This window comes from Coturnix japonica, unplaced genomic scaffold (assembly GCF_054131305.1).
Source record: "Coturnix japonica strain WE unplaced genomic scaffold, WE-NBRP24 Scf041, whole genome shotgun sequence".
Taxonomy (NCBI): domain Eukaryota; kingdom Metazoa; phylum Chordata; class Aves; order Galliformes; family Phasianidae; genus Coturnix; species Coturnix japonica.
This window is the reverse complement of record NW_028188944.1, coordinates 3,120,432-3,237,500: the sequence shown is the minus strand read 5'-3', so window position 1 is coordinate 3,237,500 and position 117,069 is coordinate 3,120,432. Positions and strand designations below refer to the sequence as shown.

General features: G+C 44.9%; 3 protein-coding genes, 1 non-coding gene and 2 pseudogenes across 5 annotated transcripts; 3 read left to right on the top strand and 3 right to left on the bottom strand.

The window, feature by feature from the left end:
• Positions 1 to 6,850: 6,850 nt before the first annotated feature.
• On the bottom strand, positions 6,851 to 6,953 carry LOC146752804 (U6 spliceosomal RNA). Its single transcript, XR_014940418.1, has one exon. It is a non-coding gene; the product is annotated as a U6 spliceosomal RNA (small nuclear RNA).
• Positions 6,954 to 20,234: 13,281 nt separating this feature from the next.
• Positions 20,235 to 23,174, top strand: LOC146752803 (growth/differentiation factor 9-like; annotated as a pseudogene).
• Positions 23,175 to 28,878: 5,704 nt separating this feature from the next.
• LOC146752802 (liver-expressed antimicrobial peptide 2-like) lies at positions 28,879 to 30,727 on the top strand. The gene is made up of 3 exons (XM_085531333.1): positions 28,879 to 28,969; positions 29,373 to 29,509; positions 30,454 to 30,727. The coding sequence occupies exons 1-3, from the start codon at positions 28,913 to 28,915 to the stop codon at positions 30,488 to 30,490; spliced, it is 231 nt and encodes a 76-aa protein (XP_085387459.1). The 5' UTR covers positions 28,879 to 28,912; the 3' UTR covers positions 30,491 to 30,727.
• A 565-nt stretch (positions 30,728 to 31,292) lies between these two features.
• Positions 31,293 to 54,303, bottom strand: LOC146752801 (AF4/FMR2 family member 4-like; annotated as a pseudogene). The gene is made up of 17 exons (XR_014940403.1): positions 54,071 to 54,303; positions 52,178 to 52,214; positions 50,409 to 50,457; positions 48,469 to 49,096; positions 47,420 to 47,457; positions 46,918 to 47,080; positions 45,468 to 46,403; positions 44,699 to 44,787; positions 43,371 to 43,608; positions 41,389 to 41,495; positions 40,762 to 40,825; positions 40,477 to 40,613; positions 40,003 to 40,074; positions 38,801 to 38,894; positions 38,243 to 38,286; positions 37,184 to 37,404; positions 31,293 to 36,607 (listed from the first exon to the last, which is right to left on the bottom strand). The product of XR_014940403.1 is annotated as an AF4/FMR2 family member 4-like (transcript).
• LOC146752800 (C-Jun-amino-terminal kinase-interacting protein 3-like) lies at positions 49,072 to 93,226 on the bottom strand. Its single transcript, XM_085531284.1, has 13 exons — positions 93,135 to 93,226; positions 90,561 to 90,584; positions 88,344 to 88,392; positions 84,983 to 85,229; positions 84,201 to 84,303; positions 83,470 to 83,588; positions 82,068 to 82,079; positions 81,823 to 81,832; positions 57,436 to 57,562; positions 52,624 to 52,809; positions 52,178 to 52,214; positions 50,409 to 50,514; positions 49,072 to 49,096 (listed from the first exon to the last, which is right to left on the bottom strand). The coding sequence occupies exons 1-13, from the start codon at positions 93,224 to 93,226 to the stop codon at positions 49,072 to 49,074; spliced, it is 1,137 nt and encodes a 378-aa protein (XP_085387410.1).
• A 9,421-nt stretch (positions 93,227 to 102,647) lies between these two features.
• LOC146752799 (uncharacterized) lies at positions 102,648 to 105,204 on the top strand. Its single transcript, XM_085531258.1, has 6 exons — positions 102,648 to 103,122; positions 103,450 to 103,536; positions 103,620 to 103,724; positions 104,028 to 104,167; positions 104,345 to 104,412; positions 104,891 to 105,204. Exons 1-6 carry the CDS (start codon positions 102,921 to 102,923, stop codon positions 104,982 to 104,984), a joined length of 696 nt encoding a protein of 231 aa, XP_085387384.1. The 5' UTR covers positions 102,648 to 102,920; the 3' UTR covers positions 104,985 to 105,204.
• Positions 105,205 to 117,069: the final 11,865 nt, after the last annotated feature.

Genomic DNA, 117,069 nt, shown 5'->3' with positions numbered 1-117,069 from the left:
CGCCGGGGTGCTCCTGACGGCTCAGCCAAATGGCAGCTTGACTCGGCGACCGGAGCCCGCCAAAACGCCTCGCCACCACCCAGCCCCACCGCCACCACCACCACCGCCACCACCTCCTCCTCCCGCCGAAAATCCCACGTACCGTTCCACCTCATCTGCTGGCTGGGAGAGAGGCTAGGCGCGAACCCCGCGGGGGACGCGGCCGCCTCCCGCTGGCCCACCTCTCGCCGCTGCCGTCTTCCCGCCGCTCTTTCACCTTCCCTCGCCACGCGGCCTGCCCGCAGTCCGGATTTCCGGCCCGAACGGACCCCGCTCAAGTGCGCCGGCACGGTCCAACCGCTCCCGGCGGGCACCGCTCGGCTCGGACGTTCCTCGGAATCAGCCAAATGTCGCTCCCGTGGCGTCTCTGCAGGCAAAAACGCATAGCCGGCGCCGCAAAGCTCGCGAGCCGCACCGAGCCGGGGAAACCGTGCCGTGGAGCAGCTGTGGGGCACATGTGGGTCAGATCTATGGGGTAGGAGCTGCTGTGAGACTGATGTGGGTCAGATCTGTGGGCCAAAAGCTGCTGTGGGGCAGATGGGGGTCAGATCTATGGGGCAGGAGCTGCTGTGGGTCAGATCTTTGCGGCAGAAGCAGCTGTGGGCTGATATGCGTCAGATCTATGGGGCTGGAGCTGCTGTGCAGCTTATGTGGGTCAGATCTATGGGCAGAAGCTGCTGTGGTGCACATGTAGGTCACATCTATGGGCAGGAGCTGCTGTAGGGTAGATTTGGGTCAGATCTATGGGTTAGGAACTGCTGTGGTTCAGATCTATGGGGCAGGAGCAGCTGTGGGGCACATGTGGGTCAGATCCATGGGTTAGGAGATGCTGTGGGGCAGATGTGGGTAAGATCTATGGGGCAGGAGCTGCTCTGGTGCACATGTGGGTCAGATCTATGGGCAGGAGCTGCTGTAGGGCAGATTTGGGTCAGATCTATGGGGCAGGAACTGCTGCGGTGCAGATCTATGGGGCAGGATCAGCTGTAGGGCACATGTGGGTCAGAACTATGGGTTAGGAGCTGCTGTGGGGCACATGTGGGTCAGATTTATGAGGCAGGAGCTGCTGTGGGACAGATTTGGGTCAGATCTGTGGGGCGGGAGCTGCTGTGTGGCTGATGTGGGTCAGACCTATGGGGCAGGATCAGCTCTGGGGCACATGTGGGTCAGATCTATGGGACAGGAGTTGCTGTGGAGATGATGTGGGTCAGATCTTTGGGCAGGAGCTGCTGTGGGGCAGATCTGGGTAAGATCTATGGGGCATGAGCTGCTGTGGGGCAGATGAGGGACATATCTATGGTGCAAAATCTGCTGTGGGACTGATGTGGGTCAGATCTGTGGGGCAGGAGCTGCTGTTGGGCAGATGTGGGACATATCTATGGGGCAAAATCTGCTGTGGGGCTGATGTGGGTAAGATCTATGAGACAGGAGCTGCTGTGGTTCAGATCTATGGGGCAGGATCAGCTCTGGGGCACATGTGGGTCAGATCTATGTGTTAGAAGCGGCTGTGGGGCACATGTGGGTCAGATCTATGGGGCAGGAGCTGCTGTCGAGATGATGTGGGTCAGATCTTTGGGTAGGAGCTGCTGTGGGGCAGATGTGGGTCAGATCTATGGGGCAGGAGCTGCTGTGGGGCAGATGTGGGTCAGATCTATGGGGCAGAGGCTGCTGTGTGGCAGATGTGGGTCAGATCTATGGGGCAGGAGCTGCTGTGGGTCAGATGTGGGTCAGATCTATGGGGCAGGAGCTGCTGTGGCTGATGTGGGCCAGTTCTATGGGGCAGGAGATGCTGTGAGTCAGATGTATGAGGCAGGAGCTGCTGTGGAGCAGATGGGGGTCAGATCTATGGGGCAGGAGCTGCTGTGGAGCAGATGTGGGTCAGATCTATGGGCAGGAGCTGCTCTGGGGCACATGTTGGTAGGGTCTATGTCGCAGGAGCTGCTGTGGGGCAGACGTGGCACATATCTATGGGGCAAAATCTGCTGTGGGGCTGATGTGGGTCAGATCTATGGGGTAGGAGCTTCTATGGGGCTGATGTGGGTCAGATCTATGGGCAGGAGCTGATGTAGGGAAGATTTGGGTCTGATCTATGGGGCAGGAACTGCTGTGATTCAGATCTACGGGGCAGGAGCAGCTGTGGGGCACATGTGGGTCAGATCTATGGTTCAGGTGCTGCTTTGGGGAAAATGTGGGTCAGATCTATGTGGCAGGAGATGCTCTGGGTCTGATGTGGGTCAGATCTATGGGGCAGGAGATGCTGTGAGTCAGATCTATGGGGCAGGAGCTGCTGTGGGGCTGATGTGTGTCAGGTCTATGGGGCAGGACCTGCTGTGTGGCTGATGCGGGTCAGATCTATGGGGCAGGAGCTGCAGTGGAGATGATGTAGGTCAGATCTGTGGTGTAGGAGCAGCAGTAGGGCAGATGTGTGTCAGATCTTTGGGGAAGATCTGCTGTGGGGCTGATGTGGGTCAGATCTATGGGTCAGGAGCTGCTGTGGTGCAGATGTGGTCGGATTTATGGGGCAGGAGCTTCTGTGGGGCACTTGTGGGTCAGATATATGGGGCAGTAGCTGCTGTGGGTCAGATCTATTGGGCAGCAGCTGTTTTGCATATGATGTGTGTCAGATCTTTCGGGCAGGAGCTGCTGTGGGTCTGATGGGGGTCAGATCTATGGGGCAGAAGCTGCTGTGGTGCAGATGTGGGTAAGATCTATTTTGCAGGAGCTGCTGTAGGGTAGATGTGGGTCAGATCTATGGGGCAGGAGCTGCTGTGGGGCACATGTGGGTCAGATCTATTGGGCCGGAGGTGCTGTGGGGCTGATGTAGGAAAGATCTATGGGGCAGGAGATGCTTTGGGGCAGATGTGGGTCAGGTCTATTGGGCTGGAGCTGCTGTGGGGCACTTGTGGGTCAGATCTATGAGGCAGGGGCTGCTGTGGGTCAGATCTATTGGGCAGGAACAGATGTGGGCCTGATGTTGGTCAGATTTATGGAGCAGGAGCTGCTGTGTTGCAGATGTGGGTCAGATCTATGGTGCAGGAGCTGATGTGGGGCAGATGTAGGGCATATCTATGGGGCAGGAGCTGCTGTGAGGCTGATGGGTGTTAGATCTATGGGGAGGAGCTGCTGTGGGGCGCATGTGGGTCAGATCTATGGGGCGGGAGCTGCTGTGTGGCTGATGTGGGTCAAATCTATGGGGCAGGAGCTGCTTTGGGGCTGATGGTGGTTAGATCTATGGGGCAGGAGCTGCTGTGAGGCGCATGTGGGTCAGACAGATGGGGCAGGAGCTGCTGTGGGGCGCATGTGGGTCAGATCTATGGGGCAGGAGTTGCTGTTGGGCAGATGTGGGACATAACTATGGGGCAAAATCTGCTGTGGGGCTGATGTGGGTAAGATCTATGAGACAGGAGCTGCTGTGGTTCAGATCTATGGGGCAGGAGCAGCTCTGGGGCACATGTGGGTCAGATCTATGTGTTAGGAGCTGCTGTGGGGCACATGTGGGTCAGATCTATGGGGCAGGAGCTGCTGTCGAGATGATGTGGGTCAGATCTTTGGGTAGGAGCTGCTGTGGGGCAGATCTGGGTAAGATGTATGGGGCAGGAGCTGCTGTGGGGCAGATGTGGGTCAGATCTATGGGGCAGGAGCTGCTGTGGGGCAGATGTGGGTCAGATCTATGGGGCAGGAGCTGCTGTGGGGCAGATGTGGGTCAGATCTATGGGGCAGGAGCTGCTGTGGGGCAGATGTGGGTCAGATCTATGGGGCAGGATCAGCTCTGGGGCACATGTGGGTCAGATCTATGGGGCAGGAGCTGCTGTGGGTCAGATGTGGGTCAGATCTATAGGTCAGGAGCTGCTGTGGCTGATGTGGGCCAGTTCTATGGGGCAGGAGATGCTGTGAGTCAGATGTATGAGGCAGGAGCTGCTGTGGGGCAGATGGGGGTCAGATCTATGGGGCAGGAGATGCTGTGGAGCAGATGTGGGTCAGATCTATGGGCAGGAGCTGCTGTGCTGCACATGTTGGTAGGGTCTATGGGGCAGTAGCTGCTGTGTTGCACATGTGGGTCAGATCAGTGGGGCAGGAGCTGTTGTGGGGCTCATGTGGGTCAGATCTATGGGGCAGGAGCTGCTGTGGGGCACATGTGAATCAGATCTATGGGGCAGGAGCTGCTGTGTTGCAGATGTGGTTCAGATCTATGGGGCAGTAGCTGCAGTGGAGATAATGTACGTCAGATCTATGGGGCAGGAGCTGCTGTGGGGCTGATGTGGGTCAGATCAATGGGGCAGGAGCTGCTGTGGGGCTGATGTGGTTCAGATCTATGGGGCAGTAGCTGCAGTGGAGATAATGTACGTCATATCTATGGGGCAGGAGCTGCTGTGGCGCAGATGTGGTTCAGATCTATGGGGCAGGAGCTTCTGTGGGGTTGATGTGGGTCAGATCTATGGGTCAGGAGCTGCTGTGGGGCAGATGTGGGTCGGATCTATGGGGCAAGAGCTGCTGTGGTGCAGATGTGGGTCAGATCTATGTGGCAGGAGCTGCTGTGGGGCTGATACGGTTAAGATCTATGGAGCGGGAGATGCTATGGGGCTGATGAGGGTCAGATCTATGGGGCAGGAGCTGATGTGGGGCTGATGTTGGTCAGATCTATAGGGCAGGAGCTGCAGTGGGGCTGATGTGGGTCAGATCTATGGGGCAGGATCTCCTGTGGGGCTGATGTGGGTCAAATCAATGGGGCAGAGCTGCTCTGGGGCACATGTGGGTCAGATCTATGGAGCAGGAGCTGCTGTGGGGCAGATTTGAATCAGATCTATAGGGCAGGAGCTGCTGTGGGTCAGATCTATGGGCAGGAGCTGCTGTGGGGCACATGTGAGTTAGATCTATGGGGCAGGAGATGGTGTGGGGCAGATTTGGGTCAGATGTATGGGTCAGGAGCTGCTGTGTGGCTGATGAGGGTCAGATCTATGGGGCATGGGCTGCTGTGGGTCAGATCTACGGGACTGGAGCTGCAGTGGAGCACATGTGGGTCAGATCTATGGGGTAGAAGCTGTTGTGGGGCTGATGGGGGTCAAATCTATAAGGCAGTAGCTGCTGTGGGGCTGACTTGGGTCATATCTATAAGGCAGTAGCTGCTGTGTGGCTGATGTGGGTCAGATCTATGGGGCAGGAGCTGCTTTGGGGCTGATGGTGGTTAGATCTATATGGCAGGAGCTGCTGTGGGGCACATGTGGGTCAGACCTATGGGGCAGGAGCTGCAGAGGGGATGATGTAGGTCAGATCTATGGGGCAGGAGTTGCTGTGGGGCAGATGAGGGACATATCTATGGTGCAAAATCTGCTGTTGGACTGATGTGGGTCAGATCTATGAGTTTGGAGCTGCTGTGGGGCACATGTGGGTCAGATCTATGGGGCAGGAGATGCTGTGGGGCTGATTTGGGTCAGATCTATGTGGCAGGAGATGCTGTGGGTCAGATCTATGGGGCAGGAGCTGCTGTGGGGAACATGTGGGACAGGTCTATGGGGCAGGAGCTGCTGTGGGCACATGTGGGTCAGGTCTATGGGGCAGGAGCTGCTGTGGCGAACATGTTGGTCAGATCTATGGGGAAGAGCTGCTGTGGGTCTGATATATGGGGCAGGAGCAGCAGTGGAGCAGATTTGGGTCCGATCTATGGGGCAGGAGCTGCTGTGGAGCTGATGTGGGTCACATCTATGCGGCAGGGGCTGCTGTGTGGCGAATGTGGTTCAGATCTATTGGGCGAAAGCTGCTGTGGGGCGCAAGTGAGGCAGATCTACGGGGCAGGAGCTGCTGTGTGGCAAATGTGGGTCAGATCTATGGGGCAGGAGCTGCTGTGGGTCAGATCTATGGGGCAGGAACAAATGTGGGCCTGATGTTGGTCAGATTTATGGAGCAGGAGCTGCTGTGTTGCAGATGTGGGTCAGATCTATGTTGCAGGAGCTGATGTGGGCCTGATGTAGGGCATATATATGGGGCAGGAGCAGCTGTGAGGCTGATGGGTGTTAGATCTATGGGGAGGAGCTGCTGTGGTGCAGATGTGGGTCAGATCTATGGGGCAGGAGCTGCAGAGGGGATGATGTGGGTGTTAGATCTATGGGGAGGAGCTGCTGTGGTGCAGATGTGGGTCAGAGCTATGGGGCAGGAGCTGCTGTGGGGCAGAAGTGCGTAAGATCTATGGTGTAGGAGCTGCTGTGGGGCTGATGTGGGTCAGATCTATGGGGCAGGAGCTGCTGTGGTTAAGATCTATTTGGCAGGATCTGCTGTGGGGCAGATTTGGGTCAGATCTATGGGGAGGAGCAGCAGTGGGGCAGATATGGTCAGATCTATGGGTCAGGAGCTGCAGTGGAGATGATGTACGTCAGATCTATGGGGCAGGAGCTGCTGTGGGGCTGATGTGGGTCAGATCAATGGGGCTGAAGCTGCTGTGGGTCATATCTATTGGGCAGCAGCTGCTTTACATATGATGTGGGTCAGATCTATGGGGCAGGAGCTGCTGTGGGGCTGATGTTGGTCTGATCTATGGGGCAGGAGCTGCTGTGCGACAGATGTGGGTCAGATCTATGGGGCAGGATCTGCTGTGGGGCTGATGTGGGAAAGATCTATGGGGCAGGAGATGCTTTGGGGCAGATATGGGTCAGATCTATGGGGCAGGAGTTGCTGTGGGGCGCATGTGAATCAGGTCTATGGGGCAGGAGCTGCTGTGGGTCAGATTGTCATGGTTTAATAATGTTGTAATTTTGCTATCAGTTCCACATCATAACATCATGTAAAGTATGGATACTTCTTTTGAATGTGCAGTCCACAGAAGAAAAATATGGAACGCTTCACAAATTTGCGTGTCATCCTTGCGCAGGGGCCATGCTAATCTTCTCTGTATCGTTCCAATTTTAGTATATGTGCTGCCGAAGCGATATCCCAGTTGGTCTAGTGGTTAGGATTCGGTGCTCTCACCCTGGAGGCCTGGGTTCGATTCCTGGTCAGGTGTCATGGTTTCAGGGAACCATCCTCTGCTAAGTCCTCTGTGATATGTAGTTTTCTTCTGTGGACTGCACATTCAATAGAAGTATCCATACTTTACATGATGTTATGATGTGGAATACTGATAGCAAAATTACAACATTACAAAACCATGACATATATTAACTCTGTCGCAGAACAGACTGACGTCTTTCAAGTTCTGGCGTTCAGGGCAGTGTGTGGGAGCCTTCAGCCGTTCGCCCAGATTCACAGTAGGCCTCTCGGTTACGGGACTCATTCTCTCTCCTATTTTGCTTGATTCGTTAGCTCAATTTTCAATTATATTGTATTATATTGTGTTATCCTGTATTTCGATATAGTATTTAGTAAATAAGTGTGCCTCCTTACATCGTTGCCGCTGTTTTCTTTTCCTAATTAACTTTTTCCTTTTGGCCTAGGGCCCCTCCGGGGCCCACGGCCCCTGTCACGGACGCAGGTGGATTTTTAGTTCAAACCGTGACAGATTTTGGTGGAGGATGCGGGCATATTGAGTTGCTGTTTTTCTGTGTTTTCTTCTGTTGCTCTTTTAGCTTTTAACAGAGCTACGAGTTTTTTCCCTGTTAAGGAGCTATCTTAGGTTTGCGATTCTGCACCTGTGAGCTTGACCTTGAAAGTCCAGGCGGACTGCCAATACTCCGGTATATTTTATAAACACTGCTGAGCTTTGTTTTCTTTTACTTTTTTTCTCTCTATTGGAGGAAAAAGAAATGTTTTCTCTACTAAATTTGTTTTACCAGGGACTGTGTGCCATTGGTTCCTTTTTTGAGACGCTCCGAACATATTGGGTCATGTTTAAGCTAGCCACTTTTTCTTATGGAGCCATACAATTGTATAATGGATTGAAAGCATGGTTAGCAATGCTCACTTCGTATCTGTATACAGCTCCAGAGGGAGCAACTAATGCAACTAATTATACAGAAATGGTGATTTTTAAGCGTGCTCCTCTTTCTTTCTATGAATCCTTTATGCAGTTTTTGAATGATCAGTGGGCCACACTCTTAATCTCCCTGATCTTACTGTTGATTATTGTAATAATCTCACTCAGTATCTGGATTTATAACATCCGGAGGAAGTCTTCCCTAGAACCAGAGAATACTGAGTGGCAGGGAGTGTGGAGAGGCTTTGAAGAGATTCTCAAAGGACAGACATCTTCAGTGTTATGGAGCTTCACTCCTGAACACTTGAAGAATCCTGAGAGTTTGATTGCATATTTGAGGCAGGAATGTTGTGGCTCAGGCAGATCTCAGGAGGCACAAATGATTTTGGGCCTAGCTAATGCTTATCGGGCATTATTCAATACCATTCCTGAGAGGGAAGTTTTTGAAGCTGAGAGAGAGAGTCTCAGGGCCGAGAAGGAGAGTCTTAGAGCTGAGGCAGAAAAACTTTGGACTGAGAAGGTAGAGAGAGAAAAAGCTTTTGAAGCTGAGAGAAAAGATCTCCTGTACCAACGAGACTCAATCTGGTACGAGAAGGAGAGTCTTAGAGCTGATGCAGAAAAACTTTGGGATGAGAAGGTAGAGAGAGAAAAAGTTTTTGAAGCTGAGAGAAAAGATCTCCTGTACCAACGAGACTCAATCTGGTACGAGAAAGAGAATCTTAGAGCTGACGCAGAAAAACTTTGGGATGAGAAAAGCTCCCTGCAATCCCAACTCAACACTCTCCAGTCCGAGCACAATGCCCTCCGGTCCGAGCACGACACTCTCCAGTCCAAGTATGACGCCATCCAGTCTGAGTGCGGCACCCTCCAGGCCAAGCACGATGCCTTCCAACCCAACTGCGACACCCTCCAGTCCGAGCACAACACTCTTCAGTCTGTGCATAACGCCCTCCGGTCCGAGCATAACGCTCTTCAGACTGAGCACAATGCCCTCCGGACCGAGCACAATACTCTCCAGACTGAGCACAACGCTCTCCGGTCCGGGTACAACACTCTCCAGTCCAAGTATGACGCCCTCCAGTCTGAGTGCGGCACCCTCCAGCCTAAGCACGATGCCCTTCAAGCCAATTGTGACACCCTCCAGACCGAGCACAACACTCTTCAGTCCGAGCATAATGCCCTCCAGTCCGAGCATAACGCTCTTCAGACCGAGCACAATGCCCTCCGGACTGAGCTCAACACTCTCCAGACTGAGCACAATGCCCTCCGAACCGGGTACAACACTCTCCAGACTGAGCACAATGCCCTCCAGGCCGAGCATAATGTCCTCCGGTTCGGGTACAACACTCTCCAGTCCAACTACAACAGCCTCCAGACTGAGCTTGGTGCCGTCCAGTTTGAGCGGAACGCTCTCCGAGACCAGCTATGTGCCCTCCAGGGTGAGTTGAATGTATTTAACCAACTACCAGGGGCACATGTAGTCCAATTTGGCCAGCCACTGGGGGCGCATGTAGTCCAATTGGACCAACCATCTGGGACACCAGATACAATGTTGGTTGCCCCTGTAAGAGGGCAAAAGACAAAACAAGTTTCAACTCAGTTAGAGAAAATGCAGAAGGAGTTAGAAAAGCGGAGGGAGTTAGGAGAGCAGGACTCAGGAGACTCAGGGGACTCAGGGGAGCAGGGGGAGTCAGAAGACCAGAAGAAGTTGGAGGAGCAGAGGATGTTAGAGGGGTATAAGAAGATGATAGAGGAGCAGAAGATGATAGAGAAGCAGAAGAAGTTAGAGGAGCAGAGAAAGTTAGGAGAGAGGAAAAAGAAGGAGGGTTACCTGGAGGAAATAACACAAGCATCAGGGTCAGGGTCAGAGTCAGAAGAGGAGCCAAAAGCTAGTTTTTCTTTACGAGAATTTCTCAAGTCCAAACTTATAGATGGGGCAGCCTCATCAACACAGTTGCCACCATCAACACCTGGGACTCTTGATAGAGCAAAAGGTGAGCAAAGTATAACGACCATTATTGATCGATCTTTTAAACTGAGTGAAATTCGAGATCTAAGAAAGGATTATACACGTCAGCCAAAAGAACATATGGTCACTTGGTTACTTCGCTGCTGGGACAATGGTGCCAACAGTGCGTGGCTCGATGGCAGTGAAGCTCGCCAACTGGGTAGCATTTCCAGGGACTCTCGTGTGGACAGAGGTATTGGCACATGCCAAAATCGGTCCTACACCCTCTGGAAGCGGATGTTGATAGCGGTAAGAGATAGATTCCCCTTTAAACGGGACTTGGAGCCTGAGAGAAAGAAATGGACTGATATTGAAAAAGGTATCCAATTTTTGAGAGAAAATGCTCTGGTGGAAATGCTATACAGCCGCAAGTTCAATCGTAATGATCCAGACCAATTACATGATCCTGAAGCAGTCCGCGTTCCACGACAAATGTGGCGTGACTTTACAAAAGCAGCTCCAGAAAAGCATGCCAGTGCACTTGCATTAGTATATGGCAAAGGGGACAGGAAACCCTTTGTGAATGAACTAATTGGCAGGCTTCAGGAACTTGAATTATTTATAAGCGCTACAGAAGTTAATCTGTATACTTCAGCCATTGTCAAAATTGTGGAAAGGTTAAACGAAGTGGAGGGAACACAAAATGATATTATTGACAAATTGGCTAATGTGCCTGATGTAGATGAATCCACGGTGGTACAAGATGATGGAAACCAGGATTTCCACAATTACCTATTGAGGAAGCTAAACAACATGAGTTCCTCTCGACCTGTATAATCGAAAATCTCAACCATAAAAAAGAGACGTCCTCGTATTCAAGCAAATGACGATGATAAGTCACCTCGAATCAACGATGAGACTACACGTCTTGCCTTGTTGCTTTTCCTCTGTAGTCATTGGGAGGACATGAAGAAGTGGTGTAATTCATCCACTTCTGCACTTCAGGCATGAGTGAAAGAATTACAAGCTGAAACAACTACCAAGGTGAACTATTCCAGGAAGGGGAGAGTTCCAGTCGCTGCAAGCCACCGAGGTAAACAATAGAGGGGCCCTGCCCCCAGCCAGGGGAGGGAAAGGGACAATAGAGTATATTGATTGGACTGTGTGGATTAAGTGGCCTGGCACATCTCAACCACAGAAATATAAAGCCTTGGTGGACACTGGTGCACAATGCACCCTAATGCCCTCAAGTCACCAAGGGACACAACCAATATAGATCCATGGAGTGACTGGGGGTTCCCAAGAACTGACTATGTTGGAGGCCGAAATAAGCCTCACTGGTAAAAACTGGCAGAGACACCCTATTGTGACTGGTCCAGAGGCTCCATGTATACTGGGAATCGATTACCTTAGGATGGGATATTTTAAGGATCCCAAGGGGTATCGATGGGCCTTTGGGATAGCTGCTGTTAACACAAACGGTGTTAAGCAGCTGTCAGCTTTACCTGGTCTGTCAGATCCTTCTGCTGTGGGGTTGCTCCAGGTAAAAGACCAAGAGGTACCAATTGCCACCAAAGTGGTTCACAGACGGCAGTACCGCACCAATAGGGACTCATTGCTCCCCATTCACAAGCTAATTCGCCAATTAGAAAATCAGGGAGTGATTAGCAAAACGCACTCGCCTTTTAACAGCCCCATATGGCCAGTGCATAAAACCAGTGGGGAATGGAGGCTGACGGTAGATTACCGTGGCCTGAATGAAGTTACACCTCCATTAAGTGCTGCTGTACCAGACATGCTAGAACTCCAGTATGAATTGGAGTCAAAAGAAGCTAGGTGGTACGCCACCATTGACATTGCTAATGCCTTCTTTTCCATCCCATTGGCTGCAAAATGTAGGCCACAGTTTGCTTTTACCTGGAGAGGTATTCAGTATACCTGGAACCATTTACCCCAGGGGTGGAAGCACAGCCCAACAATTTGCCATGGATTAATCCGTGCGTGCACGCAGCTCCTGAGGACACTGAGCTGTATTTCTGGTTAAAATGCACAAAACAGCAACAGCCAACAAAGGTGGCTGCTGCCAGCTCACCTGAGCAGCACCTCATGCTCTGTTGTTCTCTTTTAGCACAAACCATGCAGTACTAACACCACCAAAGCAGCAGTGCTGCTGTAAGCCCATGCTGCTCCTGGACCCCCCCTCTGCCTCACACCACAGGTCAGAAAGCAAAACTCAGAGGGGGAGCAGTGGAAATACAAACAGCAAATGCTCCCCATAAAGCTGCAATCCACCCAGCGGGCTGTTACCTCTCTGTTATTTTCATTACTTGGTATCAGCTGGGTTACAGATGGCTGCTCAGAGTTACCAGCTTCAAAAACTAGGTCAATGGTATCAGAGAGAGGAAGGAAACATAACGATCCTGGGCTTTACGAACCCAAACCATCCAAATAACAGCAGCCTAACAGAGAAGATGATTTCACTGAGAGTCCTCATTAACCCCAGGCCTGGCAGCTGCACTGCTGAGCGATCAGAGCAGTGAGAGGGGCAGAGGACCATGCAGCTGCAGCTGCGCACTCAGTACCTTTTACCATTGCCCAGTAATTCCTATAGGAGTTAATCCTGCTGCGTAACCTTCCAGCAAACATAATCAGTAGCTCTCCAGCATTTCATAAGACATAGTTAATTTTTTTGTTAGCAGGTTGGTTATGCACAAAAAGCAATACAAAGGGCACTACCACTGCTCTAATTCATACAGAAGTGCCCCGGATCAAAGACCAATGCTCCTGCACTCCTCCAGACCCCAGTTTCATACAACACATTCTGCAGCCAGGCTTCCCCTGCCCTCGTTCCCATGGGGATGGTTTCCCTATTCCAGCAGTACAGGCAGTTACAGCACACAGGGCTTCCAGCCGCAGCGTGGAGCAGAAGCAAACAGCTGTGTGCCAGGGAAGAGTGAGCACCAATACCAGTTACCTGAAATGTCGGTATTGAGGCCAAAGATTTGTGTTGTGAAAGCACAGCCACACTTACAGCCACAGAAACCTCCGTTGTGGGCTTTGACTGGGTCAGGTTATGGGATTTCTTCCCAGTAAATATGTAATTGTGGGTCTTTAGGTCAGAACAATCAAATCATATTTGAAGGACTCATTACAACAACGTTTAGCTGAACAAGTTTCCCAATTGAAAGCAAGTTGTAAGCATGTTTAAATGCTACACATCCAGTGCCCAATCTCTTTGAACCTATGGAGAAGAATTCTTGGGGAGCACCAAACATTGTATCACCCCAAACAGGGACAGTTTAGTGTCTTAACCAAAGGGCTGCAGCAGCCTGGATAGGCATACAATGGGCTCAATGATACCGTTTAATATTTTATTAAATTAAGTGGACTTCCTTGGGTACAGCTGTCACACACCACCAGAGACCCCTGAGCCACAGCCTGGAAGCAGCTCCAGTCACTGAAGTGCAAACCATACCAATGGAAATAGCAGACACCTCGCTGCTGTCAGGGGCTGGATTGAAGAAGATAGTAATTAACATCCCCTAAAGTAAAACACATTCAGTTTTTCGCTACATTTATGACCTCTTCCTAATGTCTAAACCTCATTTTAATAAGATTATGCTGAACACGGTATACATCTATTGAATAATCTGTATATGTTTTACCCTTTTGTTGTACCCTTTTTAACACAGCTCATCCCGTGCAAATACCTCAATATCTTATTTGTGCAGAGAAGCAATGGATAAGGAGCTCATGGGACATTCTGTCCAACAAAAGCATTGCTGCTCACAACTTCTGTGCTTTCTTTTTTCACAGGTAATTACTGAGCCGGAATGTAAAGGAAGCTTGTCACTACATTTAAAGAAACACTTGGGGATTGCACAGTGGCAGCACTGAGGAGCAGTGCAGGATGCTGCTCCATCGCTCCCAGGCAATCGTGGCCCATTTGTTTCTCTCACAGGCACCACAGAATGTGAGAGAAGTAAACAGAGAAGGACACCAGAGTCCCTCTGGGACAGGATCCCCATAGAACAGCCCCCCAACTGCTGCCTGTTCTGCCATCAGGACACGCTCCTCCCCTGCATTAGAGAAATGAAGAAATGAGGGGCTCAGGGGTGTCAGTATGGTCACAGACAGTGGCAGGCATGCTGCTTTCTCTTGCAACACTCAAAAACAATGGTGTCTTTGTTGTGGGGAGGCTAAATAAATAATGCAGCTAGCAGATGACATAAAGAAAAGGAGCATTACCTGATTAAGTTCCAAATGTTGGCTGGGGCAGCTCCGCCACCCTCACAGGTAAACAAACAGCCGTGTGAGCTGGCAGCTTGCTGTTCTTTAGGGCAAAAAGTGCCCAGGGTGCATAGAGAGACACAACATGAAGATTCTTGGGTATTAAGTACCGTTTAGCACTGGATGACGTCTGATAACATGTATTTATTGTTATTATGCTTTAATTTACTGCACTGGAATGGATGAGTACATGAACCCAGTAGGAGTGGAACCAATGGCCCTTGGACATGGCTTCTGAAGAAAACCCAGCCATCATGCAAGGCAGCTCGAGCACATTTCCAGAAGTAAAAGTTCTATTATTCTACCAACCAAACTCTAAAGAGTATCAGAGGTCTCCAAACAGACATCACATTACATCACTACAGACATAACATTGAGCTTTACATACTGACCATCCACAGCTCCCAAGGCCATCCCTGGAATTCCCCTTGGAAGCAAAGAGATCAGCACTTGGAACTAAGAAAGTGACCACATCTATTATTGACAAGTCCGTAGTTGTTAATAGTTGTAGTGACTTATAGTTGCTTGTTTACTCTGATTATTTACATTCATTCACTTTATGTTTATCCTGTTTTTCATTCGCCTCATGAAGAGCCTCAAAGCTCAAGCGCTGCCATAACACTGCACACCCCTGACAATGAGTACAGGCACTGTGACCATCTGTACATCAAAAAGTCACAAATATCTCATTCTCAAACATAAAGCCTATGCTCATACATACGCACAGAACGAAAAATGTAAATCCTGCATCATCTGTGGCAACACACAGGACTGTATTTGGGCATAATTTTCTCGTTACCCACCCTCCACTCCAGCTTGGTGTGCACTGTACAGCCAGAGGAACCTGAACTTACCAGAGCGGGACACCCCCAGGAGCGCTGTGACCAACTTCACCCCCAGCTCAGCCCATTCACTGACACCTCAGCACCCTCCAGTATTCAGTGCCTGAATCCTTACCCACAGAATCATCACCCTTCTGACAGCAAAGACTATCAGGAAACGTTCCTGTCAGGTCATGAAATATTTAAACACATTTGATCACTTTTGAAAATGTACAAAATTAAGTTCCAGAGGAGCATTAAGTTCAGGTGGATCTCCAGGTCTGCCATACACCTGCAGTAATGGCGAGCTGATGTCACAAGAGCAGATGATGAAGAGGAAGGTGATAGAAACTGGAGTGTGTTTGAGACTTGGCACCAACCATATTTCTAGCACAGTCTTTCCTTTGCAGATAACTTTCAAAGAAATTAAAGCTTCATTTTAATAACTAAGGTTAAGAAAACATCACAAACAAAAAGGAACTAACTGTGATTAGCTCTTTTTTCCCCCCTTCTCATTGCTTTCAGCTGTCTGTATGGAAATTATACACGTCTATAATTATGTTTAAAGAACATTCACAGAACTCCTACTCCATTTGTGTTCACCCCACCCCTCCCAGCCCCATTCCCACCTGCTCAGCTCTGCCAGGTCCTGGGGCACAGTGTCAGAACCCCCAGTTCCAGTGTGGCCAATGCCCACCAGGAGCCCACAGTGACAGTCGGGCTCTGCACCTGAAGGCACGGGTTGGAGGCAGCCGGGTCATTTATCTCTTGGGATGAGCCCAGAGTCAGCCCAGCCATGGCTGGGAGCTCCTGGAGATTCCAGTAGGATAAGGACAATCTTCAGACATTTAAGGTATGAAAATCAAAGCGAGTGCATTTTCTGTTGATTATTAATTGGCCAGACTTGGGAGGATGTTCAGAGGGAAGAACAAAAGGTGCATCCCTAATGCAAATCCATGCAAAACAAAAATTAGTTCTTTTCTCCAAATCATGGGAAACGCAGCTGCTCAGTGACAGTTCAGAACTACTGAAAATAGGGAAGACAGCATTTGATCCCCTAAGATCATCGTTAGGGACACAGGGTTTGTTCTGCTAACTTTGCCCCAAAAACCCAGACCGAGTAAACAACCAGAGTGCAAATTATCAGCTGAAACAAACTCCAGCAAAGTCAGGACAAGGCAGCGAGCGAGTTCAACTCCAAAGCTGACTTCACTGTTCAAAGTTGAACAGGAGAGTTCAACTCCAAAGCACAGAGGTGGCTCAGAAGCACGGCAGCACTCCCACATCCCCGGCCCTACGCGTGCTCAGACTCGCAGCTCAGCACCAAACACAGCAGTCAAGAGGCAGCATCAGAGCACACGAAACCTCCCAGGCAGATTCATAAGTAAATCATTTGCATCTGCTCTCCCAAATCACTGGAAAGTCTGCTGGGATTTTCTCCTCCTCCCCTGCAAACACCTTTCCTTCCCAGCCACACCTCTGCCCGATTCATTCACTTTGGATTCCTGTTTTCCAGCTGCATGCTCAAATCGTTTCATGAGTTTTAACGTTTTCTCCTGGACTTTCACACCGAAGCACACACACACACACTGCTAAGAGACACTTCTTAAACACAACACATCCGAACATCTCACAACACAACTAAGTGCTCAGATCTCAGCAGCGCAGTGTATTCGCTCCCTGCCCCGTCCCGGCGCTCAGACCTTTGCTGCTCAGAGGAGACCCCGCAGTGACCGCAGGAATTAGCGATGCGGCTCAGACTGCGACCACACAGATTTTAAAGCCCAGAGAACGGCATGTCGATGCACGGCAGAGCTGCCTTAGCCACGTAACGCCGCTTATTCAATCTACAGCAGGGCTCTTTTCACCGCGGAGATAACATCACATGAGACACAATCATCGTCGGGACCATTTTGAGCAGACAACAGGACGCCGTACCTTTAGCGCTGTAAAGATGAGAGCAGCATCCCCGGGAGGGATTTCTGAGAGTCCGTTTCCAGCCGGGACCGCTTCAGGCAGGAATCAGCGCAGTAACACCCACACGGCAGCTCCCGAGAGCACAACTTCGGAACTTCCCCAAGCACTGCAGGGTTTCACCGGCCCCTCAAATTGCTGCATAAGCGATCCCTCCCCCTCCGCCCTTCCCAAATCCGTCTACCTCCGTCAGTCCCAAATCGCTTCCAGATGGGTACACGTGCTCTCAGCTATTGGACCCGAGCGGCGCAACTCACAGAGCGGAGCCGACCCCGCTCGGCCCAATCCCCGCAGCGCTGCGCTCTGCCGGCCCGGCCCCGGGGAGGCATGGAGGTGGGGTCACGGGGAGACACGTGCGGCTGGAGTGGAGCTGCTGGGGAGAAAGGAGGAGGAGAACCCCCCACGGACACGGGGAAAGGGCGAAGCGGCCGCCCCGAAGTCGCAGGAACGGGCAGCGCCGGGCGGAGCAACGGCGTGGGATCCGGTCCATGGAGTTCGGAGCGGCCACGAGGGGCTGCTTCACAGCCCAGTGCTTTTATGGCTGAGGGTCACACAAGGACACGCACGGCAGCACAACAAAACAAACGATTCCTTGTTTTCCTACCAGCCGGTGGCTGCCAGAACGGCTGGAATTGCTATTTTATTTAAAAACTATTTTAAAACATCCGAAAAACGTCACACGTGGGTACTGTTATTTACCTACCCCATCAGCTGCCCTGCGCCAGGTGACAGCGGCAGCATCAGTGCCGTGCTGCTGCTTGTAGGTACCTTCCAACGTGAGGACATGGCAGATCTCAGCTCTGTAGCAGCACAAAAACAGGAGGAAGAAAGCCAAGCATCAGCACCCACCTCCTGGCTTGTCAGGAGGGGGTTCATTTGGGTTTTTGTCCTTCCCCTTTATATAGAAAAAGTAAAATAGAAAAGGGTGAAGGTCTTCTGCCAACCTGTCTCTGCATATATTACGAGCGCTTTGGTTGTTCTTAATGACCAACCAGCACACTCTAACCACGTGCTTTTCCCCAGACCATGCAGCTGATGACAGCACTGCATGGTATCGCCCTACAAAGAATCCACGCTAACAGCAGCACTGCAGAGCCACCACCTCACCTCCTGCCTTCCTCCTTAACAAAGGGCACAGCCTGAGCTGCCCCATGGCCCTGGTTGGATTGAGCAGCCAAGGAATGAGCTCTCATCGTTCTTTTTTAATGAACACCTGATTACAACAAGGAGAGACCCACCAGCTTCTACGCAGTATAGGCTGAACGGGTGAGGATGTGAGTGCCATGTTTGAACACTACGTATCAACATTTATCACCTCACATAACATGGCTGATGGGAAGCCATGAGTGGATGAGTTGTAAGAGCTCTAAGTGAGCACTCCACAAGCACATACCTTCACTGCAGCAGGACTGAAGGGACTGGATGAAGCCAAGCAGCCCCAGCAGCCCACGAGCAGAGGAGGGCCAGGCTCCATTCCAGTGGCCAAAGCAGCACCGTGCTGTGCCAGGCAGTTGTTTTCACCAAGGGTGAAGTACAGCTTTTCTCACATTGCTGCCTATTCAGTCACTGAACTCTACTAAATGAACCAACTGACTCACTACCCTGCCAAGAACAGTTATTAATTCCAGTGGTACAAACTGCCCAGTCTCTCAATGCTGTGCTACATGCTCAGCTTCCTGCTGGTAATGCATCCAAAGGAGCAACAGTGCACCTATGCAGTGTGCCTTGCTCCTGGCATGGAGAACACAGCTCATCACAGCACTGCGTGCAGCAAGCTTCATACTCAGAGCAGGACACAGCTCCACAGCAGGCACTGAGCTCACAGTTACAGTGTAGAAGTAGTTAGCTACAGACCTACAGCATTATCAAGGGACCTTACAGAGAGCACCTGTTGCTTCTTGTATTTCACAGTACTCTGAATCAGCCCAACAAGCCCAAGTAAAGCACTTGGTTGGGGCAGAACAGCTGCACCTGCAATTGATGCTTCCGCTCTCTCATGGAAACAAACAAATGTCATTATCTTGCTACAGGGCAAAGCACCAAGTCTTCTCTGCTTTATAGAAATTCAAAGATTGCCATTAGTTTGTGATAGTACAAATGAGGTACTTGGTGTTTCCCAAGGAAGAAGACAGAAAAGATATTGGAGAGCAGCTTTAATAGTCATGAAACAGCAGAAACCATCATCATGTTTGTCTGACGTTAACACAGGGAGGGAATGGTTTACATGCACAGGAGAGCAGCAGATCAGCTCTTCAGGTGTCACTGAAGGATGCATTTTTAAAACAAACAGAAGTACCGACCTCATCCAAAGCGCTGTTACACAGATGGCCTTAGACCTGATGGCATCCCCTTATCTCATCACAGTCAGAACAGCTCTAAGAGATCTAAGCAAAAAGGTTATGTTGTTTCATATTAGAGATTGGTTGTTGGAGATGGAGGGAGAAAAGCAAACGACCACACCTGTCATTGACATATGATCAGCTAATCTCATTTATTGCTTGGCTGCGTGTACATTTATAATACAGATAATTAGCTCATACATAGTGCAAAAGCGGAGCTCATCATTGGTTCCCAATTACATACCATCCCCAAGTATCTTTGCAACTTGGAGTTATCATCCTGATAGTTACTCCCTTGCTGAGTTCACAAAACCATGGCTAGTTTCTCACCATCACAGGGCATCCTGTTGCTCTTGCTGTCCTTGCAGGTGGTACAGCTGCTTGTTTAGCTGCACTGTGTTTATGACCCTTCTCAGCTAACTAGCTGTCAATAACACTCCAAAATTGGTATCTGAATTAAACCTTCCATTCCAAATGAAAGAATTCTGTAAGTTAATTAAGCATTCTCTGAACAAGCACACCTTATTTAGAAGCCCTAAGATGCAAAAGCCAGATTACAGGTGACACTTCACTAGATTACCGATAGCACAGCTCTAATTAAAACCATCTGGCATGAAAACACGTTTTCCTTACTAAGTAAAACAAAACTCCACCCCTTTCCTTACATCATGCAACGAGTTTCTAAACACACCAAGCACTCACTACTACTCCAGATGGAATCTTTAGGAGCAACAATATTTAGCATCTTATATGTATTTAGCAATGATAACTGGTGCTGTTGCTGAACTTCCTTTAACAGCTAACACCCTGATACCGGAGTGCCGGCAGATCACGCTCACTCAGCCGGACCGGCGGCATCACTTGGGCTCCCGGCTCCCCCTGGGGGCTGATCCACGAACATGGTGCGCTGCAGTTTTCACCAGGTGGAGAAGTTTAACCCTGAGAAGCAGCGTTTGTTGGTGAGACGCTTCCACGTGCAGAGACTCAGCCCGGCCGCACACACACGCACGTGGATTCCACAGCCAGCTGCGGATCTTCCCCTTTGGTTTCTAATCACAAAGAAACCTCCCTTTAGAGTCACAGCTGAAGCATATATAAGGGCTCGCACTCGTGTGCGTTCGTTTTTTCTTGAATATTTTGGGGGAGGCGTTGTTAGGCTGCAGCTCTGAAGAGCATGGAGGGTACCTGGAGGGTCTGCGTTTGTTTCTATTGCTGCATTCACTGGTTTTCTTTCAGCATCCAGTGCTCCCCCCGCTCCAGGGGTCGCGCAGCTCCAGACAAGGGCTCCGGGCTTATGAGAGCTCCTGAGCTCCGCGAGCTCTACCCGCTGCTGCGGCTGCCCAAGGGAGCGAGCCGAGGCTGTGCGCTCCTGCCCCCCCTGCTCAAAGTGCTGTCCGACCAGGGATGGCAGAGCTGGGAACGTGGGACCCCCAGGCTCCAGCTGGACTCCCGAGCCCTGCGGTACATGAAGAGGCTGTATAAGATGTACGCCACCAAGGAGGGAATCCCAAAGGCCCACAAGAGCCACCTCTATAACACTGTTCGACTTTTCACCCCGTGTTCTGAGTGCCAGCACTGCCACAGGGACCTGATTACAGGTAGGTGATCAGGTAGGTGATTTACAGCACAGGCTGCTGGAGGCGTTTTGGTTTTTAACAGGCAGCCTCATGCCAATGTCTCCTAAATACAGCAGCAGTTAAAGCAGTGGTCTGAATCCAAATCAACTTGGAGCAAATTTGGAGGCTGCTGTTGAAATTCATAACTTTAGATAAAAAAAAATCATTAACATAAAGTTGTAAGTTTATTAAGATCCACAGAGACCACATCTGACTCTTAACCCTTTGCTTCTCTGTGTTTGAAGATCACTTAATGCACTTGTGTCTACCAAAGAACAATCTCTAACTCAGGAAAGCAGCAGTGCTGAGCAGTAAGAGAAGCAGCGTGCTGAGCATTCAGCTCTACACCTGGAGAGAAGGCCAGCACGGGGCTTCACCAGCCTCAGAATGAGACAGAAATTGCAGTAAATACAAATAACATCATGGGAAATGACAACAAACAGCGTGTACTACAGTAGGGACATGAGACAGTACATACAGTAGGAAATGAGACAGAAATATGCATTCAGAATAGCTTGGAAGCTGTCATTCTGTTTCATGAGAGAGAAGCAAACTGACAGAAATGACTTTCTGCTTTGCTGTTAGTCAGCATCACTGGCAGCTGTTGGTCAGGAATGTGTGAGTAGGAACAATAACTGCAGCTAATGCTAAAAATCTAAAGTTTTAAAGGGAACATGGCAGCACACCCGTTAGAACTTACATCATTTCATGGTTTCCTGCACAGTCCAAAGGCTCTGGTTCCTTTTTCCCCATTGGAACTGCCAACTTTGTGTGCTGTTCCTTAACTGCACTCAGTGCCTCTTAGAAACCTTGGGTCTTCTTGGTTTTGTTGATAAGTTTTGGTTCTGACTGAAGTAGACATTCCACATAATAAAAATATGGGCATCTAAATTGGTTTCTTCTGCTGCTTACCAATTTCTGGTGATCCACTATGTCAGAGCATTTATGTACCGGTGGCAAATCAAGATGCATTAACTGTGCAAGATCTTTGTTTCTCTTTTCAGGAGACCTTCACTCAGTGGATCTGCTCTTCAACCTGGACCGTGTTACTGCTCTCGAGCACTTACTCAAGTCTGTCTTGCTCTACTCATTTGACACCTCAGTTCCCACTTCTTCCTTTACGTGCACGTGACATTTGGCTGTTAAGGAGCATGATTCTTCTAGCCAAGAATGTCCCAGCATTTCACACTCTGTAGCTTTTAGCCTGCACTTTGAAGTTAGAAAGCGCAAGTGGATTGAGGTTGATGTGACTTCTTTTCTGCAGCCTCTCATTGCTACTAACAGGAGGAATATTCATATGGCTGTGAACTTCACTTGTCTGATGGGTAACCCACAACATAACACTAACCAGGATAATCTCATTAATATGGCTCTGGTCCCCCCTTCTCTTCTTCTTTACCTAAACGATACCAGCGAGCAAGCTTATCACAGGTGGAACTCACTTAGACACAGAAGGAAAAGCCCAGCGCGGCTCAGGCAGAGGAACAGCCTGTTTGCTGATGTGACAGGTGACAAAGGAAGAGAGAACACGCAGGTTAAAAGGGCATCCAGGCATCGAAGGGAAGAGAATCTGAAGGAAGCTCCAGCAACTCCGCCTCAAAACCTGAGTGAATATTTCAAACAATTTCTGTTTCCTCAAAACGAGTGCGAGCTTCACAGCTTACGTTTAAGCTTCAGCCGGTTAAAATGGGACAAATGGATCATAGCACCGCATAGATACAGCCCTCAGTACTGCAAGGGTGACTGTCCAAGGGTGGTTGGGCACCGTTATGGCTCACCTGTACATACAATGGTGCAGAACCTCATATATGAGAAACTGGACTCCTCTGTTCCCAGGCCCTCCTGTGTTCCTGCTGAATACAGCCCTCTGAGCGTCCTGACCATAGAGCCTGATGGCTCCATAGTCTACAAAGAATACGAGGACATGATAGCTACTAAATGCACTTGTCGGTAGGGGGTGCACCTTAACCTGCTTCACACTTGCTTTGGGTGTTTTGTAATCTCAGAATATTTGTGGTGTTTGTGTAATTCTGACGGCTCTTTCAAACTGAATAGGAGCATGGAGTTAATTAGTGGGTGTTTATATAATAGCACTGTTTTTGTAGCCACTCGGGCTTTCTAGAATGTGGAAATAAATGTAAATATCTTTTTATTGGAATAATGTTGCATTTGAACAGAAGTGGTTTCAACTACCAGGTGCCTATTTTAAGCTGTTTTGGTACAGATTTAATAATAAATAAAATGAGTGCCTATCACACATATCACTTGAATTCAGTGTCTGCTAGTCTTACTTTATATAAAGAAATCCTTTGTAATGGCACTTCTGTTAAGCTTCTGGATAAGTGGAAAGGCTCATGTTAAAATTATTCTCAGTATTTCATTCTTTTTCCTTTCCAAATTTCCAGCCCCCCCCCCAGTGTTTTTCTTGTTGTAGGAATGTTGCAGAAAATGCTTGTTTCAGGATGAGAACAACTCAAGCTAAGAGAGCTTTGGCTGCAGCTCACACAAAGGGGGCTGCTTTTGGTAGGGATTTTTTAATAGAATATGGTGCTGTTTTGAGTGTGGGGTTTTTTTTAGTTGCGAAGAATAGCTTTTAAAACAATTTGTGAGCATGTTGTTGCGTAAACTCCCGTTCTCTACCAGCCCTTAACATTAGATCATGACTCACACGGCTCCGTGGGGCTTAGGCTGGGAGCACAGCCTGGTGGGGACAGCACGGAGCCCGAGGGCTGTACATGGCTCACAGGGCACTGGCAGGGCAGCAGACGTGCTTTAGTCCCTCGGCATGAGCCTGGAGCTGCGGTGCTGCCTGACACAGCCCAGCTCTGCCCATTGCGTTGGCCTGAAGCTGCTGAACTAAAAATAGTGCTGACTTTGGCGCTGTGTGAGGTTCATCTCACCAAGGGCTCCAGGCGAAATGGTTCCACGTCAAACAAAGTCCTGCCTCAGCTTGGTGCTGTGTCTGATTGGCTTTAAAAAGGGTTGCTTGCTGAATGTACGCCACTCCCACCGATCCATTCCAAACGATGGGAGCTGAGCTCTGCCAAACGTGTGTGTATTTGAAGCCGCCTCCTTTCACATTGTGGCTGCGGCTCTTTCAGCAGTGACAGATCCTGGCAGCGCCCTGTGGTGCCTTTTCTCACCGTTTTTAGGGCGTTTTGGCGTTTTTAGGGGATTAAAGATGCTGCGCACCCTGCAGCTGGTTCAGCAGAAGCGAACACGGAGATGTGAAGTTATTCGCTCTTTATCACGAGTGTGGAAAAGTCAATGGAGGACAAAGCATTCAGGCTGTGGAAGCTGTAATGGGGGCAGCTACAGAAACGTATCACCTCATATCAGAAACGTGATGGATCCGAGGGCGCATCCTCTGCGCAGTGATAACGCACCCATTGCAACCAATGGCGACCAAGGGCCGCCTCGCCGCCAGGAAGCAGAAGCAGCATGTGAGGTTCCGTTCTGAGTCGCGCTGCAGCGGGGCGGTGTGACAAGGTGACATGGTCCGGCCATGGGCATCCACTTCGGGAACCTGGCCCAGGTGTGGCACATCATCACGTACAGCCTGTCGCCCTTCGAGCAGCGCGCCATCCCCAACATCTTCTCGGACGGGCTGCCCAACGTGTGGCGGCGCTTCAGCTCGCAGGTCTTCAAGGTGGCGCCCCGTGAGTAGGAGCGGGGCTGAGCGGGGGCCCGATGGAGCTCGGGGGGACACAGTGAGCAATGGGGTCTTATGGTGGCAATGGGGCTTTGTAGTGGCAGTGGGGTCTTATAGTGGCAATGAGGCTTTATTGTGGCAGTGGGGTCTTATAGTGGCAATGGAGCCTTATGGTGGCAATGGGGCCTTACGGTGGCAGTGGGGCTTTATGGTGGCAATGGGGCTTTATAGCGAGGTGTCATGGCTGTGTTGCCGTAGAAGCACAGTGGGCAGCCCGTGCTGCTCTGTGCCGTGTCCTGTGTCAGTGTTTCCTTTCCGTTTCCAGCCTTCTTGGGTGCCTACCTGCTGTACTCGTGGGGCATGCAAGAGTTTGAGAGGCTGAAGAGGAAGAATCCTGCTGACTATGAGAACGACCAGTGACTGCACCGCTCAGTGTCACCGCTCTGCGTTACTTGTTCCATTGCTCATTCACGGAACCAGAGGGACGGGGAGATAATACATAATAATGCCTAATAAACTTTAACTTTGGCCTGTATCTTTATATGAAGTCTGTGTCTTACATTGTTTAAGGTGAATTATACCCCGTTATCTGTCAGGTGAATGCCATACAGAGATAACAGTACTAAAATCCTCTAAGCTCAAATTGCTTTATTTCACATTTCTCTCTGACTCTATTTTCTAGATACATTTCTCAGTGTATTCAGTTGAAGGCAGCCCTGGCTACAGTACAGGTGATGAGAAATAGCAGAGCATTGGTGAGCAATTTGATCCTTTTATCCTCCTCTCACTGGCCACTTTTTGCTTGAATTAGAACATATTCCAGTCTGTGTACCTGTGAAGAACAGTCTGATATGATACTGACAAAAATTGCCCAGCCTGACTGATGGTTCAGAATTGAATATGAGCTTTGATCATTTATACAGTTACCAGGTTATCATATTTATTAATAATAATCAGATGATAAACTGCAATTCTGATGTTTGGTTAGCGTTAACTGGCTGAATTAAAAGCAGTTCCTAGGGAACTACAAGGAAGTAAAAGGATTATTTTAACACCCAAAGATGATTTAAGGAACTCTATTACTACCATTAAATTTTCAAATGCATGACTACAAAATTCACCCCGGGGCTCTTACATGTATGACACGTTTCCCTCTGCAAAGTCCAGAACATTTGGCCCATTCCTTTATCTTTTATTTTTCTTAGTGTTGAGCTGTCTGCCTCAAATTCAAGCAAAGTAACACCTTTATCTCCCTGTCACGCTATTCCTGTAGCTGGTACTGAAAATTTATCTAATCTGGAGAGTGTGACGTTCTTCTGTGATAGATCCTTTGTGGGTTAAGGGCTGAGCTGTCTGGAAGTCAAAGATGCTCAGTCTCTCACTTCAGCAAGCTGTGAATATACACTTCCAATAGCTGCAGGCTTTCTTGTTCTGTACTCCCAAGTGCAGTCTGAGGTTGGCAGAAACAAGCAAAGCAAGCTACTCAGTGCTGTAAGTTCTGCTAAAAATGATCTATTTCAGTTCTATTTCTACTTAAGCAAGGGAAGAATAAACTGGGTTCTCCAATTCTGAGCAGCCAAACATGTCGGCAGCCATATTTCATTCAGAACTCTTGTTTGGGTCTTATTTACTTACCCTCAAACAGCAACAGGAGTTGATTCGTAGCCTGAATAACAAGACATCTAAGGTTTCGTACTGTGGGAGTTTGAGTCAATACTTCCTTTTTGGTACCTCTCAGCAGTTCTGTTGAGCATGAGCAGCTCAGAACAGAGCCCAGCCTCTCGTGAGGTCTCTGCTCCCATTCACAGACAGCTGAACTATGTCCAGACCAGCTGCTAGACTGCTGTAAACAGGTGGCAAGTTCAGCTGCCACTGCTGAGTTTACCTACAACCCAGCAGCCCCGTGAGCTTCAAGCGACAGCACCGCTGCCAGGCCCTGGCTTTTAACCTTCATGCTGCAGGGTCAGCAGCTGGGCTGGAGCTGCTCCCTGTCTGTTCCTGCTGCTGGCAGCACCTGCTGCAATCCCGCTGAGCTGTTCTCATCTCTGCAGTTGCCTGCGGGGCCAGCCGTGCAGCAGGGAGCAAGAAGCAAACCTGGCACATTGACATGCTGCTGCAGTGATGGCTCCCACCTGCCAGGTGGTACGTGGGAGCTCAGCTGAGCAGCATTTCAGAGTCTGAACAATGCAGCTGAAAATCAATCTGTCCCCTCATTTATTTCTGATGTTCCTTCACTAAATGCTAAAAGTGGCAACACAGCAATGTTTTACATTCTTTTCAATTGTTTAAACAATTGCAGTGGCTATCTACTGGCCTGCAACAGACATCTGGACTGCACTGCATTTGCACACATGGAAACAATCAGTCCCTTTTTTTTCTTGCACAGATGAAACAGATGCAGCCCAGAAGGGATCTGCAACTACAAAACACTATAAAGAACTTATAATACACAACAATTTTGATGTATCATCACACGACTAGTTTTAGCTAGCAAAAAATGCTGAGAAACAATGACATGCTGGAGGCACTGCTCTTAGAGTTGAGATGCCATTCAAACCTGTGCTCCACAGGTGAAGGCAGTAATTAAAACTCAGTTGTATGTAAAGAAAGGATTCAGTAGAAGAAACAGTTGAGAAATTCACAGCAAAATGTAAAAAAAACAACCAACCAACACTGAAGTTCAGCTATTTGATCTGCAGTGATTATGTGAGACCCAAGAATGCAAAATAAAGACCAGTTTTGATTCCTCCTCACAGGGAAGCAAGACAAATAAGGGGAAGTGGGAAAATGTAAGAGGAACGTCAGGAAAGGAGCAAATCTTCCTGCAGTGGGTTGGAGGCAATATGCTGCAAAGGGCTTTCATTTAATCCCAGTGAAATTTGGGCTTCGCAGTAATCATTTGTAGGCTGGAACCTGACAACCAAGCAGGCATTATCTTAATCTATGTAACTTGCCTTCCACGCTGGCACTTATGCCTCCATATTGGGCAATCACAGAAAACTGTAGCCTACTGCATTCACATTTGGATTTATAATGTAGCTGAAGCACAATTATTTTGTACAGTACCTGAAATATTTGTTTTTAAACAGACTGCTTCCAAATCTACGTGCAGAGCTTGACACAGCTATACTGGTGTTCTGCTACTCTGCAACTGAAAAAAGTCATTTCCTTGACAGATACAGCAAACCTGAACATACGTGGTAGCTGGGTGCATGAAGCATCACAGCCAAAAAGGAGTAAATAGTGACAAGGTGCATTTACAGAGTAGTAATCTTAGACACACACCTACTCCTACTTGTCTCAGTGGGAGACAAGTGGGGGAAGCATGTTTCAACTTTGATATTTTGGAAGAAATGGGAAGCAGTATGTAGTGCTTTTTAAACATTATTTTCTCTGGGCTGTTGGCAATCTTCTATCACCACAGAAGAGTTTAAGATTTCCCTTAATTACAGTCTGCCTGTCCACATCAGTGGGAGTTTTGTAGGCACCTTTCAGAAGATGAATCGTGAGGTAGACTATGAGATACAGAGGCAGAGTACAGCAGAGAGCATTCATCTCCATAAACCAGTCTTGCTAGATAGAGCAACTCACCTCCATAAAATCCTTGCAGCCATCCCTTCTACTTTTTTGCTTAGCTATCTAGAGATTAACTGCACATGAGGATCCTTGAAAGGACAGATCTGTGATTTACCTACCAAGTAATAACATTATTTTGACATTCCAAACCCCACATGGAAAATATTATATCTGATTCTCAAGTACTGCTTTGTGGGAATAAAGGTTAAATTATTTGCTTGTGATTCTTTCACACACCAAGAATGAGAAGCAGAGTCGAAAGTTTGATTCTCTGCTCAAAATACTCTCAGGAGAGCAGTATTTACCTCCCAGCTGGCAAACTCAGAGCTCTGCATGCTGTGAATGTCACAGAAGTCAAATAAGGTTATGGCTTTTTGATCTTCACCATGAGACTGTTGGCCACCCACACTTTTACTTGCAGGCACACAAGGGAGTTCTGGTAACATGCTAGATAGGTGTTAAAGAAAGAACAGTTGGCAAATCTGGTAAGCTGACCAGACAAAGTACAAGTGGAAGGAGAGTAAATCATTAGCTAGATAGATAGGCCTTGAACCAGATCGCTTCAGTAGATGCTAACTTTGTAATTCCCTCTTGCTCCTAAATGAACTTTGTTCCTGTAATGACTGACAGCTGATGCAACGATAAGAGAATGAAGTCTATAAAAATCTGGCTGTAGCTTGGGAAGTTCTATTCGGGGCTCTTCCAACCTCCTCCACCTACAGCTGCTCCTACAGTTGAAGTGGCAGCTCATCCTGCGAAGATGCACTGTTGGAAAAGCATGGCATTCCTTTTATTCTTCTCACTGCTGCTCAGTCAGGTAAGCACAGATTACTGTTTGAAGTGCTAGTTCAGACGTCAGACAGCAAAGACGTGCATGAACGAGAGGAACTGGCAGGAGTCAGCAGTGTGGGTAGAGCTCTTTTGGGGGACTCAGCATCCCAAAGAAGCAGAGTGTCTGCCTAGTGAAGATGGGTCACTTGCTCAGTTACTTTTCAGAGTAATTGTGCCTTCCCTCCCAAAGTAACTAAAATGCTGATTTTTAATAACTATTTCTTTAGGACTCGGATACAAACAATTATGCTTTAAGAGAGCAATGTCTGAAAACAAGGAAGATTTAAAGTCCTTCACTTAGTAATGCTTAAGATGATTGACCCGAGCATCAAAATGACCCTCTGCCCACTGCTGCTGCATGTTGCTGACAGTTGGCTGCTCTGTTCCAGGCACACTCTGCTTCCCTGCACCAACCACAGCCCCTCCAGAGACAGAAGCGGATGGCACCTTTCTGGAGAGGAGTCTCACTGAGACCCGTTGGAGCCTCATGTAGGGATAACGGTGAATGCATTACAATGCTATGCAGGTACTAACCCTAATCAACATCATGGCTTGGAGACGTTTGATACTGTGTTATGTGGAGGAAGTTCCTACTTCTTCTCAATCAATTAAGATATGAGATTAACTCTGTGCATAAAAGAAAAAAGATGCCAGGAATAAGGATGGAGCAATAGATTGAGACCTCTTCTGTTGGCAGTACAAACAGAACAGAGTCCAAGTGCCCTTGATGACAGGCCTGAGCCATTGCAGTGCAACCCCAGAAAAGTCATCTTAGAAAGAGAAAAAAGAACACAGAGTTCGAGACTGAATTTAGGTACTGAGGCCTTAAAAATTAATCCTTAAGGCCAAAATAATTCACTTTAAAGCATATATTAATTAAAAGGGACTACTTCAGCTCTCATTTTGAAGAGAGCTAAAATACTAAAGCAAAAATTCCTCAGTTGCCATGCACACGAAGTATGAGTAAATTGTCCAAATCCATATAAAAAGTGATGTTGAAGTTACTTGGTGACTGAAAGCTGATTTTGTGGCACCTACTGTACTGCCAGAAAGCAAATGGAAGAAGAGCAGAACATATACATCATCTAGATGCAAATGCTACAGGAAATGGTAGTCAGGCTCCTCTTTTGCATGCATTTGAAATGCTTCTTGTGGTTCTACCAACTAGTATGGATGAACTGTAACAGCAGCTACAGGAAGATAAATAGACAGAAAGGTGTCTCTTATGGGTAACTTGTACGCCACTATCTGACTACTGGGTCAGACCTGGGTAAGCTGTTCTTTGCAGTTACCATGAGAAGCAAAGAATGTAAAACGAATAAAGTCAAACTGAATTAAGTCAGTGAGATAACAGCAGCACCGCTGCAATGGCTGAGTAAGATGAGCACCGCTAGGGCTGGATAGACTTGTGTAAGCCCTACATGGCCGCCAGTCTGAGCTGTCAGTGCCTGATGATGTTTTGTCCTCCAGGAAGAACCGCTGCTTCCTTAGAACTGCCTCCGAGTGACCTGCCTCTAAGAACACCCACTGCTGTTACTGCTGCCACGGCTCAGCTCTACTTGTGACGTATTTATTGACCGCTCAGAAGCTACGACAGCAAATCAGCAACAAGTACATTCGACTTTCCTGCCACAGGAACTGGTAAAAGGACTTCAAAAAGATGGAGAGCATTCGCTCACCGGGGTTGTACCTCTGCAGCACGCACTGAGGATGGCCAAGCTCAATAAAAGGACTCTGCATCTCATGTTTGTTTTGTTTGTAATTGTTCATATATATATATTTATTTTAAGGTGCGTATTAAAAGTTTATATTCTGCAAACTACCTGGGTTTTTCCTTGCATCCTGTGACCACAGTGTCTGCTGACGGCACATCAGGCACTTCAAGCAGAAGTGCTTATTTCACAGTGGACTTTAGACATTTATCGTTCAACCTGGCAAGTGTGTAAAGTTGATCACGCTTCTGTCTCATTTCAGTCTCAATAGCTGAACTCTTAGCCGGACTTCAAATAAAAGCCTGTTAGAAGAGAGAGCAAACAAACTGATAATAATAGTGCTAGCAGATTCAATATACTAAATATATCTGGTGATAACTGGAAGAAGTATTTACTTTTAAATTATTTCTAATCAAAATTGCCTACGTCCCAAGCTGACCTCCCCATCTGAATAATCCCATTATTTCAACATACCTCACATACTGGACGGTATCTTCCCTTGTTATGCAGAGTGCTGGGGTCAAAAAAGAAACCTCTGCTTAAAAATACAGCAGCAGGGAGCACGCAGCCCTTTCAACAGACAGGACCACTTTGAAGTTTAATACAGAAAATCTATTTGATATTTATTAAACTTAGTTTCTCCAGTTACAGTTTTGCATTGTACAAAGCATTTTAATGACACAGTAGTTAAAAAGATCTTTACAAATTGAAATGTGATACCCTTTTCTCCAAATATTTTAATTGCCATAAATTTGTTTAAAAATACACATTAAACGCATGTTTCAGACACTAAACTTTCTATAATCTCAATACCACAAAATACATAGAATATACTATACAGATGTGGAAAAAATCTAGTTAGTATATAATACTTTGCTCACCATTAACAGCTTTATTACGTGAAATGCACATACTGACTTAGAAATCCTAATTTGAGCCCCAAAGTACCCTTTGAAATTTCAAATGTATTGCAACAAATAAAATCACAGTTGGTGTGTTTCTTTAGGTTTTGGTTGAAGACGGACGCCTAAATATTCCCATAGAAACAAAACGTAACACATGGACTTGTCATGTACAAAGTGTGAAACAGAGACATCCCATTAGTTACTAGCAGTACCTTTCTGTATGATTCACAAGGGCTTCATTTATAAGAGACAGGTGAAAAGTTACCTTCCCTCACCCACAAACCCTCCCCCCAAAAAACCCTTCTTCATCAAATAATAATTTCAATTAAGATAAAGGATTTTTAATAAATATATAAGCACTTTATCCTCCATATACAAAATTTCTTAAAACAATTTAAAAGGGGGACCAGATACAAATGTCAGGAACTGTGCTTGCAAAAGTCATGCCTGGTCCTTAGAGTTGAGTTTTCAGATGTGTAACATCAATGCAGCCGAAAAGAAGCGCTGCAGAAGTACTGTGCACCCAACAGCACCGATTCCCCGGGCTGCATATAAAAACCAAGTCGGGGAACACTGCATTCCAATTTGCCCGTATCAGCTCCAATAGCAAACGCAGAGAGGTATGACAGGAGTAGGTACGTTTCCATTAAGTTTCCAGATGAAATTAAAACTTTTACATAAAGATGGCCTATATAAACCCTAACGCTGTAACACAGCATTTCAAATTGTTCAGTATAGTGTATTTGATTGAAACTCAGCTGAGATCGGCAGAGAGCAAAGAACTAATGCTGTCGATAGCTGATCTAGCAACGACCAGAGCTCGTATTGAGAGAAAAATGTACTTATTACATCGCTAAGCCCTCCCTCCCTGCCTCCCCCCACCCCCAATACCGCTGCTTTCAAATGGCATCATGGCATCAGAAACCAATTCCTTGAAAAGTAATGGAGTTTGACATACATCACGATTCCCTGATTGATTGATTGCTTTTAGGGAACTTTCACACTGTGGAGATTTGCCTCCTGGAACAGCTCTGTATTTGTCTGAGTTGGCCACCAAAAGCTTTGGCTAGTCTTCACACTTCAAGATATCCAGCATTAACATACAGGTTTCCATAACACTGTTTCATTAGATGGAATAATTTAAACCCTGACCAAAATTTTTGTCAGAAATCTAGAAATTTGGAAGTTGCTTACTCCCCAATGGGTAATTCAAACTTGACTTGCTCAGGCCCTTAACATAAACGCTGCGGTGACAGTAAATATCTGTTAGGTAACTGAAATATTAAATACAGCAAAGGTAGTCTCTTTTTCCAATAGTTTCCCATTCTGGAAAACTACATCATTATCTGCCTATGGCTTTATTTTACTTGCCCCGGGCAAGCACATCATTCCCATAAATTACTGACTCTGTATGTTGGGGCCATTCATAAATACATTTCAGGGCTTTTTTTTTTCTTCTTCTTTTCCTTTGTTATCACAGCAATCAAGCCTCAGCAATCTAAAGGAATATACATTGCACTCCTGTATAATATGCAAGATTTATCACCAGTAAGATGGTGACTCAGCACTCAATAAATAATATATCAATATAGTCAGTTGCACCATAATCTAAAAACAAGTATAACATATACTTTGGACAGACTGATTTCATATATATATACATATATATTAAAAGACACATACAATACAAATTGCATACTGCCATCAAAAGCCAAGAAGAGCCATTCACACGCTCTACTTTATGGCTAATAGTTTCAAATCAAAATAAAAGTATCGGGCTGTTTTACTCTGGTGTCCTGAAGATTTGTTTATAAGTATAAATGGTTGCACCTTACCATCTAGGAACCTGCAAGTTTCACAGCAAATCCAAATAATAGTGATATCTGAGCAAGCCTAGTCTGATTAAGCCATTTTTAAGATTCACCAACTGGGACCACGTTCGGTAAGGGAATTAAGATCTCAGTGTTGATATGTGCTTAAGATCCAATCGTCTAGGGAATTGTTGAGGAAGCTGGGAGTGAGGGATCCCCTCCTCAGCCACCAGCGCAGCCTGCCTTAGTGCTGACGCTGTCTGCATTTCCACTGCTGCTGTGTAGAGGTTAACAAAAGGACAGAGTTGGACTGTTAGTCTGCATCGTGGCACCGGGATGGAAGCATATTCAGTATTTGCATTTTTTTAATTGCTATGAAATCTGACAAAGTACACAACTTCTGTCTTAGAAACAATGGTAAAGCCCAAATCAGATATGCTTTTGGAAGTGTGAAATTTAAGTGTCTCTGATTGAAATAGCCACAGATGAGTAAGGCATTTTTCAAATAACAAGACCACTGTGTATCTCCCATACAGACAGAAAACCTGGGCAGCACTCCAGGGAATGTTTCCCTGTGACGGATTCTGTCAGCCATTTCAGGTCCACATTTTAACACAATGTAAGAAGTCTTTCAGTTACCCAAAGACCCATTGACCTGGGGACAAGCAAAACATTTTTGTAAGAGACAACTGCGTGTAACACCAAAAGGTATTTGTGGGACTCTAAGGAAATAAAAAGAGAAAATAAATTCCCAGAGATGAGACCATTCCTGCTTACAGTCATGGTCACGGTGCACAAAGGAGCAAGCTGGAAGCAGCCGCACCGGCCGGTGCAGCACTACACAAAAAAAAAACAACTATGAATGCAACTCCTACAAAGGTATTTTTTATATAGCGTCAAAAGAGTGCTAGGCACTTTAGAGTATTAAAGGAAAAATTAGTTGACAGTGTCCTATTAACCAGGATGCAGAGTCTGAGGGTACAGAGTTTTGTCTCTAACAGCAAACACGAAAAGAATGCGATCTTGCACAGTGATTTAATAAAAAGGATGCTCCAACCAACAGACCTGATCAGTGATTCAGCTCTAACGGGAAAAGTCACAGGTCCGCTAACCAAACACATGTTGGTTCGTATGTAGCAAAGCTCTTCTGGAAGTACAAAACACGCTGGAACACAAAGGAAGCTCTACGAATATGCAGCTACCTTTTAGTAGGTTACTCATTTCAAAACTTCTAAACTCTTAAAGCCCATAGGACATACTGCAGTACTAAGTAGCGTAGAATTCTATTCCGTCTTTTGAGGTTGCCATGATTTTGGCACTTAACCACGACGACACAAAACTTTAGTGCAATATTTTTTCCTGAACGTGCACGTTCATCTCTGGTACAGAACTAAGGGTTAAATGGGAGATAAAACAAAGCAGCATTCCACAATCGCACTCTAAAGTATTCAGAGCTTGACTCTTTAGAAGACCACTGCAATGAGAAGTCAGTTTGCATGACAGACACTGGTACTTTTGAAAAAGAAATGGAATTTTACCCAAGTACTGCAGAAGACCACTGCATACAGTACACCTGGTCCTGCTGTAAAACATCTGGTAAACAGTTCATAAAATCTTCATCTAAAAGTAAGGCATAAGGCACACCAGACATGTTAGGGGCACTAAGCAATACTGAAAGCAGTAGCATTTTAAACCTTTGACTCAGACAAGCACCTCATGTGGAAAGGTACTTTGGTTTTGAGAGCAGTCGACTGCAACTCCACAAACTGTTTCTGTTACACCAACTCGCTTCCCTCTCAAATGAATATTCTGCTCCATCAAATGCATCAAACACGAATGGGACCTTCATTAACATGGGGTAAATACAAGTTTTAAATCCATTCTGCATCAAAACGATTAGACAACTTCCCTGTAATAGCAGGTGTGCTCCCCCACCCCACAATGGCTGTTGCACTGTCATGCTGTAGTGTCCATTAACCACCAGACATTTTTTCAGGCAGAAAAAAAAATGGACCTCCGTCTCTACTTAAGATTCCTGATTTTCCAGTCAATGAGAAAGTTGCAAATGGCAGTTCTGGTAGGAATTTAACTACTGTTGGTTTTTTTCACCACAAAACTGCTGATTTTGCAAGTGTCAAAAAATGACAAACAAAATGCGTTTTAAATGAAGAGAGATTAAAAAAAAAGCACAAGATTGTCCATTTCAGAAACCTTTCCTATATGCCTTTCCTATCAGACCGAAGTTCATTCCTACACCATTACTCTGATATTACATTGAATGCAAATTGTTTCATGATTTGCTATAGTGTTAACCAATGGTTTGAAACTGCCTTGAAAGCAACCCAAGTCAGAACCAGCTAAATATTTTTCCATATAAATTTCTTTAAAATTCATTTAAATGAAGTATTTTAATACGTAGAAGAATATCTGGAATTTTTTCTATTTAGTACAAATTCTGCAATAATAAAACTCTAGCTGTCATTTATTAGTTGATCATAGGCATTAGGCATGAAAAGTATGGTGTTTCTACACGTTAGAACCTATCAATCCTAATTCCTTTTACAGGTTCTACCACCACAAGACATTACAGAGTAACAAAGCTCACAGAGTACTTAAATAAAGTGTCTATGTTTAATTTTTCCTAAGTACTTGGAAGGGTAAAATTTAGGGAAGAAACAGCTAAAAACTACCCAAAAACTGGGCTTTTCAAAATTAAAATTAAAAAAAATTAAAATAAATAGGATTTAAACCGACTATTTACGTATTGTGACGGGAATTCCAATGACTGATCCATCCATGATAGATTAGCCAAGCTACACCTTTATATGTCACAAATTTAAAAATATTTAAATAACTTAAAAAGGGAATACTGAAGGAGTTCATTAACAAGATCGTTTTGGGTTAAAACACAAAACACAAATCAAGATGGGAGACATGTGAAAGCATTCTTTGTTTTTAGTGTCAACTAAGCAATGTGTTATGGCAGTCTTCCTTATTGACATGACACAGTGTTGTGGAGATAAATCAGAGGCAGCGAGAAAAATGTGTTCAATTTTCCATTCCTTCAGTTCGAAGTATCACTTGGCATCCAGGCGCAACCAGTGGAGTCCCTGACGGGTGTAACGCACTAGGTCTGTCATGATGCTCGAGTTAAAAACCAGAGGGCCCATAGCTTTATCCAGTTCGGCAAAGAACTCTAAAACAACAGAAACACAAATTAGGCACAGTCGTTCTCATTGGCTGCCGTAAGTGAAATATTGCTCTCCCTAAAAGAACACCACCTCAGCACAAACATTGCAGATCAAGGCAAAAGAAATGAAAGACGGCTGAAGATGGCAGAAGAAAGAGAAAGAGATCCTTTCTAAGCCCATTTCTTTACTGTTTTGCAGAAGGTAAGCATAATTACACTGTGGCCTAACTGTTACAAAGCATTCTTGGCCTTCTCCCTCGAATGTGTATATTCACTCCAGGATTTCACAAAAGGAAATGCACCAAGTTCTACTTCCTAAAGAGAAAAACTTGCAGGAAATGCAAGACTTATTTATTTATTTTAAGCATAGCTGGTAGGAAATGTTAGATCTCCAACACCACCTGACAACCAGGACAGCCAGCCCAGAGCATCGCTGTCACCAAAGGAATTACTTTCCATCTTTCTTTTACAAAGGACCCAATTATTTATCATTATGCACTGTTAACTCCAAAATTGAAAACCTGTTAGAATTTAACACAATGTATACATCTTAGGTTACAACTTGCCTTTGCCTACCCTTACCTTTCTGTTCTTTAGACAGCTGTTCAGCTTGGTCCCAAATTTCAGTGGCATAGAGGAAGTTGGATGTAACTTGGACGTAGCTGGCTGCCATCTGATGGATCCTCTGGGGGATCGTCACCGAAGACCCACTCCCTGAAGGGTTGGCTGCCCCAGAGGAGTAATTTCCTGAATTCCCTGGAGACAGCTTTGGAGAGACTGGAGACGGCATACCAACAGGCTTGCTGCTTATCCAAAGGAAAACATTACATTGTAAAACACGCACACAGATATGTCAGGTGTGTCATGCAAATGTCTTCCTACAGCTCAGAACATGGGATGCTAAGGCACTCCTACTTCACACACTGAGAACTCAGGACTGGCCCTAAAACAAGTGAGCTTTTGAAAACCTCTCATGTTCCTCCAGCTCCTGTATTTTAGCCTCACAGCCAAATCAACATGCAGCATCTTTCAATCAAATCTGTTGTTTAAATAAATTGAACCTCACATAGTAATAATGAAAAAATTAAAGCAAGGCAATTATACTGCTGTTGTATTTTCAAATAACATGATGCATATCTGAAATGCCCTCCTAAAATTCTGGTTTTTGTTTTGTTTTGATAGAGTAATCTATAAAAAGTCTGTTGTCAGGTTTCAAGAACAGAAGTAAACTGCTGTACCATGGAAGAGCTTACTGTGAAAGCACTTGTAGCCATCTGGGCTACAAGTGCATCACTGCAGCACTAATAAAGCTATTGTTTTGAGAGCAAAAGCATTACATAAAACAACAAACCACTGAGACAAGTGACCTGTGTGTTAAGGACACACTGAGAAGTTTTTTGTTCATTCCTCCCAACAAGGAGTTGCCTGAGAATATCTCTGTACAGCACATTTCTCAACCTCTTATCAGAACACTTACCTGAACAAAGGGATCAAAATCTAGACCTTAGAACAATTAGAAATCAGAACAAAAACAACAGAAGCTCAAGAAAGTAAAAGCTGCTCTTTGAGCACCTCAAACTCACAGTTTATGTGGAGAATGAGCTATAAACATAGAAATACAGGTAAACTTTTACTACCTACCTTCCCATACCAGGTGACGGTGCTTGAGAATTATTATAGGAATTCTGTTGGGAAAAAGTAAACGTATGTTTATACCTCAGCTAATTATATTTTATCTGGTTGTTTAATTGCTCATTTCTGAACATGAGTTCTCATGGCTTTTCTTTTAAGCATATAATAATATCAAAATATCCTAAATAATATCAAAGTACTTTCAAAATTGGGAAAAGCATCCATTTCACTGATGACTAAGACACAAATCAGCAAAGTTTTAACTTTGTTATATCAACAACAAAATTAAAATTCTCTTTGAAGCCAACTAAATTTACTAAAAGCTGCACCAAAATATTAATAGGAAGCTATCATTAGGACCAATGGGTTGATGACATCATAGTCATGCTGTATCCTCCCAGCTTTAAACTGCTCAGCTTGAATGTACTTTCAAGGTCCATTCCTAAATTAGGGCATACTGGAAGTTCACGTGCAGCAATCTGAATACCAGGCAGAGGAATTTTAAGTAATGTAGAGCTTCAATTTGATTAGTTTTTTAATATTTGAAGAAAATATATATCCAATTACCTTCAGATGTTCAGTCAGAGTTTTAGAATATTTCAATGCACTTTCCTTTTTCAGTTTGAAAAGCCTTAGGTATAGTAGAGATTGGCACCGAAGACTAACCAAAGACAGAACAACAAAACATTTCCAGTTAAAGTCAAGCTTATCACAACATACCAAAAGTCAAAAATGGAGTACCCATGTTTTTAAAAGCTTTTCTCTCCCAACACTAAACAGCCAACTGTCAAACTGTAACTAGACAAAGTCCCACACCACCTTTACTTCTCAAGAAAGTAAAGAACAGTTTTGTGCCTTAAGCTGAAACTAGGTTGCAGTGACTTTACTGATACAGCCTTCACTTTTTTCTCATGTCAGGACACACTGAATCTGGTGCATGCTGCTATAGTCCCCCCTCCCTTTTCCACCTGACACAGTCAGCTTTGTTCAACTGCTTGCTGCAGCCATTTAATTAGTCTAGAAGGCAAATGACAATTCTTAACAGCCATTTCAAGTTTTGCCATATCACTGTGTGAACACACAGCAAAGACCCCAAACCCTCCTTCTGCTACTCCTCCCAAATCCAATAGATAATTTCCTTTCCAAGAAAGTTTCAAAACAGAACTGGAAATTCATTCAAATGAGTAAAGCAGTGTGCTCTGATTATGTTATTTTACTAAAATTAAAGCCAAGACCAGACAACAGTTTGCTTGTTAATGTAATCTCAAAGTTTCCCGAAGCATTTAGGTCACAGCCCAACATCAGCTGACCATGCAACCAACTCAACAGTAGTCTGTTATTTTGGAACACTATAATTTACAAAGAGAGCAAATGAAGAGCTCAGTTCATCAACAGTAACTTTATCAAAACACTAAGGATAATGAAATTCACAAAGGCACCTCTATCATTTTTAGCCATATTAACAATTCCATTGCATGCGACAAGTTACCAATGACATCGCGTTCTAAAATAAAAGCAGTAACTGACAGAACATTATGGAAGTCAAAGTTGAAGTCAGTCAGTCATTTTCTTAATAGCTGAAAGACTTTGCTGTTGTTAACAAGCCCTTACAGTAATCGATCTATAGCATCAATGGTACTGAACAGTCAAACAGAAAACTCCTATTTGGTTCAAAACACCTGAAAACTCAGTGTAAGACAGCATTTCACAGACTGAAATCTGTGTGTGTAATTAATCAGTGTGTAATATAAAGTTCAGGATACACGTACCAAAGCACTGCTAGCCTTTTGTCTGCAGCCGTAGCATCTGGTGCCAAGTAATTCTTCAGTTTCATAGTGTACCTATAAACAAATCACCAACAAGAAAACTATCAAGTAAATGAAACATTATACAATCATTTATCAGCCACCAAGTTCTTATGAAATTCAACTTTCAACTCCTTCACTGTTTCAGGTCTTTCCCTCAGACCCTAAACAGAACGTGGCTAGGCAATAATTGGAATAGTTCTGCTCTGCACATGTCACAAATTGTTAAGACATCACAAACTTTGGAATAAAGGATCTCAGCCCTCAAGAACACACTTGAAGCTTTAGTAACTGGAACAAAGTGGCTAGTGATCCGTTCTTAGTGTAGAGCAAGGGACTCCAAAAGTTAGTGGCAGAACATGAGTAAAATGCAGAAGCTTTGATTTCCAGCCCTCTTCCCCAACCATCTGAGTTCTGTGTGTGCTTTACAGCGCTTACTTGATTAATTCCATAGTTTCTGAATACATAGGGAACGGGGACTTGGATTCCTGAGCATTTTTCTCCAATACATTCCCACACTCAATGAATGACACCACTGCATCTAGGTAGTACACAGCCTTCTCAAACCTGTCAGACTGAGAAGATTGGATAAAAAAAAATAAGGAAAATATTGAGAGGAAATACCAGAAAGTTCTAGTACAGACAGGCAGCAACACAGCACAAGCAGTAAACAAACCCCAGCATAATTTGCAAATACTGGATAAACATTGTAGATTTGCTTACCAATGCATCTGCATTATGTTTTAACTTCTTTGCTTGCTGTAAATAATGATCAGCTGAGTAAGTCCTACAATAGAAGACACATTTAAGGAGTCAGACCACCTACTCTGTACTTCCTTTTATGACAAAAGTTTGTTAATGTTACAGCTTTCACTTCATCCCCCTCTAACTCAAGTTACAATAACAGGAGGTACTGCATCACAATCCCATTTGGGTTCAAAAAATGAAGGCTCCTCTTTGCTACCAAAGACAACAACTGCTCACCATGGGCAAAGCAGACTCTGTTAAAAGAGAACAGGCAGCAGTGATATCCTGAAAGTGTGTGATGGATACATCAACACTTAAAAACAGGACAACCCTGGACTGTTTAGATCTACTGTTTGGTCCATCCACGCTCTGCAGGAACACACAGGGCAGACTAGAGTTTCTCCTCAAGGAGTGCACCATCTGCCAAATATTTGGTGCACAAAGCAGGCAGAGAAGCACGTTGCTGCAGAACAGCATGCAGATCTCCAGAGCATGAACTAGTATTCAGCATCTTTTGTGAAGCAAACAGGACAACCCTTCTCCACAGAAGAGCTCACTGTGCTGCAAGATTAGCACCCCCAAAAAGGGAAAGGCACCCTCTGCTTTTCTTATCTGTCATCAAAAACAAGTTTTGCTCTTCTGGACTTTGAGCTCTCTGTAGATGGAGCAGAAACAGGAGGGCAGTTCGATGAATTGTTCAGAATCTTCTCCTGAAAGGAAAATGGTCACCGAATCATGTCAAGACTTTTTTTTATTTTTATATTCTCAAAGACAAAGAGGAATTTACTGTACACATTTTTCCCATGATTTCACACTCTGTAAGCAGTAAGTTCAGTTTAGTAGCTGCTTTAGCTGCCATTCACCATACAATAACACAGTTTCCCTGAGGCTTTCATCTCATGCTGGCACAGGGGATGACACAGAGGCTATAATTAAGCTGAGCCCTACTACACTAGGAGATCTCCCTTATTGCTAAATCATGATTTTCCACTCTGAACAAAGAGGCTATATATACTTCTATGACTTCTCATGTCTTTCAACAATAAACTACTGAATGTCTCTGGGTAGAAAAGATTAGTATTTCAGAAACACCAACTTCAAGGAGAAATAACAGCTGTCTTCACAACATGCTGCCCTTGCTCCCCTTAATTTTACATGGCTCAATGTGACACTTCAGGCTAAAGAAGGGACATCAAAACATCTTGTGAATTCTAAGTGAATCTCTTCTCACTAGATCAACAGCATAAGGCAATTTCCCAGCTTCAGTGTGCTTTCAGTTCTTTGGAGTCATCGTGACCAAAGGCCAATTACACAGAGTATTTAATAACCTGCCTTTATCAGATCCTTGCTAATCAGAAGGATCTCAAAGTTGCGAGGCACTGCACTTGCACAGCAATGCCCTAACTACCAATGTAACATAAAACACCACCAAAACATGCAGGGAAATGCAGCATTTCCAAAGTATGAAAAGAAAAACATCAAACAAGTTAACAGCTGGTTTAGGGACAGTTCTATGCTGATGAATAAGGAAAGGCCAGAGCAGCAGTCTATGATGCAAATCTGCTATCTACAGGCTTCCTGTAAGTGCAGACACCGATGCACACAACCTTCCCAGGTTTCTAAAATTTCACAGTAATGGCATGTAAATTAATCCAGCAGGTCTCCCAGTTTAAATATTGCATGGTCTCCACCCTAATGACTAAGCTACTTTCTGCCACTGCCGATGGCAATTTGCTGCTTCACTCCTCCCCAAATCAATTACCCTTCCTGAACACTTCAGAGCAATCAAGGAGAAATGGTACATTTGGAATCCCAAAGATAAAGGTGAAATCCCTCCAACTTGAACATATTACACTCAAATCTGGTTATACAACAGAAATTACTCTATGAAGATACCCAGATGTGCTCACAAGTTTACTCCTGTCCAGTAATACACATTTATATACTAATGAAAAAGCACATTACATATCATGACCTTACACTATCATCATCTTATAATGTTTTTGAAACCCTTCAACTACATATGTTCTTAATGTAAGTTGCTTAAAAAACACTTTCTGCATCACCTTTTCCAGAGTGTTTTCTCTACTCTAACCACAGAGAGCTCTGTACCATCCTGATCTGGAATCAGATGAACCTTTCTAGAATCCTAGGGTGAAAAATGAGAGCCACAGCTTTGTATCTCAGCACTGTGCACGGACCCAGCTCCTGTTCTCCTTAAAACGAGGACAAGATCTGTACTTGCTCCAGCGACATAAGACTAACCTCATTATTCATTCAGTGTGAGCAGATCTGTAGTGATATTTCTCATTAACAAATTAAACAGCAAATACGCAGCATCTGTCATCAAAAGATGACTAAATGCACTTTAGTAATTAACATAAATATTTGGTAGGAATAAACATTAGCATTCGACAATCTCTCCTAAGTTATTTTCCAATTTAGAGTCTAAGCACCATGGTACGAAACAAGGCAAATCTGAAACTAATTACATTTCAACAACTGCAAATTATTTAGATGACACTGCACGTCAAAATGCAAAGCCAAGAAATAAGTTCAAGGCATTCACAGAACAAGCCCTTTACCTTTGTTTCTTTAGCACTGCCAGAACCTTTTCCCTCTATCTTCCTCTGTTTAGAAGATGAGCAGCTTTTACTGCCACTGCTGCTGTCCTTACTAACATTGCTGCTGGACTTCAAGGATGATGACGGACTGGCTGTCCTCTTCCGGGACCCGTGCTCTTGTTTGGAATCCTTCTGAAGGACTAGGGCAGCAGGAGATGGCAGTAAATCCTTCTCTTTAACAGCACTTGGTTTTAAAGACCTAGACAAAATGAATACATTCAGTTTTGTTTTTTACTTTTCAAAATAGAAATAAAACAAAAATCCAGCATCACTTCTTTTTTTCTCTCCACACCCTTCCCCCATTTAAGCCTTTTCCCTCTCCCTTCCCCCCCCCAAAAAAAAAATAATAAAACAAGATTTTTAATGTTAAACATAGCAAGACAGATTCAGAGGAAGCAAATTATCACCACAGTAACTAAACGTTACGAAGCCTGATTAAACTAGTTTTCACCACTTTATCTGTTCTGACCTGAAAACGCAGAAGGCAAGTTCTAACCATAAAACCACATCCCTCAACAGTTCTTAAAAACACCCTAAACACTTGTAATGTTAGAAATGAATGCCAGCATTAGCGCCAGTCTGTCTATTGCAGACAAGTCAGCCTAACAGCTCAGAAAAAAGATGGCCCAGATAACTGTTCTCTAGAAGCCATTGGCCTTTTGGTACAGTCTTACCTTGGCTGCTGAGGATTCCAGTTGCTAATTCTGGCATCCCTTTTCACAGAGAACAGTACACAAAATAACTATTTACATGAAGTTTTTGAAAAACCATCTTGTTGCATTTAACCAAGTGCCCTTCAGAAAATCACACCAGCAACAAAACAAAATATCAGGACTAAAGGAAAAAAAACATGACAGACGAGCATCCATTTTTTCTACATTTCTTAACAGAAACAAAGAAGGCATTTAACTCAGAAAGACTTCTAGCATCTGTAGCCAGAAGCTGCAGCTTCTCACACATCAGTAATTCAACAAATATTCGCTGTAGAGAATTTTTTTTCCATGATATAATTATACCAGCTGTCTGTTGTTTGATCTGAAAAAGGTGAACCCTTCATAGTAGGGTTTACCTAGTCAATATTTTCAGTTATGGATATGAATTTCCACCAACAACTAATGGAAACTTCAAACTGAAGAATCAGAAACCATGAAATATTACCCACTGATTAGTAAGGAGACATTTTGTTGTGGAGGAAGGAGAAGAAGGTAAGGGAGAGATGGATACAGGCATGAGTCTTCTCCTTGATCACTCTGAGCCTTCAGTGCTGAAAAGACAGGCAAGATACTCACTCCCTACTGCTAGAAGTCTTGTGTCCTGATGGAGCTTTTTCTTCCAGTTTTGTTTTCTTGCTTTCACTGGCTCTGTTTTCATCCTCATTCTGAATACAGCAAACAAGAAACACATCCAGATAAATGTCTACATTTACAGCTTCACGAAGACAGTAATTTTTCACATTTAACGGATTTAATTCAGTGGGCGTCTTGCAGCGTACAGAATAATACCTGTACAGGCTACAGAAACATCCCCTGAAGCAACTACCTTGTATCATATATTTGAAAAGTGGCAGTCTCAAGTTGTTCATTTTATAACACGCATATCACTATGAAATAACAAAAATCTGCCAAAGGCTTTGGTACGAAATCAGATTTTATGCTGGGGAGTCAAACACAGGTGTCTTATGAATGCCAGGAACTGTAAAACCCATGGAGTCTGTAAGAGATGTCGAAGACCAGATTTTTATATAAACCTAATCCTAAAGTTGAAGAGTTTAAGAGGATACACAATCTGTGCTACCTCCAGGAATGCAAGCTACAGTGCTAACACATCTAAAGGTACAACCCTCTGCCTTTCATGAATGAAAACTCCAATATTCCCTATTACAACGGCACAGGAAGGATCAATTTATTCTACATAGAATAGGTAGGCAAAGTAATCTCCTAAATTACTGAGCCACTGCAGTGAGGTATGACATTGGTTACTGGGCCATATGCTTAACCCCTTTAGCAAGATACTAAAAGGCTAAGATAACAGGCAAGATTTTATTTACGATACTGTTACCTGTTTATGTTTCCTTTTGCCTTTTGTGGAACTCTTATCAGAAGGCTGCTTCTGAGATTCTCTTGCATGCTTCTCTGGCACATTTTTCTTTTCCACTTTGGGCACATCAGCATCCTTGTAAGGCTTCCCTGGTATTCTTGATAAGAGGCTCAGGTATCCATTTTGTGAAGGTACCCACTTCACAATAAGTGGGTACCTTTCATCAGGATCGCTGAGTGGTGAAAGAAGCTCTTTCTCTTCCATAGGAGAGAACATTCTTTGCCGAAAAAAGCTGTCATCCTCCTCCATGGAAGATTTAACAGGAGTCCTATTGCTCTCGGAGTATTTGGGTGTTTGTGATGAAGGAGGCAGGCTTTCATTTTCATCTGAATCAGAGGATGAGGTATCTGTTTCTATGAATTCCCTGGATTTCTGGGCAGATTTGCTTGAAGCCTTGTATTTCTTTTTCTCTGTTGTAGGCCGAGGGGAAGATTTGGGCTCTTTCTTTATATTAGGTTTTCTGGAACCTTTAGTGGCTACCTTATGCCTGTTTGAAGGTATGTTTGTTGCCATGTCTACTGGGGTTTCACTTTCTATTTTAAGACCTCCTCTAGGCTCTTCAACAGATGTCTTTTCTGCTTTCTTGGGCTGCTTTTTACCCACGGTCCTCCTCTGTGTTGAGCTGTCACTCTGGGCAGGTGATTTCTGCGTGCCACGACTGCTCTCTGAGCCCTTTTGGGTGGGTTTGGAATCTCGCCCTGGTGTTGAAGAAATCGAGTCCTTGGATCCGCTTTGATCAGCGTACCCACTTCCTGTTCCCTGATCCTGTCCCTCTTTTTTGTAGCCTTGTGAGGATGGGATGTTGCTGTCCACAGAAGAAGCTGGTGACACTTTATGTGAATTAACTTTGTTCAACCAGTTATCCAGTTGCCACTTGTTTATTGGCGGTGGCTCCGGCTAAAAACAAATTTCAATAAAGCACTGTTAGATACAGTGTTTCACGTGGCTTCCATCTTTTCTGCAGCCCTACTGTGCTGCAAGCCAAAGCAAGAGGTGCACTCGAGCATCTGAGGTCAGTAACTAATGAAAAATGCATATAACTACAGATAGCAGGTCTGCTTTTTCCTTCAATCAGAAGAACTGCAGTCCACAGGAAGCACTTGCTGCCATGGCATTCCAGACTAAAAGCTACTGGTTTTTAAGCTACTGTTCCCATGTCTTCTGCACTCCAACAGATAACTATGGTAAAAATCACCTCAAATAACAAATGTGTGCTTATAGAAAATATAGCTATCATGTCAAATTACAGGTACTTTAGCAAAAGAATATGTGGAAATATGTGGAAATAATTCTACACTTGACAAGTTTTTGTTAAAAAAAAAAAAAGAGACCGAGAACATGTTCATTTTTTTCTGCTTTTAAAACTCAGGATTAATGCCTGATGACAGCCCAAATGCGTGACAAATCCTACCTCAGGGGATGCACTCTGTGATGGTTCATTAGCTTCACTATCACTGGAACTGCTTTCACTTTCAGAGTCAGATCCAGAACTGCTTTCAGACCCACTGTGGCTGCTTGAGTCATCCCTAGAATTATCTGCTCCTTCACTGTTATGTTGTGAAGGTTCAGAACTACTGAAAACAAAAAGGAAGAAAAATAAACAAACATTACTCAGTGCAAAGGCATCCTGGAAGTTCTTCCATTAGGAAGAATAAAATGTAATATTTTAACTAACATTTGCTAAAGAGTTCAACTGAGCACAATTCACCTTGTTCCCCTCCCCCCTTCACAATGTTGTCAGTATAATATTTGCAGAATATGTGTTGGCCACTGATTAAACTCTAATCACCTTCTGGTCTAATCAAAGACAAACAACTAACACTGATTTTAGAAACGAGATCAAGCCAGAAGCGCTGACTGGACCAAACATCACTACCATTGGATTGCAGCATAGAAAGTAAAGGAATGCCTACCTTCCAGGTGTGCTCCTTGGAACTGTTTTATCACAGTCCTGCAATTAAGAAGAAGAGCATGAGGCTTCTAGAAGCATATGCAATTACATTGCAAAGTATTGATATCAAGTCTTAAAGATTCTAAATACTTAGCCTGAAGAGTGCTCTAATTCAGAAATACAGAGGTTTAAATTTGCCTGCCTTTGGCTTGTACAAAAGGAAAAATAAATCACAGTTCTTTTATCCAAGCTTTTACCACAAACGTGTCATCTCAGAACCCTCCATATTCTGACAGTAGTTCTGAGATTTCCTATTTTCTCCACTCCCCCATGCCATGTTTTAGAACCAGATGATACAAATTTTTACTGTGCTATTCCAGAAATGTTCCATGCCCCAGTAATTAAACAACTAAATGCACCATCTTCAAGTTTTCCATGTGAAAAAATAACAAACAGTGGAACTGAGAACAGCAAAAAAAGCAGCATGGACTTCTGCTGGGTAGCACAGACTCAAGAGGTATGTTTAATTCAGCAGGCTGAACACCATCTCTGGTTGGAGATGCACAGAGTTAATATTGCCAAGGAGCAAAAGATACGATAAAAATAAAGGAGCTGCTAGACTTATAGTTACAGAAACAACCTGGGAGTAAAAGACACACACAGCAGCTCTTATCCCGAACAGTTGCTGCATGGACATCTGTGTGCCATGCACTCTTTAGCCAGCACAGAACATGAGGGGCTCTCCCTTAGGTGGCAGCCCATTGTATGTGTTAGGAAACTGACTCTGTTTCCATTCCACATTTAGAGAAAGCCCATTTGAAATCATCAAAGCATGAGTCCCTAGGTAAAAAAAAAAAGTACTGTTCTCACAAAACCAGATCATTTTCCTCACATTTGCATTTTAGAGTACCTGAAGTTTGTTTGAAAATTTGCTAATTGTTTTTCGTACCTCAATTGCAAATTCTCCTTCAGCTGTTCAGTTTGCTGTTGGACTACTGAACATTGCTGATGTAACAAACCATCAATACACTTGGTTTATTCTACTGAATCTTTGGTATCTTGTGAACATACCTGCTCTCCATCGCTGTCTTCGCTACTGCTAAGTTTTAAGTCATCTTTCAACGTACTAAGTAAGTAAAAGGGAGAAAGTGAGACAAGTTTTTCCATGTAATTTAATTACATTCAAAGCACTCTTCTATATTCCAACAAGTTACTGTTTATGCTACAGAGCTGGGTGTGTGGGTGAAATCCACAAGTTACCATTTAAAACATTTAATGTCTAAGAATGGCAAGTTAAGTCATTCTTTAAAGAAAACTACGGGCTGTAGTGCTTTGATTCCTTTGTTCGTTCTTTAAAGTTTAGAAAGGAATTCTGACACGTTTTACTAATGCAGGTGGAGCTAAAACATCTGCGTTCAACCTCTTACACACCACGGACAAGAATACTGTTTCCCATTGAATTAAGAAATGTGATTGCTTCATGTCTAGTGGCAAAATCCCAACTGTTCGACATCATAAATTTTCTACTATTCTTCAAAGGTATAATTGCTCCTATTTAGGGTAGTCATACATACACATACTATTTCATGACACTGAAAGTACAGGAACACAAAGAAAACATAGTGGGGTATTTGTGCTTATTTAAAAACACCTTCGTTACAAAAATAAAACGTCTTACTCTGTCTGGTTCGATTCACATCTGGAGAAAGAAGATAAGAAAGGATTAGAATACTTCCCAATTTCACAGTACAGCTGTTCTACTTATAATCTGAAAAGAAACAGCAACCTCGAGAATCTACTTAGACATCTATTTTCAGCTGCTACCCTTATCAAAAGATGCATTTATCTCACTTTTTAACGCTTTCTTAACAGAGCACAATCGCTTTATCGGAAATTCTATTGACACAGCAAACATCTCCTCACCCCTCTTCCCATGCACCTCACTTTAACTAATGTGAAGTGCTAACTCCAGTTCTTGCACCTTCCTACACCCTCCCATTCTGGAACCAGCACAGCCCTTTCATAGAGGACTACACTGCTATAACAAAAGAAAAGCCAAATGATGAACTCCTACTGCTACCACTTATTGAAGTAGCTGTGTATAAACATCTGAAACCTCATGTTTTAAGGAACTGACATAGTCTATAATAAATAAATAAATGAACAAGCCACTCTTCAATTATTTCCCATTTCTTTCTCACAGATGATTTGTTTTTTAATCTTATTAATACTAAAAATGTAAACAGAAAAACTAAACTTCATTTCGTAACTGCATCACAGCAAATACTAACTTAGAATACCTTCAGAATCTGCAGTTGCTTTCAGTAAACATTCCATCAGGTGGAATGGGCATTTTTTGTTTGGAAATTGTATTTAAACAGAATGTAATCAATTTTCAGGTATGAATAGGGCAGAAGACAGTTAGATTCTTCCTGCTGCTTTTTTATTTTTTCTTTCTGATGTCTGATTAATGAAGCATAATGTTAGGTCTGTGTACGCAACTAATAAAAATGCCTGTCAGTCACTTAAGAGAATGAGTAACTACTTGTACAAACTTAACTAGATCTCAAACTTAATTTACTGTCTCCTCTAATAACAGAACAGTTCCTCATCCTATTTGTGCAACTGCAACAAGCTGCTTCCAGCTGACAGCTTAGCAATGCACGTTTAGTAAATCCTGTCCCATCCTGCCCATTCTCACACACTGATACACTTCCAGCTCACCAGCCAATTCCTAGGGCCAAACTCCTGCTCAGTATCCTACAGCTGAGAAGAAAGCAGGGGGATGGAAGGAAGGCACAGCGCACCTGTTACACCGGTGTGCCATTATTTGCCCTACTGTTCCTGAAAATAGGTTGAAATCAACTTTTTTTTCCCTCTCCTGTCAGTTAAGTGTAAAGCATGACAAAGAGTGTGCAAGAACTGACACATTCTGGTAAAGAAACAGCTACTTCCAGAATCTTTTAAAAGTTGACTGTTACGTGAGAAATGTTTTCTCAACTGCTACTTACGATTTGGATTGATGGCCATTGGATGTTTTTGATGAAGGATTATATCGTTCTAGAAGGAAAAAGAAATAACGCTGTACTCTTTTGAACACAGACAGCAAAACAGTCACTGCAAAGTGGACAGAACTAAACAGGCTTAGCCAAACAAACTCAAGAATGGCGGAGTGAACAGGAGAAAGAGGGACCAGCTGACGTCAGGTGCAGCCTCTCACACATTGACCAAGTGAGAGAGGAGCAGAGACAGACTGCCAAGAGAAGCAATGACCTTAATCAAGAAAATCTAGAAGGCTTTTTTAAATCGTTGCTGTCTAAACCAACACACACTTAATATGTTTCTGAAGGTGTGAAAAACTTCTGCTTCTATCAAGGTAGGATACAAGTGACAATCCTGAAGTAAAAGAGGATAGGTCTAGCTTAGATATTAGGAAGAAATTCTTTAGTCAGAGTGTGGGGAAGCCCTGGCACTGCTGCCAGAGAGCTGTGGGTGCTCCATCCCTGAAGCCAGGCTGGGTGGGACCTGGGCAGCTTGGTCTGGGGGGAAGCTTGGAACTGGATGGCATCTAAGGGACCTTAGAGCCCAAACCCTCCCATGAAAATTATTCTATTACCCTCTACATGCTGAGGAGATCAATTAAATCAAGTTTTTAATCTGTTTCAGCATTCCTACGCAGCTTTTTAGTGAATGAAAAGTCTTTAAATCCAAAAAGCAAACTCATAAACCAAACCCTACAGTTAGAACACTGTGATATAATCTGCTTTTTGGTTTGTCTTCTTTTTCCTTCCCTGTTCTTTAGTTCTAGTAAATTACTAAACATAGCACAACAGAAACAATATCTGAGGTTGTTGGAAGTGTCACAGAAAACTGAAAATGGAGCTGAGAAATGGTTCTGTGTTTTTATCTATTTGGCCTCCCTGATGACATACCTAAAGATCAGCTGTTTCCAGAATGTAACCTATTGGCTAGCCTTATGGAATTAAGTTTTAATTTGTTTCCTTAATTCCCCACTGTATTAGTAGTTTAGATTAAGCTGCTTGTGAATACCTAAGAATAAACCATTCCGCTTTTACTATTTAATCTGTTTAATCACTTTGACAGGGACTGGTAAGACTGTTGGAAGGCAACAGCACAAATCTAATTCATTTTTGCCAGATATGTTACCTGGTTAAATGCTTCATTTCAGTAATATTCAAAATGAAGACACAGTCAAATAGGAATAAAAGGTGCATTTGTCTAGACTTTGGAAATACATTCTGGGATAATACACTCAAGAATATTAACAATTCTTGAGCAGTTCTCTTCAATTTTCATATCCATAATGCGAAAGTGGACAAGAAAAAGGAAGAAAATGCATTGTGCTTTTTCTATTAAAATATGAACTTCGTTGCTTTCCAGCATACCCAGGGGTTTTCTCTGTGGGTGTTTTCACACTCAGCTATTTTCAATCATATCAACCAAGGAAGCCTATTTTTCGAGAATTAAAAAAATAACAACAATTTAAAGAAACAATTTTATTTTTTTCCCCTTTTCTAGAAGTTATGAGTGAGTTACACAACAGTTATTAACTTTTCAGTTCTCAGCAAGAAGCCACAAATAAAATCAAGTGTTTATTTCATAAGTCTTGAGAAAATACGGACAATTTTTACCTGCAACCCATTCCATTACCAGCCTGGAGAGGTCTCATGATCTAATGGCCTGACTTCTTAAGGGGTACTAAGAATACTCAGTTGTAACAAAAACACTGCACATAGGAAAGGAAGTTTAATGTACTTACTCTGTTCTCCAGTGCCAAAACTGGACTGTTGAGACTCCTAAGGGAACAAAAGATCACAGGAGTTTTTTCCAAGGGAATTTTAACATCTCAAAAATCATGCCATAATCAAGCTATTGTTCTGACTTTAAAGGATGGCACATATCCTTTAAAAAACAACAACAAAACAAAACCAACACCTACTCCCAAAGAAAACCAACATGCTAAAAACAAAACCCAGTGGTAACAACCAAACAGAAACAGGGAACCCTTTCCTGGGCCCAAGCTGCCTTCCCCAGCAGTGACAGAGCAGCGAGTACATGGGAAGAGCATCCTTAGCTCATCTGTCCCACTGACCCATCTGTCCCTGCTTGCTTGCTTGGAAGATGGGCCACGTGCAGTTGTCATACACAGTACCTGAATCTCCAGAAACTGTGCAACTTCTGCAAACCCTATCTTCCCTTTCTCACCTTCATCCAAATCCTCACGTAACTGAGCAACCTGGCTGTATAAAAGCCAACAGACAGTGATAAATACCTGCCTCGATATACAGTGGATTTGCTGTCTATGAAACTAGCCTTGAAAGACAGAGCCTCGCCAATTCTAGCACTGGTAAGATCTCTGTATTCCTGTTCCAGAAAACCCAATTCTGCCTCCTGAAACACAGTACGTTATCAAACACTTGAAATGTTAAAAAATAAATAAATAAACAAATAATCAGAGAGTATTGTGTTACTGAAAACCTACTTCTAAGCTAGTGTGCCATTTTAAAATAGGACCTTCCTGACCTCCTTTTAAAATGAGGACAACTGCTGACCTTACGCATAAAAACAGAGAATGTTTGAGTCAATTCACCAAGCTGATAGATGTACTCTGTGACAGTGAATTGCAGGGGTTTGGGGCACAGCTGTACAGCAGTCTTCACAAACAGCCAGCTCAGTGACGTGATGCAATTTATAAATGCAGTTTCCAATTGTAACTTCATAAACACACAAAAGCTCTACCTGGCAAGGCATACTTACATATATCTGACTTCCTTTAACATTTTTATTTCAAAAGTGGCAGCAGTTGAAATCATGACTTGAATGAGTATTGTCAGTGGAATGGAGAAAGAGTGCAATTTTCTCAAAAACAAAACCTCTTAGGGAACTTTAAGATGTTCCCAATGCCCTTCATCTTTACTGACTGAAAGAAGAGACATTAAAATCAACCTATGGTTAAACTGCAAAGTCAAGATCAAGTTGCAGAAGTCTTCTTACTTCAACAGAGAGCAAAAGCCGTACTCTCTTCAGAATACAAACTGATTCTTATCTTTCTCACAGGTTCAATGAGTACAAGCATGATTCCTCAGTTTCCTTTTTCCTGTCAACTAAGACAAGTAGGTAAATACTTGATAAAAGTACCTGATAAAATGTAGGTAAAACCAAAAAAAAGACCCTACAGTAATCAAAATACCACATATGCAGAACGACTGCGCTGTGCTGAGCACAAGATGAGTAACTGGGACTGTTCTCATCAATGTACATACCATAAATTCTACAGAAAGTGTCTGCCTCAGTGCTTACCTCAGCCAGCTTCCTATTTCTAAGGCAGTATTCCAGTTAAGGGCACTTTAACGAGGTGTTATGCTTAAATGTGCAACTTCTTCCAAATAACTCACCATCTATTTTGCCTCTGAATACACGTCTCTCAGAAACTCAAAGATTAATAAAGAAATAAACAGAAATATATATTTTTTCAAGTCCAATTTCTTGAGAAAGAAGAAATTAAGAACATTTTGAAGGATGGAAATGCTTTTCACAAAAGCACAGCAGATTGCTGAAGTTAAGTGGAAGACACTTCAACAGGTAAGAAACCATTGCTTGGACTCTGACACAGAATGGTGATTAGAATGGTAGTCAGGTACATAATTCTTACCTGTCCATTTTTGGTTTGGCTGTGGTGAATAGGATCCATTTCCATTTAATATCTGACAACCCAGGTCAGACCTCACTTTTAATTCTCAGAATAAAGTTTCTGGATCACAAGGATCACAAGGGATCGACGCAACTGACTGCTGCCTTCACAACTACTACAGCACGGGACACTGAGCAAACCCAGAGACCAGTGCACCTCTTCAGAGATGTCTGCAGGTCACCGCTCAGGTACACAGACATAACAGCTGTCAGTGACATCACACTCCCTGTTCTATGATGGAAAGATTCCATCCAATAAGAAACAGCTGCATTTCTGAATATATTTTACAAACACACCAGTCCTCCTGCTCTGCATTTTTTGACTGTGAACCCCTGGCTTTAAAGACTTACACAGGATGAAATTACAGAGCGTTAGGTGATGGGATAACATTTTTATCAAGAGTCAGGAATCTGTTTTTCACAGCACCCATAAAACTTTTTATGACCTATTTTCATGAAGTTTTATCTTCTGATTCAAAGACTTCCTGATAATTATAAGATATATTTATAGTAATGCAGACAGGCCCCAGTCAGGATTTTGGGTCCCTGCAAACACTTGCTGCACACAGGGAAAATGATCTTATGCCAGCAATCTTAGACATAAAATCCACCCATCCACCAAAACGAGCCTCATTTTCTACATGTAGGCAAAGTGTACCAGACTTCTGCACACAAGAGAAATGCTGTGAGATGCTGCAGCATATAACTTATAAATAAATAGAAAGTTAAGGAGAATAAGATTTTCTAGAACAGTGTGGCTTGATTCAAGTAAACCAGCGCTGTGTTCAGCCTTCTGAATTCTGTTCCGGGTCTAGGCTGTACAAGCCTACGGCTCACTAACTTGCTGGAATTTGGAGAAATCCCACTGCCAAGAATGACAGAGGGGAGAAGGCAGAGGAAATTACAGACTTTGGAAACAGAGAATTTGACAAAGTTCCATGGCTAAGATGTACGCACACAAAATAAATAGGCTGGCAGAAAGTTGAAAGGCTCAGGGCAGCCATACATGGAATTTTTTCGCAAACTTTGTGAAGAAACAGAATCCAAGGTTGACAGATTCAGAAAGAAAAACACAGCCTATAGCGCCTGAACCTTTTGTGTTCAGACGTCAACAAGGCTGTGCAATATTATGCAGTTCCTATCTGCAGCACAAAGGCCTTTGTATTTCTGCACACTTTCTTTCCCCCCCTGAATCAAACAGCCACTGAGAGAAGAACGTAGGCAACACAGGCTGCTGACACCAAAGCTGCCCATAGCTCTGGGCTACCCAGGCAGTGACAGTACCAGGACCATCCAACCTTCTGTCAGCCTGTGGCACTTTGGTGGATGTGCACTTACAACACACAGCCTGGAACATTTGGCCAAAAAGCAACCATGAGTTGTAGTCGGAGCCTTTTGGAAAGCTCCATTCACACACTGCTCTGAATTCTTAAATGTTGAAAAGCTGGATAACTTAAAAAGTAGTCTGTCTGTATGCTTCAAACAAAGAAGTAACTAACAACTCTATTAAAATCTTTGATCAAATTTAAATGCAACTTTGCCCAGTTATCATTTTCTCATTTTATTTCATATGGCCAACAAAGTATCTGTGAAGATTTATCCTTCAGCCTGGGAAGACACAAAAACACCCAGGACACAGAACTCTAAGAAAAGCATTATTTAAAGCATTGCTTTTTAGGGAGGCAGGTGAAAGGAAGCAAACTAAAATGTCAGCCATATCTATTTATCAAAGACTACCAAGGGCTGAATGAAAGAACTGCCATTAGCAAATAAAAAACCACTTCTATGTGTTCTTCTGCATACAGGCCCCTTTAAAACTGCCCTCTTGATTGCACGTCAAATAGGATTTCCTATACAGAGGAGATTACCACTGTCTTAGCAGAGGCTGAGAAGACACCTGTTCATAGAAAATAATGACTAAATCCCTACAGGCAGAGAAGAGAAGGAAAAAGACCAAAATACTTTGCAATACTTCATACTTATTTTGACAGTTTACACTTATTTTGATAGAAAGAAAGCCAAATGAAAAGTGTCTATTGATGCCCAATCCATGCTTATTCTCTAAAAAATGAAGCCGTTGTTAAAATCTACACAGTCAATAGAGTTTTTAGTCCCATGCATTAGAAGGTGAAGGAAACAGGCAAGCAGCCACACAAGTGAAAAATACTAATTAAATGGCCTGAAGATCCCTGTATCTTAAACCCCTACAAAGAGTCACAGTGACCCAATTCTCCCCAACCAACCACAATAATGCAGTTCTTTCCCTCCCTCTGCTCATCTTTTTCTCCCTCAAATTTCCTCTTTCCCCTGAGAGGCAGATGAATTACAGCTGACTTCAAATAAATGGATCAATCACTTCACAAACTCAGTTCTGTTATTTTCTTATATTCCAATTCTCATTCTGGGCAAAGAAAGTGGATTTATTTAATCTGCAGCCAAATTCTAGGCCTTCAGCCAAGTTTCAACAGGGATTTTAAGTAGTACTTCTGTACAGCACCACTTAAATTGACCAAGAATAGTTGAAACACTAACCGGTGCTTCAAAGAATGTATAGGTGAGCTGCATGGAAGACTTTAAGAACTGTAGACATTGTCACCTTAAAGTCTATAATGTATTGGTCAGACAACGCTTTACTTAGCAGTAAAATAACATCAGCTCAACCTCACCACTCAGTTATGTAATTTTTAATTGGTATTTATACTGGAATAACTTGTTGCCAACACAGTTATAGGGGTTCTTTCCTGAAAAACCAGTTGGGGTTTTTTCTGTTGTTTCTTTTTTGCCCTTCAAATCAGTTTTACTGTATCCCAACCAGCTTTAGTTAGCTTCATACTTGTAGGTTTTAGTTATCAGGCACAGCAAACAGAAGGGAAGACAGGAATCAAAAAACTCACAACTTCCCTCCTGAGGGAGAAAAGTCTTCAGCTGCAATGTTTGACCTCCTGCAAACAAAACAGAGATAAGGGAATGGCTTTGTTTTCAAAGTGAGTTTTGAACTGTATAATGAAAACCTTCAATGGTACCACTTAATGACCACTGCAGCGGAAGCAGAAAAAAGGTTTTTTCAAAAAATAAATTATCTTGTCTCATTATCCCTTTCCTCCCTTGAAAATAGTCCCTGCTTCATAAGTATTAGCATAAATCTGCCTATGGAGATGAGTAGTAACTAACTGTCCATCCTTAGTTTCAATACTTGCTTAAATGCTGGTTAAGGTGACAACTGGGACCTGAAAAGATTTCAGATATAAACAGATTTGTAGCACATATTTCCCTACAATTTCCACTACAAAACAAAAAAACACATTTGTACAAATGGCAGAAACTCACAACTTTGTACGGTTCAGCAAAGAGAGGAGAGTTGGGTGGAAAGGCTTCTTCACCCTGCTGGATTTCTTGATTTCGCCTTTCCCTTTCTTTCATACGCAGCACATTTCGGTCTTCACGGTTCATGTTGCTGCAAAAAACAACCAACAATTCCCTGGTCACAGAAGGAAAGAGGAGGATGGAAGCACACCCTGTTCTTCAAGAGATCCCAGGCAAGAACCCCCCGCTGACTGCAGCTCCTCAAAACTGAAAAGAAGTTTGTCCAGCTTAAAACATTTCACATTTAGAGCAGCTATAACCTACAATCTGTTCCTGACAGGGACAGTTTATGCACTTAAATAAATAAATCACAGAGTCCTCAGGCAAACAACTGGAAGTTGGAGCCTTCAGCTCTGTTGGCACTGCGATGCAGCAGTCAGGAGTTGTCCAGGCTCCAGGAAATCCAGAAGGATCGGCCCCTCTGGTAGCCCAACAGACAGCACACATTGCAGTGCTCTACTGCAAAAATGTAGATCAAAAACATAGAAATCTCACATATTACAAATCTTCCTTGGAAGCCTGGCCTTGCTGCTTGCATTAACAGCAACGTGTCAAATTGCAGAAATGCAAAATCCACAAACAAGTCAGCAATGATTTCCTTTGAGGTTCATAAAGCACCAGGACTTACAGGAGTAAACAAAATAAGGTATAAATAAGGTCTCTAACTCTTTTTTGTACGTGTCATGCTGTACTTTGCATTAAGAGATTTATAAAAGTGGCTTCTTGATCTACAAAATGATGGTAGGTGCATCCAGAACATAAATACTATTCCAATTTAAGTGTAAAATGAAAAAGGTGTCTGCTCAGAAAGTCATTATTTCATATTTTCAGACAGCTGCCTGATTATTAGAAATACAGCATCATAATCCTGCCACAGAGCTCATCTGAAAGCTCTATGAAACCAGCTGTTCCATTCTGGGCACAACTTCCACCTACCACTCAGCTTTTAAAAAAACATTATTTGTGCTTTTCACCTTAAAATCATTTGAGCCTTTCACTGCAGTTTCTTACTCACTTGGCTTCATTTTTTCCTACTGCTCTGCCCACAGGCACATCAAAACCAGAAGAAATCCCTGGTGTAAGTTTAAATGTGTGATGCTTTAGGGTGTGAGTTTGTTGCATTTCCCTGAGATACCTGCACTGTAAGCAAGCTAAAAGCATCAGCATCATCCAACGTGACGCTGACATCGAGCCTAGGAATGTGCTAACTTTTAACGTACATATGAAAATCACTTCTTCTCTAATTGTGCTAAAATCAGTTGAACTCATGCAACTGCAAGTGAATGCAAGTCTGCCAGCTGAGGGAGGGCCCTGCACGCTGCAATGCAGCCAAGCTACAAACTACAACCAATGTTCACAGTGATGGCAGAACGTAAACCTGCCTTGAAAGTTGGAGGTATAAACAGCTTTTTCTTTTTTCCTCCTTCAGATTTCTTGTATATCCAAGACTTAAACAGCAACAAATGTCAGACTTAATCACAGATAGTGACCTGTTAAAGCCAACCATTAGGATCTATGCCATTTTACTATCAAAGGCAAAATGTTTGGCAGGGAACAGAGTATCTACACCTACCTGTGGGTAGTTCATTCAATAAAAAGCACTAAGATAATGAATCATATGCAGCTATCCCTTTAGAAGATAATTACACTTTACAAGTAGAGAGTTACACTTTAACACGAGGATCTTCACTGAGCATCACCTTTCAAAACTGTATCAACATCTGTTGAAAATAACAAGTGTACTATACAAAGATATAAAAACAAATATAAAGGGAGTTACAGTACTATTTGAGTATAAGAGTAAAAAGGTCAAAAGAGTCAAAACAGTTTAAATCTGCTCTCCACTAAATATCCCAAGACAGACGGAAAATTTGATTTAATATGCTGTTACCCTTTTTTTCCTCCCAGTACATTTCACTTGGGTCTCTCAATATGCATTATGCTACATTTATATTCCTAGTTAAAGAGTCATAACTTCTTCAGAGCGAAGAAGCAGCAAATGCCTGCCATGAATCTGTGCAATGAAGTGCTCCTTAAAAAATCAAAAATGCATGAAATGATCCAGAGCTGAAAGCTGAAAATCATCCATGCCAACCTTCAAAATTACCATTGTGTTTACAAATGTCATAGGAGAATATGATTTTAGTTCCCAGGATTTCCTGTCTTCACAATGAGAAAAATATCTGATATTTAGCCAAGACTTTGTCTTGAGGCTTGTATACAGAGTCATGTCCACAGCATGTGAACATTTGGGTGAACACTTCCAAGGCACAGCACGCATGCCAGTGCAGCTAAGTGCTTCTACCCTGACCTGGCCTCTGTTATCCTGATGAATTTTCATTCAGTGAAATGAAGTAGGATTCTTGGGGTGGGACATCACAACTGCTTAACTGCACACAAAAACACTCTGTAACAGCATAAAGGAACATGAAGCTGTACTTAACCTTTTTAAGTGGGCTTTTCCTGCAGCCATATTTCTCATAAAGTACAAAGAGGAGAGTAAGCCATACCCTTTATCCTTTTCTGCATGTACAGCACCACACCACCTAAAGCAAAACACTGCTAAATACGTATTAATTCACATGGTAATATAGAGTGAATAAGATGGAAGTACAAAGATAGTAGGACTCTTCTGTTACCTACAGCACTCTGCTAGCTGAGTGTTTTCCTGGGAAACAATCAACTGAATACCTGTAGAAAATTATATTCTGAATCTTTCCTTTGGTGGACCCTCCTTAAATGAATGGAATTTCAGACTTAAACCCTATAAAACTGCAGAATTAAAATTGAAAAACTAGGACCTTAACATTTCTGTGCAAATCAAGATGAATCTGAACATTTGTAAAACATGACCATCTTGGGAAATGAGAAATGTCTTTGGATATTTATTATGCCACAATTTAAAAACATTCTGAAATCTCAGTAGCTTGGGCCTGAGTTAGCTCCCAGTCAGATGGAAAGATTTTGTTTAAAGCTGTAAATCCTTCTAATGGTATTTAACTGTTTGAGTCATTGGAGAATTTCCTGTCGGAGTGACAAAGTGCGTAAATAAAAACTAAAGCATCTGAAATATCAAAGAGATCACAGACACCTTTGGCTTCAGTCTATAGGAAAAAGCTCAATTGCCTCATCTCAGTGCAGCGCCCAGCACACAACATCAGGGCAGAACACCAGACAGAGAAAGCTTTTTTGTGTGTGTTTACACAAACAAACCCAGTAGGGAGTGTAACTGACTAGGATAGTTTTCAAGATCCCTTCACAAAAGCGATCCCAGAAATGCCAAAAAGTGTAGCACATATTTAGTCTGAGACTGAATTGAGGAAAAAGCAATCACTTCTTTCAGGTGAACACTCCAAAGCTAATGGGAATGCCTTTTTATAAACGCCAAGGCAACTTTTAAAGATTGAAAATTAGAACTAGAAGTTATTTTTGCTGTTGTAGGTGTCACGGAGTTCTCTCTAGAGCTCACTCCGGGACAGTGGGCACAAACCCGGGGCAGCAGGAACAAAAGCCGCCCCCCTTTTCTCTAGCGGCAGTGCGGCGTGGCCCGGCCCGGCCCGGCCACGTGCGTTTAGGGAGACGGGGAAGGGAAGGGAGATTACGATTAGGTCTAACAAAAAATGAGGGACAAAAAAGGTGATCTGAGAACGAATGGCAGTTTAATAACCTAATAATGCTAAACAAACAACAAGAGAGTATCAACAAAGAGAATACCAAGTCCCCAATCTCACCGGTGGAGCTGTGGAAGGCAGGAAGCTCTGACCACGTTGTCTCCTCGCAGGGAGCCGGCCAGCAACCCCGTCCCCTTCCTCACTTCCCTTCCGGTGCCCCACCCCACATGCCCATTAAGGCAGCCCACAGAAAAAAAAACTTGTCCCCTTTACTCCCATTATTAGCATGGTGTTCTGATGTGGAATACCAACACCAACCAAATTACAAAACAATAACATTCCACCCCTTATTACACATCATCACATCATGCCTAACTTTTATCAACATATAAACAGAACAGTAGTTAACATGCATTACATATGTACATACAGATATATATATATATATATATATACACACACATGGAATCACAGGCTGCACTCCCCCAGCATCAAATTTCCCTGTGGCACACACTGAACATCCCCATCCTTCTGCATCACCCACCAGGTGCACCCAGGTCCCTGTGCAAAGACAGTTCCACGGAGGGGCCTCCCCTTTCCAGAGGCTGGAAGGACCCAAACCGCTTTTCCCAGCATATTCTTTACATGCACCACAGGAACCTTGTCTCCCTCCACGGTACGCAGGGAGTTGGACTGTGTAGCACCGTCTCGGTTGGCTGATCCTCGGGTGTTTACCAGCCAGGTGGCTTCTGCTAGATGTTTCTCCCAGTTCTTAAATGTTCCACCACCCATCGCTTTCAGCGTGGTTTTCAGCAAACCATTGTGGCGCTCGATCTTACCAGCGGCTGGTGCGTGATAGGGGATGTGATAGATCCACTCGATGCCATGTTCTTTGGCCCAAGTGCTCACCAGTGAATTTTTGAAATGAGTCCCATTGTCTGATTCGATCCTCTCTGGGGTGCCATGTCGCCACAAGATTTGTGTCTCTAGGCCTAATATGGTGTTTCTGGCAGTGGCATGGGGTACCGCATATGTCTCAAGCCACCCAGTGGTTACCTCCACCATGGTGAGTACATAATGCTTACCATTACGAGTCTTTGGCAGGGTGATATAATCAATCTGCCATGCCTCCCCATATTTATACTTTTCCCATCGCCCTTCCCCCCAGAGAGGTCTCATCCTCTTGGCCTGTTTGATCATGGCACAGGTGTCACAATCATGGATGATCTGCGCAATAGCGTCCATAGTTATGTCCACCCCTCGGTCTCTAGCCCACTTATGTGTTCCATCTCTGCCAGTCTCTACCAGTGAGGCTTATCTCGGCCTCCAACACAGACAGTTCCTGCGAACCCCCAGTCACCCCATGTATATGTATCCGTTCTGTCCCTTCGAAACCTGAGGGTATCAGAGTGCACTGTGCACCGGTATCCACCAGTGCTTTATATTTTTGTGGTTCTGATGTGCCAGGCCACCGAATCCACACAGTCCAATACACTCTATTATCCCTCTCCCCCCCCTGGCTGAGGGCAGGGCCCCTCTATTGGTTGTCTGAAGCGGTAGAGGCAACCTCAGTAGTGGCTGACCTCTTTTGTAATTTTCTTACCCGTGCTCGCAGTACAAAATTGGGTTCGTCATGCCACTTCTTCATATCCTCTCCATGGTCACGCAGGTAGTTCCACATGGCACCACGTGACATAGGCTCACTGCGGTCCTTCACTCGGACAGGTGTGCGTTTGCGTCTGACAGCTGAGACTGCCACAGGTTCACTGTGGTTCCTTGCTGCAGACCAGCTCTTCTGCATGTTGTCCTGTCTTCTCTCCATTTGGTCCATTCTATCCACCATTTTACAGATGGCTGCGATGGTGGTACGGTGTGGCAGTAGTGAGTATTCGATATTTTGCAGTGAAAGGATGAGCTCAAAAATTTCAGGTCTCCTATCCAGCTCATCATACCTGTTAGAGTTCGTTAATAGTACACTGGAATACTTCCCTGGTGCTGACCGTATGAGTTTCTTGCATATTTCCGGAGTACCGCTCACCTTTTCTGGGTCATGGTAATCCTCTGGGTCCCCAGGGACAAACGTGGGATCGAACAGCATTTCTGCCACAGCCATTTCTCTCAGGTACTGGATACCTTCCTCAGCTGTACTCCATTTTTCCAGTACAGGCTCCAAATCACTTTTGAGAAGACAGGTTGCCTTTACAGCTGATAGAATCCTCTCCCCGAGATTGGCGACTCCATCGAGACATCTGCTGATTCCTCTATCAATAGATGAGTCTCGAGCAATGTTTCCTAATTGACGAGCCTCATCGCAGCTTAGGGACATGCAGGCGGCCCCATTGTCCCAACACCGGAGCAGCCAAGTGACAAGGCGTTCACCTGGGAGTCGGGCAAACTCCTTTCTCGCACTTTGGATTTCAGTAATTTTCAGAGGTTTACAAGTAGAGGAAGCAGTGACTTTTCCCTCATCATCACTATCTTCTCCGCGTCTGTTAGTCTTCTGGGTTGCCTTTCTCAGTGGTTTTGGGGAGGGTCCCTCACCAGGATCTTCCTCTACTTCCTCCATCCGTTCCAGACGTGAGGGCACACGCTCCCATCTCTGGCCTTCATCGTCACTATCTTCTCCATGTCTGTTAGTCTTCTGAGTTGCCTTCCTTGGTGGTTTTGGGGAGGGTCCCTCGCCCGGATCTTCCTCTACTTCCTCCATCCGTTCCAGACATGAGGACACACGTTCCCATCTCTGGCCTTCCACTGGGGCGACTGACACTGATGCTGGTGCTTCCTGTGGTCGGCTGGGATTAACTTGTTGCCTTCCCCTTAGGATTTGGATCTCATTCTCGAGACTCTCTATCTTTTTCATAAGCCATTCGTTCTGAGATCCCCCTGATCTCCCACACTCACTCAGGGGTTCTATTAATTTCCCAAGGTCCCTCTGGTGTTCACGGGTGAGATTACCTGATACTGGGGGTCCCGATGCTTCTGGCCCTTTTCCTGAGTCTCTCTGCACTATTCTTTGCAAGTCTCTCTGCAATTTATAGTAAACTACTACAATCAGAGAGACTAACAACACAGTATTCCAATTGACACCCCAGTCATACTTAAGGAATTCAGAGCATTCGTGAGCCAGTTCAAGCACGGTGCCTGTGATGTTCGTTAGTCTGGAAGGGAGCCAGGCAGATATCTCTATCCCTGCCAGCAATCGGCTTAATAAATCTACCCCTACCCCCAACATCAGGAAGTCCTTAAGCCAGGACCACAGGAACCTAGGGACTATCAGTCCTACATACAGGGCTGCTGAAAAAAACCACCTAATTACTGCCCAAAACATTGCCCTGAGCTCTGCCTGCATCCTCCACCAAAAATGTCACGGAGTTCTCTCTAGAGCTCACTCCGGGACAGTGGGCACAAACCCGGGGCAGCAGGAACAAAAGCCCCCCCCCTTTTCTCTAGCGGCAGTGTGGCGTGGCCCGGCCAGGCCCGGCCACGTGCGTTTAGGGAGATGGGGAAGGGAAGGGAGATTGCGATTAGGTCTAACAAAAAATAAGGGACAAAAAAGGTGATCTGAGAAAGAATGGCAGTTTAATAACCTAATAATGCTAAACAAACAACAAGAGAGTATCAAACAAGAGAATACCAAGTCCCCAATCTCACCGATGGAGCTTTGGAAGGCAGGAAGCTCTGACCACGTTGTCTCCTCGCAGGGAGCCGCGCCAGCAACGCTGTCCCCTTCCTCACTTCCCTTCCGGTGCCCCACCCCACATGAACATTTGAGGCAGTTCACAGAGAAAAAAAAAACTTGTCCCCTTTACTCCCATTATTAGCATGGTGTTCTGATGTGGAATACCAACACCAACCAAATTGCAAAACCATAACATAAGGAAACAAACATTTGGGGAATGGCAGAATGGGGTAAAATTTACCATCACGTCAAGAAAGTTGAAATTTCACTCTCATGTTCTTGGTGTGGTTTCTGCTATAATTATTTGGACTAATTAAGCTTTTCCCTGACGAAAGCCTAGAAGTATATCACAAGAAGGACAACTTACCCATGACCTTTTATTTGTCTTACTCAAGCATCTCCTCCTGACCAAAACTGACAATAAAATATTCAGCCAGACTACAGGTTTGAGTAGCTGGGTTGTTTCTAGGATCTCCTGCAATCATAAGCTTGTAACACACACTTGTCTTTTGACTAAGTGTCTTTTACAGTGCAGTAAAACAACAGGTTTTCACATGGCTATTCCTCATTTACCTTGCTCTGAACTCATTCACAAACCATGCGGGATCAATCCAGGGAGAAGGGGAGGAGAGGGGAAGGGAAAGGGGAAGTCCACTGTCCTCTAAAATCAGGCTTCTTAGCCTAAAGCTCAACAGCAAATAGCAGTCCACTTCCCCACATTGCTAGACTCCGAGCATTTAAAGAACATCAGCTTACCTCATTATGAGCTCTAACATAGCCAAAGGAATTCACGTATTCAAATATTCTCTTGAGTGATGAGAAATATGGAGCATAACTTCAGACTTCTGCTGTTCAACTCTCACTTCTATCATCAACCAGGGTAACAGTTCAATGCTGTTTTAGATGGAAGACTCATACTTTAAATAACTCAGCTCATTAAGGCTTGGATTCCCTACTACAATTAGCTAAATTCCAGTTTGGATCATGCTTCACCTTGGATCACTTAGGGATTCAGCCACTTAATGGTACTAACTCAGTTTGTCTACAGAGAAGCTGTTTTCTATAGCAACAATAAGCTGGGATTGCAACTGGATGTCGGGAAAGCACAAATCCCGCAGTTCTCCTGCACCAACATCCTCTCCTTCCATCAGAACTGCAAGTTTTTAAACCAGACTCATGCAAGCTTGCATGACACACCTTGTGCAAAACTGTTGGCAGCCATCAGGACAGCCAGTTGCTTCCTGTATAGACACTTTTCCATCAGTTTGGGTTTTTTGCCTCGCTAGAACAACATCCAGTGGTGAAAACTCACACAGCTGAAGCAACTACGCTGATATACTGCAGTCACTGGAGGTGCTCAAGAGCCACGGGTATGTGGCACTGGGGACGTGGTTAGTAAGTCCAGTGAGGGTGGGCTGGGTTGGGCTCAGCTATCTCAGTGGTCTTTTCCAGCCTTGGGTGCAACTTGTAAGAGGGAATGAAGCAGCAAACTGCCCAGCACTGAGCTGCATTCTTCCGACATGTGCTATCAATGAACTGCTGTATTTCCCTATCTTCTCTGGAACTATTATTCATCTAACCTAACTGAAACAGTAAGCCTGAACCTAGATATAAATCAGGATCATAGTCACCCGTGGTTCCTTATATATTCAGAAATACACTCTAGAGGGTAATTCAGTGCATCTAGAAATTCAAGTAGTCTCTGAAGGTCTTTGTATTTTCCAATGTCTGTTGGCCGCAGAAGTATGTGAAGTGATGCACATGGCCCAACGATCAGCACTGACAATCAGCTGCAAGTTAATATCTGCGGGTTGTTTGGTTTGTTTGCTTGTCTGTTTTATTTCCTACAACCATTCAGTTTGGAGAAAAGATGAGCAACTGCCAATAGAAGTGATAAGTGCACATTTTGGGACACAGAAGCAGAATTTTGTTGACAACTGTCAGCCCAGAATATGTTGATGATGTTGTCCTAACAGTGCATGCCAGTGATTTGACAAACCCTGCTCGGTATGACACAGTTTGTCTTCAATTTTTGGTATCTTTGATTCCCAGTTGGCTCTTAGGCAAAAAAAAAAAAAAGCCACCCAAACAACCTAGTCCTCATCTCATCCTTCCCATCCAGCTGCTGCCTCACAGAAGGGGTAAAATAAAAACTCTCTTGGACTAGCAGAGAGATTTACAATGGAGTAACTTAAGTAAGGATGGGAGACTGAAGGTGTTGGGGAAGACATCCAGGCTTTAGCTACAGGGCATGCATGCAGAATCACAAAACAAAGGCCAGTCAGAGAAATCAGAGCTTCGTCAGAATTAATGGGGTTGTTTCTACATGCCCACCCTATTTGCCAGTGTAAAACCTTCCAGTGAAAAAAAAGAAAGCTAAAGATGGGTGGGGAGAATTGTTGGTGAAATTATTTGTGATATTTTTTGCTAATAATATGCTTAAAGTCCTGGAGCAAGACTTAAAGTTAAGCAACTCACTCTATGTAAGTAGACTTACAGAAGGGAACCATAAAGCTTATGGAAGGGAACTGTCAAGCTAATCCACAGCTAAAACAGAGTAGAGACGAATTGCAGGAGCTTGTTTACTTTGCAGAAGTGTGAGCTTTAACCACTGCTGAGCTCCTAGTACAAAAGTCTGAACCAATGCAACAAACCAACCCGTCCATGTTGTACAAAAGAATGTACTGACACCACCAGAACACAAAATTCAATGGCTAAAAATACCAGCAAAAATCATCCAGCCCTTCTCCATTGCTCCAGGACATGCTCAGCTCTTTGTGACACAGATATTTCACTAACCTTTTCTGAATCCCACAGTGAAGGCTTCAAAGCCCCTCCAAATGACATATCCAGTCATCCAACCATTAAATGCTTTTCTGTTGTAGAACTTGCATCTTTGTCATTGCAATTGAAGTCCCTTATTTCTGCACAGAGAACAGATTGTTTGCTTCCACTTTCTAAAAGCCTTTTATATACTCAAAGCCTGCTATCATATTATATATGAGCACCTTCAAAGAGCCAACAGAGTCAATGATTTCATTGGAAGCATCAGATTTTATGACTCGCAGTAAGTGATCACCATAACTCACACTCACATCTCCTGCGTGTAGAGGAGATCCTCCTTGCATCTACAAAGATGCAAGAAGAAAAGAGGCAAAGAAGGGGTAAAATAAATCCCATCTTACATTTGGGATGCTTAATTCCAGCCTTGAAGGCTGATTTGCCCACTTAACAGCTGTGCTCTTCAGAAGCAGTTGTTCCACAGTTATTTAGAGAGAAAGACAAGTTTTGTACTTGGTTGTTAACACAGAGAACAGCATAAACACACAGATGAACTCAGCTTTGCAGTGTTGTAATGGCTGATGAGGGAAGCCAAGGATCCTTCCACACTGTCAGCCTTCATTTCCAGAGACATACCTTTGGGGGTGATGGTAATGCTGCTCTTGTCATCTCTGGACTCACAGAAGTACTCTCCCTCATCCTCAGCCTGGACCCCTGTTATTGTCAGGGTTCTTCTGACCCCTTCCTCATCAATCTGGAAACGTTTGCTGGGTTTGATCGCAACCTCATTCCTGCGCCACACCACCTTCCCTTTGACATGGCTCACTTCCTCTTCCTCTAAGCCACATAAACAGCTGCTTAGTGCTCCCAAAGCTAATGCTCACCAGTTGTTTCCAACTTGAAGGTCGTCTTCTGGCCAGCAGCCTCGCAGATGTATTCTCCAGCATCTTTCTTCTCCAGCTGCTCCACAACCAGACGCCGTGTTTTGCCCACGGATTCCATTTGGAACTTTCTGGAGGAGGCAAGCAGTCTTCCATCCTTGTACCATTTTACTTCGGTTGGATCCTGTGCTACTTCACAGCTGAGGGAGGCACTTGCTGCCAGGGCAGCACTCACCTCTTTCTGCACCTGCTCCTGGTTTATAAACACAGGTTTTGGCTCTGAGGGAAGAAAAGAAAAAGTATTGACTGAGGGACTGAAATGAGACCAACTTGCAGGTCTGTATGTACAGGTTGGAACAGGTTTAGGTTACTACTTGTGCCCAAGCTAATAGCCTTCACTAGAGAATATCAGCTCTTCTGTTGAAACAAAGTGTCAAATCTAGGCAAGAAAGAACCTAGGAACTGAAGGAACCAAGAGGGTCCTTGAACACCAGTCCCATGGTTGCAAGTCACTACACAAACATATTGAACCCAAAACAACATCTGTCCTGCAGGCAACCAAAACCTGAGTTCCTTTTACTTAAGACCCACTGTGAAACATCAAAACACATAAACATGTGATAGTCAAACCACTGGCTGCCTTTTCATGACCCAGAACAGTACTCCTGGCTTCCTGAACAGACTCCTCATGGCCTCTACCATTGCCACAACTGTGACTGTCAAAGGCACAAAGGAAATATGCTCACCAACGCAGTCCTTTGTTCTTTGTGTGTGATTTGCAGATATCTATCTTACTTTGAGCTCTGGGAATAGTCAGCTCTACCAGGTCTCTTACTGTGAGTAGCAGACTCACCTATCCAGATGCAGCCTCCAACATAAAGGCATAGTAAAAAGGCAGTGTACTACTAGGAGAAGTTCCTGCTTCTCCTGCCATGAAAGGCTGCACGTAGAACATGCACTCCAGCCTCACTGCACATACTTATCTTAGTCAAGTGTTTAGGTGAACAAGAATTATAGTTCGGGATCTCAGGCACAGGAGAGATTTGAATAATATCTTGAATATTGCTTCCACTGTACATATATCAGTAATTATTATTCTACAGACTGAAACAGGTCTTTGTGCCATACTAAAACCACATACTTGCTACAAACCCAGGCAATCAAGTATAGGGAAAAAACCTCAGCACAGACTACTGCAACTGGATCACTGTAGAATGGAAACTAGATTTTACTTTACTGTTCTCTGCTGTATTTCAGACAACACCTGTCTTACCTGTGACATGAATCTTGAAGGTGAGTCTCTGGCCAGCAGCCTCGCAGCTGTACTCCCCTGCATCTTTCTTCTCCACCTGGCTCACCACCAGCCGATGCTGTTTGCCCTCTGACTCCACCTTGAACTTCTTGCTCGAGGTGATCAGTTTCCCCTCCTTGTACCACTTCACCTCTGTCTTCTCCTGGGTCACCTCGCAGCTCAGCGTGGCATTTTCTGTTGGTGCAGCCTTCACCTCCTTCTGCACCTTCTGCTTGTTGATAAAGGCATTTTCTTCTTCAGGAATTTAAGGAAAACGGGCAAATTTAAGACATGAATCTTTTCTACACAGCCTTCCCCAAATGCCCAAATTAGTCTTTGGACTGTACCGTTGAGGACAGCTTTCCCACTCACATTTCCTGACAGTGCTATGAACTGAATGCCAACATCTGAACTATATCAATTGCCAGTGAAGAACTTCCTCCCTGCCAGACCAAAACAGCTTAGATAGCCCTAAACTTGTTTTCATTTCCACCAGTATCATGTTCCAAAATCTTCAAAAATTAAAAAACACCCCTCTCCCCACTGTCCAGCAGCACACCAGCATACGCAGTCATTGAAATGTCTGTTTTATACAAGGGGACAGGCATTACATTGTCCAAACAAGCTGACAGCTGTAAGTTGCTTTGCCAGCAAAAGCCAGGTGAGGGTCAAGGTTAAATTCTGTTTGTGATTAAGTCATAGTGAGGAAATGTATTTTTCTCACCTACTTATTTCTGAAAACAGTTCTAATATCTCCTGAGTTTTCATAGGCAGTAATAAAATGGTTTCCCCTATGGAATCATAGAACGGTTTGGGTATAGAAGGAAGCTTTAAAGATCATCCAGTCCAACCTCTTGCCGTGGTCAGGGATATCATTCACTAAATGAGGCTGCCCAGGGTCCCCATCCAGCCTGGCCTTGGACACTCCAATGATGAGTCACCCACAACCTTCACTGGACAATCTGTTCCAGTGTATCACCACCCTCATCATAAAGAACTTTTCTCATGTCCAAACTGAGTCTACCCTCTTCACTTTTGAAACCATTGCCCCTTCTTATGTTGCTATAGACCCTGGTAAAAAGCCTTTTTCCACTTTCTTATCAGACTCTCCTAATAAATAGAATGACTGTCTTCCTCCATTTTGGAAAGAAAAGCACCAGCTTGAAGGCTTTCTGTTTTTAAGCATTTCTTTTGTACCTGCTATAGAGAAGAAAACAAAAGACAATACGGGAAAAGCTTTTTAGTTGCAGGTTTCTTTAATTTTATAGAAACCACCAATGCCGCCGTCTAGCATTGTGACCAAATGCTGTCTCTAAGACTATTTAGGAAGAAGCATTTGCAGGGGTGTGCTTGTGCCCTGAAGATATCTTTAATATTCTTCAATTTCCCCTGTAATTATTGACTTATCATTTTGCTATCACTGCATCTACTTGAGATCCCCAGGGAAATTCCCGAATTATTTCCAGCCTGTCTTAAGCTGAGGCTACCCAAGTCCTCTGCGTTCATAGCTTCAGAAGGCAAAGAGGAATGTACACAAATTAAACAGAATTTAAGGACTGTCTACATCACTGAATGCTGGGGTTAAATGTGTCAAACCACTCAACTTTCCCCTCCTTTGTTGGGGGGTTCAATACAGTTGAAACAATTTCTCTCACCTGTGACATCAATCCTGAAGGTGAGTTTCTGGCCAGCAGCCTCGCAGCTGTACTCCCCTGCATCTTTCTTCTCCACCTGGCTCACCACCAGCCGACGCTGTTTGCCCTCTGACTCCACCCTGAACTTCTTGCTCGAGGTGATCAGTTTCCCCTCCTTGTACCACTTCACCTCTGTCTTCTCCTGGGTCACCTCGCAGCTCAGCGTGGCATTTTCTGTTGGAGCAGCCTTCACCTCCTTCTGCACCTTCTGCTTGTTGATAAAGGCATCCTCTGCTTCTGGAACTGGAAAACATTAGGTAAAATATACATTAGATATGAACAACTTGTGACTGGAAGACATTAAAAGTTGCTTCTATGTTGTATTGGACCATTTCCTGGAGCAACACTGCTTCACAGTGTTTATCACACATTATAATGCATCCTCAGCACAGTCCCTATGGTCATCCCATCCCTCTGGGTAGTCTTTACTATCAGCTCGGACTCCTAATTTTCAGATTTCTTCTAATGAAGACAATGACAGATCTTCATCTGTCTGTCTTTTTGATATCGCTCCACTCTGCACTGGAGATCAGCCAAATACAGCTCAATTATGAACTGAAGACCTCAAAATCAGGAAACCATAGAAATTTAAGAGCAGAAAACCATCTTTTGACTCTACCCTATGGTTATGATATAGCCCTTAATATGGTGAATACTTGGCCTACATTAGATTTTGTAGCTCGGTTTTATGCATAAAGCATGGTTTTGTACTCTCAGCAACCCCTGATTCTTCAGAGAACTGGCTGAGGTCATCTCCTCTTAATACCTAACACATATAGAAGAAAGTGTTTAAAGCCCACCTTACCCTTTGTGTCAACAAATGGAGTTAGCATCAGAAAGATAGCAAGTGTAATTAGTTAGGCATACACACTTCAGTTAAGGTGATTCAGTTAATCACTTTGCTAAGTGGGATCGATTGATACATTGAATCTTTTATTAATTACTTTAATGACTGTTTTATCTGATTCTCCTTTTACCAACAACTGGTTGCTGAGAGCGTTCATGCTAGTTCCTATTTGAGGCGTGGGAGAACAGATAAACCCTAAATAAATGGGCTTCCATTTCTATTCCACGGTTTGCCCTACAAAAGGCTGTAGAAGTGCAGAATATTTCTGACGTACTTACATCATGGACTTCTCTAGTGCTAGCCAGCTTCTAACAGCAGAGCAATTTTGAATAAGCTTCCTATGCTTGTTTGGGTCCCAGGAAAGATCCCAGGGTCCTGATGCTGATACCAAGACAGAGGCTCCAAGCATGAATGCAGGACTAGCAGGTGTGAGGGGGATTTACATTGCCTTTTATTTGCAGTGCAGACATGGAAGACCACTCATTCAGATCATTCATGCAAGCATATTCAGGCATACCCAGCTCAGGTGACCGGGAAGGCTCCTGCTCCCCAGCAGTCATGGCAAACCCTTCCATGACCTGTCCCCTATCTCCTTCCTCCCCGCTGTCACTCTGTGAAGCCTTCTGCTGCCATCCCTTTCCCTTCCTTCATGACTTTCTCCTCTGCATGCTGTCTGAATTCTGAGTGGCAGCAGCTGCCCAGGAGGGTAAGTTCAGCTCAAGTTGCTGTGCTGCTGACCGTTGCAGTACGTGCAATCCCAGGATTCACACCACAGCTCTACCACCAGCACTGCAGTCCACTGAAGGCGAGGGAGCAGGGCAGCAAGCCAATGCAAGAATGCAGTTGACACACTCTACATTTGATCTCCCTGCTTGTATTGACTGTAGAAGCATCATTCTCTCCGCCCATCTTCAACAGCCCCTGTTCTGACTGATGATTTTCAGGGAAGGTTCAAGTTGGATGTTAAGAAAAACTTCTTCTGAAGAGGAATGGTGATGTGGTGGCACAGCTTTGCAGGGAGGTGGTGGGGTCACCATCCCTGGAAGTGTTCAATAACCATGGAGATGTGGCACTGAGGGACGTGGGCAGTGTGCATGGTGGGATGGGGTGAGGCTGGATGTGGGGATCTTTGTGGTCTTTTCCAAACGCAATGATTTGATGAAGATCAGAAGGCTTGCTTATTAGCAAGACAACAAACATGGCCTAGACCAACCAGGTGATGCAAAACTTCTCACAAATGCAATGGAGCTTTGGCCCACTTCAAATAAGGATTTCAGCGTGCACCACAAATACTGAGATAATGAGATGGCAGAATCAGCCCTTTTTACTCTAGTTTTCGATAGGTTTCCAAGGTGTGCAGCACTTGTTTCTTTTAAGCAAGAAGGTCTAATCTGCATCCCGTAATGCTCTACACTCAGCACCTAACATTCAACATGTCCTTAAAATGGGAGTGTTCTGTGCTACCAGTGGAACCCTGGGGTAGAGGAACCCTGAAAAGCTTTCTGAGTGCAATGGTAAGAGGAGAAATTAAGACTCAGAAAGCCATTGCACTTTGGGAGAAGCTAGTAAGATGAGGATTTCTGTAGTGAAAGAGCCAACCACTCCAAGAGTACTCATAATCCCTCCTGACTTTCACACCACATCATTTTGCAGTGAGGGCTGGACTTGCACGTCATGTTACGGTGGTAGACATGAGAAACGGTAGCTAGGCAAGCACTCTCCTTGTATGGCAGTGGAGGAGGTATTACATTACCCTGTGCAGCCATGAGCTCATCCGGTCTGAAAGAGAACAGAAAACCTTTGGTTTCTGAGGCAAACAGCTAATAATAGCCCTCAGCTAGCAAAATTCCAGTGTAAAAGCACTACATTGCTGTGTTTTCTCCCTACACCTCTGCAATAAGACGTGGGCTGGCTTTGGCTGCTGAGGATTAACTTGGTTGATTCCAGCTGTTGCCATAGTCTTTCTGTTATCGTTCATATTTCATTTTCTCTGACAGATACCTCCCAAATCTACCCTTTCTGTAATCCACTCTTTGCTGAAACTGCCAGTTTCCTGAGCCAAAAGCATGAGCTACACAACTCACGGAACAGATCCAAAGACCCCAGAATCACATCCATGTGGTGTGGGAACAGTAAAAGCTGATAGTTTAGAGTCTACACCGCAGGCAGCAGCAAAACTGTCTACTACAGGAGCAGAGATATATTGCACACCAGGGACTGAAGGAGCAGAATGCCCCAAGATGGAGAGAGCAAAGACTGCAACCTTTACAAGGGAACAGAACGCAAGCTATGCCCTGCAAGGACACCAGGTCTGTGTGAGCAGAAAGGCAGTAGACTCCCAGTACAGTTGCTCCTCCACATAGCTGATCAAAAGCCAAACCTTGACCAGGATTAAGCTCCAATGTGTTCACTGCCATAAGAAAGAAGAGGAGAAAACAGATTCCCTGTCCTGATCAGCTCAGAATACAAGACAAGAACTGTAAAGTTAACAGAGAACAAGCTGACTTATGAGCAAAAACCAGCAGAGTGCAGCTACAAATAAAACAGAAGACAAACCCTCGTCATCAGCCAGCTCACTAATGGTCACTCAGAATGCAGCTGATGTGCCCATGGCTATCTGGAGTCTAAGTTAAAATTTACCGGATCATGTGCAAAATATACTGACACCAGAGCAATCTCTACTGCAGCTGGAGTGAGAGATCTGCCTCTGTTCTGAACTCCCAGACTAATGAGAAACGTACAATTAGAAAGGTATCAATGGATTCATGACTGGTCATTACATTTACAGAACATGGAATGAATGGTCGTCAACGTGGGATTCAACAAGCCAAAGGCAAGTGCAATGCCTCTGACTAAAAGTTCTTAGGACACCGACAACCAAACCTTCTCAGTGCAGCCACAGTAGAGATCTGTAACTACTACTGTTGAAATATCAACTGGTAGAGCAGTGTTGCACATTGTACAAATCACAGTTGGACATCTATGGACAGCTCATTATAAAAGTAGTCGTAGGGGAAGAGCTGGATGAAACACTGTTAAAAACAAATAATCATTTTAGCTGCACATTTGTAAGCATTTCTTTTCATCCTCCCCAAAACAGTTTCATGGCAGAATCAAGAGGACACGTTCACACAGACGTTTCCACAGCCAGACTATGGAATAATCAAAGAATATCAACCAAAATATGTTTCCTAGCAGTTACATGAATCTTGAAGTTGAGTTTCTGGCCAGCAGCCTCGCAGCTGTACTCCCCTGCATCATTCTTCTCCACCTGGCTCACCACCAGCCGACGCTGTTTGCCCTCTGACTCCACCTTGAACTTCTTGCTCCAGGTGATCGGTTTCCCCTCCTTGCACCACTTCACCTCCGTCTTCTCCTTGGCCACCTCGCAGCTCAGCGTGGCATTTTGAGTCAGTACAGCCTTCACCTCTTTTTGTACCTTGCCCTTGTTGGTAAACACGTCTTCTTTCTCTGCAGGGACATCACAACAGTCACACCATTTTGCTGTAGTCTGCTGCAGAGCTAACTCCAGTTCCCCATTTTCACTATATTTGCCCTTCACAGGGAGCATCGTGATGCCTCATTAAGACAGGAATATACTTTCCCCTCTATTTTGCCTTGGGAAATGATAAGCATATCATTTCACATCATATCATATCACATCATATCACAAAGCTAAACATTTCTCAGTCTGATAGCAGATTTGGACATGAGATTTAGAACACCTGCATGCACTGCTGAACCTCCTCCCTTCTCTTTTTTTCTTCTGATGTCTCTCTACATTTCCAGTAAATCAGAAGGGAATGGCCCTCTAGAACAGGTTGCCCAAGGAGACTGTGGATGCTCCATCCCTGCAGGCATTCAAGGCCAGGCTGGATGTGGTTCTGGGCAGCCTGGGCTGCTGCTCGGCAACCCTGCACATAGGAAGAAGGGGGTTGGAACTGGATGAGCACTGTGGGCCTTTGCAACCCAGGCCATTTATGAGTCTGATTAGTGGCATTTTCCACCTAATTGTGTCATTCAAATTTTGTAACCAGATCTCTTCAAACACCTCCCCTTTTCTCACTCCTTGCATGCCTGCTGTGCTCTTGCACTGTAACCCTGCAGACACCAGATGACTACAAGAGCTGCACAAGTTACCCTCCTTGCCTATGGTTTGTTGCAGTAATTCATTCCTGGATGGAAAAGCACATGTAGAAAAGTGTAGCTATGACACTAGATGACAAAGAAAGTCCTATAGCCAAATGGTTTTTCACCAGAGAGGCTGTAAGTTGATCCTCCAAATGCAAGACACACAAAATGAATCGTTCCTTTATCTCTGGGATTCCAAGCATTTTCTCACCTCTGACTTTCACTTGGAATGTTGCTTTGTCATCTTTTGTTTCACAGCTGTAGCTCCCTTGGTCTTTCAGGGTCACATTTTTGACCATGAGCTTGCCGTGCGTCCCCTGGGAGATGATGGTTGTCCTCTGGTCCTGCTTCACCTCTGTTTGATCTTTCTTCCATATGACAGCTCCGCTTGCAGCTGACACCTCACACACCAGCTCCAGGTCTTCAGAAGGACTGACTGATATTTCTGGAGTCGTTTTGGGCTTGTTGACAAAATTAATGGCTTCATCTGAAGAAAAGAAGAGAAAGTGGTTTACATCCTGACTCAGGCTTACTCAGCGCAGCATGAAGATACAGTTAGAACTGATTGTAATGTCTCTGCTCATTACATTTGGGTGATCGAGTTTCACCTCTGGAGGTACTCACATACAAACATCTGCTTGATTCTCCTGTGTAAGGAAAGAGTAAGTTCTATGCAGACAGTTCTTATTTCTTTTAATCAATTCTGTATTCTGCACATGTTCTTCTGAAGCTAAAATGAAGGCAGCTTCATTTTACTTAATAAAATGAAGTAACATGTTTGCAATACATGAACAAACCTATTTAACACCTTGTCTCTAAGCTAACAAGCAGCGTTTGATGAGCACATCAGTATTTCATGCCCTTCATTGCATCCAGACAGAACCTGCATGAGAAGCAAGCTGATAGCTGTCAGCTACAGGCAGACCTAGCTTAGTATTGCATTTCTTAGAGCAACAACTGTTGCTTTCAGTCACTCAATATACCAAGGCCAATTGCTATGCCAGGCACATTTATGGCATCAGTGAACAAATAACTCGTTAAAAATTGTAATAGACAGGAGACATCTATTCTTTTAAAACTAGGTGACCAAAGAAGAACAGTCCCTCTAGAGTCAAGCTTTTAAGAACTAACAGCATCAATCAATATCACATAGATAGATTACTTCCCTGCCCTAAGGCCATCTTGTGACCATTTGGTGCTATTAATTAAGCCCTCCTGATGGCTTTTTTGTCTGAGCCATGTGACATTTTCTGATAGGAGTTACTGCTAGTGTTCCCTTAACCCAACCTGGATACCAAAGTAGGAGGTATCCATTCTCAGGGAATCATGCAGGCTTCCTCTGTATTTGATGCTCACAGACAGCCCCAGAACTTTTTAAATCTTAGCTTAGCTCTCATCCAATAATGTTCATCAAACAGTGCAACTTTTCCTTTGGGGATGCCTTTGTTCTGCATCAACCAGTTCCAACGGAGTCTTCTTGGCTTGTTTTAGATCAGTTTTTCAACAGATAAAGCCAGGGTCTTTGAATTACAAAGTGAAATTGCAGAATGCATGATTCTCAACCAAACAGAACGGGAGGTGGGATGCAGGGTGAATACCTGAGCCAACACCACCTGCAAGCAATCCTTCAATATCTTAGGAATCTCTAGCCATCCCAAATCCAGTGTAGTGCTTGATCTATCATCTCTGCTGAGTTTTTAGCTAGCTGATGGTGAGCATCACGGTGGTGATAGGTGAGCAGTCGGACTAGAGGGTCTTAATCAACCTTAAGGATCCTGTGATCAGAGGAACGTGAATGTGCTGTTAGAGGTCACAAGCGCTGCACTGCAGCATGAGCATACACAGCGAAAGGCTTTCAGTAGAGCTTCAGTTCATAAATGAGGACTGGGTTATGGAAAAGAGGCTCAAGATACAAACCAGAAAACAGATCTTAACACCAGGTTCTGTGAATGCAGCCAGCTGAATTTCACAGATATTGAATATCAATGACAATTTCTTGTGTTATTTTACCCTCCAGCTCCACCCTGAACAGGAACATGTCAGTGACAAGCATTACTCCTCCAGGCTTGACCTGACAGTGCTTTACTTGTACTATGAGCTAATGCCAGGAAGAGCAGGAAAAGAGTTTCATCCACGTGCCTTCTCCTTCCTTAGTAAAACCAGTGTGAAACTGCAGCCACGTCAGGCTGAAGGAGACGTCTCAGATGTCCTGCCTGGATGCAGGAGGTCACGTGTCAGAGGATGTCTGGCACGTCAAGTCTCATGGCAGTGCAGTGCATGACAAACTGCAACAACACTTTCCTGTGGGCTCCTTTGGGCACGAGGCCCAGCGGGTGACACACCTCTGGCTGCAGCTCTTCAGAGCCTCCCAGCAGCCACGTGATGCCCATGGGAGAGACACAGCTGACCCGCACAGCAGATGATTTACCAGCTAGCTCTGGTTTACAGCAAGAGAAGATACAAGTGGCCATGCTGAATGGTGAAATACTGCGAGTGTGTGGCATGGGTATAAGATTGGTGAGCCTGAGGATGTTCAAAGTCAGGCTGGACAGGGCTCAGAGCACCTGATGGAGCTGCGGTGCCCCTGTTCATTGCGGGGGAGTCCAACTAGCTGACCCTTAAGGGTCTCTTCCCTATCTATGAGATGCACGAAAGCTGATTCTGCAGTAACCAAGCTACCAACAGCAGTTGTTTGTCTTACAGCTTGCCAACACAGGTTTTAAAATAACAGCATTGATTACTCTTTTGATAGTCACATTACAGTGCAAAGCACATGGAAACGTCCATCAGCTAATTCAATTAATTCTGGGGGCAGACCTGCCAGTATGAAATATTATGCTAACATGACTGAGAGAAGAAAAGCAAAATGAAGACTAGCTGACAAGCCTTGGCAGGAAGTTTTGCTCTCCATCAATTTAGTCCCAATATTCAATTCTGTTTGGAGCTGTCTCCATGCCTCTCTGGAGTTTGTTCTTTGAGAAGAGGCAGTTAAGTAAGCTCTCCAATGCCAAAGTGCATACACTACTCTAGGGCTTTGTTGTTTCTCCATGGACCAACAAGGGTGACAAGCCAGCAGAATATGATGAAGAACCTCATGCATACTCAGTGTAAAAAAAAAAAAAAAAAAGGCAATTGTTGCTGGGAAGAAGGTTCATTTGCATTTGTGTCATCTGCAGAGGGTACTGCAGAAATGGAAAGTCTTCCACTGGAGCAAACAAAGGGCTCTCATTTATTGCAATCAAGGCCCAGCGTGTGGATCTCAGAGATCAGACCTACACCCTGCAGCAAAACAGAGACCTGCGTGGGAAAGTTCAGTTTCTCTCTACATCTGTGTCAGAAAAAGCCCACCATGGAATGACAGCTAAGTAAACATCCCTGTGACTCTTCACAGGTCTCTTCTACATTTGGGATCACTGCTACAAAAAGAGCTGTTTACATCATCTCTCGTGGCCACCCTGAGAGAAGAGCAGGAAGGCTGGGATGCTCTTTTTCCTATCTTTCCCTTGATTTCCTCTATATCTTAGGGACGAATCACAGGACAGAACACAGAAATCAAATGGCTCTACAAAGCAGATTGGCCAGTTCAAGTCAAAACAGCCACTGAAAACACCCCAGATGCTGTCTGACAACAGCTGGACTGTTGGGGAGTCAGGTGAATGCAGTCTGCTGGCCCTGGGCAGGAAGAGTACAGCCCAGACTGTCACATACCTTTCAGTGAAAGCTGATAGAGCATTTTATCCCCCTCACAGATGCACTGATAACTTGCAGCATCATCCATTGAGACACTGTGAATTTTCAGGGTGTGTTTCTTCCCCACAATGTGCAGTTCATATTTTTCACTGGCCTTGAGCTCCTTCCCATCCTTCATCCACTCCATAGTAGCACCTGTGTCTGAAAGCTCAGCCTGAAGTTTGGCTTCCTCACGCAGCCGAGCGCAGATCTTTTCTACATCTTTGCTCTTCTTGGTAAATCTCACTGCAGCACCTGTCAGGAGCAAAGGCCCCGTTATTTCAATTGATATCAGGCTAACGTGGTCAATGTTTGCTGCAAGATCTCTGAAAAAGTATCACCTTCTGTTCCTGCACTCATAATTGGGTCAGTGCTGAGCAATTCAAGATATTTCATTTGCTCTTCTTGCCAGATTTACTAAGTAAAAATCAACCAAACATCTCCTTCTACTGATTAATAATGTTCTAAACATGCTTCTGCAGATGTTTCCACCCAATGACAAACAGCTCCTCCCATAATGAATGTTTATTTGTAATATTTTGTCATGCAAAGCTGATTGATAAAGATATTATTGGAATGATTGCTCCCCTACTTCTAAACTATTCCAGTGCAATCAGAAAGGCTGTCTGAACCAGGAGCTGAAAGTACTGCTCTATGGTGATGCAGTGGTAAACCTGCTGACTGAATGCACTGGCCAAGAGCTGTGAACTGCAGACATTCATCAGCTGGCATGGGCATGAAGCAATCTGTTTCAGATACCAAGCAGCTGGGTAGATTGGCTTACCCTACACTCAGTGCTATCATGTTTAGGTCACTTACCCTGGACTAAATATCTCTGTGCATTCCAACCCCACCACAATGGCAAGTCAACAGACATGATGAACAGTGTGAAGGAAGGGCAGGAGAAAAAACAAAATGGGAGGGATATCAGAGCTGTTATCTGGCCTTCCTGCACAGATCCAAATCCACTTTGCTACTGAGATAAATTCCAGTGCCACTTCAGAGGGGGAGTCTCTGAGAAAAGACCACCCAAAAATGGCCTACAGTGACAGCCCAAACAATCTAACTAAGAGAGAAGATGATGCTGTTCCTTCCTCCCTTTTGCGACCTTACAGACCCAACATCAGGAGGTTCCGTGCAGAGGAATGTGACAGAGCTCAGCACTGCACAATTATGCCACAGATTTTGTACCATATCAGCCCAAGTCGCCTGTCCTTATTACAGGTGAAACTTCATCCAGTTTGCACTGAAATCAACAGCAATTTCCTTGATTTCATCTAATTATTTTTTTTATCAGTACCCAAATGCATTTTACAGAGAGGTGAAAATTCTGCAATTTAGGCCTGCTGACCTTCGTATGGGACAAAAGGCAACAGAAGCGGCACTTCAAACTCCTACTGAAAAGACAAAACAAACAAAAAAAGGCCTGTGGTTCTGCCACTCTCTTCCCTACAGAAAAGTCTTTCTTTTCACTGCAGCTGTGGGTCAGGATGCATTAAGAAACTCATAGTGAGCATCATGCAAGCAGAGGGACTCCTCACAGTCTTGTTTACTTGAAGAACAGGAGTGAACTATGTAAATCCTGTGCTCAGCTGAGCTCAGCGCAGAGCACAGCGCCTGCCCTAAAATGAGGCACTTTGCACCCCAAAGCAAAGGAAAGGCACAGCGTGGTTTTCTCAAGACCTTGAGACGGGCCAGTGTCAAAACCTGCAGAAAGCTACACAAAAAGCGGATCAAAACACAGCAGACACGTGAACACCAAGCAGGAATAGCCTCCTGCCCAGGAACCCGCCAGTGCAAGGAACCAAGCAAGGCAAAGGTGGGAGAAAGTCAGCAAAGCCAACCGTGATTGGACAAGAGCAGGGGAGTATCACACGTGCATACCATATCATTGAGTCTCAACGAGGTAAAAACAAACAAGAAAGGAAACTGAGCAGAGCAGAGATACACACCTGAGAACTCCCCTATGGGCCATGTCCAGCGAAGCACAGAGAGACAAGGGAAAAAAGGAAGTGAAAAAAAGGATCGATCAGTGACTGAAACCAACAAAACTAAAATTTTGTTTCAAAAAAAAAAGAATTAACAATGATTCAGCCATTTCAGTGTCAAAAGGCATGAAATAGTAAGGACGGGAACTGCCACGACTCTACATACAGGACAAAAAAACCAAGGAGAGGGAACCCCTGTTAGAACTGCAGCCACACACCTCAGCCACCCCCAGCCTTCCAGACACGAGTCTCAGACAGTCGCATCTCAGCCTGGATAAACCTTTCTTTTCTCAGTCACACAGCACTAAGCGCAGAACGGCCAGTTTCCACTGCCTTCTTGTTTCCCTCCCTTTGTGATCATTCTCCTGTTAGCAGACAGATCTGCTGAAATTAAACGTGCACTTCAGCCACATTTCAGCATGCAAAGGACAGCTGCATTTTACAACATTTTTTTTTCCAACAGCAGCGCCAGGGCTCAGTCTGATAATTTCATTTAAACTTCTGTATAGAAAAACATCATTTATATACATGAACTTACCACTAATGTAACAACTGCTGTTTTCACCATAAAACACCCATCAAATGAAGTAAGATTTTAATCTCCAAGCAAACACAGGAGGCCACCCTAACACTGAAAAAAAGGACTTCGCAGGGCCCATTACCCAACTGTTAGTCCTACCCTATGTCCAGAGTAAAGGGATAATGAAGACCAGGAAAGGAGATATGAGAGAAAGGGGGAACAACCCACAAGCAGCTGGGACTGCTACACTTTCACAGCTTTATCAGACTGCTACCTGACACAAAGCTGCTTCTCTGACTGCTTCAAAGTCCTCATTGGGAACATAGAACATAATCAGACTTCAGATACAAGAAGCTCCTTCAATATCAGCCTAAAAGGAGAATGCAAAACTCTCTTGGATTGACTAAGAAGGTAAAAACTGCAGTGAAATCTATGATGTTTCCATACGAGAACGACAATTGTTCCCCTTAAACTTAAAGAAATCTTAACAAAAGGGTTTTTTTTTCTTGCAAACTTCCAAGAAAAGCTCTATTCCAAGTGAAGCTGCCAGAATGCAGAATTACTGGCGTGAAGATTTGTGGGAGGAGGGGAAGAAGCAATCTTCAAACAAAGGAAAATAACTTACAGACACAAAGACAGCCCAAATACACAGCCATTAACTCAAGCTGTTGGGTAAGAATTACTGCTGTAGGTGCATATTTCAGTCACAGTGTATCCCAAATTCCATGCCATTTTCTAAAGGTCAAACATCCAAGTTCGGAAAAAAGAGTGAATCTAAATGCTTCTAGAAGCCTAACGGAGCTGTCTTTGCTTCAGAGAAAACAGAACAGTCCCAACAAATTTTACCTAGCAGATCTGCTCCTTCATCAACATCTCCGATCACCTCGGATCCTGCTGTGGAAAGTTCATGATAGAGGGAGTCTGTGTTGATGCCAAACGCTTTGTTCACAATCCCCTGGGTTGGGCTGTGGTTGGAAGAAAGAAAGGCAAGGATTCTTCTTACTTGGTGATGTTTAAGCCAGAACATAACTCTGAAATACTGAGCATCACAGACCAGTACAGTCAAAACTCTGAGAGTGGATTCTGCCATGGGTTGACTGAGGGAATTCAGTAAGTAAAGGAAAAAGAATGTTTTATTCCCCATACCATGTACCAATACCTACCTTGCATGACCTCAGCCTTGCCTCGCTGATGCCTTTTCAAATAGCTGATAACTACTCAAAAATTCATAGAAAACCTTCCACTGGCAGTCCTAAGGCTGTGCAGTGATGCCTACACTCCCACCAACTTCAACAGCAACCCTCACAGCAGTAAGATCAGATAAGGACTCAAATGCTGTGAACAGCCCTGGATTTCCTTTTTCCTGTCTCAGAGCAGCCTGGGCCACTCACACAGATCCTTCCATATTACTGATATGTGCCTTCCCTGGAGATCTCAAAGGCTGCCAGCACCTCATTTTTGCATTAGGCAGAATTTATGCATTTTCTGAAACAGCTGCATCTTGAGCTCTGGACCACAATATCCACCCTTCACAAAAACAAGACAGAGGGCCAAGAGCAGAAAGTCACAACCAATACCTGTTACCAGGGCGCTCCAGGCGGGGATCCTGACACATATCCAGCTCAGGAGTAGAGTCTATGATGTCCTGAACATCGGACCACTCGTCACTGCTTCCCATACCTACGTAAGACAACACATGATCTATGGCAACAGTGCTCCTTAAAGGCATTTCTGCAGCTGCAAATAGCACAGCTTGACAATGTCATGGTGCTGCACATAGTTAAAATTTCACTTTGAAACTGCACAGTTCAGTGCATGAAATCTAACCTGGTTTCTGTATAATCTGTAGCCTAAGACCAATATTTGAGGAAGAAAATAAGGGACTCCCCCTTTTGCCAACTTACATAGAAACCAACATACTTAGAAACCAAGACATTTGAAAGCTGAGGCAAGCAACATAAACACAATGTCTGTTTGCATAGAGAATTCCCGAAGGATTAAGGATGTCACCTGTGTACTACATTAGCCCCTTTAATGTGTTAGAGGTGACATTTTTGTCCTTTCCAAGCTGCCCCAGGAGTAAAATCTACAAAGCCCATGAGAACAAGAGCGTTCATTGCTTGGTTGAGGCTGGCACTGTGGGCAAGCAATAATAAAATACAGAACTGGACTCAGCTGTGAGTCTTTTTATTCAAATGCTACACTAGAGGATGTTGCACGTTGTTTTATAGTCTCAACCTGTTAGGAAACAGCTGGTGAACGTTAGCACAGGAATTTCCTCTGTATTACACAGAAAAGGTTCTGGTTCTGATGCTAACCTCAGAAACCTGTATTCATAAACATGCTCCAGCTCCCATACCTATGCTGACATTCCTCATCTCCTGCGTGACCTGGACTTCCATGTTCCGGCTGTTCCGCTTTTCTCGTGTCCTCTTGTTGCTCTTGGTTGTGCCATTGTATTCGCTGATGGGTTGGATGCTCTCATTCAGGGGTGTGACAGCAGCAGAGGGCACAGATGATGTGGGAGTGTTGGACTTGGTTCCAGTGGTGCTCGGCGTGGTAGCTGCTGAGGACTGCCCAGATTCAGACATTTCATCTTGGGGACATTATGGCAATTCCAGGGTAGGGAAAGAATAAAAAGGGAAAAGCAGAGCTATATATTTCAGTTAATCTCCGGTTTGTTGGTATATGGCTGCCTTAAAGCATTAAGCAAAATGAGCCTTGCTCACTGCACTGACTAAATGCCCAGCGTTCACTGGAGACACGTGGCACTGCAACCAGAATGCAGCAGTGAGTTCCCATGCTGAACTCAGCAAGCAAATCCTACCTGTGAAAGGATTGACATCCTTCTTCTCTTACTATGAAGAGTTATCTTCACAAGCCACATCATTATGCGACCTCTTCATCATGCACCTCAAGGAAGAAGGTCTTTTCATAAGTGAAAAGCACCTCCAATTGCCACTGACTACAGCAGAAGCTGAAGGGCTTTGGCACTCGCAGTAAGCCAGGACAGCATTTCCCAAGACTGGAAGGTAACACGGACATTGCTTGGGAAAGATGCGAGCTCTTAGAGGATCCAGAAGCTGCCATTACAGTGAGCCACTGACATAACAAGAATGAGAATCCCCTGCGTTGAGAGAACAGCAGCGTATTTCTTACACCAAGCTGCAGAAGCAAAGCAGATAACAAACTGATGGTCCGATTTTGCTAGTGGGGGAAGCCCTATGTCCCCGCATGATGTTTCACAGAAGCTTGCCAAGCATGGGTCTGGCTTGACAGCACAGAAGAAACAGGTGTGGTCTCCCCAAATTGATAAGGCAAGACCCAGAAACTCAAAAATAAGAAGCTGACAAATTAACGAAGGCAACAGACTTCCATTGTGAAATGTGCATGAGTGAGTCTCAGCTTTACAGACATTACAGCCCCATTTCTTGTATTAACACCTCTTGAAAAACATGGGAGACTTGTAAGGCTTTGTGAGGATTTTACACTGCAGCCCTTGTTTGTCAATTAAAGCAGCGCTGCTTCAAAGTCAGCCAATTAATGTCTTGACCGATGCAGTAATCATCCCCAGTACCAAATGAGATCTCTCCTTTCTTCACGGCAGCCCACTCTAATTGCTGCCAGCAGGGAGATGGCAAAATGAATTTGGAGAGTTCTATGTGCTGATGACTTGCAATTGGGTGCAGTGACGCTCAGCAGCCGCACACCCAGACTCAGCTATAATTGTTACTGCTTGCCTCTCCCCTCCTGTGCAACTGCTGCAGAGGCTCAGACTGCTCAGCAGCTGCTTCAGGCCTCCCATCCTCGGAGCTGTGATGCTGGTTCACTAATTTCTAAGTCTTGCTCTACTGTTCTAACATTAACTGCACAACATAACAAAGCAATTCAAAATGGGATGAGAGAAATACTGAAATATATTAACCCTTTGCAGCCTTTTTTTTTTTTTTAAATCTGGAATCTTATTAACACCTTCCCTTAATTAGACCGGCCACTATGCTTATCTATTGATGTCTTGTTTGGTTTCTGCACATTCAGTCCAAGCAGCCCCCACGCTCCCACATGGAAGTTCCAATGGCTTCCCTGCACATTTGCTGATTTTACAAGCAAAACTGAGATGGAAACACTTCACTGTGGCTACATGTGGAAACCACACTTCTCACCTCCACTCCAGATTCCTGTTTTGTGAGTTACTTTTCTAATAGTTTAGTTCATTTTTTGGGAACGTGATCCAATAAACCTTGTAACACTTCAGCTGCAATTTACCTGCTGTGCTTTCTGTCATACAGAGGGACAACAAAGAGTTCCAAGCATAAAGTGCAATCATAAAACCTCTTCCCCCACCCAAAAAAACACTTCTGTTGGATGAACAGATTCAGAGCTCCTTCTTGTACCCACAACCTTTAAGCATAACTGAAGTCTGTGAGAATTTCAGCCCTGCAAAAGGGATGTGCAGATGTCAATTCTTGGACTTGGGATCTAGATGTCATTTAGAAGTTCTACAGCATCTACAGAGTGATACTTGTATTGAGAATACAAGCTTCCTGCTTGTTGACATTATCCTTCTCTCACCCAGAACACATCAGGGAGTTATTACAAATGTAATTACACTCTATGATTATACACTTGTAGTTTGTAGTCATCTAGAGAGTGTCCTTTATTAAGACTACCAACCTGCCCTGGAGAAATTCCTCTCAAATGTTAACACTACCAAGGCACTTTTCTTCGCAGTCCAGAACATCTATTAAACTTCGCTGGTATCTTCCTTCTACTGTCCTTCTGATTGTTCCACTATTACTGTTCCAGATATTTTACCGACTGTACAGCTCTCTTCTGCAGTCCAGGAGGCACACTGCATTGCCCAGAGCTCACCCAAAGAAAACTCCACAGCCACCACTTACCTACAGCCATACCTGTCAATCTCCTAAACATCAAATGTGCAGTAGTGACCTCCAAAATGCATTGCAAAGGCTCAACATTCATAGCAGTCATATGTCACCATGAGTAGTCACACTTGCACTGAATGTGACAGGCGTACTGGATATAGACAGCACAAGACTAGAGCTGCAGACCAGATGTGTGAGGAAGTGAAGAGCTTTAAAAGCACAGTGCAGGACTTGGGCAGTCAGATGTTTAGTACCCCTTTTAGCTGAAAATAGGAAGGCCAGAAGAGTGGTAAGACAAAAAGAACAACTGCTGAAGAGCAAGAGTAACTCTACTTCTAGCCCCATCTGAGGAGCAAAAGCTTTGCTCTTAGAGAGGGAAAGAGAGGAGGCAGGTTCCATCATTTCCTCTCACAAATAAGCTAAAAAAGGTAAAAATTTTATCTTCACTATATTTCTAACTGTCCTCACATATACTCTTTTCAACTTAGGGCCAGCCAAGACATTAACACTGAGACAAGGGGGTAACAAGCATGAGGATCCTTATAAATCCATCCCACACTGTACACCAGATCTGCGATGGGACATCCTCCCACCTCATCACAGCCACCACAAGAGTAAACTCACAGCAGGAAGAGGCTGCAAAGGGTTATGGACACAGGTTAACCTCCACCTTAATGAAAACATGGATGCTATTGACAGTGGCAGAGTGGGAAACCCTTGCTCTGTGATGGTCTGTAAAACCTTGTAGCTGGAGTTGGACTGCAGCTGCCCGAGGCCACTCAGGTGCCAGTGGTCCAGTGTTGGGACGATCTTGGCCCCTATCTGCCCACGTACCATGCCATCCGCGAGGGGGAAGACATTCAGAGAGTTAGGACGTTCCTTCCTGCTAAACAGAGAAACAGAGAGAGAGGGAAAGCCAATCTGTTAGCTGTTTACGAGCTTCATACACAAAAGAAACAGCACACTAGCTCATGCAAAATGTTAGTCATTAGAAACTGAACCGCACTCCTTGCCCCAGCTTAGCAGTTGTGTGGATTCCCAAACCCACAGCTCCATGGTGCTGTTTGTTCAGACCCAGAGTGTCTACAGGTAGAGCCAACCATCTGCCTAGAAAGTCAAAGGGGGTCAAGTGACCAGGACAGGCACAACTGACATCAGCACCCCCATGCAGTGTTTGAAGGAAAAGCAAAAGTGCAAAGAAACCGAGCAAATTCAAACCAATGTGTCCTTTGAGAAATGGGTGCACCGTGGGAAAACGCCACAGCAGACAATCCCACAACAAAATGGGCATCATTGAACGAAGAAAGAGGCTGAAGTGAGTCACCTACACGCCACTTCTGCACATTCCACCCCAAACCTGGTTTGCACCAACAGCAGAAATCAGTGGGTTTTGGATCACTTCTAATACTAAGCAAGAGAAGTAATACTTGCATTCTGTGATTCCTCCTCCATATCCAACTACAGTCTTCTCAAAATTCAGAATTTATACAAACTTATAAATAAATGCATCACTCATAAAGCCAGATGTCTGTATTACTTTTTCTTTATCACTCTCCTTTCTGGCAAGTGCAGGTGACCAGCAAGCTGTGGATTTGATTCTCAATATGGAAGCTGGCACAGATTTGGGGACCAAGTTCCAGTGGGAGAAAATGTAGAGCAAGCAGTGGAGGTGGAAACTCAAAAAAGAAAGTAGCTTGTCAGCATGAACACTCCAGAAACAGGGCAGCAGTCAACACCTCCTTGCAAGACACCGATCTGCTTCCCTGCTCCATCAGGCTCCATGCCAGCCCAGTACAGCACTGCTCCTGGACACAGCAATCATTTAACCAAGACTCAGCTCAGCTACCACCATCACACAGTGGGACCGGCAGCCTCCAGCAGTCCCTTCAACCCAACCTGTTCTGTGATCCTGTGATCTGTGACCACGAGTGAAAAACAACTGCAGCTGCATCTGAGGCTGCCCCAGGACTGACTCAAACACACTGACATGGCAGGGGCAGAAAAGAGTTCATTTACAAAGTGAAAGCAAAATGTCTAACGGAAGAGACCAATGCTCAGCCTTTCCATTCTGAGCACTGTCCAGCTGACACGGCGCACTGCACCGCTGTGCCAGCATGGCTCCTGCTTGGAATGGCTGCTTACTGTGCCCCATCAAGGAAAAACTGCAGGAAAGATAACTTCAGTTTCACAGTCCTGATGTTGGTGTTACCAGTCCCCAGAGTAGTTCAGAATATCCTCAGGGTTGCTATAAATTTTCAGTGCTGACTACAGCCCTTTGGAGTGACTTTCATACACCCACGTCCTTCTGGTCCAGGGGGACTCTGAGCACTTGGTTAGTTCCACCTCATGTTGTGAGGAAAACAGCAAAAGCCTCTATAAGGGCTTGCAGTAGCCAAAACCTGGATCAGAATGCTCCTCCTGTAAGACCTTAAAGCTTAGAAAATGTAACAGAACTACTAGGCTTGCCATCATTACAAGGTGGCAACAGCCCTCTTTGTAGGCTGAGGGTGCAGAACTCACTGCCTCAGCCAAAGTCAGATGTGCATTCTGACAGTTACTGGTGACACGCATTTCCTGCCCTGCTTAGAAAAGAGGTGTATTTTGTGCTCATATAGGAAGTGCTCAAGAAACGTGTAGATGCAGTAGGCAGGGCATGGTTTAGAAGGGAAATATTGGTGGTAGGTGGACACTTGGATCATTGGGGATCTTTTCCAACCTTGGTGATTTGATGATTCTAATTTAAAGGAGAAAAGACAACTTTTTAAAGTAATCTGGAAGGTGAAGTGCAAATGTCCAATCACACAGGGATGATCCCAGTTTGGAATCCAGCCTCTGCCCCTTCTGCTTTGGGTGCATGAGCTCCTTCCTGATGTAGCAGCTTGCTGGCTCCCTCTGCACCAGCCAAGGGAAGTGTGCCATGTGAGTGAATCTAATGCAGATGTCAGTACACAAAGAGGGCAAATAGGCCAGCACAGAACCTTTCAGCATCACACCACGACCACCCAACAGCAACCTCCAGAACTATGATTAACAAATAGCAGTAGGATTTACCTTTTCCTCCATGACTGGCGATGACTGCAGCGACAAACGTAACAGCCTAAACAGAGCAGCAATTGCACAAAAAGCAAGACAAAAAAAACCCAACAAAAAACACAACAACAACTATTAGAGAATGAAGACCATGCAAACATGCAGCCCTATCAGAGACAGCGAATGCATGCACTTTTATTCATACTACTTGGAGGTGTGCACTGTACCCATTCCCCTCCTCAGATGGCAGCAGACACACACACCCCCCAGCAGTTCTTGCACCATCTTCTCTCAAGTGACAAGGAAGCACCCTTGGTGCATTTACAGCCTTATGCAAATATGTATTTACACAGTCTACCATATAAAACACACCCAAGCACATCCACAGGTGAAGGTAACCAAATGCACTCACAAACATGTAGGAAGACATTGAGAGATTACACCCATATCCCCCCCAAAACACATCAGTGTACCAACTCACAAGTGCTGGTGTTCACCCACACGCAGCTGTGCAGACACAGGACCACACAACCCTCAAAGGCACAAACATACACAAATACAGCACACATGAACAGCCCAAAGCTTGAAATGAAGGAAAGCGACCCACTTCCCAGCTGCTGTTCCTACAGATTCATATGGAGGCCTGGCAAGGGCTGTGACAGACACAGAGAGCTGTTCTTTCTTCTCATTCTTCCAGGAACTAGCAACATGTTACATGGAATAGCATCCCTCCAACACAGAGACAATCCTCAGTGCAAGGTTTGTCCTTCATACCAGAGAACGGGGTGTGGGGGGGCAACCAGCCTAACACACTCCAACCATTACAGCTGTGATCAGGATTGGTTTGGGGCAGAGGAAAACAGAAACAACCTATTGAGGGAGCTGTCAGGAACACACACTCTCACAATCCTAACAACCTACTGGTTCTTCTCACCCCATATCTTCTCTTTCCATACCCATCATGCCTGCCTCCATTCACCTACAGAGGCCACCATCCAGCTTCTGCTCTTCTTTCCTTGTATAGATTTCTATATTTTTCCACTGGTCTGCTAGAAAAGCATTACCTTCAGATGGGAAAGGGTTACACTGTATTCTGTAATCAGTTTTATTTTTCTAAGCCACTCTCTGACATGACACCAATTTACTGCTCTGCAGAAAACACAGCACTGAGAACTTACTATATGGAAAGAACTCAGCCAGATCAGAATGTTCCTATTCCAGTTCCTTTTAGATCCGCTACAGATTTGTGCTGTCCTTCAGAGTTTGTGCAGGAGAAAGCCTAGATAAGTCTCTCTGCCTCTGGAGTTTAGGGTATAACTGCTTCAAACTGCTATATTGCTGCCCCTGAAACACTGCTGGATATTCTCCATGGCAGGAGAGCTGAGCTGCTCTCTGCAGAACAAAAGAAACAGGACCACACACTGACACTTGGCTTCCTGCAATGCTGCACCCTGCCAGCTCAGCAATTCCCAGCTCCCCCTGTTCCCAGCTGAGACATGGAGATGGCAACAAGACAGAAACGCACACATCAGCACAGCTGTTCTTCCTACAAACATTCATACCTTTCAGGTAGGTGGGAGAGGTGAGTTGGACTGAACAAAGACCTAATCCATCCTGTTTCTCCTTCACCATGGGTGTGCCTAAGAGCTTGTACAGAGACATCTGACAGCAGAGGCACACAGCCCAGCAGAAGTCTCAAACATGGATGTTCTGCAGTTACAGAGCCCATTTTCCTTCAGCATCCTCCCTTCCTTCTAACACAATGTTACGTTACCAACAGCTGTGAACAAAACTCCCGTTCCCCCCAGCAGCCCTGTGTGCACACCAGAAAGGCACCAGTACAGAACCAGAGGCTGACCCCCAAACCTTCCCCTCACAGCACGATGCTCGGGCAGGAGGCCAAGCACTGGCTGGGGAAGGAACATCACGTCTGCAAGGAATCGGGAGCAGTTTGTGTCTCTCTTGCTCTCTCCTCTGCTGTTTTACAATACACAACCAAAACCTTGATGATCTGAATTCCTTCCCAGGCACTCCAACCCAGCAAAAGGAAGCCACAGCTTCCAGAGAGCTTATATTCTTTATTTCAAGACCTGACACTTCCTTCCACTTTCTTTATCCCAAACCTAATGGACACACTAGTATTTAAATGTTACGGATCTAAACAGAAAGTACTAAAATAACCTTATGTTTAGAAAATAGGAAGAATATTTCTTCTTTTCTTCATTTGAAATTATCTTTTTATATGTGGTTTTAATATAGTGGTTTTATATACTACACTTCATTTCCTGCTACTGCCATTCCTTTAAACAGAGGCTGGCTCTGATCACTTTGGTGCTATGAAAACAGAGGGGAAAAAAAACAAAGCACTTTCATGGGCATAAGTAGATCTATTGAGTGACTGACTCAGATAAATCTTCCCTTAAGAAACTGGGGAAGAAGTTACATAAAGGCTAATGCGTTTAACTACTTACAAAAAGCTTCAGGTACAATCCATGCCCACAGGGAAAGATCCTTTGGTTTCTTTCTCTTGCAAATATGCACTCATTTGATAAGTTCCTGGATGGCAAACATTATATGGAGAGGTTATGGCCCTACCTTCTCCCAGGTACACTGCCCTCAGTTTGATTATTTCCCACAACCTGCTGCATCTTGGATCGTTCGATGTGTTCCTCATAGGTCTGGATCATCTGAGAAGAGGAAAAAATACATGAGGCAAACAGAATAAAACAAAAGACTCCATTGGACTCCATGATCATTATGGGTCCCTTCCAACTTGGGATATTCTGTGATTTCTGTTTTTTGAATATTGTTTTCCAGCATTTACTTCCAATTCCTTAAAATTTCTTTAAAAAAGTGCTATCTGATGTTCAGACAGAACCTCCCGTGTTCCGGTTTGCACCCTCTGATTCTTGTTCTGGCACTGGGCACCACTGAAAAGAGCATGGCTTCATCCTCCTTGCACCCTCCCTTCAGATAATGTTGATGCTCTCAAGTTTCTGAAGCTCTAGTCACTGTCAGGATGAAAAACCCAATTCTCTGATGTGGTTTTATGGGTAAGCTAAGAGTTTGTTTATTTGGAAGGAATCAGGCAACAGCTTATCTCCGTGTGACGCTGATGTAAAGCATTATACTCTTTCTTCATTTCTGATTCACGCTCCTCCAGCCGTGAAACTGCCAAGAAAAGATTCCACCCATCAGCTAACATACAGATCTAGACATGGTCCATGCAAGAGAAGCAATGAAACCTGCACTACACTAGTGTGGATATGTCGCACCCTGTAGATTGCTCTGATTTTTATACCAAAGAAAGGGACAGCCACAGATTTCAGGCTTTCCACAAACTACATTAAAACAAACAAGAAAAAACAGCACATGAAGAATATCTGCAAGTATATGCTCATGGAAAGCAAACTACATAATCGTATCTGGTGCACAACTTTGCTTACTCTGATCTGCATAGTTTTTGGTCTTCAGCTCCAACTGTCGAGTCTGAAATTCAAGGTGTTCCACTTGGATTTGTAGCTCTTTCTTCTCCTGTTCCAGTGCATCTTCAAACTCTATGAACTTCTGTACAGGGAAAAACCAGAGAAGGAAGCAAGGATGAGGAACAGACCTAAACGTATTTGACTTTTCCTCTTCTCTCCTCCTATACTATGTGTGCGTATATATACATATATATATGTACACACACAAAAAAAGCAAGAGATAAGAATTTCTATGTGCTTTAAGTTAAAACAGCATTTACTCAAGCTAGAAATACTTATCTTCTAAAATAAAGTAAAAGATGTACTTTGTGTATCATTAAGATATAATCTGCTGGCCAATGCAAGTTATGTAAACCAACACGGTTCCATCATCTTCAACAACACCTTTATCATGCTAGGCTGAATTTGGATTCCTGTTAGTTTTATGTCAGAAAAGCCAAATTCTGTGTCTACGGTCACGCATTTAGAAGTGCCTACGTCAGAAATCTCCTTCAGACATCAGAAAGTTCCCACTATTAATGATGTTGCATCTAAATTTTGCAGGAAACATACAAGCCTTGTGGAAAACCAACCCACAACCGTCACACCTCACAGTCTCCTTTGCAATCCACTTCCCACATCTCAGACCAGAGGTTTTTTCAGGCACACATCAGAGAAGGGGTAGAGAGTTACATGGTAAAAACCAGAGCAACTTTGACAGGTGATTCTATAAGGATGGCACATTCAGCTCCAGAGCTGCTAAGAAAAACTTGAGTCTTACTTTTTCAGTTCTGTAAGTTGAGTTATGCCTCAATTGGTGCAGAATGGAAGCAGTGAGTGATGAGACCTCACAGCAAGAAAATCCCGGCCAGTCTTCTCTGGGCATCAGTAAAAAAGAAAAAGTTCTAACCAAGACAGCCACACTGAGCAACAGGCCTAAAGAAGCCATTTCACTTGGTTTGGACTGGTTGGAGCTATGCTAAGAAAAGCAGTATTTCCCTCTGCCCCCTCTCAGGGTTTGCTGGAAGCACTCCATGCTAATGCTCTGTTGACAAACTTCCAATTACAGCCCAGTGCTAAATCCCTCTCCCTTCTCACTTGCTTGGCTTTCACTCTTGTGCAGCTCTCCTGGCACAAGGTGCCCATCTCTTCCCAGCTCCCCACCCAGGCGTGTGCCACCCAGCCAGGCAGGAATTGTGCTTGGAGTAGCAGTAAACTTTAACTGACTCTAAGGAAAACATTCACAGAACTCTCAACAGTAAAACAGGAAGCAAAAGAAAGCAGGAGACCAATTTTATTCCCACTATGTAGGTCAACTTTAATAGGATTCCTGGATTTGCTACCGTTGCTTTGGTTTAGTTTAGTGAAACCGATTGGAAGATTAAACATTCCACACTAAGGCTCTTCTTAGTCCTGTCTGTCTTGCAGCCTCAAAGTACTCAAACAAACTGCAAACTAGCAATGAGCCGACCACGTGGAGAAGAAACAGAGACAGCAGCATTAAAAATTAATGCCACTCTAAGTGTTCTCAGGGAAGAAGAGCATCTCAGGTGAGTGCACTGCAGCAATATCCTGCTCCATCTCCTACGGAGATCGAACACCAGCTCTGGGCACAGGGACCCAACGGCTCCTCACTCTGTCTGGCTCCAAAACGCTTCTTGGCTGTTCCTCCATCAGAATCTCCCAGCCAGTGTCTCCCCCTGCATCAGAAAGTCAAGACAAGCAAATAAAGTGGGTGCCGTGGGAGTGGCCACCCAGCAAGCATGGGGACATGGAGGCACTGTTCTCTAAGGAACTGAGAGAGACCTGAAATCCAGCTGCCCTGGTCCTTATGGGTGACTTCAACATTGCAGATGTTAACTGACAGTAACACACAGCTATCTATTTTCCACACATATGTTTACAAACTGCACCAGAACAGAAGGAAGGGATGCCATGGAGCCTGGACAGGCTCAAGAAGTGAGGCCTCAGGAACAGGTAATTCAAATGATGTTGAAGGGAAAATCTTCCTTTCTTTTCTACCCCACTACAATGAAATCAATGGGTGAACTGGAAGAACAAAGAGCCGACTCCCACTTGTCCTGGGAGAGCAAAGCCGAGCACAGCATTACTATTTTTCCAATCCCTTCATACTTGCTTTCAAAGGATAATTTTCCAGCAGTTATAGGAGCCAGATATATTTTAAACAGTTAGTAATGATGGAACATGACGCTGCTGTACACGTACAAATTAGTCTTGCTGGAGCCTCTCCCTGGATTTCAAGCAGGATCGCTGGTCTCTAACATCTCAGGATAAGGTTACAACCAGCACCATGGTTCACACGCTCATCGTTAAATGGAAAACAACGAGCACAAAATCATCTTAAGTGAAAGAACGAGTATTTCTCTGCAAAGCAGCGGTACATTGGAGATGGCTGAGCTTCCTGCATTACTGGCTTTCAGAGGAAGAAAATGACTAAAAATAGTAGCATGCGGTCAGAAACCATCATATCATATTAACAATAAATCAGGCAGAGTGAGCTAGATGTGCATATATGCAGAAATCTTATTATAAGGTCTTAATCTGGGCTGGCTGGCAGCACGTATTACATGCTGACAGGAACAGCAGCAGCTCAGCCGTCACCTTACCCTGCGGCTGGGCAGAGAGCAGCGCTGGGATGCACTGCCCGGGAGAACAGGGAGGATGCACAGCTGGATGCACAGCTGGATACACAGCTGGACGCACAGCTGGATGCACAGCTGGATGCACAGCTGGACGCACAGCTGCCTGTGAGGAGGGGGCTGTCTGCAGGGCAGGAAGGACTCACACCGCATTCCACTCCCCACCTGCAGGAAGGCTGTCAGCCAGGGAGCCAATGCAGGCTGTGCAGCCTCCAACTCACAATTTGGGGCAGTAATTAACTGGCAATTCGGGAAGTTACATTGACAGTATTCTGTCTTAGGAGGCCAAGACAAAGAAATAGGGCAGAACCCACTGGTGGCAGGACGCAGTACTGCCTGGTGGGCAGATGCTTTGAGCTACACCCCACGCTCAAATCTTTGCTATCCTCCCCAAAGAGAAACACTCCTCTGAAGGAACACCTCCACCTGCACAGGAGCACACAGCCTCAGTGAAATAACATCCCCTTGACAACTGCAGCCCTTAAGGGCTTTTGCTTCTCTTGCTAATTTCAAGGATTCACAAGCACATCTTTTATGTGTTAGCTACTTTATAGTTGTAGATTGGTCTTCAAATGCTTCTGTGAAATCAAATGCTGTTATTTTGGCATATATCAATAAAACCATCTCCTGGATTCCTATTCCAAGGGATCTGAGCCTTTTTTTGAAGAATGAGATGCTCTGCCCTTTAAATGCTCTCCATGAAGCAGGCCTGGTGCTATGGCAGAGCCAGGGCAGGCAGATGGGCTCTTCCCAGCCCTGACACAGCTCTGCCCCCGCACACCATGGATCGCTGTAGAGGAGCACAAAGGGAGCACGGGCAGCTAACAGAGCTCTTCAAGGCAGCCTTGTGGTAAGTGGGGCTGACAGGGCAGGAGGTGCTACTCAAGTGCAGCAGATGAGACTGGACTGGGAGATGCCACTCATGAAGAGAATCAAAACATCACACAGGAGGAACGAAGCGATGCTGATGGTCAGAGAGGAGCTGGGACTGGGCAAGGGCATGCAAACATCGTGACTGCAATGAGAAGACTTGAGAGAAGGGAGCTGAGCACAAAGCAAAGATGAGCCCCAGGTCAGCTGCAACACAGTGTGAGGAGACAGACAGACGTGCTGCCATCTCCAGCCAACAGGATGTCACACAGGTGAACATGCAGGGTGATCACACCAGATAAATCCTACCATTGTCATTTTGAACAGTGCAACACTCCAATTCATGCTAAAGCCTTCCAGGAAAGCCACCTGCTATTGCAGCCCCACACGCCCAGGGATCAAACCAGGCACAGCCAAGTGTCACCCAAACCAGCTGCACACAGATCCCTCCATGGGGCACTCCAACCTGACCCTCCTCCAGCAGGCAGCGAGCAGAGCTCGGCTCGTGCCACCAACACAATGGAGACCAAAGGCAGGACTGGTTTCTATTAATACTTCAAAGGCACAGATATCTCATGGAGGAAGAAGTTACTTGGAGTAAAAGTCAATGCTGGCACAAGAACAAACCAGTAAAAACAGGCTGCAAGTTAAAAAAAAAAAAGAAAGTGGAATTCAGGAGGAGGTCACTTTTAGAAGAGCAGACGCAAGAGGTTTAAGTAATGGCTTTAAGACAAAGCCTGATACATTTATGAAGCAGCTTCTGTAATGCAACTGCCTGCAGTGCTGAGGAATGGGCTGCTGAGTCAGCAGGTCCCTCCCAGTTCTGTGCTCCTACAAGTGGGTGCCATCCTAACACCCGCTACAGAGCAGGAAGAAAATTCCTATGCAAGGTCCTATGCATAAGCTGCAGATGTCACTAAATAGTGGGAGCTGCTGGCTCCCTGGAGTGTAGGGAGGCCTTGCAGTGAGAGCTTGACGAGTTAGTGGGATGTGCATTAGGCTCCACATGAGGATTAACAAGGGAAGTGCTGTACTCTGCACTGGGACAGGGCAGCCCCAGCTCTGTGCAATGACAGGAGCGGCACAACAGAGGTGCTATAAAGGAAGGGAAGAAGATCGCTCACCTGGAGAAGAAGATCTCGGATTCACATGGGAAAGCTGCACCAAGGGGGGATCTCCAGAAAGAGACCCTTGCCAGCAGCAGTCAGCCCTTAAATGGGCTCTAGGAGAGGTGCAGCCATTACCCTGCGCTCACACAATGCAAAGCAGGTGGAAGAACACGGCAATACTGAAAAGCTGACGCTGTTCCACAGCTTCAGTGGTTTGGAGGTCAAGGAAAAGAAATGTGACGTTCTGAGCCCTGCAATCACAGACTGACTGCACTGCTTCATTTCAAGGGACTTCTGACTTCAGTCCTCTTGTCCGGGTGCTTCTGCTGCCCTATTTTAGAGCAAGTGGAAAATATTGAGTCACTCTGCAGTCAAAGTGTCCAGAAAAGCTTCGCTTTTGGCTGAGAGTATTTTGGAAGATACTGAATGCAACCATCCTGGGGAAATGAGTGGCAGAACATGGAGACAGAAACCTCTGCTTCAGAGGAAGGGAAATGAAGGCTGTGCAAGCTGCCCCAATGGAGCAGGACATGGCTGGGTGCACGCTTATGTAAAACAAGATCTGGTGGTTCTGCAGTAGCGGGAACAGGAGGATACGACACAACTTTTATGCCAGAGAATAACATCCACTGCTGGTTTCAGTTCACTTAACATCAATAAACTAACGATGTAATCAGACGCCCAGACATGATATTGCAATACAGGAGCAAATTACTTTGTGATCACCGACTCCCAGCTCCCCAGCATCGCTGCAGCTGTTGAAATGATCATTGATACATGCAAAGAACTCAACAGCAAGGGATTGAACATCGCTCCTGGAGGTGGAACCCCCACTGAAGGTGGGGCTGGAAGCTGCAGACCCAGGACAGGCAAAGCACACAGCGCTTTCTCAGCTCCATTGCTCCTCTCTGGACACACTCCAGGGTCTCAGAGTCCCTAATGCTCCGAAAAAACAATAAAGGAAGTTGTCCAAGGAGAGGTGAAAAGAACCTCATCGCTTATTCACTGCAGGGAAACATCTTCAGTTTGGGGGGTAAACGGAAGAGAAACGGCTGCATAAAATGACAGCTTACAGACAGGAGGAGGCTGTCAGGTGTCACGGTGTTATTAAAGGCCACAAGAGCATGAAGGGAAGGAGTGCAAGAGTGGGATTAGGGCAGGGGAGCTCCTGAGGGCTGCCAGCAGATCTGCAGCCTGCGTTCGATCTGTGTGAAACCCACATGGCACAGTTTGACTTCAGCACATTGGCACATCCTGAGCACAATGGAGTTATTGGTGCGAGGGCAGTGCCTGGGGGATCCCAGCTATTCCGTGCTGTATAACAGCAGCAGAAAACAGCTGCTCAAAGATGAGTGTGATTCCACAATCATTATTGTCATCCTACAGACTCCACGTTACACAAAGCGGAAGGCACTTAAACCTGCCCTAAAAGCATCATTGCAGTGGGAATATCACATCTCACCCGTGATTCACGGCCTTAAGCCCTGCAAACACTCCATTCTATGTGATGTCATTATACCTAGCTATATTGCTAGCATGCTGTAGATTCGGTGCACGACGACTTTAAAAAGACACATTTAAGGCTTGTCTCACAGAAAGGAAGAAGTGACCATGAAATATTATTATTTCATCTGAGATGTACTTAGTTATGGAATGGAGCACTGATGAATCACGAGGCAGCTCTGCTCCGAGCATCGTGCAGAGGAGCTCATGGGCTTCTCTGGGACTGCAAACCTCCCTCTGAGGAATCTTAACTGCAAGAAACCTGGCCTGAAGGTTTGGTCCCCATTCCCAGTGTTGTGACAAGAGTCACCTCAGTTCTCTGTTACTTTACTTCAGATAACCCCACTGGGTGACCCTTGTGTTGGTCTCTTACAATTGGATCTAGGAGGTGCTGGCTGCCTGTGTTTATGATGAAAGAGCAGCAGTGATGTGGGTCTGTGTGAGGTCACAGTCATTGCTGGGTTGGGAGGGTTTGGCCCCCAGCTGTCGAGCAGAGCTGGTGCTCTGGTGAGCGTGCTGCACACAGACACTGAGCTGTGAGCGTTCCTTGTTGGAGATCATCCTTTGGGAGCCCATTGCAGGCACCGCTGCGGCGTGTGTGTGAGCTGGGCACAGCCCGGACTGACCAGGCCAATAAGGTGAGCTGGGTTTGGTGCTGGGCGGCTGCTGGAAGGAGTCTGAGCAGAACAGCTGGGCTGGGGAGGAGCTCCCAGCTCAATGGAGGCCCTTCCGAGTGGCTGTTTGCAGGGGAAATTGATTCCTTGTGAGATTCTGTCACACGTTTTGGTGAGGATGATGAACTGCCATTACTGCCCTGTGTGATGCTGCAGTGCAATGGAAAGCACAGCAGTGATAACGGGGTATCAAAGTCCTGGGCTGCAGCAGGTGAGGATAAGCCCGAGTGCAGCAGCTGTGGGCACAGAAAGGAAGGAAAAAACTGCTGACCATTGGAAGGGCTCAGGCAGGCAGTGATCTCCAGTCAGACACCCTCACCTGCACTGCCAACCCTTCAGTGATGTCTGGGAGGGGTTTGCATGTGCCTGAGCTGCCCTGGGTTGGCCCTGCCATCCCACCAGGTGCTCAATCTCTGCTTCAAGCCGTGACTGAGCATCGCTGCTACAGCCCTGCAGAACTGCTGCTGGTCCCCAGCCTTTGTTTTAGACATTAGAAGGGAAGGAGAGCACAGACTTCATGGAGTGCAACTTGTGCTTTATTGACCCCCGGATCCAGCACATTTTTAACAGAACCCCCTGAAGTCCTGGTGAGATCCAGGTGCTGAGCTGGGCCGTGGGCTGTGCGGTGACATCACAAGCACAGTGAGCTCACAAGCGCTGCCTGGGGCCGCGGCTGCCACCAGTGAGTGCCAGAGCCGTGAGTGCTGCGCAGAGTGTGGACACGCTGTGTCAGCCCTCGTCCCGGCTGGCAGTGACGGTGGTGGCTGGTGGTGCTACCTGCTCTCACTGACGGTGTTGCCCAGCCATTGCACTGGTGTGTTAGCTGGAAGGGAGGAGAACTGCAGCTGTGCCCGGGTAAGCCAGAACTGGAGGTTTCTCAAACGTGTGAGTGGTAGCACTGCATCCACTGCAGCTGCAGCAAGGGTAGATGATGGAGTCCTTCTCATGGCAGGAACACAAATGTATTTTTGTATGCTGCAAGGTATATAACTGCTGGTGGGATGGAGAACAGCACTTGCTGGGGAAGTCATGGCACTTAGACACACATTGGTTCCAGAGCTGGCACAGTTCTTGCAACCAGCTGCTTCCAAGGCATTGCCCTCCTCGAGAGCCCAAACTGCATCAAAAGAAAGCTGGGAAAATGCTTATTCCTCATGATTCTTCCCTTGTAGGCACTTCCTGTAGGGTTCCGGTCCGAGAGGACTCTTTGGGGATCCAAGCAGTTCGAGCACAACCGTCTCTTTGCAAGAGCAGGGAATTCCTCTGGAGATAACCCAGACGGGCTCTAAGAATTTCACCATGTCTCAGCAAAGAGGCGACTGCTACTTCTACTTCTACTCCACCTGCACTAAGGTACGGTTGACTTTCTTCTGCCTGGGTTTTCTTCCATTTCCTCATGTTGAAGAGAAAGGGGTGGAGCAGGGGAGACCTGCTGGTGATGTTACCCTCATAGCGCTGCTAACAGCCTGGGCTAATGGCATGGACACGTTTCAGGCTGTGCTCTTATTTTCCTGTGGTTTCCTTGTGCTTGCAGGGAGACAGCTGCCCCTTCCGCCACTGTGAAGCGGCTCTGGGGAGCGAACGAGTCTGCAGACTGTGGATGGAGGGCGGCTGCTCGAGGAGTAACTGCAAGTTCCATCACATGAGGATTGATGTGAGTGTTTGCCTAAAGATGTGCTTTCCAGCTTAGTCTACAACACCACTTTTCATGGCTGTGGTTGGGCTGAATGCACTTCTGCAGGCTGGATATGTTTGCTGTGAAAATCTTACTGGTTTCTGTTTCTAGAGGGGACTGGGAGGAGGTAAAGAAGGCAGAGAATTCAGTGCCTTAGGTATATCACAGCGGGAGATGTTTGCATTAGGAGCCAAAAGCATTTTCTCCCCAGATGCAAAAAGCTCGCATTGCTCAGCCTCCTAAAGCTGCTGGAGTTGGGTGGTAGGAAAGAGTGGCACTCCCCTCCTGCCAGCAGGGCTCGGTTGTGCCCTATCGGGCCTTCTCCGTCCTGGATTTCTCCAGAGCAGTTCGTTCTGGCTGCTTGGAGTAGTGAAAGGAGGGGAAGAAATGAGGGTACAGAGCTAAGGCTCCACACGATGGTTTCTGATGGCTGTTGGAGCGCGGCATCTCCCTGCAGACCTGATGTGCCTGTTTCCATGGCCCTTCCTTTCCTTCTCTCTGCAGAAGCAGCGCAGTTTGATTCCCTGCTTCTGGGAGAACCAGCCCGGAGGCTGCCAGAAACCACACTGCGCCTTTCGCCACCTGAAGGAACGCGGTGGGAACAGACCAACTGCGCTGCTGAGCCACAGTGAGTGTCCGATGGCGTGAAGCATGAAAGGCTCAATTCTGAATGTCAGTTCTGAGCGGGTGCAGGATGCATGTCACCATTCATTGGGGATGCAGGGGAGAGTCGTGATAGTGAAATATCCATCTGTGCTTTGGCTGTCAGAGCAGCGCTGGGCTTTTTCTGGAGTGAGGAAGATGCACTACAGGTCTGTGCTGACTGCACAGCATTTGGGCAGCGGAAGGCAAATGTAACAAACAGTGCTTGAAAATGTGAAGCTTGTGGTTGACTGTGCTCAAACCTGCCCCCAAAGAGACGCTCATCAATCATTCCTTGTTTCTTTTCTGCCAGAAGTTGACACCAGTGGCCTTCCTCCAAAGAGCGGCCTTGCAAAAAGTCTGGGGAACCAGACAGAGGTTGACAAGGCACCAGAGAGAGGTACAGATACTCAACAGGCTCCTGGGTTTGATGCACTGTTTTTCTACTGAGATCTGACTGTTCTTTCCCGGGACTCTTTGCAGTTGACACCCCAGTTTCCTCCCATGGCCCGGCTGGACTAAAACGCAAACGGTCGGAGGAGGAGAAGGGAAAAGCAGGGGAACCACCCTGCAAGAAAAGAGTTAAAGGTGAGCACGAGGAGCTCGTTACGGTGCCTCAGAAAAGCAGTGCTGTCATTTTGCATTGCTCTCTTTTCCTTGCCCTGGATTATTACTGAGTGCAGCTATTGGGTTTCTTTGTTCCTTTGTATGCGTTGTTGGTACACAGAGATGACCGTGTGCAAAACATGGCTGAGAATCCCGGACAGGGCAATGCAATTCCACTGGCCAAATGTATTTAACTTTGTGGAAGGGTGGTGGGACTGATAAGAGAACTTGATCTCTCTTGAGGCGCAGCAAGACAGTACCAGCTCTCTCTTCCTTTTACTTTAGGTGGGCGCAGGGTCTCTGTGAGGCCCATTGATTGGAAAAACACCTTCCCCCCAACGCGGAGACAGAAACGAAAAGCAGCAGAAATTCATCCATCTGCTGCTGAGGACGCAGATGAGCCCCCAGCTAAAAAACTACCAATGGTAAGAGCAGTGGCAAAAGCAGTAGTGGATATGAAAGGTTTACATTGCCCTTGAAGAAAAGGAAGAAATTCCAAGTGTTCTACAGCTCTTCTGTTTCCCTTGAAGGCAGCAGATGTCTCACAAGGTACTTGTGGAAACTCTGACCTGTGCTTCATACTCTGTCTTGTTTCTTCCTAGGAGACTCTTGCTTCAGTCCCGCCCGAATACACCGTGCTCAGCACCGAAGTCATAAAGCTTCCAAGCAGGTGATGACCACAACTTGTTCTTCCTTAATGCCCTTTTCCCATCAGACAGAAGTTCTTTCACAGTGGGGGAAAATGGGGTGTTTGAGATGTGTCATGGCATAATGCAACAAAGGAAGAGGTCATCTGAGATCACTGAAACTGCTTTGTCAAAACCTCTGCTGAGTTCATGGGGAAAAGTACCTGAGCCAGCAAGCAGGATTTTGCAGAGGATGATTTCTTGACATGTTTACAGACAAAGCAGTGAGGGTGGCAATGTGTTTCTGCTACAAAGCCCAGCCCCTGATTGCCAGACTCAAACTGCTCTACTTGAACAGATGAAAAAGGCACCTGCTGGTTTCCTTAACTCCAAAGGCAGCCACAGGTTAATCGAATCACCATCCCTATGTGGGTGTGAGGGGCGGGAGGGTCAACTACAGACCTCAGAGCTGAAAGCACATCTCAGAAATGTCACATAGATTGTTCTCTTCCTTCCCACAAGTCTGGAGCTGCTCCCAGGAAGCCACGCAGACCCCATGGCACAGCCAGAGGAATCCAACACTACATCATGTTCCTCACAAGGGGCAGAAAATTAGCAGCTGAGCTGCACAGGGGCGGGGGAAGCAGCCATCACTGAAGACAACAACCTTGAGGAGCTTATGATGGAGCTCACAGAAGAACTGGAAGGAGAAACTGATGTGACGATGAGGATGTGGATGAGCTCCTTCTGGACCTGTCCGACATGACGGCTTAACACCATCGCCTGATTGGACAGTTTAAAACAACAACAATTAAAACCAGCCCTGTTCCTTTCCAGCCCTGCTCCTTTTTGTTGTTACTCTGTGGGTATTTCTGAGACTCTGCACAGAGTCTTAAAGCCGAGTCAAAGCAGTGACAATCAGCACTGACTGCATCCTGTTCTGATTTCCTTGTGGCTCTGAGTTCAGGTCCTGCACCCGCCGCCAGCTCTGGGTGCTGCTTCAGCATCGAGGGCACAAAGCTCCTCTGTGAGCACAGAACGGCGTCCATCCAGGGCTGAAACTTCCTCCTTCCTTCACCCTCAGCAAAACTCTGCCTTGGGCCCAATGGGAGCTCTGCTGTTCTGATTCCTTGGGCAACCCTTTGAGAAGGCAGTAACAGTGGGCTCAATAACTGAGGCTGAAGCACAGCACTCAGGGCAGGGGCTCATGGGGGAACACAACGACGGGGGATTCAGGAGCTGGGGGCAAAGCCGCTGTGCATGGAGCGGCCCCAGCAGCCGCCATGGCTTCATGGTACCCCGGTGGTCGGGGCCTGGGCGGCCTCTGGCGGCGGCATTGCTGGCACAGTTCCTTTCCATTCCCTCCCGTTCCCCATCCCATCCCACCCCATCCCATCCCCATCCCATCTCCATCCCATCCCATCCCATCCCATCCCATCCCATCCCCATCCCCATCCCATCCCACCCCATCCATCCCATCCCATCCCATCCCATCCCATCCCATCCCATCCCATCCCATCCCATCCCATCCTATCCCCATCCCGTCCCTTTTCGTTCCTCCCTGCCCACCCAGCGGGGAGGATGCGGGATCATCTATGAAGGTGCGGGGCCGGGCAGGGCTGCGGGGTGTCCGTGCTGCAGGTGCCATTGCCATTGCTTTGCCCCATGTTTGGCTTTAGCGTCCTTCTACTCCATCAGATCGGATCGGACCGCGCTCCGCCCGCAGCGCAGCGCACTGAACTCACCACACCAGGTCTCCGAGCCTCAGACTCACGGCCGCCATCTTACCGACACCGCGCAATGCACCACGGGACAGCACGGCACCACGAGGGGCGGGGGCGGCGGAGACGGTGATTGGACGGTAGCGATCACGTGGGCGGGAGGGCTGTCCTTCTTGCTGCATAATCAAGTTTCTGCCAGCCTGTAAGACTTCCCCACGTAGATACCACTTGGGAGGTTTCACAGAAGGAATGGATATCTCGCATTCAAATTTGGCTTCTTCAGGCTCAGTCACATCCTCATCACACAGCTCCTTTACTAGATTAATGGATTGCTCTTTAAGAAGGATGGAACAAGAGAAAGCAGATATTTAGAAAGAATGTAAAAAACTCTTACATTATCACCCTACTTACTCACGTCAGCATTACTGCACATGAACACTACAACTATCACCTCAAAATGCCTTAAAAAATCATTAAAAAATAATAGAAAGAAAGGAATGTTGTTAAGAAGTCAGACAATAAGACTGACGACCTGAAGAGAGCCCAGATCTTCTGATTCCCAGTTCAACATCCAAATCAAACCATGACCTTCCCATCCCGATATCAAACTCCTCGCATTACAAAATGGAAAAGAGGTTCAATGAAACACGAACATTGATAAATACTTTGGTTAAATACAGCAACTTAGCTCTGAACAACAAGTTTTCTCCTAGTAAAGGTCTCTGTAGCTCAAATGTAATGACTCAACTTAGGAGAAATTCCTTTTCCAGGATGTTCTTGCCCTTATCATTCTAACAGTGGCAAAGCTGGGGACTGAACTCTTGAGTAGTGTGCTAACTCAAATGTCTCCCTTTTCTTTATCACACTTAACATCATATATATACCCTAACATTGTATATATTAAAAAAAACCCAAAACCTGTGCTCTTCTGAAACAGACAGAGAAAATGAAGAAAAAGTCAAGCTATGTTTTTCATCCCTCAACGTTCAAACACAAATCTGAAGACTAAAGGTAGAAAATCAACCTCCTAAGAAAATAATCTGTTTTACTTAGCAAAAGTAAATCCCAAAAGACAAGCTGGAGATTTTGTGGGCACAAAGGTAGGTAGGTAGGAGTTTTTATTTCTGTCAAAGTTCCTGGTGGTGTTTAACTTCCTTGACATTCAAGCAAAGGATGTTAGCTGGTTTATAACATAATTTAAGCAAAATCATCATCAGAAGCATAGTTACCTTTAACTGTAAGATGGGCACGAGATTCTGCCGTTTATGCTACAAATTCGATTTCTGCTGCATCATTGACTTGGACACGTGTGTAAGTCAGCAAGTAGGTCTTTACTGAAGCAGAGAACCATAGAGTCACTAAGGCTGGAAAAGACCACTAAGGTCATCTAGTCCAACCGCCAACTCATCCCTACCAAACTGTGCTCTTGAGAGCAAACCCACAACTATACTCGGCTTCCTTGAGCAAAGAGTTCTGAGGCACATGGCCAGGCTGAGCATCACCCATCTGGTTTCACAGCATCACTGCCTGTTCTCTCATGTCAATGAAACCACCCATTCCCCCACGTCCACATCCCCACCAAAGCGTAATCTAAACATGGCTTCTACAAGGACTGACCGAATGCGGCCGCTGTCACCTTCAAAGTACCTGATGCAGGAGGATCACACTCATTGTCAGACAAAACCTCTTTGGAGAGTTGAACTGACTGCCCTGGTCACCCCCACTTTGGAAAGAACTGCACTCATTTCCTACCTGCTCCTGGCAGTGTGGGATGGTGGGATAGCATCACACTTCCCACACTAAGCTTCCCACCATGTCACCTGTTCCACCATAACCTCAGTCCCAAAACAAAAGGGGAACTCCCTTCTGAACAATCTTCATTTCAGATGTCCTTTCTGCTTGATCTCCAACCCACAACCCACTCAGGAGAAAGATCTCCCTCTTACACCCTACCATCTTGCCGCATTCTGATGTTGTCATCAGCCTTCAGCTTGTCGTCATCTTTGTACCACTGGCTCTGAACCTCATCGTGTGAAATCTCACAGACAAAAGATGCACTCCCATATTCATTCACTTCCACATCTTCCAGTGGTTTAACAATCTTGATATCTCCAGCTGTGAAACAGTAGAGATATATTTGTCAGGGTATTTCCAGAACTGAGTGCAGCATCTTTTCCTTACACATATTTGCTTGGAAAATAAGTAGGATTATGTTTTATTCTAAACCATCATCCATTCCTGATTCATTTCTCTCTTCAACACGGTAAATGCATTATTGCCTTTGAACTTAAAGATAGACTTACTAGCTACAATGGAGCTTCCTGCAAACACTTTTCACGGAAACCAGAATCTCATTTATTCTAAAACTCTTCAAGCAAAATTAAGGTTAGAAAAACAATAGGATGGAATGAATCTTTAAGGTCATTTAGTTCCAATGCCCCTGCTATAGGCAGGGACACCTCCCTCCACACCAACTCTTCTTAACAGGGTCAAGGCTTCTCTCAAATCATTCTCCTCTAAGCCTGTGCCTGTGCTTGGGATTGCCCTGACCCAGGTGCAGGGCCTTGTACTTGGCCACACTCAAGTTCATGAGGCTGCCAAGGGCCCACCTCTCCAGCCTGTCCAGGTCCCTCTGGGTAGCAACCCTTCCTTCTAGCACATCAACAGCACCGCTCAGCTTGGTGTCATCTGCAAACTTGCTGAGGCTGCATTTGATTCCACTGTCCATGTTGCCTACAAAAATGTTAAAGAACACTGGTCCCAACACCACCCTCCACCTGGACACTGAGCTATTGACTGCTACTCTCTGAGTGTGACCATCCAGACAGTTCCCTATCCTGCAACTGGTCCATCCATCAAAACCATTTTTCTCCAGTTTGGTGACCAGGATGTCATGCAGGACGGGATCAAATGCTCTGCACAAGTCCAAGTAGATGATGTCAGTTGCTCTCCCATTATCCACTGATGCTGTTACTCCATCATGAAAGGCCACCAAGTTTGTCAGGCATGGCTTAACCTCGATGAAGACATATTGGTTACCACCAATCACCTCATCTTTATTTTCCAAACAACAAACCTGTCTGAACCATTGGCTTCTCTGCATGCTCATCATTAGTCTCTCCTTAGCTTGTGTGCCCACATGGGGAATGTCAGCCACAAATCTTACCTAGGGGACGTCTTTGCTTCAAAATCCCTTGAACATCACACAATCCCTTTTAAATCTCCAGGTCTGCACTTATTTATGTCAGAATCAGACCATATTTCTGTGCTGCTATTTCCCTTTCATTCTGAAGGGCTCGGATACAACTTGGATTAACCTCAGGAGCAGTGTTCCTGCATAAAACAGCCAGTACTGAAACAGCAACCCAACCTGGTTGCAGAGAGAAAATGAGAGTTCACCACTTGTGAATAATGAGACTTCTCTTATTTCCCTGGGAAGTAATGCCCCCTTTTTTACTTTGATGGAGCTCTTTCCTATCCTAGAAGGGAAAATATCAAGTCAGATCTCCATGAGTCCTTCCATCTCTGCACTGAGCAAAGGCAGCCTTTAGATCTATGCTTAATTCACCCACTCCCCTAGAATTAATGGAACTGTGCTTACTGGCACATATGCTGAAGCTTAAGCACAGTGCAGTGTTTTCAACATGTAGGAATGGCTATAGAAAATTCAGAAATTGTGGCTGACCTATGACAGCTTAAAGCACTGCGGAGGACTGTTAACAAACTCGTTTGGACATAATCTTGAATAAATAACGTTATCCCCAGGTAAGGGAAGGAACAACTGAGCACCAGGGAGGTACACAAAGTGCCAGAGCAAATTCTCACACTGTCAGGTGCAAAGAAAACTCAGATTTCACCCTAAAACCCAGTTCACAACAAGGCTACAAAATCCTGGCTGACAATTTCTGTGTTAGAGTTGAAGCTCAAGACTCTACTCCAACCAACAATATTTTGTACAGCAAGACCTCAGGAGTTCACAAGAAACCAAAAACAAACTTCAATTTCAACTTGATAAATGAACTCAGGACATAATAACAAAGAGTGCTGATCTGGGCAAGTAAAAGACCATAGAGAAAAGAGAGCAGTGCAAAAGCTATCAGGCAAAAGCTCAGACTCGCATCCCTTGGAAGTGAAATTAAAGGCTCTCATTCATTTCCAGAGAAGTCAGAAAGGAAAATGCCATTACATGCCATACCTTGAACCACTTGATGTCCACCTTGGGCCTGGACAGCTCACACTCAAATGTGGACCTTGTCCTTCTGAGTGATGCTAATGTCTGCCAATGGTTTGCTGATTTACAAAGGCAATTCTGAGAAGTAGAAAGAAGGATGTGTATTTAGTTGGGAACGAGGTCTCTAGGAGCATCTGGCATAAAAAATAATGAAAGGCAGTGCCTACTCTCCATGCTTACTAGAGCTTTAAATTAACAACAATAAAACCTGCTGTTTTGAGCCCATTATCATTACTTGTGCTAGGGACAATCATGTTACTACAATCCTCTTCATATTGGAGGGATATTCTGGTGGCAATGGCCCAGTGCATAACATTCTTTGCAGCTGGAAGGAAAGCTGGTTCTGCTGTTCAAGTAATCTGGGACAGGAGCAGATAATGACAAATTGCACCAACCAATACCGGTCACAGTGAGCCTCCCCGATGAATTAATGCCTTCTGCTTTAAAGGAAATGAGTCCTGCATCTCCAAGGGTCACAGAAGAAAGTGTCAAGGAATGTTTCTTCCCCTGGACACCCATCGTGAAATTTGGTGCAGGCTTCAGCAGCACGCCATCCTTCTGCCAAGTCCCTTCCACATCCTCATGGGACACCTCCACCGAAAAGGTGACAGTTCCCTTCTCAGGGAATTCCAGGGGCTGCAGACCTTTCACCAGCTTCATCTGCCACACTGAAAGACAATGGGGACAGGTTGGAGATCTCACACCAGCAGCTGAGAAATAGAATCATCAAAGGAATCAGAGAAAGGTGTAAGTTGGAAGGGACCTTTGAGATCATCCAGATCCAACCCACCTCTGCTGTAGGCATGGATGCTTCCCTCTAGACCAGATTGCACAAAGCCCCATCCAGCCTGGCCTTGAATGCTTGAATAGCATCAGGACTTCCAAAACAAGTTACTTCCCTCTTCCTCTCCCAGGTACAGTATCTGCTAATTAAGCAACAGCCTTTGCAAAGAAGAAATCTTGTTCATAACCAGGTCCATGGGTGCTCTTAAATGGATTCTTCCAGATGGAAAAAACATTTCAGGTGGCCTCCTAGATTTTACCCCTTTTTGTGTTGCACACAAGACTGAAAAGAAATTACTTTTGCAAAGTTCTTCTTGTCATAAGGAAACAAACATTTGGGGAATGGCAGAACCAGGTTAAGTTTACCTTCACGTCAAGAAATTTGAAATATCACTCACATATTCTTGGTGTGATGTTTCTGCTATAATTATTTGGACTAATTAAGCTTTTCCCTGATGAAAGCCTAGAAGTATATCACAAGAAGGACCAACTTACCCATGACCTTTTATTTGTCTTACTCAAGCATCTCCTCCTGACCAAAACTGACAATAAAATATTCAGCCAGACTACAGGTTTGAGCAGCTGGGTTGTTTCTAGGATCTCCTGCAATCTCAAGCTTGGAACACACACTTGTCTTTTGACTAAGTGTCTTTTATAGAGCAGTAAACAACAGGTTTTCACACGGCGATTCCTCATTTACCTTGCTCTGAAATCATTCTCAAACCATGCAGGATCAGTCCAGGGAGAAGGGGAGGAGAGGGAAATGGAAAGGGGAAGTCCACTGTCCTCTAAAATCAGGCTTCTTAGCTTAAAGTTCAACAGCAAATAGCAGTCCACTTCCCCACATTGCTAGACTCCGAGCATTTAAAGAACATCAGCTTACCTCATTATGAGCTCTAACATAGCCAAAGGAATTCACGTATTCAAATATTCTCTTGAGTGATGAGAAATATGGAGCATAACTTCAGACTTCTGCTGTTCAACTCTCACTTCTATCATCAACCAGGGTAACAGTTCAATGCTGTTTTAGATGGAAGACTCATACTTTAAATAACTCAGCTCATTAAGGCTTGGATTCCCTACTACAATTAGCTAAATTCCAGTTTGGATCATGCTTCACCTTGGATCACTTAGGGATTCAGCCACTTAATGGTACTAACTCAGTTTGTCTACAGAGAAGCTGTTTTCTATAGCAACAATAAGCTGGGATTGCAACTGGATGTCGGGAGAGCACAAATCCTGCAGTTATCCTGTACCAACATCCTCTCCTTCCATCAGAACTGCAAGTTTTTAAACCAGACTCATGCAAGCTTGCATGACACACCTTGTGCAAAACTGTTGGCAGCCATCAGGACAGCCAGTTGCTTCCTGTATAGACACTTTTCCATCAGTTTGGGTTTTTTGCCTCGCTAGAACAACATCCAGTGGTGAAAACTCACACAACTGAAGCAACCACGCTGATATACCACAGTCACTGGAGGTGCTCAAGAGCCACGGGTATGTGGCACTGGGGACGTGGTTAGTAAGTCCAGTGAGGGTGGGCTGGGTTGGGCTCAGCTATCTCAGTGGTCTTTTCCAGCCTTGGGTGCAACTTGTAAGAGGGAATGAAGCAGCAAACTGCCCAGCACTGAGCTGCATTCTTCCGACATGTGCTATCAATGAACTGCTGTATTTCCCTATCTTCTCTGGAACTATTATTCATCTAACCTAACTGAAACAGTAAGCCTGAACCTAGATATAAATCAGGATCATAGTCACCCGTGGTTCCTTATATATTCAGAAATACACTCTAGAGGGTAATTCAGTGCATCTAGAAATTCAAGTAGTCTCTGAAGGTCTTTGTATTTTCCAATGTCTGTTGGCCGCAGAAGTATGTGAAGTGATGCACATGGCCCAACGATCAGCACTGACAGTCAGCTGCAAGTTAATATCTGCGGGTTGTTTGGTTTGTTTGCTTGACTGTTTTATTTCCTACAACCATTCAGTTTGGAGAAAAGATGAGCAACTGCCAATAGAAGTGATAAGTGCACATTTTGGGACACAGAAGCAGAATTTTGTGACAACAGTCAGCCCGGAATATGTTGATGATGAAGTTGTCCTAACAGTGCATGCCAGTGATTTGACAAACCCTGCTCGGTATGACACAGTTTGTCTTCAATTTTTGGTATCTTTGATACCCAGTTGGCTCTTAGGCAAAAAAAAAAAAAAAGCCACCCAAACAACCTAGTCCTCATCTCATCCTTCCCATCCAGCTGCTGCCTCACAGAAGGGGTAAAATAAAAACTCTCTTGGACTAGCAGAGAGATTTACAATGGAGTAACTTAAGTAAGGATGGGAGACTGAAGGTGTTGGGGATGACATCCAGGCTTTAGCTACAGGGCATGCATGCAGAATCACAAAACAAAGGCCAGTCAGAGAAATCAGAGCTTCGTCAGAATTAATGGGGTTGTTTCTACATGCCCACCCTATTTGCCAGTGTAAAACCTTCCAGTGAAAAAAAAGAAAGCTAAAGATGGGTGGGGAGAATTGTTGGTGAAATTATTTGTGATATTTTTTGCTAATAATATGCTTAAAGTCCTGGAGCAAGACTTAAAGTTAAGCAACTCACTCTATGTAAGTAGACTTACAGAAGGGAACCATAAAGCTTATGGAAGGGAACTGTCAAGCTAATCCACAGCTAAAACAGAGTAGAGACGAATTGCAGGAGCTTGTTTACTTTGCAGAAGTGTGAGCTTTAACCACTGCTGAGCTCCTAGTACAAAAGTCTGAACCAATGCAACAAACCAACCCGTCCATGTTGTACAAAAGAATGTACTGACACCACCAGAACACAAAATTCAATGGCTAAAAATACCAGCAAAAATCATCCAGCCCTTCTCCATTGCTCCAGGACATGCTCAGCTCTTTGTGACACAGATATTTCACTAACCTTTTCTGAAACCCACCGTGAAGGCTTCAAAGCCCCTCCAAATGACTTATCCAGTCATCCAGCCATTAAAAAGCTTTTCTGTTGTAGAACTTGCATCTTTGTCATTGCAATTGAAGTCCCTTATTTCTGCTCAGAGAACAGATTGTTTGCTTCCACTTTCTAAGAGCCTTTTATATACTCAAGGCCTGCTATCATATTATATATGAGCACCTTCAAAGAGCCAACAGAGTCAATGATTTTATTGGAAGCATCAGATTTTATGACTCGCAGTAAGTGATCACCATAACTCACACTCACATCTCCTGCGTGTAGAGGAGATCCTCCTTGCATCTACAAAGATGCAAGAAGAAAAGAGGCAAAGAAGGGGTAAAATAAATCCCATCTTACATTTGGGATGCTTAATTCCAGCCTTGAAGGCTGATTTGCCCACTTAACAGCTGTGCTCTTCAGAAGCAGTTGTTCCACAGTTATTTAGAGAGAAAGACAAGTTTTGTACTTGGTTGTTAACACAGAGAACAGCATAAACACACAGATGAACTCAGCTTTGCAGTGTTGTAATGGCTGATGAGGGAAGCCAAGGATCCTTCCACACTGTCAGCCTTCATTTCCAGAGACATACCTTTGGGGGTGATGGTAATGCTGCTCTTGTCATCTCTGGACTCACAGAAGTACTCTCCCTCATCCTCAGCCTGGACCCCTGTTATTGTCAGGGTTCTTCTGACCCCTTCCTCATCAATCTGGAAACGTTTGCTGGGTTTGATCGCAACCTCATTCCTGCGCCACACCACCTTCCCTTTGACATGGCTCACTTCCTCTTCCTCTAAGCCACATAAACAGCTGCTTAGTGCTCCCAAAGCTAATGCTCACCAGTTGTTTCCAACTTGAAGGTCGTCTTCTGGCCAGCAGCCTCGCAGATGTATTCTCCAGCATCTTTCTTCTCCAGCTGCTCCACAACCAGACGCCGTGTTTTGCCCACGGATTCCATTTGGAACTTTCTGGAGGAGGCAAGCAGTCTTCCATCCTTGTACCATTTTACTTCGGTTGGATCCTGTGCTACTTCACAGCTGAGGGAGGCACTTGCTGCCAGGGCAGCACTCACCTCTTTCTGCACCTGCTCCTGGTTTATAAACACAGGTTTTGGCTCTGAGGGAAGAAAAGAAAAAGTATTGACTGAGGGACTGAAATGAGACCATCTTGCAGGTTTGTGTGTACAGCTTGGAACAGGTTTAGGTTACCACTTGTGCCCAAAATAATAGCCTTCACTAGAGAATATCAGTTCTTCTGTTGAAACAAAGTGTCAAATCTAGGCAAGAAAGAACCTAGGAACTGAAGGAACCAAGAGGGTCCTTGAACACCAGTCCCATGGTTACAAGTCACTACACAAACATATTGAACCCAAAACAACATCTGTCCTGCAGGCAACCAAAACCTGAGTTCCTTTTACTTAAGACCCACTGTGAAACATCAAAACACATAAACGTGTGATAGTCAAAGCACTGTCTGCCTTTTCATGACCCAGAACAGTACTCCTGGCTTCCTGAACAGACTCCTCATGGCCTCTACCATTGCCACAATGTGACTGTCAAAGGCACAAAGGAAATATGCTCACCAACGCTGTCCTTTCTTCTTTGTGTGTGATTTGCAGATATCTATTTTACTTTGAGCTCTGGCAATAGTCAGCTCTACCAGGTCTCTTACTGTGAGTAGCAGACTCACCTATCCAGATGCAGCCTCCAACATAAAGGCATAGTAAAAAGGCGGAGTACTACTAGGAGAAGTTCCTGCTTCTCCTGCCACGAAAGGCTGCACGTAGAACATGCACTCCAGCCTCACTGCACATACTTACCTCAGTCAAATGTTTTGGTGAACAAGAATTACAGTTTGGGATCTCAGGCACAGGAGAGATTTGAATAATATTTTGAATATTGCTTCCATTGTACATATATCAGTAATTATTATTCTACATACTGACTGAAACAGGTCTTTGTGCCATATTAAACCAAATACTTTCTACAAACCCAGGCAATCAAGTCTAGGGAAAAAACCTCAGCACAGACTACTGCAACTGGATCACTGTATAATAGAAACTAGATTTTACTTTACTGTTCTCTGCTGAATTTCAGACAACACCTGTCTTACCTGACATTACCATGAATCTTGAAGGTGAGTTTCTGGCCAGCAGCCTCGCAGCTGTACTCCCCTGCATCTTTCTTCTCCACCTGGCTCACCACCAGCCGACGCTGTTTGCCCTCTGACTCAGCCTTGAACTTCTTGCTCGAGCTGATCAGTTTCCCCTCCTTGTACCACTTCACCTCCGTCTTCTCCTGGGCCACCTCGCAGCTCAGCGTGGCATTTTCTGTTGGTGCAGCCTTCACCTCCTTCTGCACCTTCTGCTTGTTGATAAAAGCATCTGCTGCTTCTGGAATTGAAGGCAAATGGGCACATTTAAGACATGAATCTTTTCTACACAGCCTTCCCCAAATGCCCAAATTAGTCTTTGGACTGCACTGTTGAGGACAGCTTTCCCACCCACATTTCCTGACAGTGCTATGAACTGAATGCCAACATCTGAACTATATCAATTGCCAGTGAAGAACTTCCTCCCTGCCAGACCAAAACAGCTTAGATAGCCCTAAACTTGTTTTCATTTCCACCAGTATCATGTTCCAAAATCTTCAAAAAGAAAAAAACACCCCTTTCCCCACTGTCCAGCAGCACACCAGCATACGCAGTCATTGAAAAGTCTGTTTCATACAAGGGGACAGGCATTACATTGTCCAAACAAGCTGACAGCTGTAAGTTGCTTTGCCAGCAAAAGCCAGGTGAGGGTCAAGGTTAAATTCTGTTTGTGATTAAGTCATAGTGAGGAAATGTATTTTTCTCACCTACTTATTTCTGAAAACAGTTCTACTATCTCCTGAGTTTTCAGAGCCAGTAATAAAATGGTTTCCCCTATGGAATCATAGAAGGGTTTGGGTATAGAAGGAAGCTTTAAAGATCATCCAGTCCAACCTCTTGCCATGGTCAGGGACATCAT

Excerpts from the sequence above, each read along its gene's own strand:
- LOC146752802 (XM_085531333.1), top strand. The coding sequence starts at position 28,913 with ATGCACTGTTGGAAAAGCATGGCATTCCTTTTATTCTTCTCACTGCTG. Across the intron at positions 28,970-29,372 it reads TCTCACTGCTGCTCAGTCAG|GCACACTCTGCTTCCCTGCA; the intron begins GTAAGCACAGAT and ends GCTCTGTTCCAG. Across the intron at positions 29,510-30,453 it reads TGCATTACAATGCTATGCAG|GAAGAACCGCTGCTTCCTTA; the intron begins GTACTAACCCTA and ends TTTGTCCTCCAG.
- LOC146752800 (XM_085531284.1), bottom strand. The coding sequence starts at position 93,226 with ATGATCCAGACCTATGAGGAACACATCGAACGATCCAAGATGCAGCAG. Across the intron at positions 90,585-93,134 it reads GGCAGTGTACCTGGGAGAAG|TCATCGCCAGTCATGGAGGA; the intron begins GTAGGGCCATAA and ends TTGTCGCTGCAG. Across the intron at positions 84,304-84,982 it reads GATGAGGAATGTCAGCATAG|GTATGGGAAGCAGTGACGAG; the intron begins GTATGGGAGCTG and ends TGTCTTACGTAG.
- LOC146752799 (XM_085531258.1), top strand. The coding sequence starts at position 102,921 with ATGGCTGTTGGAGCGCGGCATCTCCCTGCAGACCTGATGTGCCTGTTT. Across the intron at positions 103,123-103,449 it reads AACTGCGCTGCTGAGCCACA|AAGTTGACACCAGTGGCCTT; the intron begins GTGAGTGTCCGA and ends CTTTTCTGCCAG. Across the intron at positions 104,413-104,890 it reads GTCATAAAGCTTCCAAGCAG|TCTGGAGCTGCTCCCAGGAA; the intron begins GTGATGACCACA and ends CCTTCCCACAAG.